This window comes from Drosophila miranda, chromosome 2 (genome assembly GCF_003369915.1).
Source record: "Drosophila miranda strain MSH22 chromosome 2, D.miranda_PacBio2.1, whole genome shotgun sequence".
Classification (NCBI taxonomy): domain Eukaryota; kingdom Metazoa; phylum Arthropoda; class Insecta; order Diptera; family Drosophilidae; genus Drosophila; species Drosophila miranda.
Genome location: NC_046675.1, coordinates 93,382 through 217,008, shown reverse-complemented (window position 1 = coordinate 217,008; position 123,627 = coordinate 93,382). Strand labels below are relative to the sequence as shown.

The 123,627-nt window shown below is 45.5% G+C and overlaps 25 protein-coding genes, 1 long non-coding RNA gene and 4 other non-coding genes across 40 annotated transcripts; 18 read left to right on the top strand and 12 right to left on the bottom strand.

Moving 5' to 3' along the window:
- Positions 1-14,590: 14,590 nt before the first annotated feature.
- On the bottom strand, positions 14,591-14,998 carry LOC108154414 (cecropin-C-like). Its single transcript, XM_017284686.2, has 2 exons — positions 14,812-14,998; positions 14,591-14,747 (listed from the first exon to the last, which is right to left on the bottom strand). Exons 1-2 carry the CDS (start codon positions 14,908-14,910, stop codon positions 14,655-14,657), a joined length of 192 nt encoding a protein of 63 aa, XP_017140175.1. The 5' UTR covers positions 14,911-14,998; the 3' UTR covers positions 14,591-14,654.
- Positions 14,999-17,901: 2,903 nt separating this feature from the next.
- Positions 17,902-18,361, bottom strand: LOC108154281 (cecropin-C-like). The gene is made up of 2 exons (XM_017284531.2): positions 18,185-18,361; positions 17,902-18,115 (listed from the first exon to the last, which is right to left on the bottom strand). Exons 1-2 carry the CDS (start codon positions 18,281-18,283, stop codon positions 18,023-18,025), a joined length of 192 nt encoding a protein of 63 aa, XP_017140020.1. The 5' UTR covers positions 18,284-18,361; the 3' UTR covers positions 17,902-18,022.
- A 1,227-nt stretch (positions 18,362-19,588) lies between these two features.
- On the bottom strand, positions 19,589-20,342 carry LOC108154282 (cecropin-C-like). The gene is made up of 2 exons (XM_017284532.2): positions 20,195-20,342; positions 19,589-19,697 (listed from the first exon to the last, which is right to left on the bottom strand). The coding sequence occupies exons 1-2, from the start codon at positions 20,291-20,293 to the stop codon at positions 19,605-19,607; spliced, it is 192 nt and encodes a 63-aa protein (XP_017140021.1). The 5' UTR covers positions 20,294-20,342; the 3' UTR covers positions 19,589-19,604.
- A 675-nt stretch (positions 20,343-21,017) lies between these two features.
- LOC108155900 (cecropin-A2-like) lies at positions 21,018-21,550 on the bottom strand. Its single transcript, XM_017287042.2, has 2 exons — positions 21,358-21,550; positions 21,018-21,298 (listed from the first exon to the last, which is right to left on the bottom strand). Exons 1-2 carry the CDS (start codon positions 21,454-21,456, stop codon positions 21,206-21,208), a joined length of 192 nt encoding a protein of 63 aa, XP_017142531.1. The 5' UTR covers positions 21,457-21,550; the 3' UTR covers positions 21,018-21,205.
- Positions 21,551-22,142: 592 nt separating this feature from the next.
- Positions 22,143-22,563, bottom strand: LOC108155898 (cecropin-2). The gene is made up of 2 exons (XM_017287039.2): positions 22,372-22,563; positions 22,143-22,313 (listed from the first exon to the last, which is right to left on the bottom strand). Exons 1-2 carry the CDS (start codon positions 22,468-22,470, stop codon positions 22,221-22,223), a joined length of 192 nt encoding a protein of 63 aa, XP_017142528.1. The 5' UTR covers positions 22,471-22,563; the 3' UTR covers positions 22,143-22,220.
- An 816-nt stretch (positions 22,564-23,379) lies between these two features.
- Positions 23,380-23,884, bottom strand: LOC108155899 (cecropin-2). The gene is made up of 2 exons (XM_017287040.2): positions 23,621-23,884; positions 23,380-23,562 (listed from the first exon to the last, which is right to left on the bottom strand). The coding sequence occupies exons 1-2, from the start codon at positions 23,717-23,719 to the stop codon at positions 23,470-23,472; spliced, it is 192 nt and encodes a 63-aa protein (XP_017142529.1). The 5' UTR covers positions 23,720-23,884; the 3' UTR covers positions 23,380-23,469.
- A 1,144-nt stretch (positions 23,885-25,028) lies between these two features.
- Positions 25,029-27,109, top strand: LOC108155897 (40S ribosomal protein S7). The gene is made up of 4 exons (XM_017287038.2): positions 25,029-25,121; positions 25,383-25,550; positions 25,607-25,939; positions 26,880-27,109. Exons 2-4 carry the CDS (start codon positions 25,383-25,385, stop codon positions 26,961-26,963), a joined length of 585 nt encoding a protein of 194 aa, XP_017142527.1. The 5' UTR covers positions 25,029-25,121; the 3' UTR covers positions 26,964-27,109.
- On the top strand, positions 26,011-26,150 carry LOC117187600. Its single transcript, XR_004472255.1, has one exon. It is a non-coding gene; the product is annotated as a small nucleolar RNA psi18S-1377 (small nucleolar RNA).
- On the top strand, positions 26,163-26,306 carry LOC117187596. Its single transcript, XR_004472251.1, has one exon. It is a non-coding gene; the product is annotated as a small nucleolar RNA psi18S-1377 (small nucleolar RNA).
- LOC117187597 lies at positions 26,344-26,488 on the top strand. Its single transcript, XR_004472252.1, has one exon. It is a non-coding gene; the product is annotated as a small nucleolar RNA psi18S-1377 (small nucleolar RNA).
- LOC117187599 lies at positions 26,509-26,655 on the top strand. The gene has a single exon (XR_004472254.1). It is a non-coding gene; the product is annotated as a small nucleolar RNA psi18S-1377 (small nucleolar RNA).
- A 1,857-nt stretch (positions 27,110-28,966) lies between the features above and the next one.
- LOC117187282 lies at positions 28,967-31,019 on the bottom strand. Of its 2 annotated transcripts, none has more exons than XR_004472022.1 (3): positions 30,725-31,019; positions 29,664-29,829; positions 28,967-29,385 (listed from the first exon to the last, which is right to left on the bottom strand). It is a non-coding gene; the product is annotated as an uncharacterized LOC117187282 (long non-coding RNA). The 2 variants fall into 2 exon arrangements; XR_004472023.1 differs by lacking the exon at positions 30,725-31,019 and adding an exon at positions 29,931-30,712.
- A 96-nt stretch (positions 31,020-31,115) lies between these two features.
- LOC108155893 (stearoyl-CoA desaturase 5) lies at positions 31,116-36,481 on the top strand. Of its 3 annotated transcripts, none has more exons than XM_017287035.2 (6): positions 31,116-31,270; positions 34,092-34,537; positions 35,249-35,379; positions 35,446-35,837; positions 35,901-36,076; positions 36,140-36,481. In XM_017287035.2, the coding sequence occupies exons 2-6, from the start codon at positions 34,117-34,119 to the stop codon at positions 36,301-36,303; spliced, it is 1,284 nt and encodes a 427-aa protein (XP_017142524.1). In that variant the 5' UTR covers positions 31,116-31,270; positions 34,092-34,116; the 3' UTR covers positions 36,304-36,481. The 3 variants fall into 3 exon arrangements, with proteins under 3 accessions (XP_017142524.1, XP_017142523.1, XP_033245516.1); XM_017287034.2 differs by having other exon boundaries at positions 31,116-31,320; XM_033389625.1 differs by lacking the exon at positions 31,116-31,270 and adding an exon at positions 33,950-34,021.
- Positions 36,482-36,626: 145 nt separating this feature from the next.
- LOC108155895 (acyl-CoA Delta(11) desaturase) lies at positions 36,627-38,140 on the top strand. Its single transcript, XM_017287037.2, has 4 exons — positions 36,627-36,884; positions 36,974-37,104; positions 37,248-37,453; positions 37,527-38,140. The coding sequence occupies exons 1-4, from the start codon at positions 36,710-36,712 to the stop codon at positions 38,026-38,028; spliced, it is 1,014 nt and encodes a 337-aa protein (XP_017142526.1). The 5' UTR covers positions 36,627-36,709; the 3' UTR covers positions 38,029-38,140.
- Positions 38,141-41,770: 3,630 nt separating this feature from the next.
- Positions 41,771-47,056, top strand: LOC108155894 (acyl-CoA Delta(11) desaturase). Of its 2 annotated transcripts, none has more exons than XM_017287036.2 (4): positions 41,771-42,598; positions 44,987-45,117; positions 45,653-46,044; positions 46,105-47,056. In XM_017287036.2, exons 1-4 carry the CDS (start codon positions 42,172-42,174, stop codon positions 46,538-46,540), a joined length of 1,386 nt encoding a protein of 461 aa, XP_017142525.1. In that variant the 5' UTR covers positions 41,771-42,171; the 3' UTR covers positions 46,541-47,056. The 2 variants fall into 2 exon arrangements, with proteins under 2 accessions (XP_017142525.1, XP_033245517.1); XM_033389626.1 differs by lacking the exon at positions 41,771-42,598 and adding an exon at positions 44,855-44,872.
- A 3,165-nt stretch (positions 47,057-50,221) lies between these two features.
- LOC108157497 (trafficking protein particle complex subunit 1) lies at positions 50,222-51,072 on the bottom strand. 2 transcript variants are annotated; one of them, XM_017289596.2, is made up of 4 exons: positions 50,928-51,072; positions 50,723-50,872; positions 50,526-50,668; positions 50,222-50,463 (listed from the first exon to the last, which is right to left on the bottom strand). In XM_017289596.2, the coding sequence occupies exons 2-4, from the start codon at positions 50,819-50,821 to the stop codon at positions 50,268-50,270; spliced, it is 438 nt and encodes a 145-aa protein (XP_017145085.1). In that variant the 5' UTR covers positions 50,822-50,872; positions 50,928-51,072; the 3' UTR covers positions 50,222-50,267. The 2 variants fall into 2 exon arrangements, with proteins under 2 accessions (XP_017145085.1, XP_033245515.1); XM_033389624.1 differs by having other exon boundaries at positions 50,723-51,072.
- A 463-nt stretch (positions 51,073-51,535) lies between these two features.
- Positions 51,536-53,916, bottom strand: LOC108154057 (uncharacterized protein DDB_G0287625). Its single transcript, XM_033389623.1, has 5 exons — positions 53,538-53,916; positions 53,300-53,480; positions 52,189-53,244; positions 52,002-52,127; positions 51,536-51,945 (listed from the first exon to the last, which is right to left on the bottom strand). The coding sequence occupies exons 1-4, from the start codon at positions 53,817-53,819 to the stop codon at positions 52,063-52,065; spliced, it is 1,584 nt and encodes a 527-aa protein (XP_033245514.1). The 5' UTR covers positions 53,820-53,916; the 3' UTR covers positions 51,536-51,945; positions 52,002-52,062.
- Positions 53,917-54,354: 438 nt separating this feature from the next.
- On the bottom strand, positions 54,355-56,302 carry LOC108156739 (cell cycle checkpoint protein RAD17). Its single transcript, XM_017288398.2, has 4 exons — positions 56,203-56,302; positions 55,485-56,146; positions 54,967-55,427; positions 54,355-54,904 (listed from the first exon to the last, which is right to left on the bottom strand). Exons 1-4 carry the CDS (start codon positions 56,215-56,217, stop codon positions 54,447-54,449), a joined length of 1,596 nt encoding a protein of 531 aa, XP_017143887.1. The 5' UTR covers positions 56,218-56,302; the 3' UTR covers positions 54,355-54,446.
- A 197-nt stretch (positions 56,303-56,499) lies between these two features.
- Positions 56,500-58,031, top strand: LOC108156740 (pyridoxal phosphate homeostasis protein). The gene is made up of 5 exons (XM_017288399.2): positions 56,500-56,784; positions 56,856-57,068; positions 57,120-57,267; positions 57,340-57,581; positions 57,638-58,031. Exons 1-5 carry the CDS (start codon positions 56,692-56,694, stop codon positions 57,704-57,706), a joined length of 765 nt encoding a protein of 254 aa, XP_017143888.1. The 5' UTR covers positions 56,500-56,691; the 3' UTR covers positions 57,707-58,031.
- A 1,706-nt stretch (positions 58,032-59,737) lies between these two features.
- On the top strand, positions 59,738-61,605 carry LOC108157427 (myosin regulatory light chain 2). Its single transcript, XM_017289476.2, has 3 exons — positions 59,738-59,842; positions 60,491-60,733; positions 60,932-61,605. The coding sequence occupies exons 1-3, from the start codon at positions 59,840-59,842 to the stop codon at positions 61,352-61,354; spliced, it is 669 nt and encodes a 222-aa protein (XP_017144965.1). The 5' UTR covers positions 59,738-59,839; the 3' UTR covers positions 61,355-61,605.
- A 1,492-nt stretch (positions 61,606-63,097) lies between these two features.
- LOC108157305 lies at positions 63,098-67,522 on the top strand. The gene is made up of 10 exons (XM_017289309.2): positions 63,098-63,299; positions 63,492-64,398; positions 64,589-65,141; positions 65,226-65,882; positions 65,936-66,219; positions 66,275-66,596; positions 66,650-66,734; positions 66,788-66,977; positions 67,039-67,319; positions 67,382-67,522. Exons 1-10 carry the CDS (start codon positions 63,218-63,220, stop codon positions 67,495-67,497), a joined length of 3,477 nt encoding a protein of 1,158 aa, XP_017144798.1. The 5' UTR covers positions 63,098-63,217; the 3' UTR covers positions 67,498-67,522.
- A 210-nt stretch (positions 67,523-67,732) lies between these two features.
- LOC108157306 lies at positions 67,733-69,197 on the top strand. Of its 2 annotated transcripts, XM_017289311.2 has the most exons (3): positions 67,733-68,074; positions 68,141-68,950; positions 69,007-69,197. In XM_017289311.2, the coding sequence occupies exons 1-3, from the start codon at positions 67,751-67,753 to the stop codon at positions 69,145-69,147; spliced, it is 1,275 nt and encodes a 424-aa protein (XP_017144800.1). In that variant the 5' UTR covers positions 67,733-67,750; the 3' UTR covers positions 69,148-69,197. The 2 variants fall into 2 exon arrangements, with proteins under 2 accessions (XP_017144800.1, XP_017144799.1); XM_017289310.2 differs by having other exon boundaries at positions 68,141-69,197.
- A 6,931-nt stretch (positions 69,198-76,128) lies between these two features.
- Positions 76,129-83,020, top strand: LOC108157693. The gene is made up of 6 exons (XM_033389851.1): positions 76,129-76,630; positions 79,871-80,467; positions 80,522-81,277; positions 81,401-81,530; positions 82,398-82,722; positions 82,785-83,020. The coding sequence occupies exons 2-6, from the start codon at positions 80,223-80,225 to the stop codon at positions 82,913-82,915; spliced, it is 1,587 nt and encodes a 528-aa protein (XP_033245742.1). The 5' UTR covers positions 76,129-76,630; positions 79,871-80,222; the 3' UTR covers positions 82,916-83,020.
- Positions 82,718-83,867, bottom strand: LOC108157694. Its single transcript, XM_017289864.2, has 2 exons — positions 83,452-83,867; positions 82,718-83,388 (listed from the first exon to the last, which is right to left on the bottom strand). The coding sequence occupies exons 1-2, from the start codon at positions 83,666-83,668 to the stop codon at positions 83,012-83,014; spliced, it is 594 nt and encodes a 197-aa protein (XP_017145353.1). The 5' UTR covers positions 83,669-83,867; the 3' UTR covers positions 82,718-83,011.
- A 2,647-nt stretch (positions 83,868-86,514) lies between these two features.
- LOC108156016 (D(1C) dopamine receptor) lies at positions 86,515-100,504 on the top strand. Of its 4 annotated transcripts, none has more exons than XM_017287245.2 (6): positions 86,515-86,972; positions 96,373-97,178; positions 97,757-97,968; positions 98,044-98,112; positions 98,374-98,536; positions 98,612-100,504. In XM_017287245.2, the coding sequence occupies exons 2-6, from the start codon at positions 96,707-96,709 to the stop codon at positions 99,799-99,801; spliced, it is 2,106 nt and encodes a 701-aa protein (XP_017142734.1). In that variant the 5' UTR covers positions 86,515-86,972; positions 96,373-96,706; the 3' UTR covers positions 99,802-100,504. The 4 variants fall into 4 exon arrangements, with proteins under 4 accessions (XP_017142734.1, XP_017142731.1, XP_017142732.1 ...); XM_017287242.2 differs by adding an exon at positions 96,021-96,194 and having other exon boundaries at positions 98,044-98,536; XM_017287243.2 differs by having other exon boundaries at positions 98,044-98,530.
- Positions 100,505-100,665: 161 nt separating this feature from the next.
- LOC108156018 (triosephosphate isomerase) lies at positions 100,666-102,081 on the top strand. 2 transcript variants are annotated; one of them, XM_017287248.2, is made up of 3 exons: positions 100,666-100,812; positions 100,987-101,556; positions 101,619-102,081. In XM_017287248.2, exons 1-3 carry the CDS (start codon positions 100,681-100,683, stop codon positions 101,823-101,825), a joined length of 909 nt encoding a protein of 302 aa, XP_017142737.1. In that variant the 5' UTR covers positions 100,666-100,680; the 3' UTR covers positions 101,826-102,081. The 2 variants fall into 2 exon arrangements, with proteins under 2 accessions (XP_017142737.1, XP_017142738.1); XM_017287249.2 differs by having other exon boundaries at positions 100,781-100,801.
- A 120-nt stretch (positions 102,082-102,201) lies between these two features.
- LOC108156015 lies at positions 102,202-105,496 on the top strand. Its single transcript, XM_017287239.2, has 3 exons — positions 102,202-102,918; positions 102,986-104,236; positions 104,304-105,496. Exons 1-3 carry the CDS (start codon positions 102,500-102,502, stop codon positions 105,385-105,387), a joined length of 2,754 nt encoding a protein of 917 aa, XP_017142728.1. The 5' UTR covers positions 102,202-102,499; the 3' UTR covers positions 105,388-105,496.
- Positions 105,497-105,633: 137 nt separating this feature from the next.
- On the top strand, positions 105,634-109,108 carry LOC108156014. The gene is made up of 4 exons (XM_017287238.2): positions 105,634-106,324; positions 106,389-106,551; positions 106,615-106,897; positions 106,956-109,108. Exons 1-4 carry the CDS (start codon positions 105,790-105,792, stop codon positions 108,978-108,980), a joined length of 3,006 nt encoding a protein of 1,001 aa, XP_017142727.1. The 5' UTR covers positions 105,634-105,789; the 3' UTR covers positions 108,981-109,108.
- Positions 109,109-109,656: 548 nt separating this feature from the next.
- On the bottom strand, positions 109,657-110,607 carry LOC108154056 (trypsin alpha-3). The gene is made up of 2 exons (XM_017284148.2): positions 110,206-110,607; positions 109,657-110,151 (listed from the first exon to the last, which is right to left on the bottom strand). Exons 1-2 carry the CDS (start codon positions 110,593-110,595, stop codon positions 109,762-109,764), a joined length of 780 nt encoding a protein of 259 aa, XP_017139637.1. The 5' UTR covers positions 110,596-110,607; the 3' UTR covers positions 109,657-109,761.
- Positions 110,608-112,147: 1,540 nt separating this feature from the next.
- Positions 112,148-120,515, top strand: LOC108156017. Its single transcript, XM_017287246.2, has 8 exons — positions 112,148-112,328; positions 115,154-115,625; positions 115,721-115,881; positions 116,005-116,206; positions 118,170-118,421; positions 118,484-119,415; positions 119,497-119,697; positions 119,822-120,515. The coding sequence occupies exons 2-8, from the start codon at positions 115,174-115,176 to the stop codon at positions 119,932-119,934; spliced, it is 2,313 nt and encodes a 770-aa protein (XP_017142735.1). The 5' UTR covers positions 112,148-112,328; positions 115,154-115,173; the 3' UTR covers positions 119,935-120,515.
- Positions 120,516-123,627: the final 3,112 nt, after the last annotated feature.

The following is a 123,627-nucleotide window of genomic DNA, read 5'->3' as shown; positions in this document are numbered from 1 at the left end:
GTTTGAGTCTCGGGACAGGGAGACTCGTCCCTTTCCATCGATTCCTTTCTCGGGCAATTAGAAGAAGTCTCCCTCTTGCCCTAGATTAACCCGGCAAATGTGCAAGTCAGTATTAGCACACACTTATTATGATTCCATGCTTGATTAATTCGAGATCCCAGTAATCAACCGGTTACCCAGAGCTTAGAGCCCGGAGATGCCCTAAGAGCTGTTTTGCGGTTGCACGCTTTTCATCTCCAACTCCATCTCAACTTCCGGGGGAGTCCTTCCGTGGACCCTTCTGCGGTTAGACCGCACTCATGTGCTCCATAATCCCGATTCGCTGACCAAAGTGACCGACTACCCTAGGGAGTGGGGTTAGATTCAGACATAGAAAGGGCGTTCTGGCGTTATGTAATCCAATGCTCTCGTTTTCATTTATTACTCGTACAGTTGCCGCCCCCTCAGCCTTAGTGTCCGCCTTACCCTTCCGTCGCCATGGAAGACTGAAGCCCGAAGAGCGAATGCCGGACTGATTGAGCTTGAGTGATGGCAACAGTTGGCATGATTGAATGCTGCCCTCGGCCCCGGGAGGGATCCAATCTGCTGGCTAGATGAATCATCGCCCTGGCAATGCCGCATCCCTGGAAAATTAGGCAAATAATTCTAAGTAATTAGGAGCAGTTCACAGTGCACGGTCCGTGGCATTAGTCACAGTACCTTAAAATTGCATCAACCCTCCATTGCGAACCCTCGAAATGGTCACGCAAAGTGCCCATTGGAGAGGCCATTTCCATAATGCCGGGCCGATGAGTACTTGTCACTCCATAATAATGAAATTATGAGTGCTTATGACCAACCAGAGACATCAAATGGCACTGTCAACCCCTTTTCTCAATCCCTGCAATTGCCACAACTACTTCGGTGGCAGCTTTCACTCACTGCCCCAGATGGTGCCTCCACTTTTCTTGGCTGAGAGCTGCTGTTCCTTTGTCGGGCGTCGGGTCAGACGCTGGCCATTAGTCTGGTGGCTCGTCCGGACAGCAAGGAATCCATTTCCGATATTGGGTGATAAAATTTTATGAATGTAATTTGCAGCGATTTGTTGCGTCGTCTCGGACTGGTCTCCAACCGACGCTTCCTCTTGCAGGGGTTGTAGCGGATAGTGGACGGGTTGAGCGGGTGCCTGCGTGTGTCATTGCCAAATTGATATTGACAACATGACGGGACACTCGTAAATACTTATCTAAGTATCCGTATATGTATGAACATCTATGAACGTAATCTGTAATGTGGCAGCCAGAGTCGGACGTTTGCATTTTCCCTAAATTATTAAAAGCATTTGCGTAACGACATTGCAACGGGTTGAAAGCCAAGCCAAGTTTCCCATTGACTTGACATTCCTGAGTGGAAGTTCAGCAGATGGCTAAAAGATTGGAGCAGAATTAGCCACAAATTCACTTGAAAATTCAGTCGATTCAAAGCCTTTTGTCAGTGAAAAGGGAACAGCTCTGATTCATAAGAAATGAGAGGAATTCAAGAGAAGGTTCAGAAAATGGTTGAAGGCTTAGAAGTCAAATAGAAGCAAGTCCGATTGAATAGTTAGACTATGGACGTGAATCTACTACAGTGAATCCTGGAACAAATGCACATTAAACACTACTTTTGTTCATTTTCCCATTAGTGGATTAATTTAGTGTAATCCCGAGTCCCAGTGAGTCCCACTCGCCCCAATTATCCTTCGAGATAATAATTCATAATTATCTATACGCGGATTCTTTTGCTGCCGAGAGTTCCCTGCCACGCCCCCAAGCCAAACCATTCCGAGGAATGTCGTGCATGATAAATGACGTCACCTTTAGTTTAGGATCTGTTTAGCATAGAAAGCACATAAAATCATAAACAGGCCGCATAAATAACCACATTAAAAAATCGAGAACAATGCGAGTGGAGTGTGGGGACTAGGGAAAGGCGGAAAAGTGGGGGAAAATAGTGAAAATGTGCAAATTAGACGCGCCCGTGGAGAGCTGGCGACGATTTTATGGCCCATTTTAAAATGGAAATTGCGGCAAGATATCTGCCACACCCTCCGCACTCCTCCAAGACTGAGAGTCCTCCTCCTCATACTCCATCTCATCTGGCACGCATGTGTCCTGATTTATGGGCGCGTATTCCTGATAAATGTGCAGGATTTGAAGGATTTCGCACAAATTACAATAACCGAGAAGGTGCTGGAGACAGACTAGACTCTGGCTAGATGAGGTCCTGCATCCTGTCTCCCATACACCGTGTGCCTTCCCACATGCGCATAATATTCTCCTGGCCACGAGAATCAAAGTAAAAAATTTGCAATTTGATTTATTGGCTGACTTAGCGGGACCAATCTGAACGGAATGGATCAGAGAACGTGCCCGGCGAATGTTTTTGCAACTGAAATTGATTTACTCTGATTTTGATTTTGCATTTTAAATTGAGGGTTGCAGAGCACTGCTGCTGCTGCTGCTGGTACGAGTATTGGCCGGAAAAGGGACTAGAACAGGGTCTGGGACGGGACCAAGGGTATCGATGTCAATTGGTGACGTCTTTTTGGCGCTTTTGTTTTGCTGTCGCTGGCAATTTATTTTCAATATCAATATCCGTGTGTGTATGGGATAGAGTGTTTGTCGAGCACTAAGCAGCCATAATTCCCATTGCATTATGCGAGCCAGAATGACAAAACACTCCAGATATGGACCCCTCAATGGGATTGGGCAGGGGGTTCACAGAGCAGAGCACGCGGCCTGCACGCAATTTTAAATGGATTTATTGATACGCTCCGCTGGCACAACAACCGCCACAAAGGGAGAGGTTGGTGCATGTTTGCAAACATGTTGTGGCAGCAGCAGCAGCATAAGCAGCCGCCAAATGTGTGGCTATTTCTCAATTGTCACCAACTGAGGACCGGCGGCGGTTGGCGAATTAACCCATCAATAGGTCGTCGGACAGGGACACAGATTCCGATTCCGATCCCGATCCTATCCTCCACGGCTCGCTGCCTGGGAAACACCGCTCTCGGCTTTTCAGTTGATTATGCGCATCATTTGCGAATTTTGATTTTAATGGAGAGACCGATACTCGTACAGGGGAGAGATGAAATTGAATTTTGATTAGTTTGCAACACGCGTCTGACGGGGGATGGGAGGAGAGCACCAGAGTCCTTTGCCACTTTGATTGATTTCAATTATTTGTCAGCGGTGGCAGGAGGCCAGGCGCTGTGGTTGCATCTGCATCATTTTTTACAGCCATTCTGTATCTTTTTTCTGACGCAACGATTGCCGTCGGAAGCCAATTTGCCTGCAGCCAAGTTATGCAAATTTCCGGGTAATTGAATACATTTTTTGTCTTCTCTAATTTTTAAATTATTCCACTTTTCCGCGGTAAATCGTCCGAAATGAGTGGAGGGGAAATTGTGATTTTCTTGTGAAGAGCACTTTGGGAAAATTTATTTTTAATTGGGGAATCATAATGAAGTTTTTTCTGGGGACTGTTTAATTTTAAATTATTTTCTTTCACCATCGTTCAGATAACTAATTTATACAGGAACAAGTTTCCAGCTCTCTTCAAGGAAAATGTCTTTATATTCCTTTTCCATTCCATAGCCATTTTCCAATTCAGAAACACACACATGAGTATGCACTATACGATGTTAGCAGTCCCAATCTAAAGTCGACCCTCTTCTTTTCATATGCATAGCCTCATAAATGGCCGAGCAAGGCCCGAACACTCGCAAATTTAATGGACCTCAACCTCAGCCAGAGGAGCAATTTCAAAAGGACACTCACAAAGGAAGACCAACAACAGCAAGAACAGTAATAAATAATAAATAATATTTCTCATAAATAATTGCTTCCCTGAGTCTCGCATCCACTCCCCTTTCGCTTGTTGACTTGAGGACGATGGAAAATAAAAATATGTTAGCTAATCACCGTAGGAAAGGATTTTTATGGGTTTTCATTTCCGCACATAATCGACTTATCCCACAAACTGGGATCGGATCGGGGTTTTCAAGAAGCTAGCAGGACCCAAGAGCAGTCAAGGGGAAAAACCAAAGGCGGATATGTGGAACGTTAGGCTGGAGATAGAGGAAGGAGAAGGATGAGGCGGAGGAGGAGGAGGAGGAGGACGTAGGAAGATGCCACATATTCGAGGTGATATATGTCACTTTGCGAAATTTTGCCGTAGAAAACGTCATTTCCTCCCATGGGTTGCGGAAATGAGCGGCCAGAGGGTAGGGAGGATGGGACAGACCATAAACAATCCCCCAGATTGAGTGGGCCAAAACTTTTGACACAAGCAAATCAAGTGAAAGTCGAGGCAATAAAAACTACGGGGGGTGTAGTTCCTCTCTCTATATTTATGGTTATTGAGGCGGCGCGTCCGATAAGTTCTCCCGCTCGGCAATTACAGCGGCTTAATGACTCGAGGATTCCTCCGAGTCATGGCTCTCTTCGAGTGGCCGAAATGAAAAGGAAGCCGACCAAAAGGGCAGCAACCAAGGCAACCCGCGACGAATGTCACTCGCAGCGCCTTCAGATATACTGCTCGGAGGTGTCCTCCGCGTAATTAGATGCCTGAGAAGAGACGCGACGCATGCCACATCCAAGATAACAACACCGCGGTGGTCCTGCCTCGGTTCAGGGAATCTAAATCTCAGTTCGAATCCAGCTTTCAGTCTGAGTGGCACTCGTCAGTGGCCTGTGAGGTGGAACAAGCAACCAACAGAAAAAAACGCACAAAAGGAGACTCCACAGGACACTGCAGCAGCCACTTGAGCTTTATCAATTGCCACACACCATGACGACCACTCCCGAGTCGACGAATCCACAGCTAATTGTAAATTCAAAATTCCTTCTTCCGCCGCGCCGTCTTCCTGCTCTGAAATTTGACTAACGCGTGGAGTCCAGAGAAATTTATTGCGTTCCCTTTTTGATAATGACATAATATTTTACGCTTCGACAGAGTGAGAAGAGGAGGAGTGCCAACAGCATCGACATCGGGGGAAGGCCACTTGAGCATCGCGGGGTTTTTATTTAAATTTCATTTCTCTGTGTCGTTGGCTACACATTTCCATTAATTTTAAGTGCTTGCCGCTCTCTCCCGCGGCCAGGGACTCCGCTCCGCTCTGGCCTGGTCCATTGTTCGTTCCGCTGCCATTGTGAGATCTGTGACTGTGAGGCGACTGTATCCGTATCTGTATCTGCATCTGCATAATGTTATTGTTATTGACTTTTGCGCGCCGCTCAATCATAATCATAATCAATTTGGGGGGTTTCTCTTCTGGCTTGGTTCTTACCTGCGCATGTCCTTATCGCACGATTCCATTTGCATAATGGCAGAGTCTTTGCCCCATGCCACCGCCATCACTGGACACGCTTCCAATCTATCCAGCAATACAATTGAACTGCTACACGATAAACAACTTTTTTTGGCTCTGAAGGATGCCATTCCTACGGCAGAACCATCCTTTTCTCTGATTTGTCAGTGCGGACAGAGATAAACCGCTTGAAAAATCAAAGATTTGCACAACAAATACAATTTGGCAACATGTTTGCCCAGCGACTTAAGAGCCCGCAACCAGGAGCCAGAGGAACCACAACATGCGATCATCAGAAGGCGGACTGGCAGATGGGAATGGGGATGGGGACGGGGATGGTAGTGGTGGTGCTACAGGACTAAAGTGGATTGCTTGGCGGCCACGTGATATGAAAACGGAATCTTCAAAGGTAAGGCCAATAGACAAACAGAATGAAATGCGCAAAATTGTGACCTTAATTTGCAAAAGTAAATAAAAAGTAAAGGGAACGAAGGAGGATGGAGAAACCTGAAAGGATTTTCAAATCTAATTTCCAATTTTAAAGCCAGAAACCGCCAAAGCGAACAAACACGACAAGGGGAATCGCTCCGGCCAGGGGAACCCCTTTTTCATTCTTCGCAGGGAAATTTACATGCCACGGACACGCACACACACGTACACACATGCATATTATTTGCAAATTAGCCCAGATGGGGGAAGGGGTAGAAGGTGGTTCGGGTGCGGGTGCACTTCACATGCGAAATGGAACCAATAAACCGTGAAGCACGCAGTCGACAGTCGCCCGTTGCCGGTCGCCAGTCGCCAAACACCAGCCACGGCTCAATGGGCCTGATTGTTGTCCTGATTCCGCTGCCGCTTCATCTGATGCTTCATCTATTGATCCTGCAGGCCCCTGTGCTCGTACTGTCCTCGTACTGGTCGACGCTGGGATGTCATTTTGAGAGTCGCTGGCCCGAGGGTAGGATAAATGGATGGATGGCCCCTGTCTTTGCTGCCCCATTCCCTGCCAATGTTTGCTTTAAAGTTTGCAAAAATTGTGTTTGTTGCCCTGTACTCGATTTTTTCTTGAGTATATGGGAACCACGCAACCTATGTTACGGTGCAAAGCATTTGTCGTCAGATTTATCGAATTCGATAATGGTGGGATACCTAAACTAGCGAGGATGTAGTAAACAGTTTTCTTTTGAGAACGTTGTTAGAGTTTAGTTTATTGCGGACAAAATATTCCTGCTAACGGGTATTTTATAGTCTGAACACTTTTATGTGGCCTTTCTTTATCTTTTTGCTGCTGTCCTTTGCCGGTTTCTGCGGCAACCGCACTGCGTTTCATTAAAGGGTTCGCCTCTGGGGCTGTGGCTCCTGGACTGACATTGGCCCTGTTTGTCATGTGTGGCCATGATTTGAGGCATTTCTGCTTCGATTGCCCTGAATGGGGTGAAAATGATGAAAGAAACGTCCCGTACGCCATTTGCATGCTGAAGGTAATGACGAGGCCTACTCTCGTCTCCAGGCGCACTCTCCCACTCCCATTCCACACAGTGTTCCCGCACATGTGGGATAGGATAGTTTGAGCACAACTGTACCTGGCGGAGCAGGCTTTCGCGATTGATTGCTTGGGGCACTCTTCAACCTGAAGCTCTTCTTGACTTTCAATACTTGCTGCAACGCTATAACGCGCTGACAAGCGGCCCTAAAAATTATTAATGAAAAATGTTTACAGAGAAATGAATAATCTCAATTTGGATACAATAAAAAACCTAGGGAGTGATCCCCTCTTTGGCCGTATCACATTTCGGCATTTGGCCAAGGGGTAGAGGGTGCAGCTGCCCTTCGATCGCGTGTCGGCCAAAACAAATCATTAATCATCGAAATGTTGCAATTTCTGTGGTTAAGATTAATTTTGTAGAAAAGTACAAAACGCCTTAGGGACTTAGAGTTGGGGTGGGGAAGGGAAGGGGAGTGGAACAACTCCCTTCTAAGGCCTCGGGGAGCAAAACAACATTAAAAACTACTAAACAGGCTACCCGGGCGGCATAGACAACCCCCCCAATGGGGAGGATGCAGTAGGATGGGGTCTTGGCCTCTCGAGCCTGTGGCTGACACATGCGGAGCTTGGTTTTTTATTTCCCTCTCTGTTCGAGGCGGGGGTTAAGGACAGAAAAAAACTTTCACACATTGTTGGGAGGATGTGTAGCGAAAGCGCCGCGGGATATTTTTCCAGCCACTCCACCTCCAGCCACCGCACCCACTCGACGGCGTGAAAACGCACACATTACGAGGAGGATGGGAACCAGAACATAGGAGTTGAGGGTGTGCCAAAAAAGGGCTGGGAGCTGGGAACTCTTTGTTGTACTGTGAAAAACGATTTGCGACGATTTGTGTCATGTGTGTAGGTCTGGGCGATGACGACGCCGCCACCAGGACAGGGATCAGGTCGAGTTTAGGGAGAGTTTCTTGTCATCGTCGATATCATTGATACTTTGTCAGACGTGTAAATTACATGGCGCATTCCACATGCCAAATTCCGCGCTTTCCCATTTGATTTTCACATGCAAATTTTACCAAAAACGAGACGACGGCACCATCATCATTATTCAAAGGACCTGGGAAGGCAAGGAAATCCCAAAGGGTTCGAGGCAGACGCGTGTGTGCGAAAACTCTACCCGGGAGGGAGGGCGGCAAACTACTTTAAATTTCAACCAATTTCAAATGACTTCTTGTCACACATGTGTGGATTACACCGAGCGGGAGGTATTCGGGATGGGGGGATTGGGACGAGACTGCATCGTTAGTGCAAATCGCATCATCATCAAATCGGGCAATGGCGGTGTCGCGTCTATCGTCTATCGTCGCGTGTTTTGATTGATGTTGGAACCTTGTAAGTCCCAAAACGAATCCCAATCCTGCCCTCCATCCAGCGGTTTGACTGGGAAACCCTTCCCAGTTGATATGGTTGTAAAAGCTGCTTTGCATCCGCGTTCATATTTCGTAATTTTTCATCTGGAATCCTTGCGCATTATTCTCTCTCGTTTGACGCGGTGATTTATGAGGGGTGGGAAGCGCCTTGACAGCTGTGACTTGTTTATAAGGGTTAAGCTGTTTCGATTTCACTCAGTTATTAGGTTAGATAAAGATGATAATGATAAGGTTGTGACATTGCCAACCTCCGATGCTGCTCAAACTGTGATACTCTTTGGCAGGAGGAGGTCAGGTCAAGGGGTGGGTAGGCCAGGACAACTGTTTAACTTGTGTGCAGTGAAACACGCAACAAAACCAGGGACGGATTTTGTCCACTCATGCGAAACAATTGGACACTGCCCCTGGACCCGCTTGACCAGTCGTTTGTCAAATCTGACAGCTCTCGTGGAGCTGGTGGCAGCTCCGGTCGGCGCCAGAATGGAGAATGCCGCCAGCTGGGCAACCTGTTTGATGTTGCATGTTCATGTGACAAATGTTGCACGCACCAGCCAAAAGTATTCCTCACACACAAGCACAGAATGACTTTCAATTAGACAAACACCAATGGGGGGGTGGGGGGCAGACGCAACAGGAATGAAGGACGAAAGCTGGTCAAGTGGTCAACGGGCTGTTAATTGGGTGACGCGCGCAAGCAAGGGTTAAAGGGTGGCTATCGGAAAGCCAGAGCCGGAGCCGGAGCCCCAGGGCCCGTTGCCATGGACGATGATGATGCTGCCAAACTTCAAAACACATTTTCCGCTCGTTAAGTTTTGTAGAAAGTTTTCAATTTAAGCACAATGAACGGAGACGAGAGTAGTCTTTATCGGTCATTCTGGGAATTGCCTTCCCTGCCTAATCTAAGTATTCATGAGTGCGGGAAGCCCTTAGAGAATGTACAGTTGTGTGTGAAGTAAACTATCTGGAAGATCCAGCAGTAAAAATTTCCTGCCACCTCAACTCATTCGATGCGAATAACTGTGAACATGAAGTGCAAATCAAATTTTGCTCAACTTGCCATTTTTCAAGCTGTCACTAGCACTCACTGCCACCATCAGCATCTCCATCCCTTCCCCTACACACTGCGGCACACTCTGGTGGCACAATGAAGAGACAAACATACATATTGACAGCTCGTTGCCATTTAGCGAAATGTTTAAATAAAAATTTGCATTCATTTGGCCGGGACGGAGCCCGCGCTCCCGCCAACCCTCAGCAGATGCCGCTGGCGCCAATCAGCGACACGTCAAAAGGAAACTCCGCTCAACATATGTTCCAGTCAACTTCCTTTGCAAATTTATAAAAATTGCAAATGTCGCGACAACAACAATGGGGGAAAGTGTCCTGGCGTGACTGAGATGATTTGGGCGTTGATGTTATCAGCATCTCAGCATCATAGCATCATCATCAGCATCAAAATGTAGAGCCTGCGATTGTAAAAATTAATGATGTTTTCTCGCTAAATAGTTGGGCTGGGAACCGAGACACATGTGGCCCTGAGTGACTGCTTGAACGACATCCTGGCTCTTTGCCTGACTTCTCATATCCGTTTGCAATTTTTAAGCCTTGTGGAAAAGTACTTTCCTTGGGGTTCCTTTCTTTTTTTGGCGTTGGCGCGTAAATTGACACGACTTTGCTTTCTTTTTCCCTGCTTTTTGGGATCGTTATGCTAATGTTTCTTGGCCGGAAAAAAAGAGTTTTGATTAATGATGTCAAACAAGAGCCACCACAGCTGGCCTACCTATCCAGGATTATTATTAAAAAATATTATAAAATCAACCATCTCAGAATAGGGAAACCTATCCACTTACAGAAATGATTGTTTGGGATGATATCAGGGGAAGGTCCTGCTCGTAGGCTTCATGTTACGCTACTTTACTCTTTCAATATTTAATCAATGCTGAGAGGTACACACAAAAGGTCGAAGTCGAAAGAGCAAACAATCAGCCGCCAGGACGTATTCTTCACTCCTTAATCAAAAAATCAAACAATTGACATTCAATATGGTCTAATTTTTTACGCTGCCATTAAACAAATTATCGGGGAAAGCCGGGAAGCTCTCGGGAGAAAGGCCTTTTTGGCAGGCCATGTTCCCCAGAGAACCGCAGCGACAACATATCAATAAACCAAACACAACGGACAGAACAAACAGAACGAGACGAGACGAGATGAGGATAGAGAGTGGAGAGCAAAGAAAGATGAGACCTTGATTGGTAATTGAAAAATTCGAATGAAACCCTATATAGAGCAAATTCCATTGGGTAATTGGGGTCGTCAAAGCGAGCACAACTGTACCCCTACTTATGAGTGGCGCCACGACTGTACTGGTACCTGGCGATGACAGGACAATAATCGAGCTAAATTTGGTGTAAAATGAGGCAGAAACGAAGGCAAAAGTCCGACTGTTTCCCAGCTTTCCGCATAATTAAGTGCACTCAAAAGGTGTCGGCACAATACAGTCCCAAGACCAGGACCTGGACAGGACAAGAGCTCACATTTACATAAGGCACAAGGAGAAGGACAGCGATAGGATTTATGTGTGGCACTTGAGTGCCGCAAATTAATTCAAATGAAATGCGCTGGGAACAAACGAATGAACAGATCTGGGACAAGTCCAGAACTTAATCCTCAGATCTATTGTTACCCTGACACTCCCCCGTGCTTCCTCATCGACTAATTCCATGCAACTCCGACACCTTGGAATCGCTTTGGACTTCGCCTTTGATTCGCGCTAATCACAAAAGTGTCAGCGACCAGGAGAACTTGGTGTTTGCCTCATTTCCGCTTTTAATCAACCCTGGAGCAGGACCAGAAACGAAAACAGGGACAGGACCAGGTCCAGGTCCAGGGTCCCCTTTGTTCGACAGATGAGAGCGAGAGATGACTGAAATCAGAGCAAAACTAATTTCCCGTTAATGAGGGTCGCTGGCCCTGTTGCTGTTACTCCTGGTCTCCCTTCTTGGCCTTCTTTAGTCTTTTTTTCTATCGCTTTGATTAAGATTTTTTCCCACTCACACATGCGCCTCATTAATAATTTTTTCGCCATTCGCAGCCGCCTTTGGTGCTGTCCGGGATCGAAATTAATTTACGCCTCGCCAGGATCTGACGTGTGCCTGTCAAATGGAAATGTCTCTCTCTTACTCTCTCTCTCTCGGCCAGTCTAGGCGGGCGGATTCTTTTATCTTTGTAATACTGCTGGATGTGTAAGGGGCAGGGGCAGAGGTCTACTGATGCTGGGGGAGGAGCTGCTGAGGCGTCAAATTGTTATTAATTGAAAGTCAAAAGTTTTGTGTGTGCGATGCCAGTTTTAATTGGATTGTTCGCTTATCGCAATGAGAATTAATTAATGCAAAATGGGCCGCGGTTACAAAACTTCCTTTAGGATGAAACAGGCTATTGAAATACATAGCTTGATATCCGTCGTCGGGGTTTTTTATCCATGCGAGTTTTTAAAAAAGGTTTCTTTTTCTATTAAATAGTATAATTAGTTATTCAATCCATCAGGTGACATATATCTTCAGGTGGACTAAGAGCCTTCAGCTCTGAGATTTGCATTACTTATTTGTATGCAGTTCTCTTCTGCTTCGGATTCCCAAGGAGTTTAAACTCCGGCAGACATTCAATCAGCGCTTCAACATCCTCTATAACTCTTATTAAGACTCATATTCATAATTGGAATTACTGGCATTGTGTCCTATCTATCCTCACACGATCTGATCATATCGGGGGGCCCTGCTCTGGTCTGCCATTGGGAGGCATTCGACTGGAAGCTGACAACAATTCAAAGGATTTTATTGCCCCTGAGCGAAAAGTTATGCGCTGTCAGGAACTCAGCTCAACGGCTGAGTGTAATGCAGGATATACGCAGAATAATAAAAAATGCCTACACGGGATTCACTGTCTATGGCCACGGCGAAGGCGATGTCGCCGGGCCAAGCAATTCCATTTCGTTTGTCCTGAAAAGGCACCCAAAAGCGCTCCCATTGTTGTTTGTCTGTTTATTAAATTGTTGCTCCGCATCCCCGAAAGGGCTGAGGGGGATTAAGGATGAAGAGGGGTAAAAGGTTGAAGGGGAGGGGGGTCACATCCAGGGGCCACCTTTGTTAATCGTCAAGCTGGCAATAAATCTTGTCCATGGCAGTTTAGAAAGGAATCGAAATGGGTATTGCGTCTGAAATGTTTTTCTCGAATTGACATTTTTCATGCTCGCATGAATCCTCCGCACAGATACTCACTCACTACTCAAACATTCATTCATTTTTGGTAGAAAGGAGAGTGAGTAAGGAGGCTACATATGTATGTACTTGGACTGCTTGTCATTTTTTTTCCAAGGAATATCTTTTATGGTATGCAAAGGGCAAAAGTTTTCTAGCTCAGTTTTTAAAATACATAGAATCAAAACGACCGACTTCGCCGCCGGATTATATTAGAACATAAGTGTCGGTGATAAAATTGAGTATATGAAAGTGGAGTATCCAACTAGGACGACATCGCTAACTGCCGGGGAATACCATAAAATGATACCTTTCTCGAACATCGCACAGATTATGGCATTTTAAACATGATAAATTGTCGCACAAATGAAACCGTAGCATTGCTTTGGCCAGGAGGGAGTGCGGTAAATCTCACCCGACTGCGACTGACACCCGCCAGGCCACACCCATAGCACCCCCGGCCAATTCTTTAAAGGAAATTCCCCCAACTTGCCATTGAAGGAAGGCGAATTGAATTTAAATTTGCTGATTATGCTCGAGTAGTGCGAATAATGGTTATATTGAGCCATAAAAGAAATTAAGTCAAACATTATTCTTGGCTGAGCACTCTCCACCCCCACTTCTGTGGGCAATATTTTAAAACAACTTTCACCACCTTTTGAGACCGGGTCGAGCGGCTCATGCTCAAATATTATTGATACATCGGCGGCTTCTCAATGGTTTGTAAACGATTTCTGAAGAGTCGCCACCGCTACAGCCCTGGAGGCGGAACTGTGCTCGCGGGGGGCCACACATCCAGATATACTCGTACTCATTCTCGTACTTATTCCCCTAGATGAAGCTGCGACGCATATTACACTTTTTCCGACATACTTTTGAGTGCTGTTCGAGGGGCTTACGGATGATTTTCCAGGATTTGCTTTATGAAATTTCCAAATTTTACAATTTTTACAATCTGCGCAACGGGCGGGCGGAAGAAGGAAATTACTCCAGAATGAGCGAGTTTTTTTATGTAATTTCAAAATGATTATTACTCTGACTGGGGGTGGGGGATTGGAAGATGTTGGTGTGAGAGGGAGGCTGAGGAAATCAATGCATAAATTACAAAATACAGCCGGCAGACAAAAGCTGATCTTTATTGTTATTCTAATCATTTGGCAGCTGCTCCTGCTCATGCCGTGCTCCTTCCGTGCTCCTGCCCTATCCTGCGCTGCTCCTGGTCCTGTTCCTGGCTGTCATTTGATGTTGAGTTTTGAGGCGGATCTGATGATAATGATTGACTGGCGCACGATGCTGCTCCGCATCGCTTCTCCAATCTACTCCGTCGCGGGCTAAGCTGTCAATAATTCGGAGCATGTGCTCTGGCTTTTAGCGCTTTAAAGCCTGAGGCGGCAGCATTGGCATCGAAGGACACGGCATCCAAGCTGTCGATTTCCCAAGCGAGTTGGCCTAATCCGCTGGAGATGTCATGTAATTAGGACACGGCTCCTGTTCGACCCCGAAACTGTCTTTAAATTCAATTTCGGATGCGGTTTCAATCGGTTTCGATTTTTATTGAGATTCAGTTTCCCTCCCCCTACCCGGAATATGAAGAGCACCTCAGATTCTCATTAACTTGTTTCCATTGTTCTCCTTTACTCCATTATATTTTTTCACAGGGAGCACTGATAATTTAATGTAAACTTTGCGGTCACGTGCCGCGACCTCCGTTCATGTAAGTAAATCAAAGCAAATTACCAGCAAAACACACAACATACAACACACATGGGCCAAGGGCACTCCCAGAACCCATTTCAACTGCAAGTTACTCCCGAACTCCACCCTGAAAAAGGTTCACAAGTGTTTTGACATTTAAGCGCGTTTTGTGATCCAAATGACCACCAACAAGAGGCGGTGGGCAGAGGACATGAGGTCTGTTGCCCAGGGGAGCCCTTACACTTGTGCTGTGCACTGCGAATGCTTTCGGAATCCCAGGAAAACTGTCAGAACCAACCCTGGGAAAATGTAATCAACTTTGAGTGGGACTAAAAATGTAAATTTCGGGGATGCATTATAGTTTATGTATTTCTAGTTTGATCTATGGTTACGACTCTCGCTAATAAGTATGTTTATAAATAGATTGCTACTCTAGAAGGTTCCACGAAGTTAAATCTTCATCCTCGGGCTGTCGCTGCCACATTGGCGGCCTGTTGAGCAATTCCCACAACTTGAATGGTGGCATCTCTGGTGTGCTGGCCAACGCGTTCCTAAGAAGAATGATATATGATATTTTACCTTTTATATAAATTATTGATCTGGTACTAGACTTACAAGTCTCTTGCCCAGTTTCTTCAGCCAGCCGGCTTCCGATTGGCCCACGCTGATGGCCAAAATAAGGGCAACAAAGATGAAGATCTTATAGAAGTTCATAATGAGATTCTTGGAGTATTCCTGGGATCGTAGAAAGCAAAAGCTGTTGATGTTGCTGGTGCTGTGAGAGCTGAGTGACTGGTGATTTGACTGGCACAGCAGATAGCTTTTATAACGCGAGAGCGATGCTGCCAAGGCATCGCTGTGTCGGGGAATTTCTCTGCTCGAAAAGAAAGACAACGACGAGAACAGGCGAATACTGTGGATCCCCGATCAGACCAGAGTATATGTATCATAGCATGGTGTATATAGTCGAATGTTTTACCAGCTGCTGATACGAGCTTTATTTGATTGATACACCGAAGAGCGGGAATCCGCACACACAACCCGCGAACATACACACAACTGTACTTGGTCTATGCGAGGGGATGGCCCTGGCTCAGGCGGGCGGACCTTCATCCACATATCAACCACCAAAAATGTAACTTTAATTTCAACCATAAAAAACCAACAACCACAACAAGGAAAATGATGGGGCGGCAGACAATAGACTCGAAGCAAAGACAACAAATGAATTAAATCAGTAAGGGAGGCACACACAACAGACATACACACACACACACAGAAAACCAGAGATGGCTGGGGTAGGATGATGTGCGCCTTGTCAGGATATGCCACTAATTTCCTTAACAAGTAAAAACGCTTTATTCATCTTGGGCCTTGACTTTGCCATCCACTCTCATGCCGCAGAATAGACTTTACTACTGCTGCTTCTGATGCTCCTTTCCGGTCCTGTTGCCTTGCAAAATGTAAATAAAATCGCTCGAATTAACCGCTGAGTGACAGCTACAAGTGGCAGGAGACTTGCCACAAGGAGGAGACACAAAGGGAGTGGGATAGCGAGAGAGTTCTGTGTCATAACTGCCACGTCTTGCCCTTAGCCAAGTTCCTTAAGTCCACAGCAGCGTAAGTAAGTCGATAAATACCGCAACTGGTTCCAGGATATACTCAGGCCGAAGAGGAATCCCAGAAGCTCAGGAAACTTCAATTGTAAAAGAGAACTTAGAGAATATTCTTGAAGTAGGCTGAACAGATTTAGGGAAAAGTTCGAATACATAGCAAAAGAATGCACTATATAACGGCATGCCAGGGGCAGGGCTTCATCGCCATCTAGAATCTAGATGGCTAAGACAGACCTGCATTGGTTGGCATCGTCATAAAGATGATTGTCGGTCTACCTGCTGACAATGGCTGGCTGTGTCAATGTTTGAACATCTTGCCCTTGCTTAGCTGATAGGGAAGCAATAAATTGCAGCCAGGGGAACTTTTTTCCTCAGGCAGCTCCCAATTCGCGACTGGGAATCACCAGAGCGCGCCCAGCGCACCAGAACTGAAATTGATAAAGCAGAGACGCGTTGATAAAGAAAGACGCAGCTGGGATCGCGTTGATGAACTGCAGGTTCCCCCCATTCCTCAGAACGCGCGCCTCAAAGCACTTGCTCGATCAGACGACCCATCATACTTATTCGCGACGCGTCATCAGCGTTCGATCTACTAGGGTGTATGTGAGGGTTTTTAGATGAAAGCTCGCGACACGGTGTGCTTTTTGGTGGGATAAAATTTACCCGCGAGGAATTCCATTCATAAATTGAATCATTTTTCCACGTTATATGATACTCATTATTTCAAACAGGGTATATTTGTACACCCTAAGAGTTCAACACTCTTACTTAGTAATAAAACCAGAAAAACATACAAACTCTAGCCCAACAGTTTATTGCTTATTGCAATTATAATAAAAAAACAGAACATTTTCTGTCTGAACAAGAGCTGAAACATTGTATTTCTCGTATACATTCATTGTATTTCTCGTATACATTTTTGACCCACTTCAATCAACAATGTACGAGAACCATGGGCCCCATCCCGTCTTCGAAGTTGCGACTGCGAAAATGATGTATCTTCGCTTTTCTCAACTCCCACACTCGGACAATGTGTCTTCGCTTTTCTCAACTCCCACCATCGGCCACCGGAGCCGGTTTCCTGTTGCCAGTCTCTGCTGTTCCTTACCCCCACCATCAGCCAGCAACATTGATTTCCCATTGCCGGCCAATGGCGACAACTCCACTGCCACCTCCCCTGCCACCAGTCAACAATTGTTGCTGTTGGCCCACTGCGATTCGGCCGCTGTCGAATTTCCTCTGCCGCGATCAACAATAGAATAGGTTTTTTTAAGATTTATAATTCTAGATTTAAGCAGTCGAATTCTGATAACCAATAAACCCATTCCACCAAAAAAACTGTACTAAAATGACTTTTTTTTATCCTTTCAATAGGGACAATAGCTTGTATTCATGAATCAGAGGAATCCAGCAACTGTTGAGAAACGTTTTACTATAAAGAATGTTGGCCTCATATATTTAAATCGGGGTATCGCGTATGCGTCAGGTCTTTCGTTCCTGCTTGTCTGCGTTCAAAACCATTGAGTAATCGCTTTTTGTTGTACTTTTTGCTCAGCGGTTCATAGCCAGAGGCCAGGGGCCAAACGTGTTTGATGATTAATCCATTTCGCTTGTTCTCTAATGTTTGGCGGATTGACAGAACACGTTATTTCCCGTACTTTTTCGTTTCCTTATTTGTCTTATTTGGATTTTGCTGTTACCTTAACATTTTGTATATAACAGTTTTTGGTTTGACCAAATAGTTAAGGAAACTTAGCTTGGCAAATATTTTTTGTTGTTGCTAAGAATGTGAATGGTTCCGCTGGTTGTTCAGATTCTTAGACTAATAGCCTGGGATTCAGGACCTACATTTGTTGTATTTTACTCTGCAAATCTCATTGCTTAGTTACTATGAAGGAATAGGACCTCTAAAATGATAATGGATTTGCTTTGAAAAGGGCGTATAATAATTTTAATGGAAGCCTATTCCATTCAGGAATCCGATGAATTTTCTGTGGCTGTTGTCATTGGTCTTTCAGTCCAATTTGACTAATATGGCTCCTATAGTTTCTATAGTTCTCTAAAGGTCAATCGGAACTTTTGGCGTAGATTATATATGAAGTTTCAGTAAAGTGTTTCTTTATTTACTAAGGAACTAATCATGGAGTTAAGTTTAGGGAAATAAATTAAATATGTTATAGGAAGACTGTTTGTCTCTAAGGGCTCTCTCTTCATCCTCGGGCTGTCGCTGCCACATTGGCGGCCTGTTGAGCAATTCCCACAACCTGAATGGTGGCATCTCTGGTGTGCTGGCCAACGCGTTCCTAAGGATAATGATATGTGATATTTAAGGTTCTGTATGAATTATAGATCTGGTAATGTAATAGACTTACAAGTCTCTTGCCCAGTTTCTTCAGCCAGCCGGCTTCCGATTGGCCCACGCTGATGGCCAAAATAAGGGCAACAAAGATGAAGATCTTATAGAAGTTCATAATGAGAGTATTGCTTGGAGTATTGCTCGGATTGTAGAAAGCAAAAGTTGCTTATGCTGTTGATGTTGCTGGGAGAGGTGTGCGACTGATGACTTGACTACTACAAGAGGTTGCTTTTATAACGCGTTCCAACAGTCCAGCAGCTTTAAGCGATGCTGATAACCTGCAGTCGGGGGTTTTGTCTGGGGAAAAAGTTCAGGAGTGGGTTCGACTCAGATAAGAATCCCCTTAGACACCTGGGAGCTGGTAAGCTTTAAATCTTAATCTTTTAGATTTGTAGGCTTGCGGAAATTCCATTCGAATTTTTTTCGAGAATGGTCAAGCGGGGAATTACAATACATATGTATGTATTATGTAGCGTTATGCTCTATGCATATCTATAGACGAAAGTGATTGTAATCTACAAATATCAATTTCAACCGAATTATATGTAAGCGCTGCTTTTTTCTCTGCTCTTTTTCTCAAAACTTCATAACAAAAGTTTGAAATGAATGAGAATCGAATAAAAAATTTAAGTGAAGTTGTCTTCTGGAGTTGTATGAAGGGTAATAATAGATGTAATAGATGTCATAGTCTCTATTGCACATAATACCGTACATATTTTCTATGAAATTTTGTCTTGGGGTCCGCTACCGGCATCGATCACGCACATTCTCTTGCATTTAAACAAAGTTTTCGGACGATTCAATTATTATTCTCTGCAGCATGCCTTTAATAAACATGTTTAATTATTACTTGCTTCACGACAACACTAGGAGAAATCTCTATACTACTGTGTTAGTACACGACTAGCATCCATAATATAATCCCTTTGTGTATTTGTGTATATGTGTACAGGGGTAATAGTTCTCATGAGTTTCAATAAAGATTGTCGTGGTCAAGCAGAGAGTATCAAGACAAAAATGTTACAATTTCGATCTCGTGTTCCTTTGCGAGCTCATACATCGTGTATTAAATGACATTAATTATCCATCTCTTGAATTCTGTAATTTCTAAATGTATTTTTTACGAAACGAAATTATTTACATTTTTCAGATCTGCAGAAAGAATGTGGACGGAGGTTCGATACTTCAAAATCAACTATGCTGAGTGGGAGAGATTTCGTTGTCTGTCTCAATCCGTCTTAGACTAGCTAAATAGACAATTATGCACCCTAGGATAGACCATAAAACAAACTATCGTTTGGCGCGCTTAAAACATATGTACATCTGTACATACACACAAGAAATTGCTGTTAACGTATTTATATTTTACTTAGGTCAAAACTACAATTAAAATAAATAATTTTACAAGTTAGGTGACGCGTTTTAAATCATAAACTTCATCCTCGGGCTGTCGCTGCGACATTGGCGGCCTGTTGAGCAATTCCCACAACCTGAATGGTGGCATCTCTAGTGTGCTGGCCAACGCGTTCCTAAGGATAATGATATGTGATATTTAAAGTTCTGTATGAATTATAGATCTGGTAATGTAATAGAGCTCCTCAAGTTAAGGAGGAAAAGGTGCAGCGTAGTCACACGTTCCCTCACGGGACACTGGCTAATAGGCACCCACGCTAACAGGCTGGGGGCCCCACATAACGATTTTTGTCGCAGCTGTAGAGACGAGGAAGAGGAGGAGACAGTGGAACATCTGTTCTGCTCCTGCCCAGCTCTCAGCAGAAGAAGGCTACAGCACCTGGGCTCAGCCTTTCTACACGACATCTCAGAGATGTCCAAACTATGTCCCAGGAGGATAGCGAACTTTGTGAGAGCATCTGGATGGGATAATTGCTGACAGGAAGTCTCACAACGCAGGAAGGAAATTATCCTATGCGGTATCACAACGGGCCGAAACCGGCCTAAGTGTGACGGGTTCCGAGCGAGCCCGGCAGCCGCCTCAACCTAACCAGACCTAATGTAATAGACTTACAAGTCTCTTGCCCAGTTTCTTCAGCCAGCCGGCTTCCGATTGGCCCACGCTGATGGCCAAAATAAGGGCAACAAAGATGAAGATCTTATAGAAGTTCATAATGAGATTCTTGGAGTATTGCTCGGATTGTAGAAAGCAAAATTTGCTTATGCTGTTGATGTTGCTGGGAGAGGTTCGCGACTGATGACTTGACTACCACAAGAGGTTGCTTTTATAACGAGTTCCAACAGTCCGGCAGCTTTAAGCGAAGCTGATAAGTTTCAGTCGGGGATTTTGTCTGGCAAAAACGTCCAAGAGAGGGATCGAATTAGATCGGAATCCCCCTAGCCAGCTGGACCGTGGTAAGCTAGGAGAGACTTGATAATGGTTGAGAGGGGAAATACATGAAGTAATACATGATGTTCAGCATCTTTTCATTACGAGCGGACGGTGAAAACGTAAGTATTAAACGTGTTATAGTCAGAAAAGTAACAGGATAAATAATCCTTTTCCCAACTAATACTCGTATCTTGCTTGATTAGTCTAGGCGTATGTCAGTAGTAGATCCGACCTAAACATATATCCTTAGATTGACGCAATGCCATATTTGAACAAAGTTATGGTATTAGAATCACTGACAGCTGACAGAATCTAACCACCTCACTGATAGAATTATAGTAGGGCTTATAAAATATACCAACATTTCTTTGAGTGTATAAAAACTATCGGTGTAATACTTTCATTGCCAAAGTCGAAATAGTTGATTCTCGATTTCATGGGATGCATAGCGAATTTTAGTAGGGTTCGTGCAAGTTACGTAGCAGTCTCATTACTAAATGTGTACAAAAACCGAAATAATAAAACCTTTATTAGAGCTTAAAACCTGTACTGTATTGTGCGTTCAAATTTAAGACCAATGATTCCATGATGGAACAAGGTTTGCAAAGACGAGAGACTACAGCTCAAATTATTTTATTTTATTGTGTTAAGCATTACACTTAGGTAATGATTAAAGATTACTATAGCTCCTCTTCATCCTTTTGCTGTGGCTGCCACATTTGCCGCCTGTTGTGCAATGCCAAGACCCTGAATGGTCGCATCCCGAGTGTGCCGGCCAACGCGTTCCTGTGGAGAAACAGATGGCTTAGACTTTGAATAAATTATTTATTGGCCAGACGACTTACAATTTTCTTACCGATCTTCTTTAGCCAACCGGCCTCGGACTTTCCCAAGCTAATGGCCAGGTTGAGGGCAACAAAAACCAAGAGCTTGTAGTAGTTCATGATGAGATTTCTGAAATTATTCCTTATTAACCAACAGATCTTATGTAGCGCAATCCGTCATGCCTTTAGCTCCAACCGATTCTTTCAAGGCGCTGTAGGGGTTTTGTCTTACAAAAATTTACACGAGAGCAGTCCGATCCCACCGGTTCCGATTCGGATCACAGGAGACTTTTCCACTGTCATTTCCTAGAGTACTGTGTAAAAGATTTTTTCGAGATCTTCAAGTTTTTGTTGCGTGAAGATGTCTGGGCAATGGCCCTAAAATATGTGACCATAGAGAGTGAATGCCGTTTAATATTGTAATTAATTATCAGTGGGAATGGATGGTGGGACTGTTCCCTAGATCAGAGATGATAGTGGGTTATGATTGTCCTTCTGTTAATAAACAGAGACTAGACTCTAGAGATCTATTTATTTTCTCTCCTTTAATGAAACGAATTTTTAGGGTATCCCTTGGATCGAATTCTACTTTGAGCATTGACCCCCTAAAGACCTCACTCCCTCGCTTATTGTACATACGTACATACATAAGTACTTATGTATACGAACTGCCTGCGGCAAAAGGTTGGCTAAAAATGGCTAAGGTTGGCACAAATTTACTAAGGAATGAACGGAAACTCAATCGAACGATAACCGATATTTTAAAACTCTAAGATTGGTAATCAATAAATCGATAGCTTTAATTTTCAACTTTTTTATGGAATACAGCTGGTTAAATAAATAAAATTATTTGTAATTAGGTGCGGAAACTTTATAGGTAATCTTCAGCCCCTGGCTGTGGCTGCCACATTGGCTGCTTGTTGAGCAACGCCCAGACCCTGGATGGTGGCATCCCGAGTGTGCTGGCCAACGCGTTCCTGTGGAGAAATATACATTTAGCTAACGAATGACTTAAATACTGGGCGGATAACTTACGATTTTCTTGCCAATCTTCTTCAGCCAACCAGCCTCCGATTCTCCCACGCTGATGGCCAGGATAAGGGCAACGAAGACAAAGATCTTGTAGAAGTTCATGATAAGATGGAATATATTCCTTGTGTTGTAGAAAGCAAAAGGTGCTGATAGATCTCGTTGCTGTGGTGCCAACTGAGCGACTGATGACTTTTCCAGCCAATCTGCGGAGCTTATATAGCGCAAATTATCATGCCATCAGCTCCACGCAATACTGATATGGTGCGATCGGGGATTTTGTTTAGCACAAAAGTACACGAGACCGAATCGGATCGGAATCACCGTAGCTATGTAGCTATATGACCCTTTTTTGTTTTTAACTTGAGAATGGGAAATAATTTATATTCCTTCATATATAAATTTTACATATGTTACAATTCACCTAGATAGTAGATACTTAAAAATACAGGTGAACAAGATTTGATAAAGTTGAAAGTCTCTCGACTTTGGATTCAGGTCTCTCGACTCTTGATCGAGTCTTTATCTTTGGGCTGTAGCGGCTTTTGTGCAATGCTTAGACCCGAGCATACATACATGAATATACATAAATACATGTATATCCATTTCGGACACCCAACTAGATGTACATATATTCGAATTATTCAGCCTCGCCGCATCTCAGTTCGAAGCACCACCCCGTGCAGTTTTTTTCTACAGGTGTTCCATATTTGATTTGGATTGGTTCACTATTATAGGCAGTGTAATGATGGAATAGTTAAAAGATATAGAAAAATAAAGGGCCATTCTTTTAGTGTGAGGACAGTTTGTCTGCCGCGACGCAGAAACCGCCACTTATCATATAATCGTCAGGATGGCTTCAAAGATCAATATTGGCACTAGATATCATACAATGGTCATAGCTGACTCTCTGCGAACCATAACGCTGGTGGAGCGCCACACAGCATAAGGCAACTAATCCTCAAAATTATGAATAATCGAACTCTGATAAACTAAAAAAGGAATGCATTAATTTTTAGTTGGTTTATTTACTAAGGTCAAGAAATACAGTTTAATAAAATAATGTTGAATGTTTATAATAAGGTTCGGGTCCCAATAGGTCCTTCATCCTCGAGCAGTGGCAGCTACATTGGCTGCTTGTTGAGCAACGCCCAGACCCTGGATGGTGGCATCCCGAGTGTGCTGGCCAACGCGTTCCTGTGGAGAAATATACATTTAGCCAACGAATGAGTTAAATACTGGGCGGATAACTTACGATTTTCTTGCCAATCTTCTTCAGCCAACCAGCCTCCGATTCTCCCACGCTGATGGCCAGGATAAGGGCAACGAAGACAAAGATCTTGTAGAAGTTCATGATATGATAGTGCTTGAGTATTTCTGGGACTAAAGTAAGCCTTGCTGGTGGTGCTTCTCAGAAAAGAATGCCATGTCTAGAAAATCTTTACAGCTTATATAGCCCCACCTTTCAGTCGCCCAGATCCAAGCGGTGCTGATAAGGTACGCGAGGGGATTTTCTCTGGCGGAAAGTACACGAGAGAAAATCAGATCACCATGGACATGATATTTTTGATTCATTCGGGTATGGCCAATAGGGGAAATACATGCCTTTAAGTCTTCTGTTGTGTTATTGTGTTTTACATTAACGAGAGATTGACGATTGGATAGTTCGCGTCATGAATAACTTTATTTTCAACTCTCAAAGTTCAATGAAGCTCATCTTTCACGCAGTAAATACAAAATCAACACGATTCGTTTTGTACGAGAACCAAATTTATAACTCAAATTTCTTGACTAGCGCGAAAATAAGACGGTTCATTGGCACCATCTGTGGGATTTGAGTTGAACCAGATGTCACAAAAACGCAACCCTGCACGTAACACACGATTTAAGCAGTATTTCCGAGATTTTGACGCTCTACGAAGGGTCTCATTGCAAGCGGCCAACACAAAAAAGAAAAATCAGATCAAAAATTCACTTGTTTCCGAGGGTGCTAATCATAATCACAAACAGTTTTAGGTGTCCCGTCACCAAAATACTAGGGTTATATCGATAGAGACAGTATGCAGTCGATCTATCGAATGTTTTGACAGCTCGACAACGTAAGGTCTTACTGGAAGCTACTCACTATTTGTCTAATGAACCAATGAAGAAATCGTGTAGAAATGCCATTTAGATCCATGTGCCAGGTCACATCGAATTAATACTCCTATTAGTATTAAATTTTTAAAAAATGTCGAATAACAGCCTTGTCAAAAAGTTGATAACGGAGGTTTCCACACTGGCGCTTTATTGGGCTTATATGAAAGAAAAGGCGATCAATTTTAGAAACGTACACTTTTCCCCTTCAGGTGTCGCTTTTGTGTAGAAAATGTTTGGTTAGCATGTAGTTACCGTTTAGTGGAATGTGTGGTTGACCGTTGTTGCTTTAACCGTATTTTATAAGCAACCCAATAAAAATGAGAACTTAAAGTTAGCCAGTCATGTAGGAAATTTATTTATTAATCGGATCAAATTATGAGTTGAGAGCTGAGGGTCCAAGCTAGCTGGGAATATTCAACCGAATATCGAAATCAAGAAATATGATGGAACTTGAATACAAACATTTCGTCAGTATATTTACGGTATATTTTGAAATTTGTGACGTATATTTTGGTATATTTCAGGCGGTCGGACGATATATTTTAACGATAAGTCCGCGGTCACACTCCACGGAAGCCGCTGTCAAAATTTCTTTCCTGTCAAAATAGTCGACAAAGGTGGTACAGAAATCTCTAAAATCGTGAAAATATGCAGGAAACGCAACGCAGTGGCTCAAAATAATGGGACGGAAAATAAGCCAAAGGCTTGCTGTTGAGAGATAAAAGTGAATGATAGTGAAATTGTCTGAAAATGTAGCCGATGCACAACGATTAGGAAAATCAATAGAGACGACCGAAGCGGCTTTTCGTACACTGCGTTGCGTGGATGCAAACGTTTGAATTGTTTACTCATTGAGTTGGCGTGGTGTCCATTTGCAGATGGCTATCGGCTCCAAGATTATCAAGCCCGGCGGCGCGGACCCCGATGATTTCGAGAAGTCGATTGCCCAGGCACTGGTTGAGCTAGAGGCCAACAGCGACCTGAAGCCCTACCTGCGTGATCTGCACATCACCCGTGCGCGCGAGATTGAGTTTGGTAGCAAGAAGGTGAGTTCATGTCTATACTGGATGTGAAACTCTGGCTAACTTGTTTACGTCTTCAGGCCGTCATCATCTACGTGCCCATTCCACAGCAGAAGGTGTTCCAGAAGATCCAGATCATTCTGGTTCGCGAGTTGGAGAAGAAGTTCTCCGGCAAGCACGTCGTGGTCATTGGAGAGCGCAAGATTCTGCCCAAGCCCACCCGCAAGGCGCGCAACCCCCTGAAACAGAAGCGTCCACGCTCCCGTACCCTGACCGCTGTGTACGATGCCATTCTGGAGGATCTGGTCTTCCCTGCCGAGATCGTTGGCAAGCGCATCCGCGTCAAGCTGGACGGCTCCCAGCTGGTTAAGGTGCACCTGGACAAGAACCAACAGACCACAATCGAACACAAAGTGAGTTTAAAGTCAGGTGGGAGTCTGTATCCTATCAGTGCTATCTTGTGGTGCGTGCGGCAGTTACATCCTCGTCCCCGTGTTATTTGCGACGCCTTTTCCAAGCGTTGCGATCGTCAAAGGGGACGCACATCACCAAGTGCCAATAACTCGTTATTGTATGCCACAGAAGCGTTTTGCGGGCTTGCATCTCCATATATTGGCCACAGTCTGGTACCCTTGACCGTTCTTGTGTTATTCGCTAGACTTACCTTCTAGTCCAGCGATTGTCAAACAGAACGTACACTAATCCCAGGCAACTACTCACTCCACAATGATTAGCCGACAATAGCCAAGGCTTCATCATTACTAAATGTTTGCCACATTTCTAAACCTCTATCGTGTCAAATAGTTCCTTATATCCATCGTTCTTGTGTTATTCACTGGACTCACCTTATAATCCTGTGATTGTCAAACAGAACGTACAGTAAACTCAAAGCAACTACTCACTCCACAATGAAAAGTCGACTATAACCAAGGCTTCATCATTACTAAATGTTTGCTACAGAGTAATCCCACTAGACTATCCACCGTTCTTGTGTTATTCGCTGAATGCCCATCTTGGCCCAGTGATTGTCAAACAGAACGCACATTGAAGACCAGGCATCTGCTCTCACTCCACAATGTTGTGTCCATTATATCCGGGACAACTACATTACTATTAGCGTGCCACAACACCACAAACTATGCACACTGATTACCGCCCATTTGCCTCCCGAGCACCGTTTTGTTCATGGTGTCTTGGGACTTCCTATATTGGCGGTATAGTAATCCAGCCTTTCGTGCGTATTCCTTCGCTGCAGTCTATCTTGCCGCATCGAGGAGCATGACGACTGGACACTTAATTTAGATAACCCCAGTATGTCTGAAACTAATCTTGAATTATTTGTTCTTCCTCCAGGTTGATACCTTCACATCGGTCTATAAGAAGCTGACTGGCCGCGATGTTACCTTCGAATTCCCCGACAACTACCTGAATGTCTAGAGTGTGTTCGTCGCCGTCGCGCTGGTTCGGTTCATCTAAAAGTCGCAGCAATGCAATTCTGTCGTACAGAATATGAATTTTTTACATGAGCTGGATAACGTAACGTGAAATAAATAAAACATTAAACATTTTTAAAACTAAGCAAATCCCAATTAACAGAACTGCTATATCCTGTAATTAATCACTTCCGCCGCTGGCTGTGGTTATAAGATATAATATTAAGCATGTATCAGTCGACTTTGTAATCCCCGACGTCCCCGGCGGTGTGGAACATCTTATGATTAAGTGCAGCCATAGAAGGCGTCACTGGGTCCTGTAACTCAACTGGGGCGGTGGTGTACGCCATGCGATGTTTAATCACATCTTTAATTAAAAAGTTCACGGCGTGCTACCTTTATACCCGCTTTCTTTGGGCTTAGACCTCCTGCGACAGATGTGTGTCTGGAAAGGGATTAATCTTGTGGGTGGCGGGTTTTATTTGCAATTGCTTTCGTAATTGCAACGTAATTCTCACGTTACACATCCAAATTTTCATATGTGTTAGCGCTACTTTCATCTGGCCCGGTGTGGCACCCAGGGGGTGGGAACGGAACGGGATTATAGTTATATTGCGTGGACGATTACTGGTTACGGGAGTAAGCTTTCAAAAGCTCTGTGTTGTGGCGTTGTTCTTTCTGTGGTGCCGTAAAAACCCTTTAGATTGTAACCTTAATTTACGGTTTTAGCTTTTCTACTGAATACAAAAAAATATAATATTTTTAATTAATGCATATATGAAAGAGTTTCATCCATAGCTAGATACTTTACAACTCCAAGATCTAAAACCCTAAAATAATGATATAGCCTATGTCGATCATGAATCACCATGATCGAAACGATTTTCAAATTAATAAGCAAGTGAAGTTAGCAATCTGGACTTTAGTTTGATGTTAAAAATTATTTGGGAGTTGTGGATTGTGGGTGCTATTTAATTGATTGCAGTTTTGAAATTCAATTAGAACTGACCACAAAATCACGCAATTCAACAATTTCGAAATTTAGTACGAGGAAGGGCGCAAACAAAAGAACTCGGAGGGTAGGTGCAGGGACAGGAGTGACACGGACATGGCTTTAAGGTCGAGGCAACGAATAAAGTAAAAAAAAATTGTTTTTGGCCACAACACGAGCTCCATGTCAATTTCAGGGCGCAGACAAATTATTGTTTTTCTGTTCGCTGTGTCTGTTATTTGGCTGATGAGCGGGAATTCCAAGAGGGAGTTCTTGTGGTCTGGGGTGCGTTTCAATGGCGGCGCCGAGACAGGTGGTTTGATGACAGGTTGTCGCCGGAGTGAGGGCATGCCAGTATCGGCTATTCTAAATCTAAATGACTCCGCCGGGTGATCTATTATTGATGTTTCCTAATTGTGGGTCATTGGAGGGGGTTCGGTTCAGCTTTGGGTATGCGAATGCGTAATTCCGTCTTGAGCCAACTTTATTTCATGCTCTAATTAAAACGCTCCTCCCACACACACAGCCAAAGAAGTGTTGGATTAAGGACACTTTGTATGTAGATTTTATTGGACATGTGCTTGGCGGAAAAATGTTTATGACAGTCGCAGTAAGGTTTGGTTTCTCCCATACATTTATCCCATCGGTTGTTGGTGGGGCTCGGAGTTGGCTGCCCTTTTGACAAATTAGGTCATTCCCTGCTGCTGTTGCTGTTGCTCCTAGTGGCGTCGCTAGTCTGAGTCACGATTTTTTAAATTTCTTAGCAGACTGTTTCTATAACCAGCAACTAGTATTTTGGCAGCAATCAGTATGATGCAGTACAGCACGAATAGCACATCAGGCTTTAAGAGTGTCCAGATATCGTTTCTGCAGCGATATTTCCATTATGTATTTTTGAATACATAGTATACATATGTACATACTATGTACGTACACTGACCAGAATAAAAATAAACTTTTGGTGCAAATTTTGTCGTTAAAAAGACGTGTTTAAAAAACGATAGAATCTTTAATTACTTAGGAATAATAAAATATTTTTCATGCACTATTTTGATTAAACTCCTTTGTATCTAACATATGTGTACACTATTCTTAATACTATATAACAAAAAATGTAAAAAGTTGTCTGATATTCAATTAAAAATTTTTTTTTTTTTAATATTTGAATATCGAATACCCTTTACATTTTATTACATCGGCCAGCCGTTTTAGCATTGATTCGACCAATTTCTTGCCATTCTATACCGTCACTTGACGCTATTCTTCAACAATGATATTTTTCAACATATCCTTTAATGTAGTGGGGATTTTCGATGGGATTTGCGGAGGCGTATTCAAGAGATGTTTAACTTTGTATTCCTAGCAACCATGCTTTGTATTATGGGCTTCGGTCCTAGTTTCGCGGTGTATGTATGAACGATATGTCTCTGCGCAGCTGAAATTGGAAAGAAGCTATCAGCTTCAACTACTTCAAAGTGTACACTTTCATCCAGGGGAGGGACGGGGAAAGGCCTTTACTCTCCACATAATCAAAGTTTGGTAAAGTTGCCGTTCCACGATGACTACCGCATGCCAGACGGTTGCTGATAAGCTTCCCGTAAACCGTAAACCACCGAAGAGAACTACTATGTACATACATAAGTACATATGTATGTATGTACATATGTACTCATATTTATATGACCGTCCGCGAGAGTGCCCATACCTACATACATATGTGTGTGAATTGATGATCGCACAAGTACCGTCCAGAGGTTGTTTCTCTCTCCCGAAAAGTTTTCTATATTTATCCAGTAATGCCGTTGCATCATCATTCGTTTTGGTCCTCCTACCGCAGAGGTCATTCCTGGGCATATGCATGCAATATGAAAAGCGATCGCTTGAAAGAATTAAAAAAGCATCATTTGATATGTTGTGATAACGTCAACATTCGGTTTCCGTTCGGCTCGAAACGAGTTTGTTTCTCTCTATTCCTCTTACTGTACGCATGTGGCTTTGCTGTCTCCGTATTCTTAGCGTGGAAATCAAAAATGGGAAACAAATAAACAGAATAGGTAGATAAAAGCGGTAGATAATGATCCGTGGAAGGGGATGAACGGGGGAAAGAAGCAACAAACAAAAGACAGATGACGCGAGAGGGAGAGCAGAAATGCGCTCTCTCGAAAAGTATGTTATAAGCAGCGACTGGCCGATATTTAAGAGCTTTGGGATCATACACGATGACGAAATGCCTCCACCACATTTATTCCCACACACACACACAAGGCTACAGCCGGCTTTGGGGCTGGAGACTGCCAGCGTATGCGTCGCGTCGATTCCGCAGTCGCGGTTAGTGCTGACACCTACTCATATTCTACTACCCTGCAGCGATAAAGATATATTCACTTTGATGTGCGCTAGAGGAATATTATAAGATCTAGAAGCAACGAGCAATGTTTGCCAGTTTAATTGTGTATCAATTAATCACTTGCAACTACACTTGCAATCAGATTGTCGTTCCACCATACGACACTCTTTGATTCATGACGAACGACAAAAAAGTGTATCCAATATTGGCTCACGGGAGTGCTATTTCGTTGTATGGTTTCTTATGGAAAACATTGACTTTGAACTATGCACGCTGCCAAGGTATATGAAGATATAGGTTAGGCAAAAAGTCAACATACGCTCGTATGCATATGTATGTACACATGCATGTATATGTTACGTCATCCAAAGAGTGCCACAGAGAGCCAAAGAGTGATGTAGAAAGGGTGGTTATATGGCTCTCTTACCTTCTTATTAATATTCCTTATGTTTTGCGAGTGTGTTGTTTGTGTAATGTTTACGGAATGTCTGAGCACAACAGAGAATAATAAACAGCTCGAAGAACGAACGCGGTAGCGTTAGCGGGTTGAACGGAAGAAAATGGGCAAGTTGAAATGGTAGATAATAACTGTAGACGCAGCCGCAGCCGCGTTCCAGAGAGCAGAGAGAGCGAGCGACTTCCACCAACAAATAAACTCAAATAAAAATTGAATGGTCTTCACCGCTCCACCGCAGTTGCCGTCGCAGCTGGCGTCGCTACTATAGGGGCGAGAACTATCGGCGACAGCGACGCCGACTACGCCAGCCACAGCTCTTGGATGTAAATGTCGACCGTTGGGGCGTTGTTAGTCATTTCGGTTCGTTCGTTCGCTTGGTCAACATATCACCAGAGCAGAAAAACTGAGAATCAAGAAACGCGACGCCGCCGCTGCGTATCAGTCCTAACGGTAGTTCCGAAACTTCCTCCGCGTCGCGCTATAGCAGTCTCAGACTCAGTTGTTGCAGAAAACCAAGTACGTGGAGCAGTGTCAGATATCGGTGCAAAGCTCCGCAATCTCGTAACGTAAGCTATTTTTAAGAACTTGGGAAAAAGTGTGCGTGACGTCAGCGTGCGTTCAACGCGGGAGCAGCATAATCTTCGACATAGGAACGCAATTATTCATCCGTGTCCCAACTTTTACTCGCGCTCGTTCTCCTATTGTCGACTGTCCACCCCTTCAATCCAGCGCCGCTCACATGCAAATTGTAGCCCAATTGTTTGCTCATTTCTGTCATTACCAGCGTCAATTACAGGCGGGTGGAAGTACAGAAGAAACCAGGGGACGGGAGGAGAGTCAACAGACCGAATAACATGCACACACCGCGAACACCGGCCCTCAGGTGTTGGCTCTAGGATTGTATGCACACATTATCCCTGATGATTTGATTGCCGCCACGACACGCGCTGACCCACATCAATAACAGAAACCACAACCAACCCATTCGAAACTGGGCAAGGGAAGGGCTTGCTCCTGTATATTGTATGTACATACATATGTACAACTGGAACTCTGAATTCCTAGGAATGTGTTATCGTGCCGATGATTTTTTTCATCGCGCTCTAGGGACCGGCATAAACCTTCCACCAACTGCAGCCGTGAGAGATCTTTCCTAAATTATCTTAAGATAGTGAATATCGAATGGGGGCTTCAATTGCCCCACAACTATGTGTACTCTGCCATTAAAAGCTCCAATTAAAGGTGGCAGGCAGCTGTTGCGCGGGCAACAAGTGGCGATACTTAATCGGAGGGTTGCGGGAAACCGCCGAAGGTTACTCTCAGTCAGATGAAAGCTCGCCCCGTCGCCAAGTTTCCGATTTGGTCTGGGCATGGAAATTTTCCAATAAAATTTGGCACTGCGGCAGTAAAAGTGCTTGGAAGTTGAGAGCGGGTGAATAGTAGGCGATAGGGCGACGTGCGGGCCATCAGGCAATTAGCCATGTTTGAAAAATCGCCCGTCCATGGCAAGAATAACGAAAACTAAACAGAATTTCTCGATGGGCGGTCGGCTTTATCGCAAACATCGCCAGAAAAAACGCTCCAGACTGAACTTAACTGAACGGAGGAGCACCATTGGGCTCGGGGTCTTAAAGGGGGCTGACGATGACGGTATTTATTTATTGTTTATTATTATTTATTATAGGGCCAAATAGATTGTTTAATTTTCTTGTTCGCTCTTCGGGGCTGGATTGCGTTGCCAGGGTGCCAACAACGAGTGAATCGAAATTGGGGAAAATATTATTTAATTTATGCATGCTCGCCTCAGACTTTGCCCCAGCTCGTGGCAAAATCGCTGAGTCGCGTGCTCTGGGCCCATGATCAATTCTTGCGACCTCGAATACATTTATGACAGCGTTCGTCAAATTCTGGTACTCATTCTCATATTCATCCTTCTCCGCTCCGCCCTTATCAAATTAGCGTGCGTGGCTACATTTTCTAATTAAAATTCAAAGGCAAAACGGGGCGTGTTTGCTTATCCTCATTCCCTCCCTAAGGAGCAGTACTTTATCAATATGTAAATTGTGAGCTCTCCTGCGCCACTCGCAAGCAATCTTATCTCTGGGCTGCGGGAATTGCTAGTTACGTAAGGGGTCTCTCCTTGAACTCTGCAATTACTCACTCCGATTTGAACACCTGGGTCGGCCAGACTGTCCATGAATCATGGGGAACAATAATCTCATTTAGGAGTATCCGCGGCACTCGATGATTGCTTATCGGAGCCCCCAAACTTTTGAATGAACTTAGTGGGAAATGTGGGCCAGGTGTCCAGGTGTGCATTGCTTATCATCAGAGCCATAAGTCCCTAGCAGAGACACGCACGCGGAATGGATCGACCTCTCATGCTCGTTCAGTCCCCAGACCATAAAATTGGAAGATAAACATTTGAAATGTTAGTCTGGCTTTCATCGTGCGGCTATATGATACTCGGTAATCGAAAAGCAAAGAGTATGTTATATTTTTGCAAAAATATACACGATCTATTTGATATGAAGTGATGCAATTACTCTCTAGTGTGAATCAAACGATGTACTTTACTTCGGATATAATCGTATAATAATTACTCCCAGGATCAAGAAATAAGGTTGGAGTAGAGTATGTATATTTCCGTATTAGAACGCGTTTTAGGTTGGTTTGCGTTAGATAAGCAGATACTCATAAACAATTATAGAACGGAGATTAGCACCAGTTGCCCGAAATCCCAGCAATTCGGATAGTGCCGATGACAGGGCGGAATCTTCCACTGATATGTCACACCAGCCAACAAGGAATTAGTTCGCGGCCTGAACATCCATCAGGGTCGTGTGCAGATCCACCTGCATAATGACTCACTGCTCTGGCAGTTTCACCGTTGACACCGCCTATGGCCATAATATGGTAGTGTAGTGTTGTTTGTTTTCTGGTCAGTTACCCAGATAGTGGTTGAGCCAACTAACAATTCGATGATTGCAACGCGGCACTTGGCCGACGATAAGCCCGCGATAACACTCGACATCAGAAATCGGAGTAGACAAATGCACAGCCAACGACTTTTAAGTTTGTTGATAAATACAATAGAGGCAAAATGTTAATAATCAGAGCAAACAGAGCAGTGTATTCCGTCGGTGGGTAGCAGAAGCGGGTGGGGCACATGAGACTCGCTGCGAATTTAACACCAATTACAGCCTCCATTTCTCCAAAGGCCTGTTAATAGTGTCGATTATAACCTTCCTAAACTTCAATTAGCAGGTCTCTATGGATTCAGTCTGCTTACTCATCCATCTAACCACCGACACTCTCTCTCAATCTCTCTTTGCAGTCGATCTCCGATCACCAATTACACCATGTGCCTTTCCTCAACCACACTAGCGCCCGGTCAGAGCCAGGCACCCGAGAGCCGATGCAACGGGTCCTGCAGCCTGGATAAGAGCGGGAGCCGCAGCAGCAGCACTACCACTAGCAGCAACAGCAGCAACGGAGAGCTGAAGCTCAGAGGCCACTCCATAGGTGCTAGACAGACCAAAGAGCCCGAGAGGGAGCTAGACGATAATTTAGGTTATAAGGAGGAAAACGCTGTGTACAAGGAGAACACTGAGAAGGAGCAGAAGGCGCAGGAGCAGCTGATCAAGGATCAAGAGGAGGAGGATGAGGTCTACAAGCCAGAGATCAGATGGCCCGATCTGGGGGCCCAGACCTTCCTGCACGTCGGGGCCCTTTACGGCGTCTACCTGCTTTTCTACGCCAAGTTCTACACATTCCTCTGGGGTGAGTCCCACTGTCCTCACTTTAATCCTTACCAGCATGTTGTCCCCTCTGGGCATCGAGATCTGTAATTAACATGTGTAACAAATGAGTTTTGGCGTCGACCAGGTCTCCGTTTGTCCGTAATAATTACTTAAGACAATAAGAAAAAAATATATTGGCTACTCGGCAAGCAGTGTTTCTGGCTTGCCAGTTGTTGTTAGCTGGACCTGAATAACCGCATTGGGAGTAGTGTATCATTCATTTAGAGAGAAACTTTGAGGAAGGGTCAGCGAGGAAAGGATGATAATCCATAGAATAGATTTCCCATAGAGTAGATAGCATATAAGCCTTAGGAATAATAAATAACAGTTGGGAAGGGGATATTTTATCTATATTTAGCTGTGGCAGAATGAACTTTGACTATCGGCAATTAAACTTAACGAACGCTTCAATTGCCAGCGTCGAACAATTTCGAATAATGATCGAAGTGGGAGAGAGAGCGATTTCTATAAGGGAAGAGGCGACATTTAGGCCACCCTGAAGAACAGAGAATAGATATGTATGTATATTTAGTATTGTGTCATGCGGTGAGTAAATCAAGCGAGGCCGAGTCAACAGAGCGAACTATTCAGAGGCATGTGTATATGCTGTCTGCTATATACATATGGGACTATGTGTGTGTATGTGTTTATAGACAATGGCATTTCTCTATTCTCTTGCTCCCTCTTTCAGTGGTTGGTACCATCTGGGTATCAGGCATTGGGATCACGGCGGGTGCGCATCGTCTTTGGTCGCACAAGTCCTACACTGCCTCCTGGGGTTTGCGCGTTCTGCTCGCTTTCGCCTTCTCCATAGCTGGTCAGGTACGTGGATCGGAAAATATCTCAGATGGAGAGAAAAGGTGCTGAGTCCCCTCATTTCTCATATAGCGCGATGCCTACACCTGGGCCCTGGACCATAGGATACACCACAAGTTCTCGGAGACGGACGCAGATCCGCATAATGCGAAGCGCGGCTTCTTCTTCGCCCACGTGGGCTGGCTGTTCCTCACCCCCCACCCGAAGGTGGTGGCCAAGCGGAAGGTGATCGACATGTCGGATCTGGAAGCCGATGCTGTCTGCATGTTCCAGAGGAAGTACTATATTCCACTCTTCGCCCTCTGCTCGATCATTCTGCCCGTGTGCGTGCCCTGGTACTTCTGGGGCGAGAGCCTCTGGATGTCCTTCTGGATCAACTTCAACATGCGATTCACTTGGACCCTTAACGTGGCCTTTTTCGTGAACAGTGTGGCCCACATGTATGGTAACAGGCCATACGATAAGTAAGCTCATCATGTTACCAATCTTCAGATACATTCGCTAACTCTTTGCTCTTCTTTCTTCAGGAATATCATGTCCGTGGAGGCGCCCATCGTTTCACTGCTGGCCATGGGCGAGGGATGGCACAACTACCATCATGTGTTCCCCTGGGACTACAAGACGGGCGAGTTCGGAAACTACAGCCTTAACGTGACAACGGGCTTTATTGACTTTTGCGCCCGCCTCGGCTTGGCCAGTGGACGTAGGTTATGCCTTGTTCTCTATTTGATCATCAACTAATTGCTTGAATCTAATCCCTGAACAGGAAAAGTTGTTTCCCCCGACATGGTCAAGCGACGCGCGGCCAAGTGTGGAGATGGCACACGATTCCTGGACGACGAGTTCGCTCACAAGGATCAGGTCTGGGGCTTTGGGGACAAGGACTTGCCGCGAGAAGACCTCGCCGAGTTGGCCAAGATGCAAAACTGAGGGCTAGAGCTGTGGCACCGTATTATCTTTTAAGCCTGTGGTTTCAATAGTCTTAAGTTCAAGTTGCAGCGTCTCCCCATCCTCGACCTCATCCCAGGACTCATCCCAGCTCGACGTTGCTTTCGTTACTTACCCGCTAGTACTCGGGTCAATAAACTATGTTTTTTATTAAACCCAACCGTGCGCTCTGTCCTCCGCTCGACTGTGTGTCCCTCCTAAGTATTGGCTTTTAGGCAATTTGCGTTCCTCATGCATATGCAAGCACGCGAAGCTCAGCCCAGGGCAGACCTTCGCCTCGCCGGGCTCTCAGGCGCCGGACATCGTTCAGTAACGCCTGGGTTCGCGTGTGGAACAGACGAGGCAACGATCAGGGATTACGAATCAGCAATATAGTCAGCGATCAGCAATGCACAAGCAGAGCCAGAAGGATGTGGGCCAGGATACCAGCTCCTTGGGGAGTGAGTTCAAGAAGCGGGACGCCATCTGGCCCCTGGTGCTGTTCTACATCCACGTGAACATTCTCGGCCTCTACGGAATCTACGTGCTGGTGGTGAGCGCCGCGTGGTCCACTATTTTATTCAGTGAGTTCAGAAAGTTAATGAGCTCCACGTGCTGCCTAACAAATGTGTTGGGTCCAATCGCCATTCGATCTCTCTGTCCCCCTCCACAGCGGCACTCCTGACACTCCTGGGCACAATGGGGTCGACCGTGGGAGTGCATCGGCTGTGGGCCCATGGAACGTTCACGGCATCGAAGCCGTTGCGGGTCTTCCTCATGCTCTGCCAGACGACGGCCGGTCAGGTGAGCCCACGTGCACGACCCCCCTAGCTTTGGATGACTATGCCTCTGAGAAAAGCAGTCTGAAAAGCTTTCGTCTGTGCTTTTAGCCGCGACAAAAACCCAACCGGTTCATATACTGTTTCCATTTCTCGTTATCCCGCCAGGGCTCCATTTACAGTGTCGTCCAAGCCCATAGACTTCACCACGAAAAGTTCCAGCAGGACGAGGATCCCTACTACAGCAAGCACAGCTTCTTGTACGCCCAAGTACGCGGTGGTCTTCTCAAGTACTCGCCCCAGCAGGAGGAGCTCTTGAAGGACGTGGACATGTCGGATCTTGAGAGTGACTCGATAGTCATGTTCCAGAAGCGGTAGGTTATAGGTCACGTCTTAATCTGCTCTGTCTTCATACTCTGATTCCTCGGATATCTTTGTGATCTTCAGCTTCTACGTTCTGCTGTACATATTCTTCAACATTCTTCTGTCGGTGAACACCCCCTTTCAGTACTTCGGGGACACCCTGTCCGCCTCCATGTTCGTGGGCTTCTGGCTGCGCAGCCTAATCGTGATTAACGTGGGCAACCTAGTGAACTCCGCCCACTTTGTGTGGAGCATCCACAAGGGGTTCAAGCCCACCGACTCCAACAGCATCTTCCTCATTACGAAAAGCTACTGGCCCCAGTTCCACTACCTCCTGCCTCGGGACTACCAGAGCGGCGAGTTTGGCGACTACGCGAGCGGCCTGGGGGCCAGTGTGATCCGCGTCTTTGCGGCCCTCGACTGGGCCAAGGATCTGCGCACCGTCGGATCGGTAGCCGTGCGCCAGGGCCTGTCCCGAGCGGTGGAGACTGGCCGTCCGATTGTCGAGTGCATTGAGGAGCAGGTGCGGCTCGAGGAGAACGCTCTGCCCGCCAATCACTTCCTCAATCGCGAGAAGTTCATGTGAAGTCCGTTCGGCTGTTCGTGTGTCTTTCTTGTCTTGCGGCTTGCGTCATTCGTCTTCGAAATGATGCGTGAAATAGTCGAGGCAGCCGTAAAAATAAATTAAGCACCAACAATTGGCCAAGAGAGAATGGTAGAGGGAGGGGAGCAAACACGAAGCCTAATTATTGGCCTGGTACACAAAGCTGGGGACGTCTTAGAGTTTGGGTCTGGGTTAGCGTCTGGGTTTCGGGTTTGGGCTTGGGCAGCAAACAAAGGCGAAGCTCGATTTCCACTTGGACGTGGGCTCCAGATGGGCAAAGGAGTGGGAAGAGGAGTCGGCGTCGACATCGGCATCAGATGCACTTGGCCGGCGTTTCCCAAGAGCAACCAAACAAGCTCACAAATCAAAAAATAACCTTCATTAGGTATTCCAATTTGGTGTAAAGTTCGAGTTTGTTTTCGAACTTTAGCCGGGCTCTTTCTCTTTCTGATTGTTGTTTACGGATGCCAAATAAATTGGCATTTGGCAATCGGCTCGTTTGCTTTCCCATGATCGTATCGGATAGGATAGGGATAGCGCTTAAGCTCGGTCTCGGGCTCTTTGCGCAAAATTATATGGGATGCGCCTAATGATTTGATGGCTCATACGCAATGTGTGCCCAGTACCAGATGTAGCTGCTGATTGATTCGTCAATATTGACGACGCACTCAGCACCTGCCGCCCCGAAGCCTGCACGGTTGTCAATGTCGATAGTCCCTTCTCTACTGGTTGGCAGTCTCAACAGAAGCTGCTGCTCCTGCGTGGAGGCAACTAAATGTTGGCCCATTGAACACTGTTTAGGCAAACGTTTCGCTCGGGCGGAAAAATCTATGCTGGGACCGTGCAAAGAGTTGGTTAGCCCCATCATTCCAATCTCCCCCCTTAGTGGCGGTCGATTCCCAGGGCAAGGTGTGAACGTTTCTAATTCGAAACTGACTCATATTCGAGTCTGGCCTGCCACTTGTACCAATTCCTAATGACTCTGAACTGAAGTGATTACTAATGAATTTAACTGCTAAAAGCTGCGTTTACTCGTACTGTCCGCTGTTTGCGTTGCTGTTGTTTCTGTTGCTGTTGCGGCAGCCGCAGATCAGAAATCCGCTCCACAGCACTAGGCTCCACACCGTTTGGGCCTTTTGTTGCAAATTGCAGTCTCGTCGTTGTCTGCGCTTTGTTGTTTTGTTAATTTGTTTTCCATAAACCGTCTGAGCGACAGTTGAAGGTTGCACAAACACGGCTCTGTAGTACTCTACGTACGCAAAATCTGTTGCCTTTTGACTTTTCAGATTATGTAATGCCTAATGCCCAATAACTAAAACCTAATACCTAACGACACAGTCCATAGGCAGATCCATACAGAGATGTGTGCTCGATTTGGGCAGGTGTTGCGGCGTTGACGCAACATGACGCTGTCATGAAGAGTAGCCCTGAGAGCAAACATTTGGAAGTCACCAATTCACCAATACAGCAGTTCATCAATTCAACAATTCAACAATTCCCCAACTCGCGGACGAATCGATGGCGAATGGACGCTTCATACGGATGAATGGATATCTTTTGAGCGTGGCCAAGAAGGGGGTACCAAGCGGGTAATGATAAGACTTGGAGTACAAAGAATACATACATACCTTCAATATATTATTATAAAGTACTACTTACATACATGCGATCTCAGTCAGCTGCTTTGTTTTGGGGGATTTTTCGGGCAAGAACTCTGGCTTCACGTTCACGGCTTTGGTAAGCTCATAAAAAACGCTGACAATGCGAAAAGAGAAGCTGCGCAATAGTATATCAAAGTGGTTTCCAATGATTTCCAGTTTGTTGTTTGTTTATAAACAAAGCATTCCAGTCAGTCCTCACATTCATTTCCATGCCCTTACTATGGCTCCGTCTCCGTCTTTGGGGCCATCTCTGGTGTACAATTTTTGTACAATTTCAAAGCTTTTTCTGCTGATCTCCGTTGTTGCCACGCTGTAGTTGCCGTTGCTTTGCATAATTGGCTAATGGCCAGTGCTTACAACACCGCAGTAGCAGCTTTAGCACATCATCAGACTCTGCAACACCATCAGCACCACAGCAGTGCGGCTCCACCTAACAAAACAGACATCAAAGGGATTGGTCGCGTGACACTTTGAACGTCTTCGGATGGAACGAGTGCTACCATGTTGGGAGGTGGTAAACGCATTTTGAGGCCCGAATTTTACGAGGGGAAGAGCTTCCTTTTGGTTCGGACTGTTTTATTTCGTTTCGTGCTTGCTGCTTTTTCTTTTGGATTTTAATTAAGTTTTGGTTTGGTTTCTGTTTTGTGTCGCCGAGGTTATGTAAAGAGAAAGCCACTCTCCTCTTCTGCTTAGGTCTTTGCAGTCTTCGGGCTGCGCCGCTGCTGAACTTCATGATCATCGAACGGCTTTTGACTTCGGTCAACACTCACACTCACACCCTGAAACAGAGATACACAGAAAAGGGGAAGCATCTGAAGAAGATGACTCGAAGGTCTTTTATGAGTCTGTGCTGTGGGGCTTGCAAAAGGAGAGATTGAGTTGGCAACTATGCAAATAGGGCAACAGAATCAGAGAAGTCACTGCCAGCCTTTGACTGGGATCCACTCACTGCGCCTGAAATAGAAATCGCTTCGCTTGGGATCTGTGTAAACTATGTAGATTTCTGCATCATTTACATTTTGCTTTGATGGTTCCCAGCACATTAAAATATCTCCTACTAGACCGAGAATATAACGGAGATAAATTCTTTGGCTTCCAGCAGTTGGCAACAAAAGTTGGATAGATCGATGGATTGGCCAATCCGTCTTATGGAATGCTTGGATCTCTCAATTAGCATCGCCGATTGCTGCTCAAACAATAAATAGCAAATGAAATTAGAAGCGCCTGCGCGGCGACTTCGTGCAGTATTCGTGAGTAATCGCGAGGAGCATCGGCAGACTTCTTGTCGTTCGCCCCAGTCCGACACTGTGAGTTGGAGATCGTGAGAGATACAGATTGGAAGATAAGAATGCATCGACTCTCTGCTACCCCGTGAGAACAGTTGGCTAGGGATATTACTAGCTAAGCAATTAAAGACAAGCCTATAGCAAAACTGTTTTCTCTGGTAACATTTCACTATGCCCTTTTTTCGTATCACAATATTTATACCAAATTTGGTTTGAGAATATATCATTGATCTTCATTCCTATCGATATCTTCCACATAACCGATGTAGAGGACTAAAATAAATATTATGATTTTAGATTTTAGTTTAGTTTATTTTCAAATCGGGCTTTGATTTACGGTTTTGCATTTATTTATTTATATTGAGGCCCTTCGCGATGCATGACCTGACCTCCCAGTCACCCCCGCCATTCACGTAGCGAATGTGATGGGTAGCGGACACGAAACTGCTGGCTAAGACGAAGCTCGCTGCTACAGGTGGTTCGGTCGGCTGTCGGCTCGCGTGAGTGAGCGAGTATGTGTGTGGTGCCATAATCTTGGCCTTCTTGCCCGTCTTTTCTTTTCTTTTCTTCTCTTTGTGCGTCCGTGCACCACCACACAACAAAAAGCACGACAACGGAAACTCCGTCAGTCAGTCGGTCAATCAGTCAGATCGTCTGTCTCTCTGTTTCTGTTTCTGTCTCTGTCTCTGCCTCAGTCGCTGTCGTACTCGCAGTCGCTGCCTTTGATTCTGCTGCTGCCAGCGGAGCCCCCAAAGCCATTGGTAGGAATTTACACTTTCGGCTACGATCATTTGTCTACGGAACGGCGCCGCGTCGAGTTCGTTAGAAACTACAAAGCGGAACAAGCGAATCGTACCAATCGTCCCGTCAAGACTCCGCCAGCTCCGAAGAGAAACCTCTTACCGAACTGAAGGGCCGCGTCAGAGCCAGTGCCAGTGTTGAGTGCGCGTTCGCCATCGCCTTCGCCATCTCCATTCATCCATCTCCCCCCAGATACCCAAGTACTCCGACTCCAGCTGCAATTAGGCTCGTATTGTGTGTTAACCTGTGAAGAAAGTTCGGAGTGCTCGGACTGTTACGAAACGCAGTTTCCGCCGGCGAAACCCAAGCCCAGACCCAGGCCCCAGCCCAAAACACCTCTTTGCCAGCGAAGTGAGTGCCACCTGAGCGAAGGCGAAATGGGTCACCTCTCCACGTCAGAGCGAGTGTGCAGCAAGACACCGATCCCCAGCAGCGGCGAGGGAAGTCCTCCGCTGCTTGCCCGTCGCTCAAAGCTGAGCGGCGACTCCAACCAAGGCCGCCGGGGTGAGGATTCCTCCCCGGAGCTGCCTCCGCGCGGTAAACTACCGCTTCCCAAGAGCCTCTCGTCGATGAAGTCGGCAGTTTCGGCGGTTCCCGAGGACCTCGTCGATCATGTGCCCAAGGACCAGATCGACCTGGAGGTATACACACGAAACTTCCAGGGCGACAAGGTTCTTGGCTATCAGTTCCAGGCCCCTCTCAAGTGGGACAAAGTCATCCAGATCTCGTTGCTCCACATCGTGGCCGTCGTCTGCTTGCTAACCTATCCCCTGCGCGACCTGAACCCGTATACGACGCTCTGGTGTAAGTATGTCAGCCCTCATCCGGCATTGCGTAACCCCCGCCCATGCCCACGAATTAGATTTGGAAAGGTGTGGAAAGAAAGAGGCACCTCGCCTCCCCTCACTACACCTCGCCTCAGACGCTCTCCAACCGATCTCCGACCGATCTCCATCGATCGCTGATGCAGTGGCTGTAGCTCTGGCTGTGGCTGTGGCAGATGGCGTTGATGATGATGTTGTCTTTTCCCGAACAAACAATTATTTGCAATTTAACGCGCCCACAGCTTTAAGCCTTTTGGCGTTTTCTTTTGGGCCATTACAAAACGGCGGCTGAATTTCTTTGTAACCATTTGGGCCCCTTGTTATTGCCTTTAATTGATTGCCGCTTAACATGCTGCCTGGCTTCCCACTCTCGTCGACATTAGCGTCTTCTCTGATGTGTCTTGTGTTGCCCAATGCTGAAATTTCTTTCATTGGGTTTTCGGTTTGGGTTTTGGCTTTTGGCTTTGAGTGGCTTTTCTTTTTGGCATGCAATTTCAGCCTCAGCACAAAATTCGACTGGCACAGGTGGATTGCGGAAAACGAAACGAAAACGAAGAAGCCACTAAATATGCGGCCAGCAGAAGAGAAACAAGAATCGCTTGACACAAATTTATTTAGGGCTTGTTGGCCTCACCCCGCTTACTCCCAGGCGAACAGCCCAAGGTTGCTTCTTCTGCCCCCACCTCACCGACTCATCGACTGCTTCGAGCACAGCACACATTGCGCAAAGTCACAGATGAGTTGCCGGTACGGTAAACACTCGATGTGGGCTCACTGAGCGGTGCGTAGGCCAACACTCGCCCTGCCCAGGGCTCCTCTGAGGCCGGATTTATGGGCAATCCACATGCGAGATATGGGGCATATAACGTTGACATTGAGACAGACTTGAGACTACAGCAGAGGCAGGGCAGGGGATCCTCCGCAGCCGATTTCGTTTTCGCATTACCCTAGCATACACGGTTTCTCCGCGGCTACTTGGGTACTTCCCACTTAATGGGAGTACGAAAAATGCCTTAATATAGTGTAATTTTTAATATTTATTGCTCATTGTGCGGGCCAACCAAGGGCCAAAGGGCTCGGATGCAAGCACCAGGAATCCAGTATCCTTTTCTGTTCATGGTCCCTATTTGGGGCGTCGAGCTCGTAAATATTTTGGCAAATTGCCCGGCGAACGTGCACCGCCTGTTGATGCTCAACGCTCGATACTCGTCGCTCGAAATTATCATCTTTTTGCCTGTTTTTTGATGGCGAAAATTACCGTGCTGAACACAGAAGATATTGATTAAATTCGAAAGAGTGGAAAGGGGGCCTTACATAAGCGATCTCACAATCGGCGCTAATGAAGCTGGGCCAAAAAACTAATATTTATGTAAGGCCGAATCGAGGGCTATGAGACAAGAGCCATGTCAACGCACTGCCCGACTCAGGGACGCTTTTTTGGAGAAACCTTTCTTGGAATATCTAATGCAGCCTAGCGATTCAGCGATCTCCAAGTCAACACAATCGACACGCGTAGATCTACTTTCGGCAACGCAGCTGGAGTGGACTGCGCTGCGCACCTCCCTGAACTTGACCCATGCATTGGCCACAGGCATGCACCACATTTGCAATTCAGATTCAGATTCAGTCAGATCTTCCTCTTCGTCAGAAGGCTGTATACAGACTGGGCTCAGTACTCCAACTCTTCATCGATCGAAAACATACCTAGTGTTTCCGCAATCGTTTTTTGGTGGGCCGTAAATTTGTTTTTTGGGAGAACTGGTTTCTGTCGAAACTACTCAAACCACAAGACTACGAAGGTTAATCTTTCATCGATCGATGAAATTCCCGCCAGAGAAATCGTTAATAGTTAATTAGTTGGATTCAGAAATGTGAGGTGTGCGAGCTGCGCCATCTCCATCCGTTAGGGGACGCGGAAAACCCCTTCGATAGGGCTGCCAAATGATGCACGGATCGATCGGCAATTAACTCTAATTGCACACACTCGAATTATTCAATTGATTCGATGGTGACAGTGGCATTTTGCATATTCTAATTGAGGAACTAATGGAAAAGTACATCTGGCATTGCAGCTGGCTGAAAGATTCCTATGCGGGTGCCAATTCGCCTCCGATGATTGCCGGAATCGTGAAGTTGAATGCCATGACTTGTGTATCAACTACTTCCCCTCTGGCCCGACCTTGCGGCGCGCTCAGAGATCGTTGTTTGTACGTGGAATTAGCGTGGAAGCTCGAATAGCTCAATTTGCGGAAATGTAATTTCTGGTTTTTCTTTTCGAATCTAATTAGCACACTATTTTGGTCAAGTTTTATAGCTGACACTTACACACGTCTCCCGTCTCGATCACTCATCATCCATATCTTTGCAGCATTCTTCGTTGGCGGCGTGGCTGGATTCGGAGTGACCGCCGGAGCCCATCGCTTCTGGACCCATCGCAGCTACACGGCGAACACTGTGCTGCGCTCCATTCTGATGATTTGCTACTGCGTGGCTGGACAGGTGAGTGAAGACGCCATTCAAACGTAACCTGAGACACTTGCCAATTCATTTGAGGCGGTCCTCAGCCGACACCTTCGACTGTTTTTGGGGGCTTTTGTATGTTTGCCGCTGTAATGCCATTAACATTAATTGCATCATTAAGTATAACAACTTAATACCTTTCGCGACTGACAAACTGTAAAATTGACAATTCCGAAAACTACTGGGGAAAGAAAGAGACGGCGATGATGCGGACAAAAGTGCTTTGTGTTTGAGTACAGATACATTTGTCTTATTTAATGACTGCAGCGATTAAGCTCAGCTCGAAAACTCAACTTCACCAGATGCTTAGACGGAGACACAGAAAGAGATAGACGCAGAGACAGAGACAGACTTATTTGGAGATTAAGACGAACAATATATTTTGATGTCACGTTAAATGCAAAATTTATTAATCCCTCTGACCCTCAAAAGAGCACATATTCATGGAACTCCAGGAATCGAAAAGCTTACACAATGTGATGGTACATCTAATGCGAATTCGGTCTTTTTGCAGAACACTCTGTACGACTGGGTGAGGGACCACCGCGTGCACCACAAATACTCGGAGACGGACGCGGATCCGCACAACGCAAACCGCGGATTCTTCTTCTCGCACGTGGGCTGGCTGATGATGCTGAAGCACCCGGACGTGCTGCGTCGGGGCCGCCAGATCGACATGAGCGACGTGCTCGCCGATCCCGTGGTGCGCTTCCACCAGAAGTACTTCATCCCCCTTAAGATCTTTCTCTGCTTCATCCTACCCAGCGCCGTGCCCGTCTGCTGCTGGGGTGAGTCCTGGCATCTGGCCTTGATCCAGCAGTGCCTCTTCCGCTACGTCAGCAGCCTGAACTTCACCTGGTCCGTGAACAGTGCCGCCCATCTCTGGGGATCCCGTCCATATGATAAGTGAGTGCGATTTAGGTGAGCCTCTGCTCATCCATTTTTATGCTCTGATTCTCTCCCTAGGCGGATCATGCCCAGCGAGAACATCTACGTGTCGCTGGTGGCCATGGGCGAGGGTTGGCACAACTATCACCACGTCTTTCCCTGGGACTATAAAGCAGCGGAGCTGGGCAATTACGGAGTAAACTTTACCACAATGGTTCTCGATGCCTTCCACAAGTTGGGCTGGGCCTGGAACATGAAGCAGCCATCTAAGGAGCTCGTCCGCCGCACCCTCGAGAAGTACGGCGACGGCAGCCATGCCTCCCAGATGGGAGCCGGGCCAGAAGGCGCAGTGGCCGGGTCCTCCCAAATGGTGGGACACTTTCACTACGCAGAGGTTCCCGATCCCGAGCTAGAGTACGATGCCGAGTCGAGCAGCACGGAGAGCGCCAAGCTCGATGAGAACGAGAACGAGAGCGAGCGGCAGAAGAAGGGAAAGAAGGTAGCCGCCACCTAGGGGACTCCCCATGCCGGTCCACTGAAGTGGGGCTCTCAAAATCGGAGACGGAGTCAGAGTCAGAGACGGAGTCAGAGTGGAATGTGGAGAGTGTTGATCGAACACTTAAATCTTATTCATCCGTATCTGTTACTATGTATCTGTATCTGTACTTACGCATATGGCACACAGAGCAAGGGCGGGACATAGTCGATAATCGTTTTATAACTTAATAATATTCTATCATTATCTATATCTTCACTCAAATCCAACACTTGCACCTTCAACGGTTATACTCACACACAGATACACACACCACACACACACATCCTCTCGCATTCACATCCGATATCTCCATTTGTGTAGGTTTAGGTATTTAGCAACTTAGCACGGTACGACATAAGTTAAGTCACACATATATTTACATACAATACCAGTATGGTATGTGCAAACATCAAGCATTATGCTCTCTTCGTTCAAACAGAAAGGCGAAACAATCAATATTTACAAATAAAAAAACAATTTAAAAATTTAAAACGAATCGTATTTACATTTTGAGAAACTTTGGCCACTACTCCCGGACATCATCAGAGATCTCTCTACTGCAGGGGTCGTCAAGGCCCTATCCAATGTGCATAGGAAAGTACGCTGCTGCTGCGCTGCCCCTCACATACAAGTTTATAACTGTGGTTTGCTTGCTGCAAACGCAAACAAAAAACATATCAATAGTATATGCGTGCCGATCCTTGCTCTACAGCCCTATTAAAGCAGTTTTATGAACGCTGGTTTTGGTATCCCTCCACCGAATGGACAACCCGATTTATCTTGGAAACTCTTTCATACTATTTTCTGAAATAAGTAATTCCAGAAATGCTGTCCTGCAACAAAGCAAATCAATTTCAAGGCAACTATTGGTTGGGACACTCACTCCGACACACTCCGACTGGAATGCGCATCATCTGATTTGCTTTCATTTCTGCCCGACTTCATTTCGGGGATCCCCATCCCCCAATCACTCCCCCACAGCCACCCACTGACCTGGCTTTGTTTACTGGTCACAGAATTTTTGAGTTTCTGACAAAATGAAATGCAAATTCAAATTCAAATGAAAATAGAAATGTCGGTGCTATCATCATCACCATCACCTTAATCATCGTTGCAGTCCGTGGGCAGGAATGGGGGAAGTTAGTTAGTTGGCGATTGAGCGACAACTGGTTTAGCTTGACTTTGGACTACGTGACCACAGTTGCATTCAATCAGCCGATCGCGACCATGATCACGATCGCGGTTCAACAGCAGTAGCTGATGCAAGGAGTCGCGACTAGATAATTGTTCCTTCATCGATTTCCACCTGCACCAGCGCCCCTTCTCTTCCCCCTACATCTCAGGACCTGCTGGCAGTGCCTACGTGCACTTGGCACGTACACCAGGGTCCAGAACGAGAACCTTGAAAAGGTTCAAGCCCAACTCAAGGGAATTCCTGGAGCGCTTTCTCAGCGACCGCGTTTGGGGGCCATGATCGTAAATCTTCAACAAACAGATACCTCATTACCTTTAGGGCTTATTCGTAGGCTTGCCCCCACTCTTGGTGGAAGGAAAGGTCGAGTGCCTTGCCAATAATATTTAAAATTGGAGCAATATACAAAAAATGCAATAACTCTGTTCATAGTCACTGTCACCTCATTAGGGCAATGTGGGCAACCATCGTTGCTTAATTGGTGACGAGCCAGTACCCACCCAACGAGCTCAGCCCTCATTGTAGGCCTAGTTAATTTGAAGGTTGTCCCAGATGAGGAGTATTCGAATTTCATCCACAAATCGGTAGCCACTCAATGGAAACGAAACTCGAATGAATGAGACGAGCGAATCTTACAAAGTTGTAAGTAGAATCTTGGTAGATTCCCGTGGAATGTTCGAGTTTTCTTTTCCAATCTTTTCGCCGCATCAAAACATCCAAATTCGTTCGAAGCTATTTTTGGCCTAGGCCTAAAAATTTGCATACTGTTCAGGTCGGGACGGGGTTTGTTTATGGTTTATTGGTGCCTATCAGGTCCGCCCTCAGGGCAACGCAGGGCCTTGATAAATGAAATCTGCGTGGGTGGGCCTGCGGGGGCGTCTCTTGCCTTAGCGTGCCAGTTTCTTTTTCCTCGGACCAGTGCAAAGGTGAAAAATGTGAGCAGCAGTTGCTCGTTAAACATTTAATTACAACATCCACGAGAAAAGTTTGCGGCGTCGCAAAGTAATCAAGATAGCGGTCATTTAATGACGTGAACTGGCGACAATTTCCAATTTGAAAAGCTGGCTGCCCAGCAAAGCGTTACTAACCTTGCCGGTCGGACCTCGATGCTTGATGCTTCAGCCGGTGCTCGAGTCGGTGACAAAACCCGAAAACTGAAACTCGGAAATTGAGTTGCCCGTAATTTGCGTAACTTTTGCGAATGGAAACCGAAAGCTGCGGACGCTGGAGCTGGGAGAGCCGAAGAAACCAAAAGCTAGCTTTCCCCTCTCACCCATCGGAGATATAACTTATTGGGAACCGATGCCGATGGTGCTACCGATCGTGTAATCGATAGACACAGAAAGAAAAGCAAGAAAGGGCAGGCGGGGTCGGGGGCGAGGGACCTAATATACCTACGAGTGTGTCCATATCTGCGGCACAGTCTATCTATACACACACACACGAATCCATGCACATGTTTGGTTGTGGATTCGATTCCGATTTTGGAAAGGGCGTTTTGTAACCCATGCGTGTGTTCGGGCTTCAGCTCCGGTTTTTCTTACCTCGGATGCTGCTGGGAGAAGGCATTGGGGAGATGTCATTAGGCAGTTTGATGGCTGAGCTGACCGTTTGATTTATTTTTCGGACCGGGCGTTTGGCTTTGAAATTGATTTCTTCGTCGCTACAAAAAGACACCGCTTTGTGGTTCCGTTTTTATTGTCTTGGTCACTTTTGCAATGCGACACCGGGATCGGGGCTCTGGCAGCGGCTCGAGCTGTCGAAACAAGTTTTAAAATTCGTTAAAGACAATGTGAAGAAAAAAACTAAAACTATACAAAGCATATTTAGTTCAAACGTCTTGTGACTTGCAGAAATTTTAAATAAGCAAGCCACCTATACACATATAAGAAAAGCATGTACATATGTACCTTTGAATATGTACTATATTTGCACGTTCATGCATATATGGCATGTACGAAGGTAAGCAGCCGGGATCTGAGTGCCAACGGTTTATTTGAGCCAACGGCGAAGCCAGACTCCTTCACGTGCTGCCACACTGTAGCTCTGCTACTACGCTCTTCGCTAGCGATTTTTGGATGCATTCTGCAAATCATTTTCAATTGCGAAAAACCCTTGACGCGACTAAGATATCTGCGGCAAAAGCAACTAGCCGACAGCAGCACCCTCGCAGCCTACAGGTTTTTACAGTCAAGCTTGTTAAGACCGCATGGAGTTGCAGTAATCATTTTGACATTTGTCCCCCTTTGTCAGCGCCGCACGGCACACGGCAGGGCTTGCGCAACTGGAGGCTAGTTTTAAAGCTGATCCGGTCGGGCGCAGACATTTTTTATGTGCAAGCTATTTCCGGCCCGCCGCCCGAGGCGTGAATTTGGTTGAGTGCTAGAGTGGTGCGCCAAACCTGCAATTCAGAGCAACTCGGCTCGGATCTACGCGGTCTGAGGCTAATGACATAGACCTTAGAGTTGGAATTTGGTAAGCATTTACTATTGACTTAGGGGTAACCTAGCTCTAGATGTTTCTGATGCCGAATATGGGCGATTGCTTGATGAACTCGTCCAGCTTGCTATGGAAAAGCTCGGAGGTAACCACCGCGCCGGGCGTCCACAGGGGGTCCCGCACTACGTACTCCACCCAGACCTTGGCGTACAGCTGCTGCAGCAGCTCCTTGACGTTGATAGCGGTCGTGTCTGTGTTGAGAACGAATCTGTGCAAATGAATACGTTATATATAAGTAAGTTAAAGTAACGGCCATGTATTTGAGCTCACTTCAGACCCGAGGGCGTTTCTAGGTAGTGGAGGGCGTATCGGTTTGTCTTGTAATAGAGGAAGCCCTCGCGGGGATCATAGGGAGAGATCTTGCTCACAAACGACTTGATGGAGAAGAGCATCCCGTAGGTCAGCTTGGCTTCCTGCAAGATGGTATAATTAAAAGTTTTACGCATAGGATTTCTTGACGTTGTTACCTCCTCGCGCGTTATACCGGATTTCTTTGTGCGATTCCACTCGGCGTAGTGCATCAGCGTGCCGCACTTGTCGAATATGTACAGATTGAAGATGGTCATCTTGCGACCGTGAATTGCATTGGTAGTGACACGGACTGGCCGGATATTCACCTTCGTTTTTAAATTGAATTACCCTTTACTTTTAATTTTTAAGTAAACAAGCTACCTTTGAGTAGCGTGGGATTTATTGGCCGCACGCCTATGTGAAAGTGAAAATTGTCAAGTCAAAGAATAGAAGATGTTTGAGTACTTGTTATAGTTTTATTTATTTATTTTTTCGATGAAGTCAATTTTTTACCAGTGTGACCGCGGACTTTTCGATACGATATACGGTCTGACCCCCGAACTTAGCCCCCCTAACCACCCTCTATTTAAATAGGTGAACAACTTCTGTTAAACCGCCGGAAACAATACTGTTTTTCATTTCTTCTTGTAGATCCATCCTAACCTTTTCTTTTACTTACGAAATATCTTTCACCTGAACTGCGGTAAAATTTTTCAAGATTCATAATTTTCGTGGAAAAATTTTAATATCCACTGGTCAACAATGGGTTAATTGTTCTCTCACCATGATCGGAAGTCAAATTCGTGGATTTTGATATTGAAGGACTCTCCGCCCTAAACACATAATTTAATCCGATTGATGAATTATATATTCATAATGAGGATATATTCAGGATATTCACCTTCGTTTAAAGCGCTCGCCTATTTTTACCTAAAAATACCAAATCAAAACAGCTGACTTAACAGCGTGGTATTTTTGTGCCTTGGTAAACTACCCATCTCTACGTTTTATTTCAAAAATATCTTTGCTCTATTTATATTTGTTTCATTTATAATTTAGACATTGTTTTTGCAATATATGGGGCGAAATTTCGGTTTACTAAAGCTATGGATTTTCCTCCAATTCTTATTTTTTGTTTTGGTCTCGAATAGTTCCACATACAACGGATATTCTTCCAATTGAAGATAAAGTTTGGCCACTGATTTTGTCCGTATCCCCCTCGCTCTCGGAAATTTCTGCATCGACAGGAATCTAATTTTCACCGTTTCTGGGCATTTCCAAATCTTTTGTACTGCTTTCAAGTACGGGTTCTATGACATACATATAGGCTTCAATATGTTCCTCTTCTTGCGTTCCTCTAGAACATTCTCAGGATGCTCTTTCACAGCAATTTTAAGAGCTTTGGGGAATACTGGATGATACTACCTGATAATTCAAAAGGAGACAAAGTCCTACCTCATTGCGGGTACAGTCCTGTCCCTGTCCTGTCCTGGCCTGTTTGTTGACAATGACGAAGCTATAGATGGGGCGGGTTCGGGCGGCCACTTCTATTTCGATTCCCGGAATCGGGGTCCAAGTTATCTGAAATAAATTTTGATTACTACCAGCAGCCATCATTGAGTAGCTTCCTTGCTCTGCTTACTATTCCTCGAATTTTTTGGTACATCACGTCTTTCCGAATTATTGCGATTACTTGGGGATATGTGCTGATCATGCCTCTCGGAATGGTTACGATTGCTTGGGAGTAGGCTGTGAAGTTTGTTATAATAGGCCCCTTCGGAGGAAATTGGTGCCGGAATCTTCTGAGTCGGAAGCTCGCGGTAGTTGGTCCTCAGGCGCTCGATGGCTTCATCGGGATATTGGCGTCGCGTGACGCCGGACCTGTTATTTCCAGGACGGCGTTGTTTCCCCGCTCTTCCTTCATCCTGGGAGCTGGAGTGTGGCGGTCTGCGGTGGCGCTGCTCCTCGAGGGATCCCGGTCGTCGACGTAACTGCGCGGGATCATCTGAAACCCGTCGGGACCTGAACTCTCCGACACCTGCTGTGTGTTGCGATCCCCTGGCTTGTTCATGATCCCGGTAGGGATACTGAGATCGTCTGTTGAGCCGTTCGTCAGCTTGATTGGACGAATGTCGATTTCTTGTTGAGGATTCAAGGGTTGACCTGGGGGTCGTTCCGCTATGGCTAAATACAGGCGTTGATATTGCCTGATCGGACACCCTTTCGGTTTTGTCTAATGATAAACTTCGGTTATTCTCTGGGGTCGGAGTGGACATTCTTCGTATTTTGTCTGAGGGAGGAGTGGACGATTTTCGGGAATTCTCTGAGAGTGGTGTGGACGATTTTCGGAAATTCTCTGTCGCCCGAGGGGACGATTTCTCACTGGGTGGCGCATTTCGGAAATTATCTACGGGTGAAATGGGCGTTCTTCGGGTGTTATCTATAGGCGGCGTTAGTGATTTTCGGTTATTCTGCTCTGGTATTTTTCGGGACTCTCTCTTTGACGCCACTCCACTACTGCTGTTGCCCACCAATTTACTCTGCGGAACCATTGGGACCAGCATTTTCTTTTTCGGAAATTCCGGATCTGTTGTGCTCGAGTTCGTTGAAATTGTCTGAGCTTCATTATTTCGCATGGTTTGTTGAGGTGGAGTGCTGGAGCCTCGTGGTGCTTGGTTTGGCCCATAATCGGAATTCGCTTGGGGGCGTAAAAGATTATTGGGTACGGTCGGGTGTACGGGGGTTAGACTTACCCGGACTGGGTTCGGTGCTCGTTGTGCCGTAGAATGGCGGCAATCTGGCATTTGTTAGCTCATCGCGGTACTCAGCTTTTTCCGTCGTATTGGGAAAGGAAGCTAGGTAGCTAGGAGCGTATTGATCTCTCCGCGAGGAGCCGGACTCTCGTTGGCTCAGCCCCGGAAAGAACGTATCCCACTGGAAGAGAACACGATGCTTAGATGAATAGATCGCCTCTCCTTCATGGGGACTTACCCAGTAGAAAATACAATAAGCCAAAAAGACGGCAAGGAGAAGGATAGCCGTGAACTTGGTAAACTGAAACAGGACGAAAGCCAAAATTCCGAACAGCACTTCGCAGTGGTGCACGCCGAGAAAGTCAAGGATCTGCCGTATATCCCTTGGGCGGAAGCTGGCAAAGTAGTTCAAGCATGTGTTCACGGCACAGCAGCTTTGGTCCACCAATTCTGTCATTCTGTGTGTGAGTGGAGTGGTCCATAGCGAGGGGAGGGGGATATTGGGGACTAGTGACGCCATTTTTTGCTGGCACAGGACTATGAATGTTCCATGAACTGAGTGAAACGGCAAAGGTGGGCAGAATGTTCCGTTTCGTCAATTTTGAATTTGAATGTTGGGGCGATTGATCTATGCGTTGTTTTGAATCCGATCATAGTGCTGTTAACCCTAGCCCTTTCGCTCACTATACCTGGAGGCCATCGTTATTTCGAAGTTTTGCTCGATATATAGATTGGTCGGGTAGGATATCGGAACGTGTCAGCTGCTTTCGTAAGGCCGAGCTTGTGAAGCCTTATAACCCCAGCAACCTATTCTCAGGAAAGCTACTCTGGTCAGCCATACTTAAACGGCTTTCCAAGGTTGTTAAATGAAAGCTCGCTGCTTCATGATCTTCGACTTGTTAAGCCTGTGCTTTCACTGGGTCATTGACTCTGCTTGACCCCAAACCCATGGACTCGAACGATAAGCCAAAGAATGGTGATGCAACGATACATAACCGATCTGTGGATGAATGAAAATGTTAAATTGTGAATTCCACCCATTGAACACGGTATTATTATATTGGAAATGGAATGCGTTTCATTTTTAGCAAATAATAACTTAATGATACGTAAATATTACAAATTAAAAACTATTGTGTTCTGAAATCTAATCCTCTATGGATTGTTCATTTTCTATTGGCATCTCTTTAGGACTTCTTGCGGCTATGCATTTCACAAAGGACTTATATTCTGTGGCGTATAGAGCTTTTGAGGTGTCTGCACATCCAATGCCCAATAGTTTCTGCTCGGCTAATGTGGCCGGAGGCAGCACATTGATTCGCTTCGGACCACGTACGGGCATCCAACCGCTGACGGGGGCTTTGTTGGCTAGCATAGTGCCGCGAATGGCAAGATTGAGACCCATTACGGGTAGGGCATCGTCACGATACTCATTGAGCATGAAATCTGATAGACAGAGGTCATTTATGGCGGGCAAAACATCTTCAATGTCTCGGAAATGCGGCAGATAATTGGCGTGGATGAAGTTGACAAAGTTTCTAGGCTCGGTGCAGAAGGCTTCGGTCAAGACCTCAGGGCTGTGCTGCAACCGCTTCTCCTCGTTGCCTGCAAACACCAGATGAAACAATTATTGAAGGTTCAAGCTCAGCGATAATTGTTATACATACACTTTGGATTCAACACACGACCAACTGCGTGCATCAGGGTAATGGATTCGTCGCGTCCAATCGACTTCAGGGTGTTCTGCATTTTGCGTTGGCGTCCTTTGCTGGTAACGCTAACATTCAGTTGTTTGGTGGGCATGTTGGGAACTCCTTTCAAGGCGCTGAGATGTAGGTTGATCAGGGCATTGCGTATGTCGCCCTGGGCCCCGACAACTATTGAGTCGACTACTGTTGAAGAAGGCACTTTATACAACGCCTTGTTCCCCTTCTGCTGCATGATGGTACAGAATGTCTTCATCGACTTTTGCATAATTGTGGCTGCGATCGAGTTAAAGCTGATATGGTTGATGCGGTGTTTGGCTTTCAGTTGGTCCGGGAATAGCTTGTAGCTTATGTTCAGACCCCGAGACTTGGAATCGGCTACGATGAAGACCAACGGGGATTTGCCATAGATGGAATATTTTCTGTAAAAAAAGGTAGTATTACTCACAGGTAAGGAATGTTTTTTTAGGGGTACTTGCTCTAGCAATTCGTCAAAGTTGGCCTCAGCGTCACTGAGCAGTACATTTGGAAAGTCCTCTACCAGCACAAGTCGCTTATTCTGCGCATTCAGCAGGGATTTGTAACGCGAGGCACGCAGCAGAAAACTCTTAAAGGCCTCCAGATGCGAACCCAGGTATGAGCCGCCACTGGGTTGATCGCCCAGCGTATTAATAACCTCACAGTCCACAGGATTGATCCACTCTTGCAGCTGATATCCAAATTCCTTGGCGAGCACCTGTAATGTGGCTGTCTTTCCAGCGCCTGTTGGTCCAGTCAGGAGGCATATCTGTGCGGGAACTTTCCAACGCATGGCCTCGCAGTGACGCAGCCAATCGCGCAGCTCGTCAATCTTCTTCGGATGCACGGCCAGCTCCTCGCTGCTGGTGGGGGCAAAACTCTCCATCCATTTTTCGGTAACCGTTGGCGGCGACTCACTGTTGTCCCCACATCCGTCTTCATCTTCTGCCGTCATATCCACTAAGGCGGCGGCAAGCGTAGGCGTTGAATTCCCATTTCGATTTCTTTGAGTTTTGGTTGACGCGTGTGGTGTGCTTCTCGTGCGCTTAGCTGGTGTGCCCTCCGAAACGGCGGTGGTCTGCGTCAAATTAAATTCACTGAAAGCGCTTTTTATCCACGGTTTCTATGCATTTATTACTGTATTAATTGTATTAAATTAGCTACATTCAAATTGTTTACCTTTCGTGCGCTCATTTTTTGTTCTGTCTGGAAAAATAGCCTAACGCCTGACAGAAATTGCCAGAAAAAATATACTAACGCGTAAGCGGGTTTGGCGAAAAACTCGAATATTTTAAATTGTTGTAGAAATTAAAAGTAATTGTAATTTTACTTTTCGTTAAATATATATTTAAACATAACGTATGACAAACTTTTGTTTTGATATCGGTATATAGGGGAAACATTGAGAAATTGTTTATGGTCGAAACAACCAGACCCTTAACAGACGCGTCTAACAGCCAGAACTCTGTTATCACAGCTGAAAACAGCTGTTTCGGTTTTGTCTGTATTGCTTTCTGCGATTTTATTTTTAAACTATTAATTTTCTTTATCAGTTACTACTTTGATTCCCTCCCGGCTACCGCCTTAACCTAACCTAACCTACTACTTTGATTTAACTTTAACTGAGGCGATACCACATTACAATATATTAATAATATAAAACGTCAAATGTTACGACGCACCATGGCGGAGTTTGACATTAAAGCCGGCCTGCAGCAAGTGTTGAAGCGCATCGACGAAGTTCTGTTGCAGCGTCCAAAAGTGAGACTAGCCGCATGACACGGATCTCGGATCCCAATCAATCATTTATAAATCGCAATCATTTATTGAAGGAAATCCAGGCTGCAAAGCCTCTCTTGGTAGCTGTAAGCAAGACAAAGCCAGCAGATGCTGTTATAGAGGCGTACAAGACCGGCCAGCGGGATTTCGGGGAGAACTACGTGCAAGAACTGGTGGAGAAGAGTCAGCACCCGGAAATACTGGCCCAGTGCCCCGATATCAAGTGGCACTTCATCGGCCACCTGCAGAACAACAAAATTAACAAAGTGCGGTGGTTCAAACTGTATTTGATTATCTAAAGCGTTCCTTTATTGCAGATACTATCTCTCCCCAATCTTCACATGATCCAAACCGTAGACAGCGAGAAGCTTGCTACCAAGCTGGATGCCGCCTGGTCAAAATTTAAACCAGACACAGAGCCGCCACTCCGGGTTCTCATTCAAATCAATACCAGCGGCGAAGAGGGTACATAGGCTAAGACCAGTCAGACGAGCCCACCTACTACTTACTTCTTACTACTACTTACTTACTTTGCAGCCAAGAGTGGCATCGAGACGAAGGAAGCGCCCAAGCTCTACCAGTTCATCAGCAAAAACTTGAAGCATCTGCAACTGGTGGGCATCATGACCATTGGAGCCTTTGGCTTCGACTACAGCACAGGGCCCAATCCAGACTTTGTCTCGCTCATGGACGTGCATCGCTCTATCTGCGAGGCCAACTCCCTGACCCCCAACTCCGTGCTCGTATCCATGGGTATGTCGAACGACTATGACAGAGCGGTATGTTAAACTACTCACTTGCTAGGAACCTCCTGTTCATAATGCTCTGCCCGCAGATCGAAATGGGCAGCACCGTGGTGCGTGTCGGCTCATCTATTTTCGGACATCGCGCTGTCAAGGCATAAGGCGATCGTCGGCGAGGAATGCGCTTTCGGGTCCCTGGCCGAATACAGTTGCTTCTCAATGACGTCCCACCTCCCAACTATATGCACAAAATATCCGAGCGATGCGTGGTCTCCATGATCGTCTGTGTATACGATGGAAATAATAATACATACATATGTGTACATATATATTGAATTAATTTGGCTTTTAAAATTAGAAAATGTTGAGGTAAACAAATATTATGTGTAGGATATGTTATTACTTCCTTCTCCACTGTTTGGTTTTTAGCTATGCTTTGTATGTCCACGTTTTTCCTCCATAAAAAATATATCCAAATTGCAAATATATCCATCCATTAATATTGTCAAATGTGAGATACACGTACCTTTCGTCCACCTTGGAAAAGCAAATAGATATGCCGTAATTTTCATTAATTTCAACATTCTTTTTAATATTTCTTGCTTTATTTTGCACTTTGTTCTATTTTTAGTTTTGCATACAATCAATGCTACATCGGGTATAGAACTGTGGGTAGTTTTCTTTATATTTTCTTGTTTTCTTGGCCATATGCCAAATCGTCGTCTGGTTATGTGCAAATGTTCCGAAATTTTGTTGCTAAAAATCACTTTCAATGGAGCACGAAGGAGATTACATTCAAAATCGAATTCTATTGTGTCTGATCCATGAAGTATGAATTATGTTTTACGTGATTTAGTCTGATTTATAGACTAAGCTTACATACATATACATATGTATATGTAGATTGATAATTCCATTAGAAAATATTTTGGACGCAGATTAAAATCAAAGCCAAATAAATGACGCCATTTAATTTTTCTGTTCCAATTAATCATAACAAATAGTATGTACTATTAGATTTCGGTAATGTATGCCCAGGAAACAAATCAAATGATACTGATGAAGTATTGACTCTTTTAATCCTTCTATATAATGATAATGGCTTAGTTTGGTATACCAAATTTCAATCAAATTTTTTGTCAAGCTGTCTTATAATTCGGAACACAAAACAATCTTAACTGAAAAGCATGATCTATTGCATGATATAATGTTTATATGTGTGTTTATATGTGTGTCTAGGGAATCATTCCATTCAGTTATAAAGACCAGCTGACTACATAAAAAAAAGGGGAAAAATTGATAACTTATTTTTCGAATGTTATGCAATGATCATGAATGACGCGGATATAGATAAGTTCAGATGTTTATTCAACATTTGTTGCCGAAATAACTCTGGCCAAATATCGGGTTCGTTGGATATTTATGCGATACGAAATCCGTACGATCTGTGTACATATAGATAGATTTGGAATTCTCTCAGCTCTTCGTATTGCACAATGTTCGGGGCACTGAAGAAACCGAAAAAGAAACGGGAAAATGCCGAGGGTAGAAATAGGCAAGACAAAACATTAAATCGAGTATATACTATATACACATAGAACATGTACATACATATGTATATATGTATGTATTTACGGGCTGTAGATGCTTGATTTGTGTGTATGTTTGCTTGTTTGCTTTCGGCGGTGGCCTCAAGAGCAAAGATGAGTAAAACAAAACAAGATGAAACAAAACAAAATGTGAACATCAGGGGGAAATGTATCTACAACGAAGAGTAGGCAAATGCAGAAACCGAACCACGAAAGCACGAAAATCATTTCGAACCGCACCGAAATAAATTCTGAACATACACATGTACACATAGGTAAAAGCCTACAGAAAAGCATTTTCTCTGCCGTTAAATTTAGATTTTTGATTAGAGCAGCGCCTGATGAGTAAACAACTCGGATACAGCTATAGCTCTTTGGCTATGTAGATATAGATATGGCCCCAGCCACCCCGCCGATCGCCTGGGCGGACCTAGCCTTGCAGATACTAAAAAAGGCAGCACGAATATGGCAGATACAGATACAGCGAAGGCGGCCCGAGTGGGACCGAAAGATGCCGAACGCGAACCACCGACCCACCGAACTACCGGGCGTATCTTTGTGAGTGTCTGTGTGGTTCCCTGGTGGGTAAAAGAAGCACGCGAAAAAGAACTTAAAACATCATTGTCTTGGCGATAAAATCAGCCAGAGATTCAGTGTGCTCTGACCGCTCAACTCGTTTAGACAGCCACATCAAAGTTCAGCACCATGGTAAGGATCGGGATATACACCAAACTAACTGAACTGGACTGAACGGAGCTCATCTGAACTTAAGAACTTACGTGCATGGATATAGGCAGCAAGGACTTGTGCAGTGATTTAGTTGCATCCGAAAGAGGATGTATCATACATTTAAAGTCAATTTATTCAAATATGAAGTGATCCCCAACGTAATTCCGAACGGTTACTTCGTGGTGACCCTAAATAACTCGCCATTAACTGTCTGTGCATGTGGAATTGATCTATGAACCCAAAGCAAAAGTGTGTAAGGTCCTTGGCTTCGGATATGCCATTCCCACGCATACGAAGGCGATCGTGAACAGTTCTATAAATGGATCCAAGTGCTATGCGTCAGTAATGTAATTTGATATCCGTATCGTGGAGGGAGTGAGATGGCAAGTGCTATACGGCAGCACTTACGTAACAATGGTCCGGATATTTTTAGACAGGGGCCATACAGTGGAAAATTTTCTCCCGAGCATATTTTCGAAACGAAAGCAAATGGATTGCAACTTCCTGCCTGAACCTTTTTGATTTTTCACTGTTGCCTGTTGACTCCTGACTTGCCCGTTGACTCCTGACAATCGAATTTTGATTCCACGATACGACGATACTGATGATATCTCTTTCTTTATATAGGCCGATGAGAAGAAGAAGGTTAAGAAGAAGAAGACCAAGGAAGAGGGAGGTACTTCTGAAACCGCTTCTGAAGCCGCATCTGAGGCAGCAACCCCCGCACCAGTTGCCACTCCTGCCCCGGCTGCTTCTGCCACTGGATCGAAGAGAGCGTCAGGCGGCTCTCGTGGCTCCAGGAAGTCGAAGCGCGCTGGCTCCTCGGTCTTCTCTGTCTTCTCCCAGAAGCAGATTGCCGAGTTCAAGGAGGTGAGTTGGCCATGGCCTAACTATTCCCCATATCTACACCCACATCCACCAACCCCAACCACATCCCATCCCATCCCTATCCCTATGCCATATACATATCTATCGCACAAGTCAATGACCAAATCACCAACCCACTCTCTCTCTCTGTCTCTTTCTCGCTCTCTCTCTTTCCGAATCCGTGCGTGCTGCGCTGATTAGGCCTTCCAACTAATGGATGCCGACAAGGACGGTATTATTGGCAAGAACGATCTGCGCGCTGCCTTCGACTCCGTTGGCAAGATCGCCAACGACAAGGAGTTGGACGCTATGCTGAGCGAAGCCTCGGGTCCAATTAACTTCACCCAATTGCTGACCCTGTTCGCCAACCGTATGGCCTCTGCCGGTGCCAACGATGAAGACGATGTTGTTATTGCTGCCTTCAAAACATTCGATAACGATGGTCTCATCGACGGTGATAAATTCCGCGAAATGCTCATGAACTTCGGTGACAAGTTCACCATGAAGGAGGTCGATGATGCCTACGATCAGATGGTCATTGATGACAAGAACCAGATCGATACCGGCGCCCTGATCGAAATGCTCACCGGCAAGGGTGAAGAAGAGGAGGAGGAGGCCGCCTAAGCAGTAGCTGAAGCACCAGGCATCCCCACACACATCCTAACTTCTAACTCAGCATCCATATTACAACCAACAAAACTTTTAAATCAATCAGTCAAAAACAATAAACGTAATTAAAAGAAATGCTCGTTTTACATATGTAAATTCTCAATATCTATATAATCTCTTTTTGTTACCATTCAACAACACTCAAAACTTCTTCAACAACACCTTGGTAGCGATCAAAAATAAGAACAAGAACAGAAAAAATCTTAGTCATTTACCATGTATCATTATTTAGGGATACTCTCATACGATCAATGTCAAAGCACCAACTTGACGGCTAGTTTTCTAGTTGATTTACTGTTAAATTTTACACGTAAAATTTATAAAACAAATGCAATCTATTTTATTTAAAACACGTATAAAATCAACAAAAAAACTTAAAAACAAAAAAAACCAAGCAATGTTTATTTTAATCGCTGTTCGTTGAAGAACCAACATCAGAAAGATGAAGATGAAAGTGACGATGAAATAATTATGGTCAGTGGGTAGCAAGGATGGATTTGTTAGGCCTAGATGACCCACAGAGTTTTTTGTTCGAATTTTGTTGTTTCTCGTTAGTGATTCTCGCAGGAAAAGGAGAGAGAGAGGCAAACCAACTATTGTTAGGGACATTTATCTGAGAGCCAATTATTTATCTTCTATAAACACAATATATTGTTATGCATATCTATCTAACGTTCGTTACTCAGTTTCATTTTTCAATATCAATTATTATGAGTTATGAATTATGAATACATATTCAAATTATCAATATTGCAAGTTATCGAGAGTTAGGCTTAATAACAGAGGAAACATAAAGTTCATTCACTCAAATTGTTTTATGCGAATTTACATAACTTAACCGACCACAACTTTCTGCTTATGAACTATCAGCGTTATTACCAAAACAAAAACCAAATATGATATATGATATAAAAAATATGAAATATGAAGAAAACGATCAAAAAAGTGTTTCTAGCTAATGCGTTTCAAAAGTACGAGTATCTGGCGGAAGCTAGATCTTTGTCTATGAAGATTAATCTTCACTTTTCCCCCATTAACGGCCTAATGGCATGGATGGTGTGCAGGGGCAATGGGGAAAGCAAGACGCGGATCTTGAAGTTTGTCGTATTCAATCACAGTACATACAACCATTAGTACCTAGGCTGATCGAAGGAAGAGAAGAAGCATCACTTTATACTATGTACTTAATACACTCAACACACACCAAACCAATTCAATATGCAACAAGTTGTTAAATGCGAATGCGAATCGAATCTTTACTTCAGTATAAATTAAGTTATATGGCAAGAGAAAATTCTGAAAACTTTTTTAACCCGGTCAGAAATATTACCAAAAAAATAATCTGTTTTTATACAATATACTTATCGATGATGATGATACTGATGACAAAGTCTTTGAATAAAGAAAAGGCGAGTCGTCTTGGAAAACAAACCAATAACTGCATTTGAGTTTTACGGATGGGAACGCACAGGAGGGGGTTTTAGGGGAAAAAATGGTTAGATCGTCGAGAACTGAGTCAGCTAAGCGAGGGCCATGCATGCCGGAAACAAGTTACCAGCGTACAGGGCAAAACAAAACCGCAGCTAAACCAGGCGCCCAAAGCGAATGAGCAAACAAAGCCAAGCAAGAAACTCACCTCACTCACTTGGCCACTTGGAATTGGCTGGCTCTGGATTGGGCCTTTGCTCGACCAGTTTTCAGTTGAGTTTCGACGTGGGCTGCTTTCCCTCGAGCGCACGCACGCGCACTACAATGTGAAAGTCTGCAACGACTGCAAATCTATCAAAATAATACTTTTTTGGGGCCCTGGAAGGAGAAATGGCCGTAGACCCCCAATTGAAAGCGACCAGGGCATTGCTATGCGCCATAGTCCTTTGCTGGATTGCATCACCTAGGGTCGGTAAGTACTCCAGATGGAGACAGCGATTGGCATATTCCCAGTCTATTCCCCTCCCATTATATACACATATCGTAGTGGAGTCGCATTTTTCGTTCCCGCTGTCGTGAGAAGAAATCGAAAGTAGCTTGAGCCACATCTTTGTCTTTTCACCACATTCTCGGACTCACTCTCCACCCTCTGCTTCGTAAACAGCCGATGCTCAACATCTGATTGCGTACATCTCGCAGCGGGGTCTGCACGGGGAAATCACGTTCCGGCAGATGAACGCCACGACGGTGGAGATTAAGGCGAGCCTGGAGGCCACACTCCAATACCCAGATCAGGTTTGGAGCTGGTCCGTGCATCGGTTTCCGGTGGACTACTCGATCATTGATCCCGAGGAGCGCTGCAAGCTCGATCGCTTGGGATCGCAGGTGCTGAGCTTCGACGAGGATCTGGAGTACCTGGTGTTGCCCGGAAACGAGACTTCGACATGGCAGCGGAAGATGCAGCTAATCGGCGATTGCGGGATCTGGGGCAAGTCACTCGTTCTCACGGAGGTGGGCGAGGATGCGCGTATCTGTGCCACCATCACCACTATCCAGAACTCCGTAGAACACATGGCCGAGGCACGATTCAACACTCCCGTGGCGGGGTCAGTCCACTTTCGATGGCTAGCCCCGGCTGAGGGCGCTGGCGGTGACACATTGATATACTCTGACTTGTACCACATCAAGGAGCAGCCAGTGGGCTTAGAGGACAGCGATAAGCGGTCCTTCACCCAGCACCACTGGAAGATATTTGTGACGGATATCTTCAAGCACGACCACCACCGCACCGAGGACAACTGCAACTTTCTGGAGCTCGTCTTTGACCCACAGGGAAGTGGGCCCGGTCAGGGCATAGGTGACCTGGACATGCGCCTAGGACGGATTGGAGTGGCCAACAATGCTTTGAAGACACCCAAACGCAGCGTCTTTCGCGATGCCCAACTTGCTCTGCTGCCCTCTGACCTTACGATCCCCCACCGCACGCTCTACCTTGTTCTCTTTGATAATCAACACCCGGACACCTATCTGGCATGCACAAAAATTCGGCATGTGCAGCCACTTATTTACAAGTAAGTCAGGTGAAAGGAAACTATTTAAATAAGGACCATAATAAGTCCTTGGTTCGATTTGGATTTGATTTCGTTTTACATCATGGAACATCTGATCCGCGAAACACAAAACAAATAAAATATATACATACATATTTAATCAGAAAAGTTTCAGGAAACAACCGAATAATGATTATCCGTTTTTCTGCAGGACCTTCATAAACTCGGGAGGTGTCAAGGGGGAGGTGACATTCGCTCAACGATGGAAATTCGATCCCACATTCCTGAACTTCACCTTGGGTGCACCTTTGTCGCAGCATGTCAGCCGCAAGTTTGCCGAAGATGTGGCCGCCTTCCGCCTTCACAGCATGCCTCCCGTCCCACAGCGCATTGGCAGGGAGGACTTTTGCCTGACCACTGGGGACATGCACAACCCCCGCGGCCTCCAGAAAAATGTGCCACCTCCTGGCTACGGCACACAGGAGCAGTATGCAGTTGGAGACCTCTCAGGAAAGCTACAGGGCCGCAACAAGGCATATTGGCATCAGTACGTGCTGCCCGGAACCAGCTCCGAGCTGAGCGGCCTCTACTGGGACGTCTTCCTACCGCTCCAGGGCCGCCATAGCATAGCCCAAAGGAGTCTTGTGATCTACACATTCAACCGCACGGATGTGCAGAACATCACGAAGAACATCTGGGGCTGCGCCACTCTCAGCCAGTACTTGCGGAACGGAGTATACCAGCAGCCGATGTTCACAGCTCAGGTGCGTGGAGGAATTGGAATTGGATTTTCTACATATGTACATACTATATGCATGCCATCTAACATCTTACTTGTACTATGACAGGTCCTGTTCCGCTATCCGGTGGTGGGACGAGTTATCTTCCGACAGCCCACCGAACAACCTTGGCAGGACACTACCGTGCTATTTGAGTATCTCATCCAGGCGGACGGGTCCACACAGAACACCACATTCGACCATCGCTGGGCCATCCACAGTAGTGCCCCAGGTAAAGACTTCTATGACTGGCAGCAGCGTTGCCTCTCGGCCGGTGGCATCCACAATCCTTTCAAAGTGTACTGGGGAAACCGCAGCGCTGACGACTTCTGTAAGCCCCAGCTGCCTGCCATGTGTCGAATGGGAGCCCTGGACGTGAGGCTGGGAAGGTTGACCATTGCTGGAAGGAGGCGAGCAGCACAGAAGTTTAGCCGGCGCATGTTTGTCGATGGGAATCTGCCGCTATCGGGAAGACACAGCATTCTGGGCAAGTCGCTGGTTATCTACGAGGACAACGGGCCAAAGGCCAGGGGGGAGAGGCTTGCGTGTTCCGCCGTGATCGGACACTACCGCAGAAAGGTGGTGGCTAAGGAGTGGTACGCCAACGGCGATGAGCTTACAGTGAGTGGAAGGGTAGAGATCACGCAGCAGTCGGAGTACGATGTTAGTAATGTGGAGGTGCAACTCAAGGGCCTGCAGGACAATGGCGGCTATCACATCCACAAAGTAAGATTCGTCCTCAGAAAAGGTGCTACCCACTAATCGTTGATAATCGACAGACTCCCGTTGAGGCTAATCTGGCTTTTCCATGCGAGGCTTCAACCCTCTATGGCCACTGGAATCCTTTCGAGGTGAATCCCAAGTCCTCGCCTCCTCCTAGACGGGGCACCAGCGATCAATACGAGTTGGGTGATTTGAGCGGAAAGTTTGGCGGCCTCAACGGACTCACCCAGTACGAGGATTCGTACAACGATACGAACCTGCCGCTCTTTGGATACAACAGTATAATCGGACGATCGGTGGTCATTCACAAGCAGCAGAGGAATGCCCGCTGGGCCTGCAGGTTATAAAAGTGGAATAGAGTGTTCTATTTATTGAGCTAAAACCGATTCTTACAGCACTTTAGAGCGAGGCTACAGTCCAAGCGAGGCGCGAGAACTACGAGCCATCGCATCGTTTCACCATCCCACCGGCTACGCCTACGGCTACGTCAAGATGACGCAGCTAATCCACAACGATGGCAGCCAGTCGGAGACGGTGATTGAGGTTAAGTTGCGGCACCCCGGCAAGAACGATCGGAACTCCACTCGCAACCACAACTGGCAGATATTCGTCAACCCCGTGGGAGTAGACGCCGCCGTCAAGCCAACCAGCACACGCTGTGTGGCCGGAGGGTATGTGTGGAATCCGTATTACACGCAGCTGGCAGATCCACTGAATGTGAGTTTTCTAGCCTTCCATAGATCCCTATTTTTGATGGTCTTTGCTTGCAGCTCGATCTCTACGAACAGGAATGTGCGCCGGACAATCCCCTTCGATGCTATGTGGGCGATGTAGGGGCCCGCATGGGTACAATAGGTGAGTAATCAGGGTAATCGCCTTTCTTCGATGCTTACTCGAATGCGTTTCAGATTTGGGTGGGGAGCGCGTGGTGTTTACCGACTCAAACTTCCCGCTGGAGGCACCAGTGGGTGCGATTGGACGCTCAATTGTCATCTTTGGACCTGATCATTCACATGAACGATTCGCCTGTGCCAATATCGAGCCCGACCACAACGTCATCAAGTATATCAATTTGCAGAAGCCACCGCGCTTTGTGGTGTAAGTAAGATTCAACCTCAAGTGGCCTCACTTTAATATGAATGGATATCTTTATCGATAGGGCACAATTCCTAGAGGAGCTGCGCTCTGTGATGGGTATCCCTGAGTGGATGTTGGACGTGGATGCTCGAAAGACGAAGGAGCTGCATGGCGGCGCCTGCATCCAGATGATCATCCACTTTAAGGGCCCGCTCGCACACCGGCTGGAGATGGACATGTCGCGTCTTATAGCCGCTGGCCGACTGGATGCCCCCAGTTTATTCATTCCCGGCTACGTGAACCAAAAGCGCAAGCCGACTATCTCCTACCGTACCTGCGGAGTGAGGGACACAAATGAAAAGCGTGAGTAAATCAAATGTGAAACCTAAAATCTCTGGAGTTTAATTTTCCATACATCCCCACAGGCACCAAGACCTTCAAGGGCCGATTCTCGTCTTCTAGTTTTTCAACAATTGAACCAAAGCCTTTTGTATTAGCCATCGTAGTCATCAGCCTAATTATTAGATTCCCTAATTATTAGATTAGATTGTACTCAATTTAAATTGGAAGTAAAGATGGAATCCTTCCAGCAACAGGTTGTCAGATAACATTTTCACTTTTCAGCTTTCGACCACTATTTGGAAACCACCCGCCTTTTCATTTTCATATTCTCTGCGCATGCGTGGAACGAAATCGATTTTTCGCGTATATACTTTCCTCTTTCAGCGAAGGACAGGCAGTCAGTCAGAGGTGTCAGTGATATCGGTGAATAATCATATCCAGAGCTATACAAAATGCGGCTAATTCTCGTTGGGATATTGCTGGGCCTGGTTTACAGTTGCGGTGCGACCATCAGCGGACCCTTCCTCTTCTGGGGTCACCACAAGGTGTCCAGCTTGCAAGCCCAGGCGCTAGTTGAGGCCAGTAGCAGGGAGCAGCCACTGACGCAACTGTTTCGGGAGGCCAAGGCTGTTGTAGTTTTCGTGAGGAACACGACCAGTCGTCTGGAGGGCATAAAGTACCCCAGGTTCCAGAATCTGGTGAAGAGTGACACCTGGACCTATTTACCAGAGCGCAGGCTGATAGCCGAGCCCTTCGGGTACAATGCCAACATTGAGGTGTGTATACTAAGAAAAAGAGTTCATAAATATTACTGGTTGTCAACCCCTAAATTTGTCGTGCAGGTCATAAGCTTATCTGGGCACGGGGAAGAGGAAGACGACGCTGAGATTGTGACGGCCTACAATGACGCTCTACGGATCTACGGGAATGGTGAGGTTCTGGGAATCTTAGCCAGTCGCGAGGAGGAGGCACATTTCCTCGCCAAACGTGAAACCACCGAGGAAGAACCCAAAAAAACGGCTGAGGGACCACCTGCTGACGTTGCCGAGGAGACAGAGGCAAGCTTCATTTACGTGGCAGAAGGAAACAAGGCGGTTCTTTCCCTGAACGGTCCCCCCGAGCTGCGGCTTACCAACGAGACATTGCGCCTGGAGGAGCACATAAAGCAGATCACCTTCGACGATCAGCACGCTAAGGGCTACGGTCGGCTCAGCATTACCTTTATGCACAGCGGCGAGAAGTGCACGCTCCGCTTCAAGTTCTCATTGGCGCGTGGCACATGGATCCTGCGAAACGTGGAGGTGGAGTACAGAGAACTGAAGAGCGTACTCCTGGCACGAGGCGACGATTACACTCTGCCCTCGGCCCCGCTGGGCTTCTCCTATCGATGCTCCGCCAACGACTTGAGCTTTAATAACCCCAACAAAAACGAGACTCTGCAGAGCCTTATTGTGTCCGACTTCCAGGTGCAGCCCTGGCTGAACGGGCGTAAGGAGTTCGGCGAGGTCTACGATTGCGTTGGATTCATCTCGGCCCCTATCCTGTCGGGTCTTTTCGTAGTCACCCTCCTGCTCGGCATCCTAGGCCTCGGGATCTCCGCCATGCTCAGCATGCATACCCCAAACCGATTCGAGAGCTCTCGCAGCAAGCAGTTGACTTTCACGGTGCAGGAGTAGGCACGCTTCAATCCAAAGATTTGTTATTAACTCTACGCTACGAAATGTTTGTCTTGATCACTTACATGGCTGTTAACCCAGTGGCACTCTTTACCTTGGCCATTGAGCTGTTTCTTATCCATCTGCTCTTCGTGCTGGTCCTACTCTACGTCTATGTTCTTTGGTATTATTAATTGAATGCATTATAGTCATACAAAAATATATGCTAATTAACCGAATTGCACTTAAGCTTGTTTTCAATTACTCTTATTCAGAAATTAATAATACAATAGGTTAGGTTAGGTTAGGTTGACCCGGACGGCCCTCAGAAAAAGCCCCACATAGGCCAGTATGGCCCTTAGTTGTCCGGAGGGGGGGGGGGGGGGGGGGGGGGGGGGGGGGGGGGGGGGTATGAACCGTCGCGGCAGTGTTTAGTGGGTTTTGAAGTCCTCGAGGATCGAGGTATTTTTCGCATAGGCCAGTAGTTGCTGTGGCGTCCTCTTGGAGGCATCTTCCAGTGATGCCAGCACTGGGGCGCCCAGGTACTTCCTCCTTGCCCTTAAGAGAGCAGGACAGTTGCAGATGAGATGTTCCAGGGTTTCGGTTGCCCCAGGTTCGTCACATTTCCTACAACTGTCTCTGTTTGTGATGCCTAGCTTTGTTGCATGCGCCGCAGCCAGGCAATGGCCCGTTAATATTCCCACTAATAATCTGCAGTCCTTCCGTGGTAGGTGCAGCAGGTAGTGGCTGAGTTTGTCATTGCGTTCCTTGCACATGATTTTCGAGGTTCTGCAGGCGGTGGTACTCCTCCACCTACATTCGGTTTGTGATCCGGCCTGCTTTTCTAGATCGCTTTGCAGCGTTCTGAGGGAGACAGGCACGTTCTCGGTTCTCGTATTCGCCAGCCCGACGCCTTCCTTAGCTAGTACGTCCGCCGTCTCGTTCCCTTCGATGCCCTGGTGGCTGGGAATCCAGTAGATCCGCACTGACTTTGTCGTGCTTAGGGTATCTAGTGCCTCCCTGCTCGCCAAGACATTTCTGGAACTGACTGCGGACGACTGCATGGATCTTATCGCCGCTTGGCTGTCGACGAATAGGTTGACCGCATCGTGTGCTCTTTCAGTGAGAAGAGCGACTTCCGCTGCTTTCCTGATGGCAAAAACCTCTGCCTGGAATATGCTACAATGGTCCGGTAGCTTATATGACAGCCTTATCTCAGGGTCTGTACAGTATAGGCCCGCTCCTACTCCTCCGTCCATCTTGGAGCCGTCCGTATATATATTGAGGTGCTCCGTTTGGTCTCTTCCGATTTTCCAGTCTTCAGGTCCCAAGGATGCAGTTGTTTTTACGTCGAGGCATGTTTGGGGGGTCATGTAATCAGTTGATCTGTTCATTTCCCTTCCAATTGAACTATGCCCGTATTCTTGTGGCGACATATTTCCTGAAGCGATGAGGCGTTGTGCTGCCTTTCCTGCAGTCAGACGGGCGTGGATGTCTAGGGGTTCGATTCCAAGTAGGGTTTCGAGTGCTTTTGTTGGGGTTGACCTCAGCGCCCCTGTAATACAGAGCAAAGCCTGTCGCTGAGTCCTTTCCATAAGCTTATGATACGTTTTCTTTCCAGTAGCTTGCCACCACACTAAGACTCCATACAGCAGACTTGGTCGCACCACCGAGATGTAAATCCAATGCATCAGAGCCGGAGATAGGCCCCATGTGCTGCTGAGCATCTTCTTGGATGCATAAAGCGCAATGGTGGCCTTCTTCACCCTTTCCAATACATTGGGTTTCCATGCCAGTTTACTATCCAGTACTGTGCCCAGGTATTTGACTTGTGTTTTTGGGGTTAGCCTAGTTTGATTGATCTTCGGGGGGTCCATATCGGTACCTTGTACCTCTTGGTAAAGAGGATGAGGTCCGTCTTGTCCGCGTTGATACTGAGTCCTACTTCTTCCGCCCACTCGCGTATCTCCCTGAGTGTTCGTTGCATTAGTGAGCTGAGGGTCGATGGGCAAACACCCGTACTAAGTATGCTTATGTCGTCCGCATAAGCTGTTATTATTGGGGCCTTCCTTTCGTATCTCTTGATGAGGTCGTCGACCACCAGATTCCACAGGAGGGGCGACAGGACTCCACCCTGGGGTGTGCCTCTGTGTGCCTCTTTCACCATGGAAGCGGTGCCCCACTCTGATTGCACCCGTCTGCAACCTAGGAGGTTCCTTATCCACAGGTTGATTGCTGGGTGTGTATTAGTTGCTACCAGGCAATTTGTTATTGCTTCCGTAGCCACGTTGTTGAATGCTCCGGAGATGTCCACGAATACTCCCAGTGCATACTTTTTATTGTGAAGGGCTTTCTCAATGGTAGCTACTACCGAATGTAGTGCGGTCTCCACCGATTTCCCTTTAGTATAGGCATGCTGGTTGGTTGACATCAGTCCCCCTACCTCATTTCTGATGTGTACGTCCAGCAGCTTTTCTAGCGTTTTTAATATAAAGGAGGTAAGGCTTATCGGTCTATAGTCCTTGGGACTCGCATGGCTGTACTTTCCTGCCTTTGGGAGGAAGACAACTCTCGAGGTTCTCCATTGGATAGGGATATAGCCAGTACTTATACAAGCTGTGAATATTGCGGAGAGCCATGGGGTAATCGCCTCTTTGGTCACCTGCATCATGGCTGGGAATATCCCGTCAAGTCCTGGTGCTTTTGTGCCCGCAAAGGAGTCTATTGCCCAGTGGATTCGCTTGGTGGTTAACAAATCTGTTGGGGGGTGTTGTTCCTCGGTTGCTAGGTCCTGGTGCTCTTTGGCATCAGCGACCTCGGTGCAACCAGGGAAATGTTCCTCCATTAGTGCTGTTAGGGCTTCGTCACTGCCCTCTGTCCACTGTCCGTCATCTAGCTTTAATTGGCTTTGTATGGTAGGCTGCTTAGAGAGCAGCTTCCGTAGCCGTGCGGTTTCTGGTACTTTCTCGATGTTGGAGCAGAAGGTCCTCCACGAGTTCCGTTGTGCTTTACGTATTTCCTTCTTGTAGCTCCTGAGTAGGAGTCTGTATTCCTCATAGACGATCCCTTCGTTCGCTTGTTTGGCGATCTTAAAGAATTCCTTGAGGTTGTCCCTTTGAAGAGAGAGATCCCGGCTCCACCAGAGTGGCTTGGACCTCTTCTTCGTCCTCGAGGGTTTGCACGATGTGTGGTAGGCATCCAGCAACGCGTTGGATAGGGTCTCTAGAGACTTCTCTATGTCCTCCGCGGATTTCACTGTGCCCGGACTCGCGAGCTTCGAAGTAACTGTCTTTTTAAACTTTTCCCAGTTTGTATTCCGGGGGTTTCTATAGACTATTACCTTCGAAGAATGTTTGAAGTCGCACTTAAACTGAATGTACTTGTGATCTGAGAAGGAGGGTCTTTCAAGGACCCTCCAGCTAGATACCGTAGTACTGTTTCCCGTTGCTAGTGTTAGGTCTAGCACGTTGGATGAAGTCGGACCCACGAAGGTGTGCTCCTCCCCGACGTTTGCTATATATAGATTAGTATAAAGTATAATATAAGTAATATAAGTAATAATATAATAATACAATAGCTTGAATACAATATCTGTTAATACCAGCTATCCGAAAGCTGGCTAGAGCTCATTATGATACATATGTATATCCCTACATATATACACAAATATATCCGAATTTCAACGCTATAGTGGTTGATAGTTTTTCAATTCAAATTAAAATGGGGCAAAGATAAAAGGAGCCACGTCAGTCAGGTTTATCTATCACTTGCCTCACTCTTCCATAAGTCAAAGTTCAAGTTGAAGATACCGGTTTATTTCGGGTAAGTCCAGCTTACTTTCATTGAATTTCATTGTGCGCAATTAAGCCATATTCTGCCCAGTAGATGCGTGATAAAGCTAGAGCCGCCAAGCCAGACCTAAGCCAGACCTGGCCCGTCTTTTTTGTATGCATCATTAAGTCACGCAAATTGCTCGTTTGAGCCCGGGCTAGGTCCGTCCTATCGACTTTGCCTTTCTGCGTGTAGCTTTGCCCAGACACGTTTTCGGTTCCACTTCGGATTCTACTACTGACACCCGGCACCAGGCAAGCGACAGTCGACGCTCGCTGCTGGCTGTGGGCCACCCACTTTTCTCTAAAAATTTCCCAAAATGTGTGAACCACGCTCCGTCAACTTCATCTGGGAGCAAGCTAGAGAAGAGCATCCAACGACGGAGATACGATCGAGCGATGTCTTATTATTGTGCAGTCTCAAGAAGTGGGTCGACTTCGATTGCGTTCACTTTTCCAAGTTACTTTTACTGTCAACCGACGGTGCAACCCAGGTGCCGCCTACCTCGTACCTATACAGCATGCTGCATGCGGCAGTTCACTGACTCAGAGAGAGAGAGAGAGAGAGTGAGAGCGAAGCGAGAGCAAAAGTTGCACTTGATTCTGTAATAAGAATTGCGATCGAGCAGCAATCGAGGCGGAGGCTGACTGGGCGATGGCCACTTGGAAGCATCTTGGGTAGCGGGCATAAGTTTGTGAAAGTTGTTGTCAAACGGCTGGCCACGACGGCCTGTCAAGGAGTAGCAGCATATCAGCCAGATGATGTGCCACAGACGTTGGGGAACCGGTACTGGATCGGCACTGGAACTGCTGGTGAGATTTGAGATTTCTCCCTCGCTGGCCAACTATTGATTTGATGGCTAATGTTGGTAATAATTCGCGGCAAACTGTAGCTCAATCTTTGCATGCTCACTTCTGTAGAGTGACTTATATAAGAACGCTTAAAATCAAGTATCAGCCATGGACGGTATCGCAAGGTAATGCAGCATGAAATTGAATTATTTTCACGACTGATTTTACAGCGGAAGCTGGCCGTGAGAGAGTAAATCGGATGATCCACAATGGAAAATACAATTAACATCAGGCTTTAATCAATTCAAAGGGCTGCCAACAAAGGGGGCCAGCAACGGAAATGTTTTGTATCTTGTGCCTGCACCGATTCCTCTGATTTTTATCTAACAGATTCGTGCACTTAACTACTGGTAAAGAAATTCAAGAGGATTACGAGTGCAGCCCATGATAATCAGTAGATTGACTGATAGTGGGAGTAAAGCCCAACGTGAGTACGGGCATCGGATGAGGGCCATGGGAGGAGCTCGATTGAACTCGCGGGTTTCCCTAGTGGACATTGACCAACTTGTGGTGCTTGTCATGGCCAGCCGATCAGTCCAAGCCAAACCATCGCCTCTAACTGAAATCCCTCGTCATCCGCAACTCACTTGGGAGCAAAGTCTCATTGGCTTGTACTTCTACTGGCACTAATAATTACTCTACTCAATATTTGTGTTAAAATTTTATGATTATTGCCACATTTTTCCATTGAAAGAGAAATCGCCAATCGGCAGGATTGACAGATGTCGCTGTGGGGGAAACTTCCAGTAAAAGCATTTTCAGCTGCAGTTGCCTCAGAGCTGCGAGCCACTGAGATGTCGTGGTCTTAGTCACTAACTAAGTCAAGTTGGCAAAAAGTGCGCAGGCGCTCGTAGCTCGCAAACACTCGAAATGAAAACAGTAAAATCAAATTGGAGACATTCGCACAGGCACATAAGTGTGGTCGGAGCAGCCAACAAGACACAAGCGGGGAACCGACCATTGGATGCGTTTAGTAAATCAAAGAGTTAATTACTGGATTTGGTAAGCAGTTTCCCAATGCACAGTAGACCGCACAGCAGACCCACAAAAAGTGTCTTGTCTGCTTTTCCTAGACATACTATTTTTCTATCCATTTTACAATTTCTCGCAAATATTTGCACACCTGTCGTGGGGCTCTTTCCCAGTAGTGGCTGCGTTGGCGAAAAGTGAAATGCGTTTAGAAAGGAAAGGCAGCTCAGGGGATCTACCAGATCTCTACAGGTATATAGATACTTATCTGTCGGACCATTACTGGCAACCTTGACTTATTAACACCTTATTTAAGGTACTTTGCTCGTTCGGATTACTGAAGCTAAGTACACGTCTCCATAGAGATGTATTTTTATAGCCATGTCGCAAACTTAACGCCCTGTTAAGCCGCCTAAATGCAAATGCCACAGAAGTAGTAGTAGTTGTGGCATCCACAACAGACCTGGCGCAAATAAATGGGCCTGATCCCCGCCCCCCTCTTCTCTGAGCTTACACTTTTCCCCCAGTAGCCCGTTAATTGCTTTGCTTTGGTTAAGGCTTGTGGAGTGTCTTCCAATTGCGCTAGACGATCAACGCGATGTGAGCAAGGTGGCGCAATTTTCGGATTTTCCAGTCGTATGGCTCGTTGGAGTATGCAGACCTTTTGGCTCGAGGCTGAATCTTTCGGCCAGTGACTGGCAATGAGACTCAATCAGTGGCCTCCAATCTCGGATCTCGGTCCATTCTTTACCGGCATATGGGAGTCAACGCTCGCCAGCCTTTGTCTGGCACTCCGTGCAGAGCGGGCCAACATTTTTCACCGTTTTCAGGCAGTGAAATTAAGCCTCCTCTAACAGGGGTAATTAAGACTAATTGGCTGAAAGTACAGCCCACCAAAGCCAAGCAAAGGCCTTTCTCACAGTTGCATCATTCACATATGCGCATGTATATACATAATCCACTGGATGGACTGGAAATTCTCGAATATATTGAAGTCGAACCATCTGGAAATCAACTTGGACCCAGAACGGATAGAAAGCTCTTTCCACCACTTGCTGCTGATTGAACAATCTCTGCCAAAACCGCACACACTAACCCAAATTCCTCGACTCAAAGACGAAGCTGAATCCAAAGATGAGCTGGAGGAGATTGGCGAGTGCATGACCCCCCGCAGAGTCCCCCAATATTGTAATTAAAGTAACAATCGGTAAATGGCAGCGCAGCTGCTGCAACGGCTTGCACTTTCCGCCCGAAGCGCGGAATGGGAAAACTCGTCGAAAAACCAACAAATAACGGCCATTAGTATTAGTTGTCTCGATTTGGGCGCGCACCATTCGAATTGGCCAAAAGGGGGAAAGAAGACAACAGCAGCTGCTTCTGCTGCCAATCTCAACGCTTGCGGCTGCACAACTGCTTCTCTCTGGATTGGAGCCGAGCTTGTCATGCGCGCCTGCGCTGCTGCTCTCTTTTATCTGCTTGACGTGTTGCTGCTTCTTTGGTCATGACATTCGCGTTCAGTATTTCGCCTCGATCGGTTGTGCTTCGCTCCACGCGCATAGTGAGAGATTTTTTCGGCTGTATTTGTTGGCGTTGTGCTCTTTCTTTAAGGCGCGTGCTGTAGAGCCAGCGAAACGGTTTACCGCGCTTTGTGAATGTAAGAGTGGGACAACTTCGGCGGGCCCCCGAAGAATTTACCGTGGTATTTGCCATACTAATGTTGGAAAACTTAATGAAGTGAAAAAATTTGTGTTGTCAATGCTGTAGCTGTTGTCGTTGCCGAGTGGAAACAGACAGCAGGAGCACAAAGGCGCCGTCAAAGCTTTGATTTGTGGTTGCACTCTACGAGTACAAGCTGACTTTGACCCTTTCGGCTCCAAAGTGAAAATTGCACAGCAACCGCAGCAACCGAGGAAAGCAGCAGCTGTGACGCTGACTGGTGTCAAAAGAGAAGACCCGGCTAACCTCCTGGGGATCGCGGCTCGGATTAGTGGCACACTTACCCACAATCACCGCAGTACAAATACATGTAAGTGGCACGAAAACATTACGTTTGGATTGGAGAAGAACACAATCTATCTGGAACACTTCATTTTACCTTTTATGCTTATTTTCACCTGATAACAAGAATGACAATCGGTTAGATTTGAATATTCCAAGAAGAAAGATAATTAAGGGCTCCAAAATGATTCACGTATACCAATATGTACACCCAATATGTACATTAGCTAAGGATTCTTCGAAGCATTTCGCTTCCTATTTTTTTATGGATTTTATGGATAAGTTACAAGAATTTTCCATTAGTAAGACTCTTTCATTCCATAATAAAAATATTATAATATATTTACATACATACCATGTGGCTGTGCCTGGGTACGAGTCGGAACTTAAGCATAATTAAATAGACACTTTTCTTAGTCTCGCATTATATCTGCTTAGTCGGGGTTTGGGCTTGCATTAATTTATGCAGATTAAGTTGCTTGCTGGCCACACGAATCTTTCCCAGGCGACAGGCGACTCCAATTAGCGGCGCAACTTGCGCTGACCATAAAAAAGATGTATTCCCTTCTTGGCCAGCTCTGTTTCTATTCTAATTGAATGAATGATATTAACCCAAATTCGGCTTTGTCTTGTTCCCATCAGAATGAAGGTGCTGGCCGCAAGAAACAAAAAACAAAAAAGTTAATATGAATAAGATTGTTTTGTGCGCTGTTAAACTTTGATTGGGCTGAGGCAAGTCCAAGTCGAAGTCCAAGCTCAAGCCCAAGCCCAAGCTCCAACTTTGACCTGGAATCTTGGGTAAGTAGGTGAGCCGCTGCTTGGGGCTGGGCCTAGTGCGAAGCAACACCTCCCGGGGCCTGTGTATGAGGCTCTAGACCATTTATGCTTTATGATAGAATCAATCAATAGAGCGTGGATATGCTAATTTCTCCATCGAAACATTGGAAATAAAAGAGGGCCATTCTTCCCCTCGTATATATTGTATTGGAACTGTTAGACGGTTTCCAAAATCCGAAGCCCTACAACAACGAAGTTGTACGCACAATTTGTGCGTTTGTCTTACGACAATGAATCTGTGCCGCATAGTCTCAGCTTGGTTTTGGGGTCATTTCGGTTCTAGAGTTGATTAGAGCGCTCTTTTTGATTAACGACTCTGCAGAGAATCACTTGCCTTACTTTTGCCCCCCTTTTTTTTGGCAGTTCTCGCCGCGAGAGAGCTAATCGCAACAGGTGTCTGGACTAGGAGAAGACAAGACACTGTGGCCCATCATGCCACGGATGGCAGACAGCTAACTAATCGTAATTAATCTGAATGGCAGCCGCACGGCAGCTCCATATCCATCCAGGCCTCGTTATGGATACCATTATGACAACCACAGAAATCAGGGGAACTCACAAAAAGCTAAAACGAATAAGAGAATCTCTCGACTGCATGCAAGGCACCCAGTCGGGGCACTTAGAAGTTTGTTAACCTGCGAAACTACAACTATCAAAGACCAGCCAAAACACCCACATTCACAGCCACTTTATAAAAAATTCTTGTAATAACAATAATAAAGAATGAGAGAAAGAAGTTATGTTTGTCTCTGGCCGTCAAAAAATCATTTCACATATCCACAATTATATGTTTTCGCTGCTGTTTGTTGGCAGGGTTCATTAAACCATTGTGGACTGAGACACAGAGTGTAACTAAAAGCCGCAGCTAAAGATACGTAGATGTAGGTACAGATACACTTTAGTGCTGTTGTGGTTCATACACACCAACACACAGCACAAACACATATGGAGCTTCCGTTCTTAGCTCTTTCATTTGTCACCAGCTGTCTCCGGTTTGTGCAAGCTTACATAACCGACTCTACACTATTCTTCCCCCACTGTTCCTCTCCCCCACACTCTCTCAGTTAAGCCAGCGAAGCGCATCCCGGGTGTCATGGCCACGTTTCTATGGCTTTCCCAGCCGCCATGGCATCTTTCAATTTGTCGCCCGTGTAGTCATAATCGTCTTGTAATCTCGTAGCCCTTCTTCATGTTTTTCTTTCTAGCAGTAACCGCAACCCAGAGGTCTGTTTGTTTGCTGCTGTTACCTGCACTTTGTGCCGGTCATATCTCGGTTCCATCCGTCCCCGGGCATGATCTCAGCGATATCTCGCAGCTTGCGTATATCTCCCAGACTGCACACTTTGAATGCTGTGGGAAAAATTGCCAACTGATCTGATCTGATCCTTCCCGCTTTTTTAGCCACACTTATCCATTAACAGCTATCGGCTACCCACTGGTCGATCTTTTTCCCACGCAATAGGCCTGCAGCTGGGACCACGCCCATTGAAAGACCCAAGTCGAACCTTGGAACATTCTTTCCGAGGCTGGCACACCTCTGCTCCTATAACGGAAAGTATTGCCAAAGCGCACTTGGAACAAAGCCGAAACAAGGGTTCCTCCGCTCTCCACCGGTCTGTCCCAGACTGGCCTTCAATAAAGGCGTCTAACTGTCCGTTAAGCCGGTAATGCACGTTGTCTGAACTCTTTGGGTGGGTCACTGTCACCTCCACTGCCCAGCCACTTTTTACTTACTCACTCACTTGCTTTTGTGGTTGGCTGCTTTCCAGGGAGTTGGTGGTAAGGTATAAAATTTTCAGTTCTTGAGAAGCCAAACATTTTCTCTGCTGCCGTCGGTTCGGCTCCACCGCTCTAGCGGTCCGGTGTGTCCGATTCCCCATGTAAACGGCTGTACCCAAATGCAGTGGAGTGGGGTGGATAGAGTGAAAAGAAGAGGAGGCAATAGCAGTAAAAGTAAACATGCAGTTGCCCAAAGTATGTTTCAACGTACAAACTTGAAATTTTTTTAGTTTCACCTGATATAATTTCAACATGATTTAGTTTGGATTCATTGTCTGGTATCGTCTGCCAAAGGGCACTATGAAAGGTATTTTCCTAAGAGATTCCTCGAATACGCCGCGTTGCCTTAAGGAAAGTGGCCTTCCCTGGGACCTGTCAGTGTTTTCCTAGTTGTCATATTTGAAATGGAAACTCCCACATAGCTGTCAGCTCTTTGGGATTGTGCTGCTTCCTCGACAATTGCCAAGACTCGGGAGTTGTTTTTCTTGAACGTGGTTATGCGTGGCGTCTTAACTTATGATAAATTATGTGCCCTGCCTGATCCCCAGTCCAGTTCAGCGGAGAAAGTGCCAGTTGTTTTTGCGCGAATTCTTGCCGCAGAGGTTTTCCTATTCGTTAATAAATAATTGCGGCATTGTGCCTTGCTTTTCAGCGAGACATACACACGAAGACTTACACCGAACACCAACAAACGGAGCCCGGAGTTGTTCAACTGCCTTTGCCCATGGATCCGACTCCCAACATGCTGTAAGCAGTCCCACCGCTCTCGCATCGCTTCTGTATCTGCATCTGCATCTCAGGCTTTGCCTTCGCATCGGCATCTGCATCTGCATCTGTACAAACCACATTCCATTAACCCATAAGCCTCGATCACAGAGAGAGTAACTGACAGTACGCACCCTACTACGGACAGGAAACAGCTCCTGCTAAAGAACCACCAGGAAGCTGTCCTGCAGTCGCACCTGCCTCTCAAGTCTCCGGCCTTGTCTCTCTCTGCCGGTCCAATGGCAGACAGCAGGGAACGCATTCGTGGCCCCTCGCGGGATGGACGCGAGTTCCTCACTAGCCCGAGGCAGGTTCTACGCCGCCTGATGCTTCTTTCCGAGGGAAGACAGTACCGCGAAGCCGCAGGAGTCGTCGGAAGGTTGGGTCCCTCTGTCCTACGCTCGGTAATTGCCGAGCTGCCGCTCGACCTGCTGCTGGAGCATCTGCCACATAGTGCCTACTTGCTGGAGTCCTTCTTCACAAGGTAAATAAGATGCTAACCAAAGATGTGAGATTTTAATCGCCTCCCCCATCACAGGATGACCACCCTAAACACAACTCCCAAGCCGGATGTTCCTAGCGAGACCGTGGCTTGGCAGCTGGTCCGGCTCTTTGCAAATCCCCACGAGTCCGGACTGCGACAGAGATGCACCAAGCTGCTCCAGGCTCTGGCGCAATACGAGCCCAATCTCCAACAAAGCTTGCACGAGCGGCGCCGCAACTTCGACAACGCTGTGCAGGGATTGGGGGTGCACGGGCTGACCACGGATGCCTCGGGGCAGCTCATCTCGCTGCACGTGGCTTTGAAGACAGAGCTGCAGCGACACGTGGACACCTATAAGATGGCTATACACAAGCTGGAGGAACTGAGCATGGTGACGATCAACCAGGATCCGGCCCATTCCTCCCACCAGCGCCTCCTGGCCATCAACTACGGAGACATCCAGCAGCGGCTGATAGACAACAAAACGCTGCTGACCATGTTGGACAAACCCACGCTAAAGCAACTCCAAACCCTCGTCGAGAATCTCAGCACCCGCGTAGAGAACGACAAGGAAGTCCTCTCCTGCGTGGGACAGGTGAAGCGCCTAGACGCGCAGGCCCACGTGGAGAAGCGCCCAGCCGCCGGTCTCCTGATGAACTTCTCGCGCGGATGTGAGGTCGTCCTGCACATGATGGGGCCGGAGAGCGTTCCACCAAGTCCCCTGGCCATAGCAAAGGTCCCCGTGACTGCCGGTGGGAGCAGCTGTAGCGATGGCTACCACTCGGACGACTCCGCCAGCGATGACGGCAGGTACTCTTACTGTGTTCTAATACTTGACCTGCTTCGATGGCGTCTACACCCACATCGAAGTCAAATACAAACTCTCTCTTATTGACGTGTGGGGCTCTGCCCACGATTTTATTTGCTCCACAGTGAAATGGTGTCGCTCTATCGAAATCAGTACATAGAGAACCGAGCAGATGCCCTAGAGGCGTTGGACAGTCTTCCCCAGCTAAAGCACGCGCACAGTCTAAAGGGAAAGATACTCTTCTCCATGATCGTGGTAAGTAGCGGCAAGGTCTCCTTTCCCTCACTGGAAAAGTTTAAAATTCCGGTTTTTGGTTGACGGTGCACATGTCTGTACCGTTATGATATGGTATTGATGGTAGAAGTGGCCGAAATAATATTTTGAGATAAAGCCGATCGGGGCATATCATTGGAAATTAAACTGCCAATTCAATGTCAGTAAAACTTTCAATTGCCAGTGACACAAAGAGAAATTCCGCATGTCGCCTGTTGCCTAAGCGTTATTATATTATCTTCTTTATTATCGTAGATCTTATCTCTCTTGTTAGGAGTTGGCATAGGTCGTAGTAATGATTGATGGAAGATGGCTGTGGGTGTTAGAAAAAAAACAACTTTATTCTCGGAGTTCCATCACCAAATTAGCAATTCAAACTTTCAATACAGTATTCATATGAGTTACATTGGAGGTCAGATACATTTAAATTAATTACAACTCATTCCATTGGCAAGAAGTACAGTAATTCTAAAACTGCTGCCACAGCGACTGCATTAACGTTAAATTTATACTTGCCAATCCTTGTTTAGAGATAGAGGCTCACGGCCATTAGATGCAGGTCCTATCAGGTAGCAAATTGGTATTGCAAAATATCAATTTATCCAAATCGATCTTGCGATGGTGATGTTCATTGCACTTTACAGAAGAAAACGAGCTCAGGGAAAGTGACGCTGCAGGCGTCGGCCACGCACAGATCGAGAAACTATTTCGGCGAAGCAGATCTGAACTCCTGGTAAGACCTGTTTTCGTTGAATGACTTTCGATTGGAGATGAATGACACCGCACCTTACTGGATCAGGATCAGTGGGCAGAGCACCTCTAATGACTGAAAATCTTCTCGTTGAACAGCTTTCTTTCCGCCTTTGCCACGCGATGCGGGAGCGTAAAGTGATGGAGGTGCGCCGGGTCCTTAACTGCGCACTAGACAGCAGCAGCGAATCGACCTTGGCCCTGGATCGGGCTGTGCGCCACCATCTGCACGAGACCACAGACAGTTTTCCCCTAGGCGAGATTGAGCGGTCCGTCTTCAACCAGGTTTTATCCACACTTCACGAGTACCCATGCCTGGAATCGTGTCCCCCACTCACTCATTATGTGAGCGCCTGTGTACGGCTGGCTTGGCGCATGATCAACCAGAAGGCTCCCTATTATCTGGACATGGACTTCAATCTGGGTAAGAACATTTTGTTTAATATTAATCATAATACGCTTAAAATTTTGTTTTAATCCACTTAGGCTTCCTCCGGCCCGAGAAGCACGAACGTCATCCGAAATCTGACCGACGCTCGGACCTTATTAAGGCCTTCCTTTGGCCGGCCCTGATGCAGAATAACCAGTGCGCCTTCAAGGCAGTAGTGGCCACCTGAGGTCCGGGACGGAACAAACCATACCCAACTTATCTTAAGATACTTTTACACAATTTGTACATATTTCAACTCTTACTTAAAATAGAGTAACTCTATCTAAGCATAGCTGATAGGCGTCAGACGAACGCACTGACTCTGGCTTTTATTGGTGCAGAGCAGTGGGTGCTCGGAATAGAAGTCGACGATCTCGCGGGGAGAGGCAAAGATCCGCTCGTGGAGCTTCTTCTGTCCTATGGCGAAGCGTTGCCTCCTGTCTATCTGTCGCACGAACAGATGGTAAAACTGGTCGCCGACGCAGATACTCACGATGTATTTAATACAGACGTCGGTGGTCTTGAAAGGTCGCACAAGGCAAGCACCGTCCTCCCTTCCGGCCAGCATTCGCTCAGCAATGGGACGGTCCACTGTGAAGTAGTAGGCCTCAGTCTCGATGTTGTGCTCCTCGATTTCCGAGTAGTTTGCCTCTGTATCATCTGCGGCTCAAGTAGAGAGTGATCAGTGATCATCCAGAGCACGTGAAATCCGAGAGAACTCACCCGCAGTGACATAATCGCGCTGGGGCTGCTGCTGTGGTTCGTCATCAGTATCGGAAACTTGTTTGCCGACATCGACATCGACGTCATCGTCGTCACTCGCCTGACGCTGGTATCCGGCGCAGCAGCGGCAGCAGTTCTGCTCTTCGATACTACCGAGGAAGCGGGCAAAAAGGTTGTGCAGAACCGTCCAGTAGACTCGGGCACACCAACAGCACATGGCGCCAAACAATCAAAGCCTCTGTCTCTGCCGATTGACAAAATCTGTCCCCAAGACCTTGAAAGCGGTTCCCTATTTACACCGACTCGAATCGCGGCCCTCGGCGCACATCTTTCGCGTTCGCGGCCCACTGAAGACTGAGACTAGACCCCCGAGCAGACAAACAACCAGAACCAGAACCAGAAACTGTCCCGAAGCACAGACCCGGACCAGGCGCTGCGTATTAATTAAAATGTGCTTAGTGCTCAGCTCTTGGGTACGAAATGCCCATATTTAAATAGCACATGTACATATGTGTATGTATAGATGGCAGGGAATGGATATGTTATAGATATGCAATACAAACGAACATGACAAGCCTGTGGAATGGGGTGGGTTTGGGAACAGTTGGGGCCGCAGAGAGTAATTAAATACGCGAAATCGTTGAAGAGTGCATCGCTCAGTTCCCACAAGCTGCGACAATTACTAAACGGTATCCACCCCATTCACTCTTCCACATTCGCTCTGTGCTCCTCCCATCTGGCTCTTACTGGCCGTAGGAAGGGGAGGAAGCTGCGATATCCGATTCCTATTGTTGGAGCCGAGTGGTCTACATGTGCCCGGGAAACATCCACATAGTAAACGAAAAGCTAGTTCATTGCCAGTTTAGTGAGGGATAATATAATATTTAAATATCCTATCTACAGACTATTGTTATTATACCCGATACTCATAATGAGTATAGGGGTATATTAGATTTGTGTTGTAAGTGGATGTGTGTAACGTCCAGAAGTCAGTGTTTCCGCCTAGTACTCGTAATGCTGCGATATTTGCCATGACTTTTATCTTTCTAACCATTATAATAATAATTAATGTAGAGGTCTGCATTAATAACCAAAAAACGGTAACCATGCCCATGGTTATGGGGTCGGAAACTTTTCATATTTCTATCTATCTATTTTCCTCACAAGTCTAATAAACCCCTCCTCTCGTTTGAGTAACGGGTATAAATATATTTCAAAACATAGTTAAATATATATTTTAGATATTCAGATTTCATTTCATTAGTATCAATTTTCAAATTTTAACAGAAATTTAGCTTTAAAATAGCCAAAACCTTCTATAAAATAGCTGATTTCGCCCTAGCCTTTCAATTTTGGTTGCCTTTCTGTGTGTAAGGAAAATAAAAAACAAAAAACAAGCAATGAACGAATACATAGATTACGCATGAAAAAAACGGATAATTCGAGTGCTTGATTCTATTCAGTCGCATTCATTTTGTTTTGCGCACTTATTCATTCTCACTCATACAACTGAATGCCGATAACTGTGAAGCCAACACATCCTCGTATCCTCCCATGGGCTTGTGTTTTGAATGGAGCCATGTAGATCAGATCCATAGTTTTAAGATCTTCAAGTTTAACTGCAAATCACGTATACGACATTTGAGCGGGAAATAGAGGGTTTTTTCGATTTTCCATTCTACATACTACATGTACATTCTACTGTCGTTTGAATGTCAATGTGTCTTATTCTTTTTACATATTCAAAATAAAATGGAAGGTTGGCAACGAAGCTTTTTGTGGTTTCATTAAAACTTTTTCCCAATGGTTGGCAATGTTGGCAATAGAACGATGTAGTCTCGACTAAATTTTCAAAAATGAAAACTAATTCATTTATTATGAGAATTCCGCCCAACTTAGTGCGGTCATGTCTATGGACACGATTCCGACGAAATTTCCGTCCAGAACCAAAAATGGACGTGCAAATGACCATTCAATGTGCGGCACGTGTTTATGGTTTTAGTGATGACAGTTGCAGCAGTGTCTAGCTCTCCCGCAAATCCGTTAAGACTGCTATACGCCGCACCGATTGCAATCAGCAAGCAGCAAAGCAATCACTGGGAGCCACTGTTTGAGGTTGTTTGCTCATTTAAAGCAGCGAGTGTTTACTTACCTATAATCAAACAGTGGATGTGGTGGCGGAGGAGGTGCCCGAGAGTGGCCAGCTCTGCAGGCGTATCACGTGCGCCAAATGTCAATAAAATGATATTTCCAGTATATGAAGGCATTAATAACATACAATACGATCGCTCACAGCAGAAACAGTAGCAACAACGACTGCCAATTAATATGCGGCCAACAATTTTTTGATGAACTGCTCGCAAGCAGTGGGGTATGTGAAGGGGAGGGAGCGCTGACAGAGATGGCAGCTCATAAAGCAACAAAATCGCACAAATTGATTTTGGCCAAATGATAATTGTGGGGGCTGCGTGCCCTTGGACACGTTTACGCCAACATCCGCATTGATGTTGAGTCAAGTCCCTTCCATTTTTTTCTCCTTGTTTCCAATGTCACTCTAGTTGGTGCCTCCACCCAATCCGATCCGATCCGATTCGATCAGCTTTTCGGCTCCTGTCGCCGGGGCAACCAGTGGGTCATCAATTTCAATGAGTCGATTGATTGAAAGTGCCGTCAATTCTTGCGGCCACTCAAATTCATTAAGCAGGCAAAGAACCACAGAACTGAGAGTAAATATTTATATGCTTATGTCCACGTCTCAATTATGTGTCCCTGAGGGTGTAAGAAAGATTTACATCGGCCCAAAATAGAAAACGGAAATCTCACCACGAATGCGACTGCCATAAACCATAAACCTCAACATATTTTATTTATTTCTCCCTTTTTTATGATTGTTTCCGCGTCGCCAATGACGCGAGCCTCAGTGGGTGGGCAGCCATAGTCCGAACTCACCTCACTCCCGCAAAATACACCACACACCCTTACTCACCGCCCGACATGCGTGTGGTGGAGGGTTGGCTACCCAGAGCCTCTGCATCCGAATCCATGCGAAACGTTCGCGCATTTTGCCGTCGAGCGTTGGCCAACGCGGAAGAATTTCGCATTTGAATTTTTCATTTGGAATTTAGGTTCGGATTTGAACACGAGTGCCATGAAATAATTAATAAGCAAATTCAGTGCGAATATCAATGAAATGCCAAACTAAAGCGCTTGGAAAAGTTTTCCATCCGAATTTTTATTGGCACCGTAGCCGACAAGTGTCAATTGAATTAGCGCCTTCGCGGACAAAAAAAAAGAGAGATTATCAAGGCGCAACAGGTTATTGGTGGCTGTTGGAAGCGGTTGGTGCTATCTGTGTTAGTGCTGTGCGATCAAGTCCCGATCCGGGTGCAGTCTTCCTATCGAGAGGCAGTAGTAACTAACAAACCCATCAAAGGGACTCCTCCAAAAGTGCCAAAGAGCAAGGAGCATAAAAGTGATACACACAGAAGAAGTCGATCAGCGATCGATTCCCGTGTTTCCAGGTAACTAGTTTGTCTCTCGCTTCTTCGGGTAAACAATTTGCGGCGGGCTTCTTTATGGCACTCTTTATTGCCGAGCATTTGTCCAAATAATATAAATGTGCTCGCAGTGGAAAAGTATACAACATATGCTAAGCCCCTAAGGGCCAAATAAAAATCAATAAGATTCGTACATATTCGGCCCAACTCACAGGCAAAATGAGGTTTACGCTCTACCCCGAACCGAACTAAAAATTAACCCAAGAACCAATATCACGCGGACAGAGTATATCCCTCACCTGTTGCTTGCACCGCATTTCCGAGCAAAGGGTAGATATCGCCAATGGCCAATGGTTCATCCATAGCTCCTCCGCATGCCCTCCAAATCCCATTGGCCGTGTCAGTGGCAGACCATTAAATCATCTCGAACAAACGAATTAGCGAAATGACTGCATCAATAAACAGAGTTCACCTGTTGCGCCATCCCGTCCCATACTAACCCAGCCCAGCCCCAAGTCAAAGCCAACTGCAGTTCGCATTCGATTAAGACGAATCTCGCATCTTTGTTCCTGCCCGCTGCCCGAATTATGGCAAATTTTCGGAATTGCTCTCGAACCGAAACGAGTCGAAACGAACCGAGCAAACCTAGTGAACATCAAAGCCCTCTATCTCGACAAACAGCCAGTGAGAAGCGGTCTATCTATGAGTATCTATCTATCTACATACACATATAGTATCTGAAACTACTACTTCGGGTATCTAGCAGATGCACGCGGCGCTGGTAACCGCTATTCCCATGCCAGTCCGTACAGTGTGGGAGGAGGGGGCGTGTCGGGGGCCAGACACCGGGTTGGAAGACCGCCTTCTGTTGATTGCGCCTTTGTGTACAAATTAATTAAATTAAAAGTTTCCGGTTAGGCCTCCAAACGCCAGTGCATTCGGTCAGTATTGCATTCAGTCAGTGAAAGACACAATGCACTTGCGGACGGGCCCGAGAATAATCAAAGATGACCGCGCCCTTTCGTTGAACTTTCACTCAGGGGACAGTACGAGTCTGGGGCTATATTTCAGCCACTTTTCAAATTCCAAAGGCTTAACGTTGGGTTCTCACGTATGGCCTTCCATACGAGTGGGCGAGTGTTCGCCCAGCCAGAGAAGGATTTATTAGGTCTCCACCTTCCCTTCTGGTACGACCTGGCACTACCAGATACATTTAGTCATGTGTGTCTATCCATCCCAATTGCTTCAATAAATATTCCGTAAGCAAAAGCCCGGTCAACATCATCACCATCGACAACGACGTCAGCACATGTCAAAATTCAGGTCCGAAACCGAGTCGATGCCGAGAGCCGCTTTTCATTTGGCTAGAGTTGGCCAAAGTCAACACAAGACACATCTGATTCCGATTCGATTATCCAAATTTCAACTAAGTCACGAAGCAGTAAACAGCCTGGGATTTTAGCAAGTCCGTAGTGGCGGGGGCACAGGCAAACATAAGGGGTCCGCGGCCTAAAATTAGCATTCAATTAGAAGATAATTGCAATGATAATTTCGCCCGCAAGCTCCACCTAACAATGTGCCAAAAAGTTGGCTCGAAAGTGTCGCCGATTTACTCGACCACGCCCTTACGGTCACACGGACCCTCATCCAACCCCCACTTTCAGAGCCCTGAGCGAGTCTCCATTAGAGCGACTCGTGTCCTTGTATGAGTGTTCAGTTAATGTGCAGTCGACCTTCACGCCAACTAAAGACCAATTGTCAATATTTTGACAGCACCCTCCACCTCCCGAGGTGGGGCATATTAAGAGGGGGGGTTTAAGGTGTGGGGCATGATGAATATGCTGGCGACATATTGCAAATCCCAGTGGATGAACTCGACCGACGTGCGGTGCAGAATTTGGTAGTGAGGGATAGTGTAGCTCACCTAGTGTTGACATCACTTAGCCATTTAATAGCGCTCTTTATGGGTATTTTTACAACCTGATGATAAAGACCCAAGTGCACTGAATAAAGGGAGCCACGCCGAAAGGACGTGTGCTTGAGTGAGCCAATTAAGCGCGGCTCTGTAACCGCCAGTCTGGATTGTTGCTTTTGATGTGGCTGTGCATGAAGGGTTGCTTTAATTCGCAAAAGCCGCGTCAATTACTATCGTCATTATATCCGAAGTGTTCCCCACCCACCTTGCTATGCAACTACATTTGTGCCGTCCAATACACAATACATATTCAAATTGCAATGGAATTACAACAAATTTATCAGAGGAAGAGCAAGAAACCAATTAACAACTTTTGGAGTATACCGCTTATGTCCTTTCATTCGTCAGAGCAAATAAACTTTCATATTGCAGTTGTCATTGCAGCCGAGGATTAGTTCCCTCAAATGATGCCACCACATGGGGCAGCACCCAACAAGGAGGGTCAGTGGCGCGGTGTTGGCACTCTGAGTGGATTACTTGAGCTGCTCTTCTTCTTTATCGCATGCACCGCACACAAGTCAGCACAAGACCAGCCACCCTAAGTATCGTCTGGCCATGCCGAATATAAGAAATTATTATATCTGAAAATTTTACATAATACAAAAATAGAACAAAGCGTCGAGGCATGATTCAGAGTCGGCCCCTCGCTGTTTGCACGTGACGAAGTCGGTGGAGGACGGAAGGGGAAATAAGATGGGGGCAAATCAATGTACTGTGCAAATCTTCGCAGCCATCAAGAGTCACCAGTGCTCGGAACAGCAGAAATTGGAAATCAGGGAATGCGATGCACATGTTCGTCGTGGTTGCTACTCTGGGTCCGACTCTATGTGCAGGTTCGGATTCGGGTTCAGTCAGCTGGTCAGTTAAGACATTTGTCTGCCTGAATAATTAACAAGTTGGGGCGCTTGCCCTGAATTAATTATGCTCAAATTGCTGGGAAACATTTGGACGCCTCCACCGGCAGATATGGAAGTAAGCAAAACAGTCATCGGTATCGGGGCAACCGCTCAAAGTGATAATTCACCCTTTTGGCACCCCAAAGAATGGAATATTGTTTGTTGATGTATGTCATTAGTCCCTCGTATTCATAGAACATCTCTCGACCCATCTAATTGGTGACTCAACACTCAATTGGTTCCACCCGGTGAACCAGCCCTCGACAATCCAGCTGAGGCACCAAAATTTGCTCTCTCCATCCATCGATTGATATACAATCGACATGGCTGGGCGCCATGGCTTACCTGAGCTGGTGCACGTCGACACGCGACAGTCCTGTTCCCATCCAATTCACTTTAACGTCATGGCCCAAAAATGTGCGAATACGAATTGGATTTTAATAATTTTTATAACTGCGCATCCCAGAATATCGATGTGTGCTACTGCTGGCTGTGCTACTGCCATTTTGGGTCCGGTATAAATATCAGTTGAACAATTCTATGACTGACAAAGATCGTTTAAATGCAAATCCGCCAATCATTAAAACGATTTAAATGGCATTCGCACAGTGAAGGAAAGGGAACGAAATAGCGGGTGTGGGCTCAGCACGCTGCCTGCATTAATGTATGTGCAACTTTGTTGCGCTACCAACCCCGGCTGTGACTATGCGAGTCACATCCGCCGGAAATGGGAAACTTCAGTCCAAAGCGGCTAAGACCAGGCAAAGACAACTTCCAGTGCTGCCGCTGTATCTGCCAAGCTATTAAGTTTCAACAAAGTGCGCCACTTGTTGCCCTGCTTTTTGTTTTAACTACGGCACCAGCACATAAGCAAAAGGATAATGGATGGCCCTCAATGGTCACGTCCACAAGGGCTATAATGAACATCTCCACACATCATTAACCGACTATTGCCGGCCTATGGCTCCATCCCCAACTCCCGGCTCCAGTTACAGGCAATTGATGGTGGGTAGAGAAACTGAAGGTCTGCTTTTGGGCATCATAATTAAATTTAACTGCCAGCAACGATGGAAACAACTTCTGAGTACTGACTTCAGCTTAACTTGCAAAGACCTTTCCAGTCAACCAACAAGTGGATGAAGGAGTGAAGTTGTGTTTAAACATCGTTCAAAGAGATTCTTTCAGAGCTGACCCTCGCTAGGTTAATGCGCCATAAACAGTGAAAACCTTCTTCACACTCGCTCACCCAGACATTCCTTATACTCTCCTGTTTGTCCTCTCACGACATTCCCAATGCAGAGCTGACAGGACATAAGCTCTCCAGTCGCACAGGGACTCATGTATTGGGCTCCTCGTAGCTGATGCGCAAAACTTTCGAAGTAGGGTGGGGACAGGGACCTGGAGGGAAATGGACAACAGGCCGGGGCCAGGAGCAGCAAGGCGGCAACTGTAACGAGCTGCGTGTCATTGCGCCAAAATCAACAGAAATGCAAACGATGTGTGCTGCCCTCCGTCGACGGAGATGTGGATGCTGCTCCCATTCCAGGTGATGGCAGATGGGTGAGTGTTGACAATGAAATACCAATCTGCCAAACTGCCAAACCATTGGACACATAGGGAAAGTCCAGGATGAGGCTGTTGTAGAACAAGCAAACATCAATAGAATCTTTATAGGATCTATAAATATTTGCGCTCTTCCTCTCCTGAGCCGTTTTTCGCCCTTAACCTTAACTTTAAAGAAGACTCAGGCAGATGCTTATGCAAAGCCTTGACTTCATCGCCTGCCATTTGTCCTTGGCAGCGGACGTCTTAAGCCGCCTTAAAACATTGGGCTCTAGGAGGGCTGGGAGGAGTCTGATGGATTTGGCCTCTGACTCTTTTTGACTCTTCATGCGTAAGGCGAATTCAATCACAGGACCTCCTAATGGCAGTAAAGAAAAACAATAATCAGCATCAAGGAAGAGGAGGCTGGGAAGTCTCGCTCCTTTATGGTTTCCACTGAATAGAAAATGAAATTAAGATGGCAGCTGGCATGGAGCAAGCGCTGCATCTGGGGAATTGGACCATGCAGGAAGGGAGTCCCGAAATATTGTTCCTACGTACGGTCAGCAGCAAGAAATGAAAGCAATAACGCCGTATATTGTCCAATTGTGGAACTGTCTGTCTTCCTTGATTGATTTGACTGTCCGCTCGCTGCTCAACCACCCTCCGATAGGGTATTGGGTACCACATATGAATGTGAATCAATGGGGAAGCAGCGTCGAACCCGAAAGACCATTGCTAGCAACGTTTTGTGCGTACGGAAAAAGCAGGTCCGAAGATAACAAACTCATAACATTTAATTACGTACAATTTACTCATATGTTAACACAACTGGCCGGCCGAAATAGTGGAGAGAAGATAGCAGGTTGAAAGGCTGATCTCGTATTTGGCAGGACAAAAGGTGAGAAGGCGAAGGGAATAGGCCCACCCTATCGCTATCACTATCACCCGTACTGTGACTGTTACTGTCACCCCGTCACCCTGTCACTGGGCAATGCGGTAGCCGCCGGACTTTACTCGTGTCTCTGTCATATAACTCTTAGGCCGATTGCTGACTGCCGATTGCCGAATTGAGAGCCATCCTTCCCACCTCCATGGCATAACTTAGCATTGTACATTGTATTGCTGGTGAGGTATTATTCACCCGGGACTTTTGCTGGGCGTATTTATCTACTGGCAGCAGGGACATAGCCAGACCCGCGGTTGACTTATCTATCAACATGCCAGCGCGTTGACATGGGAAGCTCGTCACATGTGCCCCGGAGACTATAGGGGTTTCCATAGAGCTGAGTCCGGAACTGGGCGAGTATTCATTCCTGCCAAGGGGATCCCGAGTACCCTGTAGGACTAGGCTAGTATGAATGTCCACTTCCCCTATTGAGTTGCAGTCCCTCGCACGTGACGGTAACATGCAATGCAAACGCAACTAGCAATTGCAGACCTGGATTGGGGATGTAATGCATCGGAATCCGATATTAGCAATGACAATTTGGAGATAACCACTCTGTGACGTGGGAAGATTTTAGCTATTTATGGTGCTGGTGGATTTTATACCACCCAACCTAGTTTCATTCATTGCCTACCAATATCTGACCACAATCAAAATAGGCTCTTGAAATAGAAATAGGGTAAAGTGGGGTACAAGGGTACAATAGGGTAAATTGAATGAACTATTCCAAGATAAATTTAATTTAACGATAAATTTAGACAGGAAGAAAAACCTCTATAATTAATTTGCCAGTTTAGCAAAGCAGGAAAAATTGGCGCATCATGTCCTCAGGCTGCTTGCGCGCTCCGTGGGGTTTCGCTGCAGTTCTCTCGTGGCTTTAATTAAACGTGTGAAGTGACGACGATGGCCACGCACAAAAAAACGCAACGAAGACAAATGGTCCAAAGGAAAATGGAAAATAAACTTAAAGCGCGCTTTCTTTCGACGCATAAGAAGAGATACATTTAAATCCGAAATTCTTAGACCTGGAGCAGCAGCTGCAGATGGAAAAATGCAGATGTTTACTGAAACTCCTATCAGCTATACAACTTTGTTGAGGGCCAGTGGCAGGCGCATGTATGGAATGTTGGCCGTGCTCTTGGTCTTTCATTTGTTATCACAGCCGTAAGCCGTATGTTATCACACTCCACCGTCTCCCTCCCAGATAATGTCGTGTAGTAGAAAAGCGTTTTATCTGCTGACAAGCAACGTGGAGAGGGAAGAGGTCCCGGACTTGGTGTGTCGATGCAACGAGCTGGAAACACTTTTTGGGTTATTCTCTTGCAGCAAGACCAAGAAAAGAGAACCAATTTGATGGCGACAGGGTAATAAACAGAAACTGATTTTGACAGTTTTTGCACTTGCAGCTAAAAGATTCGAAGGGGGATTAGGTACAGCGAGGCCTTGAATTTCGTGGCTCCAGCTCCAACCCTGGCATGCGCCTGACAAATGCGCAAAGTTTAAACAGTTGCAGGAGGCCCTAGATATGGAGCGTATGAGTAATGGCTGAAAGGAGCCATGCTGCCTTGAGCATGAGTACTGCGTCTTCTTGGCCACTGTAAGCCAATTTGGATTCCGCTAACCAGTCACGTACTAAGCACTAACAAGGCATTCCATAACCCATGGCCCAGGCAGTGATTCAAATTATGGCCATGTCAAAGCTCTGGCTTGTGATTCTGCTCGTCATTCACAGCTCCTCATAAGGCACACCTAATGAATTCAAACAATTTATATAGGTTGGAGGTGTCGGGTGCAGTGAACTGGGCCGCTCTTAGGCGGCGACACTTTGAGCGCTCCCTCACACAGCCCACGGCCACGGCGATCGCTAATTGTGCTTGCCAAATTAATTAAATCAGCACCCTATCGCAATTGCAGTACCATTTGTTGATTGAGTTTTTAACAGAAATGGAAATAGAAATGGAATGGAATGCAAATGCCGCCTGTGGCCTTTTGTCTGTTGCTGGATAGCTCCTGGTGCTCCTGGGGTCGTGCTGTCCTCCTGCTCCTGCTCGATTGAATTAATTAGGCAAAAGGCAATTAAGCGAATCGACTTGCTCCAAATGTCGACCCAGCTTAACACGCAAGCGAGCTCGGTCCACGGGGAGTTTCGTTGAGACAGAGCAGGAGGATAACAGCTATGGGGGAAAGCAACATAAATTCCATTGCCAATAAGTTGGGCAATAACTGAGTGTCGTCCATAAGGGCTGGCTGAAGAACACCGATAATTTGACAAGCCTTTCTACGAGGAAAGTCTCAGGTCAGAGCGGGTTAGTGTCTGGCCCTAAGTGCTCAGGCTTGATGAAGTGCCTACCCCACACTCTATGCTCTTCATTTTCCACTTGCTGCTTTTCACTTAGCGGCAACTGCCACGACTAAGTTGATGAATCGTAAGACCGCAAGGAGCAAAGCGAGCAGGTCGAAGGTGGGCCAATTAAATGGAAAACGTTTCCATGTACCGCAAATTGTTGTCATAGCTTGATGGATGCACTTTCACAGCCAAAACCCTCGACCAAATGATTGAGCAGTAAGCTCTTTTAAACTCAACTGCTCTTCCCCCAATGTAATTTTATCTGGCTTTAGTTCCTAGTAACTATAAAATAAGACCAATTCACACGCTTTTTGATCGATTTCCATGACTTCCCGCTGTAGAACAAATCCCAGTCCATGCTATTATCACCCCCCGCTGCTCCTTGGCTCTCTCCCGCTCGGGCTGCGCCTAACAGGCGAGATATCCTTGCGGATATACACGCTTGGATGCTCGGTTATTTATGGGGTGTCAATGACTGTGTGTGCCTTCTGGCCCAAGTTGCGTCCTCGCCACTCCCATCTCCACTCCAGTTCGATTGTCTAGCAATTGATTTTGTAGCTGTCCGGGACTGGGCCCCAATGTTTACTTTTACGGCTTTGTATTTGCTGCATACAAAGGAGATATCGAAAAAATACTCCGCATACTCGTAAGCAAGGGTAGTCTCTAATATGAAGATGAGTACATACATATGTATGTATGTGCAATATATACACTATTTTCTATCCCTAGAAGAACTGCGTAAATTTGAAACCTTGAGTGTTTTCAACATAAACCTGATTATTGATTGCCTTGAAAAACACAAAAGGCTGGAGTGAGTCAGAATTATGTTTTCAAGAGTATCTCACAGTCGGTGCATGGAAAATGGGATTTGATGCCATGTTTTCTAGTCACTCGCCGCTCGTCGTTATCGATATCGAGTTCCATTTAACGTATTTTTGGCAAATATTTATCAATTTATTACATTAAAAAATTACCACAATTAATTTTTCCCTTTTATGTGTATGAGTAACAAATGTCCCGAACAATGATTAAGTGTTTCCTCTCTTTGTACCCGGTACTCGGAGAATATAAGACCATGATAGAGTGGGCAAGCTTCTAAGGGATCCAGAGTCTAGTGGATTGACGAGAGGGTGATCGCTGGTTGGATCAGAGTTAAGAAGGTAGCGAAATAGAAGTACACGTCCGCTTAAGTTTTTTTCCACATAATTACACATAATTAAAATAAAAGGCAGAAAAATTAATTAAATAATGCGTTGAAATATGCATATGTGTATATAAATGTTTGTACATGTATGTATGCATAAAATAGCTAGAGCTTTCGAGAGACTAATTTATTACTTTCTTATCACGCACTCACACACAGACACATACACACAGTAGAACTTCTCCTCTAGACGCTTTTGTGATAGACGCTGTGATAAGAGTGCAGCGGCGTGGCTTAAAGCTCGGCTTGGAAAGTGAACTAAGTGACTGTTAAGTATATATTCGAGTATATAGGATAGATTTCCTATTACTTATCCCCACACTAGCTAAAGAGGTGCGTAAACTTTGCAATGTAATCCATGAGTATGTATTCAACTAGTTCTGATTTGAATTCTGATTGAGAAATTTCTGGCACATTCGCCGTAATAGGATAAATCTTAATTGGATAAGTTTATAATGATTGAAATAACAATAAATTACAAGAACTGCGTTTCATATCTTTATTTTTCCAGCTAATACACTTCCACACTCCCCTGTGACAGCTACAACAAGCAACAAAGCAGATAAAGAAAAGGAAACAAAATTAATAGAAAACATCGAGTAGCACTGAGGACGAGGCAGCCGCAAACGGGACACCGCAGCTGAGTAGAAGCAGAGCATGGACATGGCGTATACGCAATGCGCAGCATGTGTTATTGCTCTCGCTGCTCCAGCCATGACCATCTCGAGTCAATTACGAATTTTAAAATTTAACTGAAATTTACACGGTCCGTTACCTCCCACACGGTCAATTAGCCAACACTCCCTCCTATCGGCCTTCAAGGCTCGGACACAGAGCTTGAGAAAATGTCGGAGTTCCGATACCTATCGATCACGGATCTGTCCTTTAATCTGCCAATAGCTCCGCTCCATGCCGCCGCTAAGACAGAGGAGCCGGGTCTATCAGACAACCCCACCACCGAGCTAAACATTCCCTACACCGTCTTCGAGATCCTTGTGGCCATCGTGAGCATCATCGGCAATGTGCTGGTCATAATTGTGTTTCGCCGTGAACGGAAGCTGCGCCGCAGGACCAACTACTACATCGTCTCCCTGGCCATGGCTGACTTCCTGGTGGGCAGTCTGGGCGTGCCCTTTGCCATCCTAGCCTCCATAGGACTGCCACACAACCTGCACGCCTGCCTCTTCACCGTCTCCCTGCTCGTGGTGCTCTGCACCATTTCCATATTCTGCCTGGTGGCCGTCTCCGTGGATCGCTACTGGGCCATCCTCTATCCGATGGCATATTCGCGCAACGTGCGCACCCGGACGGCGATTTGTAAGTTCAAGAAAGAGGGCGATATTCTATCTGTTCTGTCCCCATTGTTGAAAGTAAAAGACTGCATCCCTGATGGGCCTTTGTTGCCTCGCTACTAATGATTTTGTCTGACTTTTCCTCTTACATTGTTCAGCCTGCCTGCTGTCGATGTTTGAGTTGCGGCTTGGCTAAGACAAAGACATGCTCATCCGGCCAACTATTAGAGTGCAGCAGATAGTACACAACTCTTTAACTGGTATTCCAAAGCCACGAAAGCCAATGTAGTGCTCTCCAGATATAGATGTTGATGCCGTTGCAATATCCCAATGGTAAATGCTTTCGCATTTACTTGCATTGGGGACCACACTCCGCCCGATGATGTTATGCTCTAATGTGTCCGCAACACTCAGCGACCGTCCAAGTTTTACTAGGGGAAACGGCATGTGCGTCATTTTCCCAGTTCAGACGAGTTCAGTTGGCTCTCTTTGTCAATTCCTATTGGCCACTATCCCACGGCCACTGTGACGTTGGAGGAGGTCCCTTGGCGGGCTTCGGTTTGTAACCCTTTGCTTATCATTCGCCCCTGCTGTCTGTTGCAGTCATCATCTCAATGTGCTGGGTGGCCGGCACGATTGTGGGCTTCCTGCCGCTCTTCGGCTGGCATGCGGATGTGGCCCATAACCAGGAGTGCCTATTTGTGGAGGTGATGGACTACGACTACCTTGTCTTCCTGTATTTTGCCACAATCATCACACCGGCGCTGCTCATGCTGGCCTTCTACACGCACATCTATCGCGTCATCATCAAACAAGTGAGTTCAACACCTGCCCACGCTGGTTGGCTGGATCCGAATTGGTCATGCTATATCATACTGCTCTCCACGTAGGTGCGCCAGATCGTGACTATGAATCCCGCCTCGGACCTAAGCCGGCGCTCCTCTACAGCTCCCATGCAGGTAATGCCTGGAAGGGGCGGTCATGCCGGCACAATGCTAAGGGTACTGGGAGCAGCCCGCAAGCGGGACGTAAAAGCCACGCAGAATCTTTCCATTATTGTGCTATTCTTTATGATCTGCTGGATACCACTGTACACGATCAACTGCATCAAGGCCTTCTGCCCTGACTGTTATGTCCACCCCAAGCTGACGCTCTTTTGCATCATTCTCTCACACTTGAATTCGGCCGTAAACCCTGTGCTCTACGCCTACCACCTCAAGGACTTTCGGGCAGCACTCAAGAACCTGCTGCTCAAGATGATGGGCGTGGACATCGACCAGCAGGCGGAAGCCACCCACAGATTTTCCTTGGCCAGCCAGCACCGCCTCCAGTCGATGGACTCAAACATGCGCTCCACGCAGCCGCGCCTCTATGTGGGTGAGTGTGAGTGCGCGTCGTCTCCCGGCCAAATCGGCCACTTAGTCCAAAGATCCAGCTAATGACTCATTTTCCCTGCAGACTCACCAATCTGGCTGCGGCAGCAGCAGGAGGCCCTCAAGAACTCCCAGCTGCTTCCCAAGTGCGGCGTAGTATCACCATGCTTCAACAACATCAACCAGACGGTAGCCGCCGTCGCCTCCGTTACTACGGAGATGGAGCGCGAGATGTGGAACATCATGGAGGCCTCCAGCGGAGCAGAGCTGGGCGAGATAAGCTACGAGTTCCCGATCCCTGCGGGACTGAGTCCCAAGCGGGAGAGCGATCACGACAGCAGTATCTCTATCCCCCCGCGTACTTCACCTGATAAGCCTGCCAGTCTTCAGCCCGCTACACATGGGATGCATCAGCGCTGTGACAGCGTCTACTCATATGACAACCACAACTACTCCTCCAGCCAGGATGAAGATGACAAAGGCCTGGTCGATGAGGACGGTGACGACATAGATTTCGAGGATGTCTTTGATCCAGGTACTCCCAACCAGACTGGCGTGGATCCCGCTGAGCTCCGCCGATCACTGGCCATCGTCATGCGCGAGAAACTCCGATCCGACGATACGGACTACCAGAATCAGCCCAGCAATATACACGAGCTGCCCTACGACCTGGACCTAGCCCTTCAGCAGGAGGGGGCCAAGGGCAGACCATGCTCCACCCAGACCTCGCCCACCAATGGCCCGCTTCCACCTCTGCTTCGGGCAAAACTCTTTGCCGGCAATTCCAACAGCCTCCCCGGGACGTCGCACAAGGAAGGCAACACCCCCACCCCCAGCGTCTACGTAATAGATAGCGAAGCTAGCCCGGGCTCAACAGGCCACAAGCCAAAGTACCGGAAGGGAACCGCCCTGACCAGGAACTCGCTCAAGAAAAGCCGCTCCTGTACCTGCAGCAACAACCCCAAAGGGCGTTCACAGGGCGATGGAAATGGAGAGGTAGCCCTTTCGCTCAACAACAACAATAATCTCAGCGATCCGCAAGAGTCGCCTTTAAACCACCACCAGGAGAGCTTCTTCAGCCCTCTGAGATCCGTAAGCAGCCTTATGCACCATTCCAACCTGTTTCACCTCTTCCAACCGCATGCCACAAGAACCACCTCAACTTCGACGAACTCACCGGGACCGTCAACGCCCACACCTGCACATCTCCTGGCCCGCGACGAGGCACCCTCAGCCTCCTCACCATCCCTGGCCACTGCTAGTGCGGAGAGCTGACCAGTGGACGAGGGCAATGGCTCCACCCGGAGCAGTCCCTAGGCAAATACTCGCAAGTCAAAGCTTCTATTTTAAGTACTTGATGGTTCTCATTAGTTCCCTTCCGCATTAGGAAGACCTTAGCGGAATTAGACTTTCGAGTTCAGTCGGATCCATCGATAGCGGCAGTTGAGTGTTTAGGCAGTTATGCGCATTTATTTTGAGTACGAATTAATGTATGGACTAGCTAATTCTGTAAATAATCTTTAATGTTGTTATAGTATAACGTATTTATGTGCAAAGTCGATGATATAAATTTGTGCAATTTTGCTGTTAGCCCCTGTGTGTATATGTGTACCGTGTATAGTATATGGTGTATCAACATATGTATGTATGTATATATGTATGTTTGTGTACACCTGAACGTCTGTGAAAACTATGTTATGAAAGCTATTCGAAATGAATTTCAACGTTGAAGTTAAATCAATCCTATACACAAAATAAAATGCTTAAAACAGAATTTCAATAGATTTTGTTAGTATCGTATGTATAGACCTTTGGCTCGAACAAAATCGATATTAAAATTCATAGGCCTCCTAGAAAGAGTATATTTATTTCATGTACAAAAGCTTAAGCAACAGCTGTTCTGCTGTTTCGAAAGCTTTGGGCCTCGATTCGGGTCTTGGCTGAAGCTAAAAATAAGCAAGTCTATCGATAACTGCAGGTTTGAATTTTTCAAGCAAGCTGTTCCCAAGTGTACATTTCATTTATTGAACTAATCAATTGCGTCTACGTTAACTTTATTTTCGAGACAAAATGATTCAAATTGTTCGCGCGACCCGTGGAAGAGGAAGAAGCGTCTGGCACACGCATCAGAGTGGCCCGCTGTCCCGCGCAATCATGGACAACAACCCGAGCGCTGACATATCGGTGGACTTGCGCCTAATCGTTTCCCCGAAAGCTCACAAGCTAACAGCTGTTTTCCCAAAGCTTTCAAAGCGCCCGTGGGAGACGTATGAAGGTCAGAAGAAGGTTAGCAAACTTCGAAGCGAAATTATAAGTAAAAGAAAAAGTTGACGGCGAATTTCTAATCATTTCATTTCTTTCAACACTGCCCGTATCAAAATTACCGTTTTCAACATCTAACTAACTTAACTCTTGCATTCTCGCGGACCCTTGCGGCTTTCACACTCGCCCGGCGTGCAGCACTACGCAAACTTCAGCACAGACAGCAAAATGAGCGCCCGAAAATTCTGCGTGGGAGGCAACTGGAAGATGAACGGCGACCAGAAGTCCATTGCGGAGATCTGCAAGACTCTTAGCGGTGCCGCTTTGGACCCCAACACTGAGGTGGTCATCGGCTGCCCGGCCATCTACCTGATGTACGCCCGCAACCTGCTACCCTGTACCGTGGGCGTAGCGGGCCAAAACGCATACAAGGTGGCCAAAGGAGCCTTCACGGGGGAGATCTCTCCCTCCATGCTCAAGGATATCGGGGCGGACTGGGTCATCCTGGGCCACTCTGAGCGTCGCGCCATCTTCAACGAGTCCGACGAGCTGATCGCCGAAAAAGCAGAGCATGCTCTGGCCGAAGGTCTGAAGGTAATCGCCTGCATCGGTGAGACACTGGATGAGCGCGAGGCTGGTAAGACAAACGAAGTCGTCGCCCGTCAGATGTGCGCCTATGCCAAGAAGGTGCGCGACTGGACCAACGTGGTTGTCGCCTACGAGCCTGTGTGGGCCATCGGCACTGGCAAGACTGCCACCCCCGAACAGGTGAGTAATGGCGGAACCCTGCATCCATTCTGCTTTCTCACCCACAAAACTTTTAACTTCAGGCTCAGGAGGTGCACGCCTTCCTGCGCCAGTGGCTGACCGACAACATTTCCAAGGAGGTTTCCGCCGCGTTGCGCATCCAGTACGGTGGCTCTGTGACAGCAGCCAACGCCAAGGAGCTGGCGAAGAAGCCAGACATCGACGGCTTCTTAGTGGGCGGTGCTTCCCTGAAGCCCGAATTTGTTGACATCATCAACGCCAGACAATAAGACGCATCCTACCAATCCAATGCAGCAAAGAAACTGCCCAAAGGGAGCAGAGCGGGGGAGCCACACCCTCCCACTTGCATTATGCATTACGCACACCTTGTTGTCATTACCGGAAGTCCGGCATATAGTGTCGGAAAGTAGACATGGAATATAGTCAAAAATTCTCTGTTCCCTTGCGAGTAAACCTATGCACTGTTGTTCATCGTATATCAAATGTTAAATTATTTGGGCTATAATTATATTTACGCTACTCACACATACGCTCATTTTCCAAACAACTCTTGACTATGCATGTTATTAATGGAATATGAAATAGCTGGGGTCTTGCTGGTCCAACGAAAGGTGCACCACGAACGCGATAACTGATTATGTAGTTTCTGATAAGAGTTAAAATGCTTAAACTAAGCAACGCTCATTTTCGAAACTCCGTTCCAGATGACCTAGTTTTAGAGAGATATTGAAACCTAGTGACCTGTGTCATATGTTATATCCTCGTATGTTCGGACATTGACAGTTCCTGGGAATTTATTGTCTCTCAATCTTTTCTACACACGTTTTTTATGTACTGACCGAGGAGCTTTATAGTTTTAAATTTTAGCAAAGTTTTACCAAATCCGCAGACAGTAAACACAATTCCAAACTCAATTTGTATATAAGTTTTACGCCTGCTCACCATGGAGCCCACACAGCAAACCTATAACTTCGACGTTCTACTGGTCAAGTCTAAATTGTGTGAACCCGGTAGGAGTAGGGACTACAGTTACTCCATTCGGCTGTTCCAGAAATTTGAAGAGCTTCCCGAGGATCGTATGTTCGTGGAGGATTTCCCAATGGATCCTCTGGGTCAGTTTGTGGCCAGTCCCTGCGAGCTCATCGGCATTTTGACCTCGAAGGGGGTTTGCGTGACGGTTAGCAAAAGCGGGGATCTCCTCGGGGCCGGTAGCGCCCTGTTGACCCCGCTCTTGCTCCGCCAGCTTACCGATCCCACCTTTCTGGTCACCGAAACCATCCACCTAGATCTGTCAAAGGATAGGAAGGTCATTGAATCAGTCGAGATTATCATCAAGTTTAGCTCACTTCAACCGGAACTTGAGTGAGTATTAACCGAGTATTCGTGCATCCTATCAAGAATACTAAGTATGTTTTTTTGCCTATCTCAGCCCCGGACTTGTGCCCCTCGGTTGCTACGATGTTTGTCGGCCCGTTGATAAGTCCATCAACTATCGGGACGTAATCTTCACCCTAGGTCGCTCTGGTAAGTGTCCGGGCACATCGTGCATAACGGACCAGCGGCTGATGTCACATACCGGTGCCCCATTCCAGTGCGTTCACAACGACAGCTCGCGCGATGCCGGAGAGTGTGGTTGCACAGTAGCGGGTATTGAAATTCCCCCTGACCCAGCGGTGCACAGGGAAAAGGACCAAGGAATGCTGAAAGATCTGTTTAGGGAGCTAGGACTCGACAAGGCCCAGATTCCCGCTCCGCCTGGCAATTACGAGGAGTCCAGACGGTGGCACTGCCAGCGCTCATCACCGGTGAGCACGGACACAAACTCAAGTGACTGTCTTTATGACACTTGGTTGGAGGAAAAAAAGCAGAATTCGGGCAATGGACGGCTCTGCTTGTCCGCATCGCAGCAGGAACTGATCCGCAGGAAGTTACTGGGTTCCTGTGACACGAATGAGCCAGAACTAAAGCAGGAGAAGTACAAGCGCCCGAATATCTGCCGCCTTTGCCAATCGGACATTAGCTGGCTCCCAAAAGTCGCCGGCTGTCCCTACTGTGGTTACAGGGCTTTTGATACCATGGACTCCTGCGAGGAGCCCTACGACGTCTCGACCACTGCACAGCAGCTGCTCCGTGACTGCCTCCGCAAAGAACCCTGTATAGTTTTCTCCGAGGAAGATAGAAAATCTAATGCCAACTTACCTGACCCTAATCCCAACCTCCATGAAACCTGCGGATGCATGTCAGGACGGATCTGCACACGCTGTCGCATTCGCAAATTGTGCGATCAGTTCTTTACAGAGCAGGAAAATAGGCCCCAAAACGCCCGCGGAATTCAAAAAGACGGAAGTCAGCTAAAAAAGGGACAGTCACTAAGAAACATACCCTCGAGCACGTCGCAGCACCGCTCAAAGTTGATCACGATTTTCAGTGAGATGCGCAACATGTACGGTAAGAAGAAAAAAGAGCAGTCGGTGTCCGGGAAGAACTTACACGATGACCCCAATGCCGCGGCTCTTCGCGAAGAATGTGAGGCGGCATGCAACAGCACAAAGTTAGCTGGGGATCGACGCCGAGCTCGACCTTCGCTGGGAAAATCACACAAAGGTATCGAGAAGGATTCGAAGAGGAAGAGCAAGAGAAAGAATTGCCAGGCTCGACTCCTCCGTTCGAGATCTAAGCGGTGAGCTGTGTTCGCATAGGACATTCCCAGATAATACATACTTAGACAAACATTATCGGCTCCCCAGATACACGTACTTCGATATTCAGAAAAAAAAGGTGTGCCCCCACATTGGCCACAGAGGATGCATCAGTGACAGCAAGTACACCGGCTACCGCAAGGTTCCCTGCCACATGGGCTGGATGTGGACAAAGAGCGATATGGCGCGCTTCAAGACTTGGCGGCCGGGTGCAATTTCCAGGCCAATACGACAACTGATGGCTTACTTCCTCAAGGACTTCCCCGTGGATACCATATGCCTCTCGCGCTACCACTACCGGAACAAAAGACCCGATCCAGAGGATCCATTGCAGGAGGCACTGGTGCAACATCCTACGCTGCACATTCTTAAGAAACGGGACGAATATATCATCACACTGCGTCCCCTGAAGGACCCACACTCGCTAGCGCTGTGCGCGAATCCCTATGCGGATATGAAGCCAGTGGTCTTTCGCATCACAAAGGATCCCAGTGCGGCCAGGCTGCGTGAGATGAAAATGCTCCTTAAAGAGAAGGGATTCCCTCCATGCAAGTGCAACAGGCCAGTAACTAGCTGCTATTGTCGCAGTCACATTGACAAAAAGCGCCTCGAGTACGAGGTGGAAAGCATGCTTAAGCAGCGGGGATGGCCGGAGAAGATAAAAACATTTTTCTACTCCCCAATTACGGGTGATGAGAGCGACAGCGAGGAAGAGTACGAATTCGGAGTCACTCCGCCTGCTGGGGTCATCAAGCCAGAACGACTGAAGAAGTCGCACGTGAAGCACACTGAAACGCAGTACAACGAAAACGACTGGGCCATGCCCAGTATGTTCCCCCATCCTCCGAATCCCTACGTCCAATACGGCGCCTGCGTGCTCGGTGAGCGAAAGAAACGCTTCGACTGGATATACGGCAAGGGTAACGTACACCAGGAGCCCAAAAAGCCTATTATGCGCAATAAGTCCAAGACAAAGAAAAAGAAGACACAGCCGGGACGCCAGGCAGGGGGATTTGATGACCCGAATCTATTCCTGGCCCAATCTTCTACATCAAAAAAAAACTGGCACAAGTCCAACTCTCTCGACATGTCTTCCTTTACAAATGTATCCATGCAAATGCATTGGCATTGACCCGATCCTAGAATATTCCGACACTCCAGATACTCATAGGAGCTCTGAACAATAAAGCTCGGAAAACTAGGCATTTAACTTATACCCTTATTTGGTAATCCATTAGACTCGACTTGAACTAACTGGACCACATACAAAAACAACATGTAAAAAAGTTCTGAGAAAAAAAATCTGTGTAAAAAGAGTGCCCTGAGATTTTCTTTCAGCAAACACTGTTTTTTTTAGTAGGACTCGTAGGACTAGGAGCTCATTCTCTATTGATAGTTCAGGGCGTTAACTTGAAAGTTTTCAGGCCCGTAAAAATTGTTACAATTTATGTGAATTTTTCGTAGCGTTGCTCGCGTGCTTTAAATTATTTGTGCAAGGAAATTTTTAGACTCGTGTTCCAAATTTGATTGAACAATGGCCACCGTCGAGAAGAAGGAGAATGAGCAGGAACCCAAGACGCAGGACAAGCCAGTGAAGCAGGATAGAAAGAGTTATGACCACCATCGCTGTTTGGTGACCACCAAGATGGACAGGGACAGGGCCGACTATATGAGATGCACCACCAGGCAGAACAACCGGGAGAAGGAAATGTTCCCGAAGGACACCGATGTCTGCTGCTCGACCTGTCCCCCCAAGGGACAGACTGAACCGATCTGTCCTGGGCCTGGTCAGAAAGGCAAGTCCAACAAGGACGCCATGCGGTGTTTCACGGTCAACATGGTCGTCCAGAAGCTGTACATGCCGGGCCGGGACTTCGAGTGCCAGGACAAACTGAGTATTAAGGTGGACATCTGCAAAGGGGTTGCTCCATGCCTTAAAACAGATCGCATCAACGCGCTATGTCTGCCCCCCGAGCCGCTAAAGACCTTCCCCATGGTGGGTGAGTGTCTGGCAAAGCGTCTGGCGGAGGGCATCTCCCTCGCAGTCGTCTATATGAAAAAGGAGATAGGTACGTACTAACAGCAACTACCTTCTAATAGAAATGTTCTAAAATCAACCTCAATCTCGTAAAGGTCGAGGCTGCTATGTGCTTCCCGAGTCAGTCATCTTGCGCATGTGCAACACTGTGCAGCAAGTGGTGCACACTGCCAACGTGGAGCTCACCTGCCGTGGGTGCACCGTTGGTATGGCCACCGTGAGAATCTCTATGCAGATGCGGTGCCAAGACATGAAAGAGTAAGTAGCACTACTGACGGAACCTGAAGCCACCTAAATGCGATAGCCCCTGAACTTCAATAGAGAAATAGACAGGACCGCCTCCGGTCTATATTCGGAGAGCGATGATCTCAAGGAATGCATCGAAAAGTTTGTGGACCAGCAGGACGTCTTTTTCATGGTGGGGGACAGCTCTCAAACATTTCCATCCTCCTCCACCGACCCATGTCTAGGCTTCAGGCCCGATGACATGGAGCAGTCCGACCACCGTTGCTCGGACCCCCGCAGCAGCCTTTCCAAGTTCCGGACCCTCAACATGCGCAACGTCAACGACGCCGGCATCCTAAACAAATTCTGTGGCCCCGAGGTGAGTATTCACCCTCTCAAATACCCTCACTTCACAACCGAAAGGCAAACTATTTCAGGGCCAGCCCATGAAGCTGGTGGACATGGCAGGACCCTACGCAGTCTATGGCTGCCCAGACGTGGACGACTCTTGCCTCACCATTCAACCTCCAAGAGGGCCCTCGGATCAGTTCTCGCCCGAACGACAGGCAGCGTACGGGGATGGCACCACCAACCGCCTGTGCCATCAAGTGTCGGTGCCGGACCTGAAGCAGACGCTTATCAGCTCGTGTCGCGTGTGCCAAGTCTGCGGGGAGGACGTATCTTGGCTGCCAAAGATCGGGGCCTGTCCATACTGCGGCTACAAGCCAGTGCCCATGTTCAAGGAGAAGCCATATGACGAGGAGGCAACAGCTGAGAAAATCCTGCTGACCCATTTAGAGCAGCCTGAAGATGCAGCCTGCTTTGCTCTTGGCTCTATGAGCGGCTGCTCTGGCAGAAGTGTCGCAGAAGATGGGCCCACGTCGGAGGCATTCGATGCCATAGTGCGGGACTACGAGCTGCTGAAGAAGAGTATTAAGAAGTCAGCTGGCGTTGATCTTTGTCCACATACCCGCAAACAGCCGCGTTTGTCGATAGCCAAGGAAGGCGAAGACAAGCGACCGCAACTGCATCTAGCCAGTGTATTTGCAGAGCTCAAGGAGCTGTTCAAAGATAAGTCCAACGAGAGGAGTCCGAAGATCGAGGAGATTTGCGAAGAGGCTTGCAACCTCTCCAGAGTATCCAAGAAACGCCATTCCAAAAAACCTTCACACGTCAAGGATAAGGGTAAGATGTTGGAGGATCCTTGCGTAGAGCCCAAGCAACGCAAGAAGCGACCCTCACGCCGAAAAATGCCCTTCAAGTCCAAGTTCTACGCAATGCTACCCAGAGAAAGAGAGGGACATGCGGCGCGCAACCATGCCCACTGCTTTGACGGGGATTCGAAGGTGCCCAGCCACATGGGATGGCTCTGGACCGCCCACCCCCTGGCCAAGAAGCCCGGGTGGCGACCGGGTGCTATCCGACGATCCATACGAGAGCTGATGCGCTACTTTCTCAAGGACTACCCCGTGGACACCATACCCGTGTCGAAGTACATGACCTACTACAATCACAAGCCGCCACCGCCGGCCGATTACGAGGAGAAGCCCGAGGACCTGGTGCAGGTGCCGACGCTGCACATCGAGAAGAAGAACGACGAGTTCATCATCACTCTGCGCCCACTCAAGGACACGGAAACACTGAAACGGTCCGCCAACCCCTATGTTAACATGAAACCCGTACAGTTCCGCATCGTAAAGAATCCGTTACTGAAGGAGGTGCGTGACTTAAAGCGCTGCCTCAAGAGCATGGGATTCAGCAAGTGCTCCTGCCACAAGCCCGTTACCGAGTGCTACTGCCGCAGCTTCATCGACAAAAAGCGCCTGGTCTACCAACTCAAAAAAGAGTGCGAGCGACGCCAGATCGACAGCTGTGAAGAAGACCTCGTCCTCTCTGAAACCACCGACAGTGAGGCTGAGTATGAGTTTGGAGTCACCCCGCCGGCCGGCCTCATGCATCCTGAACGACTGAAGAAGTCGCACGTGAAGCACACTGACACACAGTACGATGAGAACGACTGGGCCATGCCCAGTATGTTCCCTCATCCTCCGAACCCCTACGTCCAATACGGCGCCTGCGTGCTCGGTGAGCGAAAGAAACGCTTCGACTGGATATACGGCAAGGGCAACGTACACCAGGAGCCCAAAAAGCCTATTATGCGCAACAAGCCAAAGACCAAGAAGAAGAAGGCACAGCCGGGTCGTCAAAAGGGTGGCTTCATCAGCGAAACACTGGACAGCTTCGCCGGCCTAACGCAGACTTACGATCAACAGGAGTATTCCAATGATTTTACCTACCCGCTCAGCGGACCCCGCATGCGTCTCTTGAACCAGGCTGCCTATCCGCCAACGGCTCCCCAAAGACTGTGGAGCAAGGGAACAGGGATTGGTAAGCGCAGGGAGAAGTTCGTTAGATTCGACACATATCCAGTAAACTATTTCTCCGTCGGGAACCTTTCCTAGCCAGTCAAAAATGGTCACACCGTACTAAATATATTCGAGCAAGTCGACAGATATTTCTAAAAACACTTATACATTTCAGGCCCACGACATTAAATTATTATTTTCAATAAAATAACTAAATTACATCGTTCATTTGTGTCTTGTTAGTACTCTACACAATGTTCCTTTTATGTTGTATATATTCTATATGTTGTTTCAAATTTTCGCAGGTTATACTTACCGACTTGATCTTATCCAAACAAGAGAGTTCGGATTTTAAAGGAAGTTTCATATCAGATATACTACAAAGCATAATCACAATTAGAAAATTTACAGTGCTTTTCTGAAAAAATATCTTATACCAGCATCATCGGCGTTCAGCGTTTCAGTTTAGCACGCGGGGCCAGGAGGTCTGCCAACCCCGGTTGATTCGGGGCCTATTCGATTTTGCATACAAATTTACGAGTTTCTTATTTCAACATAACATATGTTCCGAAATTCCGTATTCGATTACCTTAAATAGGAAAGTTTTTTTCGAGCTGCTTAAATCCAAAATCAGTCTTCTCTCAATACTATTGTTAAATGCGAAAGTGGTCATTCGCCTTGCAATGATAGCACTTTATCGACTAACAAATAATATGCCGTGCCGAGCGATAATAGCACCAATTGAATAATTTTGCTTGCTTTGCCACCGGTCTACTGCCATATAATTAGTAATTATTTCGTTATTCTCTTATTCTTTGCTATTCTTTTGTTTACACTAAATTTTTTTACATTTGCGTTATGATAATTGTTGGTATTGTTAATCCTTTTCAGTGTTCAGTTTTTTCATAAGATTGTTTAACCAAATTGACAAAGTCTCAATTCGTGCATAGACTCCAGGCTTATTCTTTAATGCACATCCAATTCCCCATGACACAATGCCAATCAATTCCTCTCTCACTACTAAGGGGCCGCCAGAGTCCATTTGACAGGCATCCACACCCCCATTACTTATATACCCAGCACAAATCATACGTTCCGTAACTCTATTTCCGAGTAAATTTCTACAAACTGTCTGATTGACAATTGGCACTCGGGCAAAATGTAAAACTTGTGAACTGGCACCGTCTGCAGTCGTAAAGCCCCATCCGGCAATGGTTGCAAATGAGCCATCGGCTATCTTTCTATGATTCATCCCAATAGCTTTTACCTGAAAAAGAAAACGTAAATATGTTGGAACAGGTAGAACGCTCATACCACAAACTTTTCTGGAGTAAGTCAACTCATTGACTAATCGTATTAATCCAATGTCATAATCCATTGACTTGGCAGACCATTTTTCATGGTAATGAATTGAAGCAACCGAGAATAGTTGCCCATCTCTAGGAGAACGCGTTGATCCACCAACTTTGACTTTTAGCAGGCGTCGCCGTACTCCGGCAAGGCAATGGGCCGCTGTTATAATAGTACGATTATTTACTATTGAGCCGCCACAATGGTGGTTGCCGTATAGCTGCAAGGATACTATATATGGTACGTTAACAATATCAGTCGGATATCCGCCTACTATGCGGGGACTCTGACGATTTTCTTCAGAAGCTAAAAAAAAACGGAAGAGAATAAACAAAATGTGCACCGACATTAATTTGTACATCGTTTAACTCAGTCTTAGACAATAACCGTATTGCCCTAAAAATGAATCTTATTTATACACGCTGAAAAAGGCATTGGAATATAGCATTGAAAATAATGAGCCAACAGTAATACAAGTTTGGAACATTATTTTGTAATTAAGAAAGACACTTTTCTTATCACTGAGTTCTCTTGAAAAGTATATTTCAATACTGGCACGTTGCCGATTGAACACATTTCTCATTAGTAATGAAGTTGCAGGCTAATTAAACATTTTCAAAAGTAAATTTATCGTAAAAGGGCAATAATATGTTGTTTCCATGAAACACACATTCTTATTTGACGTTCTGAAGTAATGATAGCACGATCAGCATCTTCCGTTCTTTGTGTTATATAGTGAACAATTCCTAATTTTTTTAATAAAAAAAAGTAGTTTTAATCATGGAGCACACTTTTAAGTTTTGTATGTCCATTTTGATACATTACTCTTACTTCAATAACAATCTATTGAAATCGAATGAGTAATAGCTGTTCAAAAATTATACGAGTATTAACAAAGGTTGACTGTTTTTACATGTTGACTCTATTTAACACTCAATCAACTTTTTATCTGTATCAAGCTAATGGCCATATTTGTTTATATGTACATATATACAAACATATTTATTGTTTACTCCATTTGTTATCCAAGCACGACCCGTTTCTTGAGAAAATCGGACCCCAAACTGATTTGCATTTACTTGACCCATAAATTTGGAAATCAAACACCGTTTGATGGGCTATTCTTATTTTACATACTTTGAAAGCAACGCCAGCTTGCGGAACAGCAATCTGATGTCTTTGCCAAAAATGTGGGCTAATCAACTTTCTGAGAGCTTGTGAAATATCATTGATCTAGCCGTAAATGCTACCCGAAATATAACAAATAAAGTCAAAATGTAGCCCACACAAATTGTATAGACAGCTTTGGTTTAATCCGATTAAGCCTTAACGACAAGAAAATGAGAAAATAGGGAAAAAACGATTTCACATGTACAATATTAGTGAAAGTGAAAAGTATATAAAAGTAAGTAACATTTGTAAGCTTAGAAAACCCTATTACCACGTCAATTTTGTACTCGTGGGCCTGTATTTTATACTTTAACAGGTTCATACCAAAATGAATAGAGCTTGTATGGCGGAAACGTTGTTTTTGTACGTACACATGTACATATGTACGAACGAGCATGTTATTAACAGGCGAAGAGAACAGAGAAAGAGAGAAAACAGGTGCACAGTGTTCTCGATCGTTGAAGTATGAATGTGTAGAGTTTTTGTGGAGACTTTTTACAGGTGAGATTTACCATGCTTACAATTTCTTTTCATTTGAGATTCTTTCAAGCATCCATTGCCTTAAGACTTTCTTTTGTCAGAATTCCTCTGTTTCTCTTTCCAATCTCATTCTCTTGAAAATGTTGGGTCTCCAGCTTTAAGCAGGTAGTGCGCTGCCGCATTTCTTGAAGACCAACACACCTGGCTGCGCCTACAGAACTTCTTTATCTAATTTTTATAACAAGTCACTTGGTGGCATTGAAGATTTCAGTTCTTCGTCAACCATTGAATGGTCAAGTTCGGTTTCTTCTTTGTATCCTCTGTAAAGTGCAGCTTCTTTCGAAAGTGTTTCCCTATTCTGTTGTGATTAGTGTGATAGGCTAGAGCCTGTTTTACGGGATTGACTGTAAACGTGTGTAAATCGATTTTTGAACTGGTGCTTAGGTAATTTGTTATTTTGTCCATGGTATAAAACTGCTCAGATTACTGTTACTAAGCTATAAAATTTGTTGTTACTAGTTGGCCTTTTAGAGAGCAACAATGAAAAATTTCACTACTTTTCTTTTGAATCTATACATTATAAAAACTGTTGTTTATTTATTGAGAATTCCAGCTGCATATTATAGTTTTTAATGACTCCCAATGTGTCAAACACAGTAATCGTTCAAGTTAATTTCTTAAGTCTTTGGCTTGAAACAAACCGCTATGCAAGATACGCGAAGACAGCTATGTAAACCTTTGCTCTAACTGAAGAATAACTAAGAAAAATCACAAAAAAGTATTAACCGGTTTATTCGAACAGCAGCGATCAAGCTGATGGACGACTATGCAAGCATTGAAAAAAGGGATAGAATCATTCTGAAGAAGTGAACTGAGATGGAGGAAAAGAAGATGTTGCAGCAACCGGTGTAGAAACGCACTAAGGCAAGGAACTCTTTAATAGTGATATAGCCTCATAGTTCCGTCAAAACATTAGCAAACATAAGGTTGAAAATACTCTTTCAGATTGACTGGCTGCTTGTTGGACGTGAATAGGGCACGGTTGGCTTATTCGACAGACATGGGAAAATAGTTAGCAACAAAAAGTAAACTTAAGCACTTACAGAGAGAGATGCATATATTACGCCATGTGGCATGAAATTCTAAAGGTTTCTGTACCAGAAAAGAAGCACCCTATGTAGATGAAAACATAGTTTAGCCCTTTTTTTTAATATACGTATGTCGCCAGAAAACATAATTCTGTGACTACACGTTCTATCTTTTAGCTACATAAATGAAAAACCAAATGTTTAATAATTTTATGAAATGGAATACGCACAAATAATTGAGTACAATAAATTCACCAGATTGAACAGTATTTTCCCCTTCTAGTGAATAATCAAATGAAATCATTAACACATTCAGAATGGTGAAAGTTTTCGGCGGTTCCTTTCAGAGTTCGGATTTCTATTGACTTTTAGCTGGTGCTGATTTTAAATTACATCATGCATCCGAAAATAAGCGAAGTGTGAATCGAAGTGAAGTCCGTCAAAGTATAGAAAGTTCTTATTTTAAAGCACATTTAAGTAAATCTGAGACATACTATTTATTCAAATTATTATATTCTATATTAATATCAGCAGCCGTGCTTGGTTTCATAGGGGGAATATCGTGTTAAACCATTTTCCATTAATAAATGGTAGATTTTGAACAAAAATGTAGGCTATAAGTGACAAATTGTACTAATCGGATGAGATCAACGGCATAGTTAGGCAGTGCCACTTCCTTCTGGCTTCCATACCGGTTAGGTTCGAACTGATCTCCGCGGGCACTGCAACCTATACATATGTACATATGTCTATGCACAGCAAGACAACTTTTTGACGATAATCATTGACCTAATTCTTCTGCCGCTTTCTACAAGCTTTGTGTATATAAAAATGGTCATGGACTTGTTATAACGCAGCTTCCCGAGTGGTCATTCCTTACATGCTACATTGGCATTCCTGTACATGTGCACCAGACCGACAAGTTAAGATTTGTTGGGCAAAAATAAAATCTAAAAATAATGCTCAAAAATCTTTCAAGCATATTATTTTTGTAAATGGAATGGGTTCTTTAGACCGCTGCGTAAACCGTAATAAGTAAATCGTTTTCTATGTACATATAATGTACATGTATGTATATTTGGTGAAACTACTATGGTAGCTGGTCAGTTTGGGGATGGGTCCAAAGTACCGTAGCCAAGACAGGTTAGGGTGCCTTGTGGATGGTTGGCATTGGCGGTAATGCATACAATCGACTTACAATCTTGTTGCACGCTCATTTTGCTTCGAAATGTATATTCATAAACATCCACACAGAATAACTGTTAGAGTAGCGAGCCTGACGGAAAATTATAAATATGTATGTATGTTTTTTACACAGTTAGTATTTTAAGAGTTAGTACAATAGGTCATGCTTCAAATGCTTTTCTAATTAAAAACTCTACAAGAAATTATAATCGGACATGAAAGTATAAAAGTTGTATTGTGCAATAACCTATGTACATATGTATGTCTATACATTAACACACATGTACATATGTCTAATACAAAATTTAGTGTATGAACTTAATCAAAAATGTTGTTTTGGTGCAATGTATAGATTATATACTTCAACCGAACTCTGTTCTAAACCGATATGTACTTCGGGTAGAATTACAGTTCATGAACCCTGATAGTCTTAACAGCACAACCGTCAATCATAAACGATGGCCATTAACTTAGCAGTTGCGCAAGAATATAACTCAGCGAACCAGAAAAATATAAGCTCACACTCCCTACAATTTTAAGAACAGTAGTGAATAGTGCAAGAAGGTCGTCGACGTGCCAGGTTAATATACTCGTAAGCTGCGCCGCCATAACAAATTTTGTATCCGAGATGTTGCTTTTCTGAGGGATTTCATTATTTTCGTTACGTCTTATGCCAACAAAATTAATTTAAGAAGATTGAGATGGTGCAAGCTTAGTAGACAACAATATTAATGCCCTAATAAATATATAAAATTTTATATTTAACTGTCTGCTAGGAAAATAGTAACAGTAAAATAAGCATTTTGAAATTCAGGTCTTTCTTTATATATACATTTTACTTTCTGTTTTTAAACATACAATTAATCTTCTTCAAATGTTGTTTATTTTGGATATCTCTCATTGTTGCTCTCTTACTGCATATAGCGGTGTAAAACGATTTGACATACATTTTTTTTAATGTTTTTTAAAACATTCATTATTTTTGGTTACTTGCAGATAGAAGCCATATCGTTATAATGGCTAAGACGCCGCAACGCATAAATTTAATGCGTCAAATATTTCTAGCGCTAATGCTATATAGCGTTGCTACAGCAAAAGAACATTTACGAATGCGCCGATTAGCCGTAGAGTCCGTTACAGCAGCAGTACCCTCTGTTAACAAAGAAAATGTTCTTGAACAGATTGCCAATCCTACAGAAATACCAGCATCAAAGGCAAAGACTACTGAAGTAAATACTAGTAGTCATCAATTTGCTACACAAACTGAGCCAGTTTTAATCTTAACTGGTACAGATCCAGCACATACGGCTGAAACACGCAACTCAGCTCTTGACTTGTTGGCCGCTTCAGATTTAGACTCAAAGGAAGTAGTATCCAGCTCATCTGGTTCTGAAGAGGGTGGAATTTATTATGATAATGCACCGATAGATTGTTATCCTGATCTTGTAGGCTTTGAAATTGTTACAGGGTGAGTAAAAAACTGAATTAAACTTTTACAATAAGGTATTGAATGAATTCTATTACTATAATTCCATAATAATTCTATTACTATAATTTCAATAGATATGTGTTCTCAGCTCCTGAAAAACTTATGGATTCTCTGCCAGGCACGCTAATGCTTACTGATTGCCTGGACACGTGTAGGAAAAATAAAACTTGTCAGTCAGTTAATTACGAAACAGGACTTTGCGTGCTCTTTTCCGCCCACGCTGATCAGTTGCCAGGTAGGCAAATTCAAGCATCATATATAAACATATCATTCAGTTGCTAATATAAACTAGTACTAGCAATTCAATAATTCCTAATTGGCCTATTTATACCTCTTTACTTATTTTTACTTCTTTTAGGTGCCCTTACAAAATCACAATTTCCCGTGTTTACAATTTATGCGCAAAAATCATGCCTTTCCGTGAAACCTTGTGCTCGAGCTTGGTATGTCGATCGTGTTCAAAACTATAAGCTAAAGACGGAAGTTAAGCGTTCCGTGTCGCTGACGTCAAGGCGCGAGTGCTTTGAACTTTGTCTGAGCGAAACAGAATTCACATGCAGGTAAGAACTCTTACGATTCGAGTTTTCAGTCCGCAACAAAAAGACTGGCGTGTAGCGTGGCTGAAACTTTAACATAACCTTATATCTGATGAATACAGTATATATATGTACATATACATATGTATGTATGTAAGTAGCAAAAACACTCAGAGAGGAACAAAGAACTATATAAGTGCATACATATGTACATACATATGTAGATGCCATAGGAACAATCGGTCAAAGGAAAACTCGTTATGGGAAAAACTGTTTTTTGTAGAAAAAGTGACAAAACGTAATCCATTGAAAATCAGAATATTATATCATACAGCTACTATAAGAACCATCGGCTGTATCCACCACTAATTCTCTTCCTCTTATTATACCCGATACTCAAAATGAGTATTGGGGTATATTAGATTTGTGGTAAAAGTGGATGTGTGTAACGTCCAGAAGGAATCGTTTCCGACCCCATAAAGTATATATATTCTTGATCAGCATCAATAGCCGAGTCGATTGAGCCCTGTCTGTCTGTCCGTCTGTCCGTCCGTCCGTCCGTCCGTCCGTCCCCTTCAGCGCCTAGTGCTCAAAGACTATAAGAGCTAGAGCAACGATGTTTTGGATCCAGACTTCTGTGATATGTCACTGCAACAAAAATATTTCAAAACTTCGCCCCGCCGACTTCCGCCCCCACAAAGGACGAAAATCTGTGGCATCCACATTTTTAAAGATACGATAAAACCAAAAACGCAGAATCGGTGAGGATGACCATATCTTCTACAGTGCAAAATCTGAACTAGATCGTATAATGATTATAGCCAGAATCAAGAAAACAATTTCATTCTTTCTCGCTCTGTCTCTCTCTAACACACAGGTTTCATGGTCGGTTTTGTCAATTGCAATATATGAGTTCAAGGATCTCAGAACCTATAAGAGCCAGAGCAACCAAATTTGGTATCCACACTCCTGTGATATCGGACCTTGACCGTTTCGTGTCCAAATTTCGCCACACCCCCTTCCGCCCCCGCAAAGGACGAAAATCTGGGGCATCCACAAATCTCAGAGACTATTAAGGCTAGAGTAACCAAATTTGGTATCCGCACTTCTGTTAGATCTCACTATAAAACGTATATCTCAGAATTTCGCCCCACCTCTTTCCGCCCCCACAAAAAACGAAAATCTGTTGCATCCACAATATTGCACATTCGAGAAAACTAAAAACGCAGAATCATAGATAATGACCATATCTATCAGATTGCTGAATCTGGATTAGATTGGATCATTTTTGTAGCCAAAAGCAAGAAATCAATTTTCAGTGGCTACGCAGCGCCCGACGTCACGCTCAGACTGATTTTCTGTCTCTCTCGCACGCACTCTTTGTCGTGTGGTTCAATATTAGCGGCGTCTGCCGCAGGAGAGCCATACTGACTTAGTATCGGGTATAGCTGTAGAGTTGCGGTGTCCGCAGCAACTCACAACGTTCCACCTCGTTAATTTATTAATCCTTACACACCTTTCTATTAATTAGTAACTGTAGTGGTATTTGTATTTTGATTGCATGCTTAGTTTCTTAGTAAGTTTAGTACTAATTTTCCTCGAATTTTAGTCTAATAGCTATCTTTCTTGCATGTTCGCGTTTGGTTCGGCTACGCACCGCGCGTCATGCGGCAGCGCCCCTCGGTCGGTTGAGCGGGAGGAGGGCTGCGTTTTGCCTGGGATCCGCGCGTAACAGCCTTCTGCTGGTGTCACACGGGCCACTTGACGGTGAAGTAACTGCATCGCCTCTTGAAAGATGCAGTCATTGCACGTCAACGTCCAAAGAATATAAAGACATTTCTGAGAAAAATACTTTTTTAATACACTATCAAACCACATAACTCAGACAAATGGAACAATTTAAGAATAGATTCATATATATAGCTTAGAGAAACCTCTTATCATTTGGTATAAATACATTTTTAAAAGTTTGTTTCTAACTTTATAGATCAGCTAACTATGATCGAGTCTCTGGAACATGTGAACTGAGTGAGTTTGATCGATTAACTTTGGCGGGTTCGAACGCTTTTCACACACAAGATGGAAGTGACTATCTGGAAAATCACTGCATCGACGAACCAAATAAGTTGTGCGAATTTAAGCGTCTACCCGGCCGTATACTAAAAACAGTCGATTCTGTATATCAGGAAGTAAGCAGTATTGATGAGTGTCGAGAGCTTTGCCTCAATTCCCCTTATAGGTGAGGAAAATATATTGACTTTTATTTAGAATTTTTGTTAATATTGATGTTTCTATGACTAGATGTCACTCGTATGACTACAACGATACTGGGGACATGGTATGCCGCTTATCTCACCATAGTCGTGCCACTCTCGCTGATGTCCAAGAACCTTTCCTGGAGGTTCCTGAAGCCTCAACCTACGAGTTGACATCTTGCTATAACGTGACTATAGAGTGCGGTGGCGGAGATATGCTGGCTCGTATACGCACCTCGAAACTGTTTAATGGAAAAGTGTACGCCAAAGGTTCCCCTAAATCCTGCGCAATTGATGTTCAGAGCGCATTAGATTTCGAATTTCGTATGAATTACCATGACTTAGAATGTAACGTCCGCCAGAGCAGTTCGGGACGTTACATCAATGATATAATTATACAGCACCATGACATGATAGTAACGTCGTCAGACTTGGGATTAGCATTGGCCTGTCAGTATGATCTAACAAATAAGTCTGTTAGCAATGGCGTTGACCTAGATGTGCGCGGCGATATTATGCCAGCACTTTCTGAGGAAGTCATTGTCGACTCACCAAATGTGATAATGCGTATAACCTCCCGAGATGGCTCAGATATGATGCGCTCTGCTGAAGTAGGAGATCCACTGGCGTTAAAGTTTGAAATTGTTGACGAGCAAAGTCCATATGAGATCTTTATTCGTGAGTTGGTAGCTATGGACGGCGTAGATAACTCGGAAATTACCTTGATCGACTCTAATGGATGCCCAACCGATCACTTTATCATGGGTCCCATTTATAAGGAGTCCCTTACCGGCAAGGTTTTACTCTCCAATTTCGACGCGTTTAAGTTTCCTTCAAGTGAGGTCGTTCAGTTCCGAGCACTAGTGACACCTTGCATGCCGAGCTGTGAGCCAGTCCAATGCGACCAGGAAGACACCAGCGGTGAATTTAGATCATTGGTGTCCTATGGTCGAAAGCGTAGGTCGCTTAATATAACAGGTAATTTATTGTTCAAGCTGAGTAAAGTTTGGATGAATATTCTATATATTTACTATATATGAATCCGTTTATCCTCCATAGATAATATGTCACGTACGCGTCGGGATATCGATATGTCAATGAAATCTATCCCCAGTGACATGTTGCTGGTTCAGTCAATTCAAATCACAGACAAATTCGGCTTTAAACACAATAAGCAAGAAAGTGGCGATTATTATGATGGCAATGAAACCACATTTACAGCTAGTGAAGAAGGCCATGGATTCTGCGTGAACGCAATTGGTAAGATAACTTCTGAAATGATAACGTTTAACTATCATAATTAACTTGGTTTCTGTACGCCATAATACGATCTTTTTTATTATTCCGCGTATTTTTCCAATCATTACTCACCTGTTTCGTCTAGGTCTCATTACAGCCGCCACAATATTTTTGCTTACTCAGCTGGCTATTATAGCCATTTGGACCTATTGCTATCAACGCCGTCAGAAGCTACAACCGTATCAACACTCTTATTAAGCCCAATTCTAATATATTTAAACATAATTCTAATCAGCTTAATTATAAGTCAGCTTCAAAAGGTGCAATCTATATTTACGCAATGTTATGCTGAATATCTGCTAAGAATACCCGTCGTCCTGATATAACAACCGCTATTTGTCTTATCTAGTCAGTGCACGATTTCAGAGAAATTACAATTATTTTGTTTTGTTCGGTGGAATTCAAAATGTTGGCAATACAGCCATGGCGTAAAACATTATACTGTGTTATGTTTTATATGTTCTATCTAACAACTTCCTTACTTATAAATGAAGTTTGACTTCTGCATTGAACTTCTTTTGTGACTTTGGAAAAAATATTGTTTATATTTGTAAAACCATATGATTATACTTATTGATCGGAATCATAGTTCTATTGGAGCGCCTTATTATCTGTGTCGTATGTGTAATAGTTTAACTAAGAAATCTAATTTATTTTATATAAATAGCAAATAGCAATTTTATGTCTGATCTAAACTAATTCAACAATAATCGAATTGAAGTCTTTTATTATTATTAAAACTTAAGAACTTAAATAAAATATGATTATTAGTGCACTTTATTAAATGGGTGTTCGTTTAACCAACGTCTTTAATTTACTTTTAGAACGCAAATACTATTTCAATAAAGTTTTGTATGAATGCATTGCATATACTTGGTACTTCTGGAGTAAAAATATTTAATTCGCAATTTAAAGTCATATGTATGTATGTATGTATATACTTGAATAGCATCAACAATTAAGTTGCTGCACCCCGTCCCATCTGTTTGGAATCAACATCTAAAAATCTGTGAGGATCCCACAAAACTATTGAGCCACAGGCCTGTGGATGTACTTGTATATGTAAAAAAATTGAAAGGTTGTGGATATCTATGCTAATGTTGTAACAAAGAAATAATAGGTCTGTATAGGTTCAGAACAGCAATATACTTGGACTTGTTTCCCACATAAGTTTATATGAATCGTTCGATTGCGGTTCTGAATTGTTTTGCTTGTAGCTATCGCCTGCGATGTATATACATATATGTACATACGTATAACATATACATACTCGTATGTTGGACTTTAATTTTTCTAAAAGCACCCAACAGTAAACGGCAACTCAACATTTTCCCCGAATGTGCCTCTTATGTCGCCCAAAAAGCACGTCACTCTCAACAGAATCATCGTGCTGGTCAAAACGATGCTAAAAATGATTCGCTTTTCAATGTGGGTAGAGAGGTCCATATGTCGTGTTTATATTTTTTCCTCAACAACGTGCCATCTTCATTATGGTGTGCACCTGCAGCCTGTATGAGGGCTCAGCATTTATGTGAGTATCGTTAGCTGTAGCTGCTGGTGTGAGTCATGCAAATAAATGCACCCTCAGCACAACAGGAAACAGGCTTCGTGCAGATTTGTATCTTCATCTACGAGAGGAACATTAACGTATGTGAAAGTTTCTCCTGTCTGCTCGCCGGCTCGTCTTCTCCATAGCTTCATTCAAACATAAATACATATATAAATACATACATATACATATACATAGATGTATGTATGTAGCTGACTGAATTCATCTCAATTCATTTACTTAGGAATGCAACTTAAGCTAAAATGTATGTACATATGTACAAAAAGGAGTCCTCAATAGTGTCTAAAGATTTAAAAGCAATGAAAAACTTCATGTTATGTTGTAGTTGTTTTCCAGTACAATCTGAAGAGCCTTTAATTAAAGCATGCATGCAAGGCGATAAAAATAAATTTACACTAGATTTGAAATGACGTTGCTGCTGTTATTTTTTTCCCCAATTAGAGATTCATAGTGTCGATTGCGCGACGTCAGTAAACCAAATAATTGGCTATGTTCTCCACAGCCACAGCATTCGTGTCAAGAATTGATTATATACGAGTATGTAGCTGATATTATACATCGCGTTCGATTGATTCGGTGGTCACGCTTAATTGTCTGAAATCGCAGCTCAGTTTGTCAATGTACTATGAACATCTGTCGAGTAGAAGTATCATTAATGGTATTTCTTAGTAAATTGCCATACATTGCCATAACTACCAAAGTTTATGTCTGGGGAGGAAGCACAGGCTGATGTACGACGATTTTTTAATTCAGGTTTACGTAGCAACAGCACACAATAGGAATATACGTAATGGGAGAGATTATAAGAAAATTTTTAGGCCATAACGAGGCTTCCTAGGCTGAGCGTAGCAAAGTGCTGAACAAATTTATAGCCGACGGTGAAGCATAAAGGAATTTTGATCGCCTATTTTCACTTTTAATGAAGAAAAGGAAAACGTATTAGCTGCCAAGTTTCATTTCTGACTCAGCAACATCAAATATTGTCAGAAAGGTTGGCACATATGAGAATGCTGGTAAAATAAGAAATTAAAGCTAGCTCCAGAGGCCGAAGCTCTTCATACTATTGTAGATAGGAATTATCTTTACCAACAGTCTACCAAATGTACTATTCATAGCAGACTTCGAGTGGCTGTTATTTATGTACAACAGCTGTGACTATCAACATTTCATTATTAAACAACTTATTGGCATCTATGGCAATGTAAAGGGCTAAGAATCCGAATATATGATGCACCTTTTGCTCTTTCCTACCGAGCCCAGCAAATTGTTGTTGGAGCTTCAGCTGACCGGTTTTACCGCTGTGCTGTGCAATAAACCGATTCCAAAACTATTTTTGTTATGGTTAAGCTCAAACCAAAGATATGTATATACACACATTGTATGTATGATGCAGGAAGATGTTTAAATATTTAATTTTGACAAAACTTCAAATCAATTAAAAGATACATGTAAGTATGTACGAACAGAATTCAAAATTTGGGTCCTTTTGGAGTAGTTTCGAAAAAGCCGTTTACATTCCAGACTTATACTGCACAAATTGATCTAAAGGAAATTTGTAAGCCACTCGTGTCAAAGGAAAGCCGAGCAGAATCACAGCTGATTTTGAAGTGTCCGTTGACTACGACCGGTGTTTTGCTTTTTTTGACTACTCACCCCTTTATAAATCAAGGGACGCGATTTTCCCCGGCAATAAGACGTCATCTGCCTGTTTTTCAGTACGCATATCACGGGTTTTCTTATCGTAATATCCACTAAGAATCGTTGAACCAAAACTGTCTGTTGTGACAAAATCATTGCATTTTGATCCAGCAAATTTTGTTTTTATATAAGTAATGCTGCGCAAGTCCCAAATATTTAAGGAACGATCATGACTTCCGTTTACTACTTTAATGGGCTCTTGGGCATGTTTGGCGGCCACTACTTTGCCACTATGACCCGTCAACGTGTGCTTCAATAGGTGAAATGACAAGACAGACAGTTAGACCATTAAAAAGCAAACAAAATTATATACAGAGCGCAACAAAAAGACGGCGTCATGAGCGTGGACGATATACATACATACATACATACATATGAATAAAAACTTTACTCTGTTGAGTCCAGCCGAAAGTCAACACTTTTGTTGGCATTGCATACATTACATTAGTAGCAGACTAATGACTTGGAATAAGTATCTTTCACCAGAACAACGAGTAATTAAAGTGGCCATAGGCATTTAATTACGGCGTCAGCAACGTAGATCTACTCGTATAGTGTGCAGTACACAGAACTGCGGCAGAACATTTATTGGCATACGTCATCTGGTGGGACAGATTTTAGTG

Excerpts from the sequence above, each read along its gene's own strand:
- LOC108154281 (XM_017284531.2), bottom strand. The coding sequence starts at position 18,283 with ATGAACTTCTATAAGATCTTCATCTTTGTTGCCCTTATTTTGGCCATC. Across the intron at positions 18,116-18,184 it reads AGAAACTGGGCAAGAGACTT|GAACGCGTTGGCCAGCACAC; the intron begins GTAAGTCTATTA and ends CATTATCCTTAG.
- LOC108157306 (XM_017289311.2), top strand. The coding sequence starts at position 67,751 with ATGCGGCTAATTCTCGTTGGGATATTGCTGGGCCTGGTTTACAGTTGC. Across the intron at positions 68,075-68,140 it reads GGTACAATGCCAACATTGAG|GTCATAAGCTTATCTGGGCA; the intron begins GTGTGTATACTA and ends TTTGTCGTGCAG. Across the intron at positions 68,951-69,006 it reads AGAGCTCTCGCAGCAAGCAG|CTACGCTACGAAATGTTTGT; the intron begins TTGACTTTCACG and ends TTGTTATTAACT.
- LOC108157427 (XM_017289476.2), top strand. Across the intron at positions 60,734-60,931 it reads AGATTGCCGAGTTCAAGGAG|GCCTTCCAACTAATGGATGC; the intron begins GTGAGTTGGCCA and ends TGCGCTGATTAG.
- LOC108155900 (XM_017287042.2), bottom strand. The coding sequence starts at position 21,456 with ATGAACTACTACAAGCTCTTGGTTTTTGTTGCCCTCAACCTGGCCATT. Across the intron at positions 21,299-21,357 it reads AGAAGATCGGTAAGAAAATT|GAACGCGTTGGCCGGCACAC; the intron begins GTAAGTCGTCTG and ends GTTTCTCCACAG.
- LOC108156017 (XM_017287246.2), top strand. The coding sequence starts at position 115,174 with ATGGCTAAGACGCCGCAACGCATAAATTTAATGCGTCAAATATTTCTA. Across the intron at positions 116,207-118,169 it reads GAAACAGAATTCACATGCAG|ATCAGCTAACTATGATCGAG; the intron begins GTAAGAACTCTT and ends CTAACTTTATAG. Across the intron at positions 119,416-119,496 it reads TAGGTCGCTTAATATAACAG|ATAATATGTCACGTACGCGT; the intron begins GTAATTTATTGT and ends TATCCTCCATAG.
- LOC108155895 (XM_017287037.2), top strand. The coding sequence starts at position 36,710 with ATGCACAAGCAGAGCCAGAAGGATGTGGGCCAGGATACCAGCTCCTTG. Across the intron at positions 37,105-37,247 it reads GCCAGACGACGGCCGGTCAG|GGCTCCATTTACAGTGTCGT; the intron begins GTGAGCCCACGT and ends TTATCCCGCCAG. Across the intron at positions 37,454-37,526 it reads ATAGTCATGTTCCAGAAGCG|CTTCTACGTTCTGCTGTACA; the intron begins GTAGGTTATAGG and ends TGTGATCTTCAG.
- LOC108155897 (XM_017287038.2), top strand. The coding sequence starts at position 25,383 with ATGGCTATCGGCTCCAAGATTATCAAGCCCGGCGGCGCGGACCCCGAT. Across the intron at positions 25,551-25,606 it reads TTGAGTTTGGTAGCAAGAAG|GCCGTCATCATCTACGTGCC; the intron begins GTGAGTTCATGT and ends TTACGTCTTCAG. Across the intron at positions 25,940-26,879 it reads AGACCACAATCGAACACAAA|GTTGATACCTTCACATCGGT; the intron begins GTGAGTTTAAAG and ends TTCTTCCTCCAG.
- LOC108154282 (XM_017284532.2), bottom strand. The coding sequence starts at position 20,293 with ATGAACTTCTATAAGATCTTCATCTTTGTTGCCCTTATTTTGGCCATC. Across the intron at positions 19,698-20,194 it reads AGAAACTGGGCAAGAGACTT|GAACGCGTTGGCCAGCACAC; the intron begins GTAAGTCTATTA and ends CATTATCCTTAG.
- LOC108156018 (XM_017287248.2), top strand. The coding sequence starts at position 100,681 with ATGGACAACAACCCGAGCGCTGACATATCGGTGGACTTGCGCCTAATC. Across the intron at positions 100,813-100,986 it reads CGTATGAAGGTCAGAAGAAG|CACTACGCAAACTTCAGCAC; the intron begins GTTAGCAAACTT and ends CCCGGCGTGCAG. Across the intron at positions 101,557-101,618 it reads AGACTGCCACCCCCGAACAG|GCTCAGGAGGTGCACGCCTT; the intron begins GTGAGTAATGGC and ends TTTTAACTTCAG.
- LOC108155899 (XM_017287040.2), bottom strand. The coding sequence starts at position 23,719 with ATGAACTTCTACAAGATCTTTGTCTTCGTTGCCCTTATCCTGGCCATC. Across the intron at positions 23,563-23,620 it reads AGAAGATTGGCAAGAAAATC|GAACGCGTTGGCCAGCACAC; the intron begins GTAAGTTATCCG and ends ATTTCTCCACAG.
- LOC108154056 (XM_017284148.2), bottom strand. The coding sequence starts at position 110,595 with ATGTACAAATTAATGTCGGTGCACATTTTGTTTATTCTCTTCCGTTTT. Across the intron at positions 110,152-110,205 it reads AGTTGACTTACTCCAGAAAA|GTAAAAGCTATTGGGATGAA; the intron begins GTTTGTGGTATG and ends TTTCTTTTTCAG.
- LOC108157497 (XM_033389624.1), bottom strand. The coding sequence starts at position 50,821 with ATGACCATCTTCAATCTGTACATATTCGACAAGTGCGGCACGCTGATG. Across the intron at positions 50,669-50,722 it reads CCGGTATAACGCGCGAGGAG|GAAGCCAAGCTGACCTACGG; the intron begins GTAACAACGTCA and ends ACCATCTTGCAG. Across the intron at positions 50,464-50,525 it reads GAAACGCCCTCGGGTCTGAA|ATTCGTTCTCAACACAGACA; the intron begins GTGAGCTCAAAT and ends TCATTTGCACAG.
- LOC108155898 (XM_017287039.2), bottom strand. The coding sequence starts at position 22,470 with ATGAACTTCTACAAGATCTTTGTCTTCGTTGCCCTTATCCTGGCCATC. Across the intron at positions 22,314-22,371 it reads AGAAGATTGGCAAGAAAATC|GAACGCGTTGGCCAGCACAC; the intron begins GTAAGTTATCCG and ends ATTTCTCCACAG.
- LOC108156016 (XM_017287241.2), top strand. The coding sequence starts at position 96,707 with ATGTCGGAGTTCCGATACCTATCGATCACGGATCTGTCCTTTAATCTG. Across the intron at positions 97,179-97,756 it reads GCGCACCCGGACGGCGATTT|TCATCATCTCAATGTGCTGG; the intron begins GTAAGTTCAAGA and ends TGTCTGTTGCAG. Across the intron at positions 97,969-98,043 it reads ATCGCGTCATCATCAAACAA|GTGCGCCAGATCGTGACTAT; the intron begins GTGAGTTCAACA and ends CTCTCCACGTAG.
- LOC108155894 (XM_017287036.2), top strand. The coding sequence starts at position 42,172 with ATGGGTCACCTCTCCACGTCAGAGCGAGTGTGCAGCAAGACACCGATC. Across the intron at positions 42,599-44,986 it reads CCCGTATACGACGCTCTGGT|CATTCTTCGTTGGCGGCGTG; the intron begins GTAAGTATGTCA and ends ATATCTTTGCAG. Across the intron at positions 45,118-45,652 it reads GCTACTGCGTGGCTGGACAG|AACACTCTGTACGACTGGGT; the intron begins GTGAGTGAAGAC and ends GTCTTTTTGCAG.
- LOC108157694 (XM_017289864.2), bottom strand. The coding sequence starts at position 83,668 with ATGTGCTGTTGGTGTGCCCGAGTCTACTGGACGGTTCTGCACAACCTT. Across the intron at positions 83,389-83,451 it reads GCGCGATTATGTCACTGCGG|ATGATACAGAGGCAAACTAC; the intron begins GTGAGTTCTCTC and ends CTTGAGCCGCAG.
- LOC108157305 (XM_017289309.2), top strand. The coding sequence starts at position 63,218 with ATGGCCGTAGACCCCCAATTGAAAGCGACCAGGGCATTGCTATGCGCC. Across the intron at positions 66,220-66,274 it reads AATGCCCGCTGGGCCTGCAG|CACTTTAGAGCGAGGCTACA; the intron begins GTTATAAAAGTG and ends CGATTCTTACAG. Across the intron at positions 66,735-66,787 it reads GGCCCGCATGGGTACAATAG|ATTTGGGTGGGGAGCGCGTG; the intron begins GTGAGTAATCAG and ends AATGCGTTTCAG.
- LOC108156015 (XM_017287239.2), top strand. The coding sequence starts at position 102,500 with ATGGAGCCCACACAGCAAACCTATAACTTCGACGTTCTACTGGTCAAG. Across the intron at positions 102,919-102,985 it reads TCACTTCAACCGGAACTTGA|CCCCGGACTTGTGCCCCTCG; the intron begins GTGAGTATTAAC and ends TGCCTATCTCAG. Across the intron at positions 104,237-104,303 it reads CTCCGTTCGAGATCTAAGCG|ATACACGTACTTCGATATTC; the intron begins GTGAGCTGTGTT and ends TCGGCTCCCCAG.
- LOC108155893 (XM_017287035.2), top strand. The coding sequence starts at position 34,117 with ATGTGCCTTTCCTCAACCACACTAGCGCCCGGTCAGAGCCAGGCACCC. Across the intron at positions 34,538-35,248 it reads GTTCTACACATTCCTCTGGG|TGGTTGGTACCATCTGGGTA; the intron begins GTGAGTCCCACT and ends TCCCTCTTTCAG. Across the intron at positions 35,380-35,445 it reads CCTTCTCCATAGCTGGTCAG|CGCGATGCCTACACCTGGGC; the intron begins GTACGTGGATCG and ends TTTCTCATATAG.
- LOC108156740 (XM_017288399.2), top strand. The coding sequence starts at position 56,692 with ATGTTACGACGCACCATGGCGGAGTTTGACATTAAAGCCGGCCTGCAG. Across the intron at positions 56,785-56,855 it reads TTCTGTTGCAGCGTCCAAAA|GAAATCCAGGCTGCAAAGCC; the intron begins GTGAGACTAGCC and ends CATTTATTGAAG. Across the intron at positions 57,268-57,339 it reads CAATACCAGCGGCGAAGAGG|CCAAGAGTGGCATCGAGACG; the intron begins GTACATAGGCTA and ends CTTACTTTGCAG.
- LOC108156014 (XM_017287238.2), top strand. The coding sequence starts at position 105,790 with ATGGCCACCGTCGAGAAGAAGGAGAATGAGCAGGAACCCAAGACGCAG. Across the intron at positions 106,552-106,614 it reads CGGTGCCAAGACATGAAAGA|AGAAATAGACAGGACCGCCT; the intron begins GTAAGTAGCACT and ends GAACTTCAATAG. Across the intron at positions 106,898-106,955 it reads ACAAATTCTGTGGCCCCGAG|GGCCAGCCCATGAAGCTGGT; the intron begins GTGAGTATTCAC and ends AAACTATTTCAG.
- LOC108154414 (XM_017284686.2), bottom strand. The coding sequence starts at position 14,910 with ATGAACTTCTATAAGATCTTCATCTTTGTTGCCCTTATTTTGGCCATC. Across the intron at positions 14,748-14,811 it reads AGAAACTGGGCAAGAGACTT|GAACGCGTTGGCCAGCACAC; the intron begins GTAAGTCTAGTA and ends CATTCTTCTTAG.
- LOC108154057 (XM_033389623.1), bottom strand. The coding sequence starts at position 53,819 with ATGGCGTCACTAGTCCCCAATATCCCCCTCCCCTCGCTATGGACCACT. Across the intron at positions 53,245-53,299 it reads GAGCACCGAACCCAGTCCGG|CGAATTCCGATTATGGGCCA; the intron begins GTAAGTCTAACC and ends TACGCCCCCAAG. Across the intron at positions 52,128-52,188 it reads ACCAAAAAATTCGAGGAATA|ATAACTTGGACCCCGATTCC; the intron begins GTAAGCAGAGCA and ends AATTTATTTCAG.
- LOC108157693 (XM_033389851.1), top strand. The coding sequence starts at position 80,223 with ATGGCAGACAGCAGGGAACGCATTCGTGGCCCCTCGCGGGATGGACGC. Across the intron at positions 80,468-80,521 it reads CTGGAGTCCTTCTTCACAAG|GATGACCACCCTAAACACAA; the intron begins GTAAATAAGATG and ends CCCCCATCACAG. Across the intron at positions 81,531-82,397 it reads TACTCTTCTCCATGATCGTG|CTTTCTTTCCGCCTTTGCCA; the intron begins GTAAGTAGCGGC and ends CTCGTTGAACAG.
- LOC108156739 (XM_017288398.2), bottom strand. Across the intron at positions 55,428-55,484 it reads AACTTTGACGAATTGCTAGA|AAAATATTCCATCTATGGCA; the intron begins GCAAGTACCCCT and ends CTTTTTTTACAG. Across the intron at positions 54,905-54,966 it reads TCGTGTGTTGAATCCAAAGT|GCAACGAGGAGAAGCGGTTG; the intron begins GTATGTATAACA and ends TGGTGTTTGCAG.